Below are 114,760 nucleotides of genomic sequence, written 5' to 3'. Positions count from 1 at the left end.
AAAACCCTCCATTTTCTATCACCCATGTGCCTATCTAAGAGTTTCTTACATGCCCCTAATATATCTGCCTCTACCAGCACCCCTGGCAGGGCATTCCATACACCAACCACATTCTTGTGTAAATAACTCACTTCTGACATTCTCTCCTTTAATTTCCTCCAATCTCATTAAAATTCTGCCCCCTGGTTTCTGCCCTGGGAAAAAGTCTCTGGCTGTCCGCCCAATCTAAGCCCTTCATCATCTGTAAACCCCTATCAATTCTCTTCTCATCCTCCTAGTTCAATCAACTGATCCTCATAGAACAGGGTCTCTAATCCAAGGAGCATCCTGGTAAATCATTGCTGCGCCCTCCTTAAAGCTTCCACATCCTTCATTATGCACAGAGTGCACAATGTAGCACATTCAGCAGTACCAATGGTGAATATATCTCCACGGTTCTGAATACCTGACTTCTATGCTCCTTAACTCCCACTTGCTGGAGCTGGCATTCAACCTGGCATTGGTGCCAGTGAGAAGAATGGATATAATAATGATAAGCAGTACCCACTAAATGTCTTTTCTACCAAAAGAAAGGGAGGAGGTTACACTGTATGGAGTGTACAGCACAGAAGCAGATAACCTATTATGTTCTCAAGAGATTCCATAGATGCTGGAAATCTTAAGCATCACACTCAAAATGCTGGAAGAACTCACAATTACCCATCATCCCTTAATTCCATGGTCCGCTGTCCTCTCCTATCCGATTCCTTTGTCTTCATCCCTTTACGTCTTGCACCTATCGCGGCCCAGCTTCTTACATTAACCACACCCTATCTACCCACCTGGTCTCACCTATCACCTGCCAGCTTGTTCTCCTTCCCCTCCCCCCACCTTCTTATTTTGGCTTCTGTCTCCTTCCTTTCCAGTCCTGAAGAAGGGTCTTGGCCCGAAACATTGACTGTTGATTCCTCTCCAAAGATGCTGTCTGACCTGCTGAGTTCCTCCAGCAATTTTTGGGTGTAATTGAGCATGTTCCTCAGCCGCCCCATCCTGCCCTACATCACTGAACCTTATTAGTGTAGCTTTCAGCTTTTCCATCAGTTCATCTCAACACGACTAAACTCAGAACAATTTATTAGGTCAGACAAACCACATATTTGCCTGTGAAATGGGGCATTAATTTCCTCTGGTTTAAAAGCTCAGCTGGAAATTCATTCCCAGTAACTCTTGCTGCGATATAGAATATATTGTATGTACTTTGAGAATAAATTTACTTTGAATTTCTCAACTTTGGTCTTTAGGTGCGATAGCTATTAATGCAATCAATGTATGTCAAAGTTCAAAGGTCAAAGTAAATTTATTATCAAATATATATATATGCCATCATATACAACCCTAAGATTCATTTTCTTATGGGCACAGTAGATCCAAAAACCATAGTAGAATTAATAAAAGACCACACCTAACAGGACAGACAAACAACTATTGTGCAAAAGACAACAACATGTGCAAACACAAAAGAGAAAAATAATAGTAATAATAAATACATAAGCAATAAATATCAAAAACATGAGGTGAAGTGTCCTTGAAAGTGAGTCCATCGGTTGCAGGAACTGTTCAGTGATGTGGCAAGTGAAGCTCAGTTAAATAATCTCCTTTGGTTCAAGAGCCGGGTGGTTGAGGGGTAATAACCGATCCTGAACATGGAGGCGTGAGTCCTGAGGCTCCTGTACCTTCTTCCTGATGACAGCAGCGAGAAGAGAGCATGATCCGGACGGTAGTGTCCCTGATACTGGATACCTGCTTTCCTGCAACACTGTATGTTAACATGTACATGTGATTAATAAATCTGAGTCCACTGTACATGATACTGCCAGTACATTGTACCATTGCAGTCTGTTTCTGAAATCCACTCCTTTGACTTCAACTTGGAAATTTGATTGCCCTTGGGTTGGCGATAAAACACTAAATATTACCAACAGGGAATGAACTTCCAGACAAACGCTCCTTAACTAAAGAATAGCTCTCCTGATTGTTTTGCTCATTTTTGTCGCATGTTCCAGATGCTATTCGTGCTCTGAGTAAAGAAGATTGTCCTGAATTCCTAAATGAAATATTAGGAATATACACTCAGTGGTCACTTTATGAGGTACCTGTGCAACTGCTTGTTTATGGAAATCGCTAATCAGCTAATCATGTGACAGCATGCAAGCCATTACTTTTCCCACCCTCCTGGCATCACCTATCACCTTCTATCTATCCCCCTCCCCTCCTACCCCCCTCCCCACACACCTTTTTATTCTGGCATATTCCCCTTTTCTTTGCAGTCCCGAAGAAGGGTCTCGGCCTGAAACATCGACTGTTTACTCATTTCCATAGATGCTGCCTGACCTGCCGAGTTCCTCCAGCATTTTGAGAGTGTTGGTTTGGATTTCCACGTTTGCAGAAATTCTTGTGTTCAAGATATGATCATGAGGTTCAGTTGTTGTTCAAACCAAATATCAGAATGGGGAAGAAATGTGATCTAAGTGACTTTAACCATGGAATGATTGTTGATGCCAGACAGGGTGGTTTGAGTATCTCAGAAACTGCTGATCTCCTGGGATTTTCTTGCCCAAGTCTCTAGACTTTACAGAGAATGGTGTGATAAACAAAAAGCATCCAGTGACTGTCAATTCTGTCCGTGAAACCACCTTATTAATGAGACAGGTCAGAGGAGAATAGTCAGACTGGTTCAAGCTGACAGGAAGGTGACAGTAACTCAAATAACCACACATTACAACAGTGCTGTGCAAAAACGCATCTCTAAATGCACAACTCATTCAACCTTTAAGTTCAAAGTAAATTTATTATCAAACTACATGCATGTCACCATATACACCCTGAGATTCATTTTTCTGTAAACAATCAAAGTACAAGGAAGCAATAAAATCAAAGAAAGACCACACACAACAGTCATACAACAACCAATAGGCAAAAAAACAACAAACTGTGCAAATACATAAAGAAAGAGTGAACACTAGAATAATGATAACAGATAAATAAGCAATATGTATCAAAAACATGAGATGAAGTGAGTCCAGTTTAGTGGGAACAATTCAGTGATGGGTTGAGGGAAGTTGGGTGAAGTTATCCCCTCTGGTTCAAGTGGACGGGCTATAGCAGCAGAAGACTATGAACACACGCTCAGCGAACACTTTATTAGATACAGGAGGTACAATGGTCAATAAGTATAATTCAAGTGGATGTATTTTCTCCATCACACATGGAAATTATACATGAGAACATTACTGCCAAGACGGGAGGTTGCAAGTTTAGGCCATTAGTTGTATGAAGTTATCCAGGGTATGGGGTGCCCTGGGATGCTTTGTAATGCCTGGAGCATTACAAAGCATTCACTCTTTATTCTGACTGTGCATACTCTTACATAAGGAAGAAAGAAGAACCCTACCATGGTAAAAAAACTATCCTGCCAGTAGGAAACATTCATGAGAGCAGGCATCCATACTGAGAGATGGCATGGAATCGAGAGAGAATCCACTGTTTCAGATTCCTGCCAAGTTACAGTGAATTCTGGACCTCAGACCCCCACTGACTTCAGGGAATTCTGGACCAGCAGATTAGAAAATAAGGGTCCTGACTGTCCATTTCCCTCTACACGTGCTGCTCAATCTGCAGAGTTCCTCCAGCATTGTGTTTGTTGCTCTAGATTCCAGCATCCCTCGTCCCTTGTGTCCCCCTTTTCCTATAACGTGTTAATTTATTTCACTTCTTCATTTTATTTATTTTGGGAATATTCTGTTTGAGTTCTTGTGTTGATGTTCAGATGACAACAGTCCCATAGCGCCACCGAATGGATATAATGGGCTGTGCCTAAAACATAAATAAGTTTTATGGATATGAATTTTATAAATTTTTTAAAAATCTGATAATCCAGCATGCTCTGAAGTGAAGCTCAATTGGCAGATCTTACAGCCCAAACCTTTGTGGTGTTAAGTAACTGGCAACAATAAACATCAATCGAGACAGGTTATATAAAAACAACCAAACATTTATTAAACAAGGATAAACAAGAAGGAAAAAAAAATGAAAACTTGAACCGGAACTTAACCGATATGCAGCCGTTCAAGAAATCGACACTCGGCACTGGTTCTTAAAGCGTCAAATACTTAAACAGTTCTTAAAGCGATAAAGTCAGATATAGTTCTTAAAGTGATAAATTCGAAAGTCCAACAGATTTATACATTCAATTGGAAGAGACTTCTCTGGAAAAGGATTTCTTCACAGATGTGACTTTCCTGCTGGTTCTGTCCGCAGGATTCACGATGCCGAAAATAAACAGTTTAACACAACTGACCTTAAATTCTTTTAGAGAGAGAGCAAACCTTCGCATGAACTCCTTGCTCTTTTTGGCAAGAGTTATCCTCGATGCAGGTCACTACTCCGCCAACGAAGACTCAATAAGGTCGATCCTTTGTTAAACTGCCAACCGATGCCGACTCCTCTCGACCCTTTGATTCTGTACTTCGATAAAGTCTTCACTCTCCCGTACCACTGTTGGAATTCAGTAAATCAAAACATCTAGCAAAAATTTCCAGTCCAATAATATGGTATCTTGCAATAGAACGCAATACTCCGTTTTAAAAATGAAACTGCATCACAAAAACAAACACGTAACAGAAACGGAGACACAGCACGTTCTACCCGGAAATCTACAAACTAAAAACTAACTGCGTCATCTGGGTCGACCCTTATATACCCCATGTGCACAGGTCATCATGTGACCTCACATCGGTGGGAAAATCACATCAGGTGACCTCCAAAAGACCATTACATCATTCTCACAAAAAAAAACAGACCTCCTTGAGCATGTAACAGTGGGTTAACTCCCCTTTGGCACCCAGAACACATCTTCAGTGCCTCCCTCTCCCTTTCCAGCCATCATGTAAAAACTATGAAAAAATTTGATTTATCATGCACAATGGAAAGAAAACCAGAACTGCAAATTCAAAGCAGTGACAAATAATTGCAAAAGTTATTCAAATCTATTTAAAGCTACAAATAAAAATATTTCTCTATTTAATTACAGTAAAACAATTTTCACCAACAATTTTTGACTGTACATTAGTAGTCCAACTATTCACTATTTCATTTCTTTTTCACCTCTCAATGAGATGGGCGGGCTTGGTGCAGTGATATCAGCTTCTCGACATCAGACCGAATGTCACTCAGATCCCTACATTCAGTAATTTGCAGTTTGCTCTGTTGCTTTGAAAGAGGTTGGATGACCGCACGGACTGTCCTCCAGTAAATATGATGTTGGAAAGGCAATAAAGAACATCTTGACCTTTCTCCACAGTGTAGGATAATGTTCAGAGATTTCTTTCCGCAAACAAAAGTCTTCATATGATTTTTTGAACCTTGGCTTCAGTCATTTTGTAGCGAGATTAGTGCTTCCAAATTCAAATTAATTATTGCCGTATACAAGCCTGAGATTCATTTTTCTTGTGGGCATCCACAATAAATACAAGAAACACAATATAATTAATGGAAGACCACATCAACATGATGGACAACAATCAGTGTGCAAAAGAAAACCAAAAAACTGTGCAATTACAAAGAGAAAGAAAAAATGAACAACCACAATAATAATAATGAAAAATAAATAAGCAATAACTATTGAGAACATAAGATGAAGTGTCCTTGAAAGTGAGTCCAGTTCAGTGGGAACAGATCAGTGATAGATGAGTGAAGTTATCCCCTCTGGTTCAACAGTCTAATGGTTGACAGGTAATAACTATTCCTGAAGCTGGTGTTATAGGTCCTGAGGCTCCTGTATGTTCTTTTTGATGGTTGCAGTGAGAAGAGAGGATGGCTTGGATGGTAGGCTCGTTGATGATGGATGTGCTCAATCTACACAGAGGGCTTTACCCGTGATGGACTGAACTGTATCCACTACTTTCTGTAGGCTTTTCCATTCAAAGGTATTCTTTCTGCACCCTTTCTGCTAATTCCTCATTCCAAGCTTTCCGGAATAGATTAATTACCCAATCTGGATTTGGATGTAGAGAAGGTCCTGAAACCTCTCTGACATGTCTTTATGCAGCTCACCCAGGTGGGCATAGTATACTAGAAGATCATCATCTGGTAATCTTTCTTTCTCTTCCAACTCAGAGAAGCTCAGAAATTGGAAAAAGTCATGATGACCAATGTTGCACTTATATTGGGTTAACTTGGACAGAAATGTGGAGATGATTGATATGATTTTGTTAAGATTCACATCATTTCCTTGCAATTGAACATTGATTTAATTAAAGTTTGCAAACAATTCTGACAAATAAGGAATGTCATATCTAATATTCTTGAGTTGAGAATCTCACCTGGTCCCTCAACACCAGCTCCATAGACAAGAAAGCCCAGCAGCGTCTCTACTTTCTGCGAAGGCTGAGAAAAGTCCATCTCCCACACCCCGCCCCCATCCTCACCACATTCTACAGAGGATGTATCGAGAGCATCCTGAGTGGCTGCATCACTGCCTGGTTCGGAAATTGCACCATTTCGGATCGCAAGACCCTGCAGTGGATAGTGAGGTCAGCTGAGAAGATCATCGGGGTCTCTCTTCCTGCCATTACAGACATTTACACCACACGCTGCATCCACAAAGCTAGCAGTATTGTGAAGGACCCCACAAACCCCTCACACAAACTCTTCACCCTCCTGCCATCCGGCAAAGGCACTGAAGTATTTGGGCTCTCACTACCAGACTATGTAACAGTTTCTTCCCCAAAGCCATCGGACTCCTCAATACCCAGAGCTTGGACTGACACCAACCTAACGCCCTCTACTGTGCCTATTGTCTTGTTTATTATTTATTGTAATGCCTGCACTGTTTAGTGCACTTTATACAGTCCTGGGTAGGTCTGTAGTCCAGTGTAGTTTTGTGTTGTTTTACATAGTTCAGTGTAGTTTTGTATTGTTTCAGGTAGCACCATGGTCCTGAAAAACATTGTCTCGTTTTTACTGTGTACTATACCAGCAGTTATGGTCGAAATGACAATGAAAAATGACTTGACTTGACTTGACTTGACTTGATTTTATTACTGAATGAAGTCTTCAAAGGATTTCATCACAGTTTCACAAAGGGCATAAAAAAGTCGGCAGGAGTTTCATTCAAAGAGCCACCTGACTTCTGCGAGCAACAGCAAGCATTCCAGCTGTTCCTCATTCTCAATACAGAGCTCTCAAAGTAGTCAAGAATTGAGAGCATAGGACGATTTCATTTACTGCTGTGGTAACAGTATTTAATGACTTGTGCAGCCGATCACTTAGGTTTTTAGGAGACAAGATGTTATCTGTGAATCACACAGTGAATGGTAAATAATGTGAGTTTAAAGTCAGCATAGAAACCTAAGCTTTGTAATGCTGAAATGTGAAAACTAATTGAAAGGAAAACAAGGGAGCTAGGAGATAGCTCATGTAAGATCGTTTTTACGTTAAGTGAGGTGCGCGCGTATCATGTGGTGGTGTGATGACATATGCAATTCATGTATTTTTACATATGACCTGCAATGCATTATTTAAACAAAGAATTCAAAATGCTTAATCAACTATATATATTAAATACACAACACTCTTCCCTGGTTAGCTAAAAACTCTAACTCAAAGTGGCTTTTTCCCAGGGTTGAAATAGTTATCACAAGAGGACACAGTTTTAAGGTGCTTGGAAGTAGGTACAGAGGAGATGTCAGGGGTAAGTTTTTTACACAGAGAGTGGTGAGTGCATGGAATGGGCTGCCGGCGACGGTGGTGGAGGCGGATACGATAGGGTCTTTTAAGAGACTCCTGGATAGGTACATGGAGCTTAAAAAAATAGAGGGCTATGAGTAACCATATATATATAGTGCCTATAAGAAGTATTCACCCCCTTCGAAGTTTTCGTGTTTTATTATTTTACGATATTGAACCACAATAGATGTAATCTGACTTTTTTTGACACTGGTAAACAGAAAAAGACTCTTCCGTGTCAAAGTGAAAACAGATTTCTACAAAGTGATCTGATTAATTATAAATATAAAACACAAAATAATTGATTGCATAATTATTCACCCCCTTTAATTTGACACACTATATCATCACTGGTGTAACCAATTGGTTTTAGAGGTCACATAATTAGTTAAATGAAGATCTGTTTTTGGAGACCTGTGTGCAAACAAGGTGTTACAATTGATTGTAGTAAAAATACACCTCCATCCGGAACGTCCAACTGCTGGTGATTCAGTATCCTAGCAAAAACTACACCATGAAGACAAAAGAACACTCCAAGCAACTTCACGAAAAAGTTTATTGAAAAGCACAGGTCAGGAGGTGGACACAAAAATATTTCCAGGTCACTGAATATCCCTTGGAGTACAGTTAAGTCAAACATCAAGAAATGGAAAGAATATGGCACAACTGTAAATCTGCCTCGAGCAGGGCATCCTCAAAAACTGAGAGACTGTGCAAGAAGGGAACTAGTGAGGGAGGCCACCAAGAGACTTATGACAACTCTGGGGGAGTTACAAGTGTAATGCGCTGGTTCATATTTTTTACTGTTATGCTGTATGTATTTCATTTTGTGCTGTTTTGTGAGAGCTGCTTGTTTACGGCTTATGTCTGGGTTATTTTTGAAGATAAGAGAGAGGAGAAATGAGGAGGAGGAGATGGCAGCGCAACGCAGCTCGCAGCAGCCACTCTGGTGAATGATATCTGTTATCTGTCAAGTAGGGTGCCGTGCACAATCCTGATTTGATGGAGACGGATGTGAGAGCACGGAGGAACATCTGGTGAAACTTCTGAAATGCCTGTTTAGCTGCTGCTGCTACTGTGTGATCTAGAATCTCCAGAGGGGAAGGCCCTGAGTCCTTGGCTTTGCCTGTTGCTTGGCGGCCGGGGCGGGGTCGAAGCGCTCGGCAGAGATGATGCTCGGTGCTTGGTGTCGGAGGGCTGGTCGGAGGCTCGAAGTTTTCAGCCGGACTCAGAGTCGGCTGTGGTTGGGTGTTTCCAATGCATCGGCAAGTTTGTGGTGCTTGGAGGCAGGGAGAGTCTCTCCCTTCTACTGCCTGCGTGAGATGATGGGGCTATCGGGACTTGAGACATATTTTTACCGTGTCCATGGTCTGCTCTTATCAAATTACGGTATTGCTTTGCACTATTGTAACTATATGTTATAATTATATGGTTTTGTTAGTTTTAGTCTTGGTTTGTCCTGTGTTTCTGTGATATCTTTCTAGAGGAACATTGTATCATTTTTTAATGCATGCATTTCTAAATGACAATAAATGAGGACTGAGTGTCCTCATAATCTAATCTAATCTAAATAAAAATGTGTTCCATCCAATTAGGATGGTTGAATTAAGGGGAGATTTCTCTGGTTAGGGACACTAAGGTTGAGCTCGGGGCTGTTTTTCGGGAGGAGATGAAGAGAGAAGACACTGGGGAGAACCAATCGTATACAATCTGATGGGAGATCCATTTGTTTGGGATGGATTCCGAGCAACGTGCTTTCACGTTGACCGAGGGCCCAGCGCATGAGTGACAGTGAAGTTCAAGATGAGCTCCAACTTGTGTACGTGACTGTTTTAATTTCTTTTTGTTATTCTTTACTAACTCTTCAGTTAAGATTCATAAATATAATTACTTTTATTGCATGCAGTGTAATGTCTGTTATTTTGTGGCATTAATTTGTAACAGGGTAGCAAATGACTCAGCATCCACACAAACCAAGGTTTGGGGTGAGATCGAGAGTGCCTCAATTTCATGAGTTTGTTGGGCCAGAGGTTGTCTTCCTGAGACTTATACAGCCAAGGAAACCAAGGTGTTTCACAAGCTTCAATGGCTGAGATGGGAGAGACTGTGCAGACAACAACTGTTGCCCGGGTGCTTCACCAGTTACAGCTTTATGGAAGAGTGGCAAAGAGAAAGCCACTGTTGATAAACACTCACTTAAAATCTCAGCTAGAGTTTGCCAGAAGGCGTGCGGGAGACTCTGAAGTCAGCTGGAAGGAGGTTCTATAGACTGATGAAACCCAAATTGAGCTTTCTGGCCCTCAGACTAAATGCTATGTTTGGCATAAACCAAACATTGCACATCATCAACCATCATTGACCAGCAAGTCAATGACCCCAAGCATAAAGCCAAAGCTATATAGGAATGACTTAAAAACAACAAAGTTAATACCCTGGAGTGGCCAAGTCAGAGTCCAGACCTCAATCCAATTGAAAATTTGAGGCCGGACTTGAAAAGGGCTGTTCACTCATGATCTCCATGCAATCTGACAGAGCTTGAGCAGTTTTATAAAGAAGAACGGGGGAAAATTGCAGTGTCCAGATGAGCAAAGCTGATAGAGAGCTATCCACACAGACTCCAGGCTGTAATTGCTGCTAACGGTGCAGCTATAAATACTGCCTTGAAGAGGGTGAATATTTTTTATAGGTACCATAGCTATATAGTGTGTGTGCCTGTGCGTGTGCGTGTGTGTGTGTGTGTGTGTGTGCGTGTGAGTGTGTTCGTGTGTGCGTGTGTGTGTGCGTGTGTGCGTGTGCGTGTGCGTGTGTGTGTGCGTGTGTGTGTGTGAGATTGTGTGCACATGTACAGTATACTATATAACAAAACTATTACATAGACATCCACAGCATGGTAAATTTTAAAGCATAGTCCTGCTGAAAGGTCTCGGCCTGAAACGTCGACTGTACTTTTTTCCATAGGTGCTGCCTGACCTCAAGCATTTTGTGTGTGTTGCTTGGATTTCCAGCATCTGAAGATTTTCTCTTGCTTGAAATTTCAAAATCATCCCATTCAGACCTAAAGATTTAATCACAGTGGAGGCTTTCTTACTTTTGTGGCATAAAGTCTTTCTTGAATTGTGCTTGTGTAGGGTTCCCTAAAGGTGAACTTGCAGTTTGAGTCTGTGGTGAGGAAGGCAAATGCAATGTTAACATTGGTTTCAAGAGGACTAGAAATATAAAAGCAAGTATGTAATGTTGAAACTTTATGAAGTACTGGTGAGACCTCACTTAGAGTATTGTGAGCCTCTTAGTTTAGAAAGAATGTGCTGAAATTAGAGAGAGTTCAAAGGAGGTTCATGAAAATGATTCCAGGTTTGACTGGCTTGTCATAGGAAGAGCGTTTGATAGCTCTAGGCCTGTATTTACTAGAATTCAGAGGAATGAGAGGTGACCTCCTTGAAACCTATTGAATGGTGAAAGGCCTTGATAGAGTGGACATGGAAAAGCTATTTCCTATGGTGTGAGAGTCTAAGCCAAGAGGGCACAGCCTCAAAATAGAGCGGTGCCTTTCAGAATGCTGATGAGGAGGAACTTCTTTAGCCAGAGAGTGGTGAATCTGTGGAACTCGTTGCCAAGGGCAGCTGTGGAAGCCGAGTCTGTATGTATACTTAAGGTAGAAGTTGATAGATTCCTGATTGGTCGGGGCATGAAGGGATACACAGAGATGGCAGGAGATTGGGCTGAGAGGAAGAATGGATCAGCCATGATGAAATGGTGCGGCAGACTGGTTGGGCCAAATGGCCTAATTCTGCTCATGTGTCTTATGGTCTTGTGGTCTGAAAAGGGATGTCACTCTGCTTGGCAGCTGAGATTTGTGGCTGTGAAACAATCTCAGTTTCTGGGGCCTCCTCTGTGATGTTGTAGAAATTGACTCTGAGACTGCAGGAAGTGGTTCTGCTCCTTTTTCTTCTCCTTCCTGTTTCTTCTTTTAATTTGTGCATCATGATCTTGGGAAGGTGCATTTAGTTCACTGGAGTATTCTCTTATTTATCCTTCTACTGCTCCCTTTATGATCTGAACTCTCATCTTGGTTTCCTCATCCACAGCGTCATCTGACGAATCCTCTGTTTTCATATCTCCGTTGATTCCTTTCTTTGTGCCCTTCCATTCATCCAGCTGGGCTTTGAACATTGCATCTACCTGCACAAGTAGCTTTCGGTCTGGTCTCACACTTGAATTTCATGCAATAACCTTACTTCACACAGAGTAGATTCTGGTTCATTATACTCACAATCAGAAGCACAGAAGTGTGCACCAAAATTTGTTTGCTCTCTTATGCAACTGGATCCTGGATTTCAGTCAGTGTGGATTAGCAAAAACATCTCTCCACAATCTCCATCAAAACAGGAGCACCACAGGGCTGTGTGCTTAGCCCCCTGCTCTACTCACTCTATACCTATGACTGTGTGGCTAAATACAGCTCCAACACCATATACAAGTTTGCTTATGACACCACTATCGTGGGCCATATCAAAGGTGGTGACAAATCAGCATTTAGGAGGGAAATTGAAAATTTAGCTGAGTGGTGTAATAACAAAAATCTCTCACTCAATGGCGACAAGACCAAGGTACTGATTGTAGACTTCAGGAGAGGGAAACCAGGGGTCTATGAGCCAGTACACGTCAGAGGATCAGAGGTAGAGAGGGTTAGTAACTTTAAATTCCTGGGTGTCACTATCTCAGAGGGCCACAGTGCATCTACTTCCTCAGAAGTCCGTGGTGATTCGGCATGCCATCAAAATCCTTGGCAAGGTTCTATCAATGTGTGGTGGAAAGTGTGCTGACTGCCTGCATTATGGCCTGGTATGGGAACACCAATGCCTTTGAGCTGAAAATCCTGCAAAGGATGGTGGATTCAGCCCAGTATATCATGGGTAAAGCCATCCCAACCATTGAGCACATCTACGTGAAATAGCAAGCAGTAGTAAATCAAGGCAACTGTGTTGTGTAGAAGACGTTTCACCACTCTTCCGAGAGGCTTCTTCAGTTCTGATCCATGGTGGGTAGTTTCTGGCTTATAAACTCTGTGAGTTGTTTAAAGGTATAGCAATCACATGAGGGTCGTTAAGAGTCGTAGAGGTAATGAGAGGGTCATTAGTCTTACCTTTGCATGAGTGGAGGTGTGAACTGTTGTGGAGATGTTAGGACTGCATTGTAAGTAGCTTATAGGGGGTGTCGTACCCCAGCCCTCTTTTCGGGGATGGGTTTAACAAAGATGGCTTCATTAACCGCCCCCCCCCCCCCACTTCAAACCACCTGTCCTCCTCGTCCAAAGTGTGCGTATCTGGACTCTTAGTGACCCTTGTGTGATTGCTATACCTTCAAACCTGAAAAAAGGCATGAAAAAGGCCAAAGACATCCACGGGCAACGGGTAGAGGACCACTTTAATAGTGCTAACAATCTGAGTATGTGGCAAGGCGTCAGGGCTATTACTGACCACAAGAGTAACCCTGTCTGCCCCCACAGTGATGTCACACTGGCCAATGAACTCAACACCTTCTTTTGCCGGTTTGAGATTAACAGCAATGGGAGGAGTGCAAGAATCCCGGCCATAGAGGATGAACAGGTTCTTACACTGAGCACACATGATGTACAGCACACGCTGCAGAGGGTCAATACACGAAAAGCTGCAGGCCCAGATGGGGGTCCAGGACAGGTACTTAAAGATTGTGCTCAACAACTGGCTGATGTATTTACGAGAATTTTCCATCTGTCTCTACCTCAGGCAACGGTCCCCAAGTGCCTGAAGTCAGCCATCATACTGCCTGTCCCGAAAAAAACATACATCAACAATTTGAGTGACTATCGTCCAGGGGGTTGCCCTCACACCAACAATAATGAAGTGCTTTGAGAGACTGGTCCTCTCCCACATTAAAGTCACTATCCCTGCTACACTGGACTCACACCAGTTTGCCTATAAAGCAAACAGGTCCGCAGAGGATGCCATCTCATTAGCTCTTCACACTGTCCTGACACACCTGGAGGGGAAGGGCATATACGTGAGGGTGTTGTTTGTTGATTATAGCTCTGCTTTTAATACCATCATCCCCAGCAAGCTCATCTCCAAACACCACCAGCTAGGCCTCAGCTCATCACTCTGCAACTGGGTCCTGAATTTCTTGTCAGAGCGTTCTCAGGCAGTGAGACTGGGCCCTCACCTGTCCTCCACTACTATCCTGAACACTGGTACACCACAAGGTTGTGTATTGAGTCCCATACTCTACTCCCTCTTCACTTACGACTGTGTACCTGCATTTAACACCAATACCATCGTCAAATTCGCAGACAACACAACAGTGGTCGGGTTGATCTCCAACAGACGTATCAGCGTATAGAGTGGAGGTACAGAACTTAGTGAGCTGGTGCTCAGAGAACAACCTGTCTCTTAATACAGCAAAGACCAAGGAGCTAATAATCCACTTTGGAAAGTCACAGGTTGACGAGTATGCTCCAGTCTACATTAATGGAGACATAGTGGACGGAGTGTCCAGTTTCGGGTTTCTGGGAATACACATCTCAGAAGACCTTACATGGTCCACTAACACCACAACAATAGTTAAGAAAGCACAGCAACGCTTGTTTTTCCTCAGGACGCTGAAGAAAGCTGGTCTACCCGAACAGATGCTGGTGACCTTTTACCGCAGCACCATAGAGAGCATCTTAACATACTGCATCTCTGTGTGGTGTCACGTACCCCGTGAGGGGTTAAAGAACCAGCAGAAATGGAAAACACTTTGGATTCCAGTATTGCTGTTAACTAATGGTACTTATTAGCAACTACGCAATACAGTAATATAAATGCAGATATATCAGATAGGTTAGCAATGATTATATACATAAGTAAGTGTGGAAATATATATGAAAACCAAGTTTCTTTGAGTCTAGGGGTAAATAGATAGTCTTACGAAGATGAGTAAAGTTCAGTTCAGTTCGTGGTATTGAGTTGAGTAGCGATGGAGAGAGAGAGAGAGATTTGTCTTCAGGTGAGCTGACGTCGTCGATCTTCCCATTGTCCTCCAAAATCCTTTGGAAGTCACCGACTATGACCATAACAAAGGGGACTGTTCTTCTGTGGTGGAATTATCAACCCGAGTGAGGGCCTGATCGATCCTTCAAAACCCACCTTTTCTGTGGGCACAACAAAGCTCATTAAGTGTCCAAAACCATGTGTCTCCAGGTCTAACAGCTGACCTTTTGTTTATCTCACCATGCTGAACACTAGCTGTCCATCAAGCAGCTCCTCCCTTCTCTCTCTGTAAGAACTTGGAAGCTGCTAGTGTCCTTGTAGAAGTGTAAACAGATTGCAAGCAGCCTTCACCTCTCTCTTTCTTTCTCTCTCTTTTTAACAAGGTTTCTGGCGTTCCACAACTCACTCTCTCTCTCTCTCTTTTAAAAGCACATTTCATAGGGGTAATTCAGGACCCCATCACAGTGGTATCTCAGTTGTACAGCAGCTGATAGGAAAGCACTTCAGCGGGTCATCTCTAGCGCACAGAAGATCATCAGGACACAGCTCCCAGCCCTGGAGGACACCTACAGCTCTCGCTGCCTAAGGAAAGCTACAAGCATCTGTAAGGACAATACACACCCATGCAGTCGTCTTTTTGAACTCCTTCCATTTGCCAGACGTTATAATATTTTCTATGCCCGCACTTCTAGACTGAAAAATAGCTTTTTCCCCAGAGCTATAATTGCTCTGAACCAATTGATCAAGCATCATCCATAAATTTGTTATATTGCTACTTTAATACTGCTATGCATCTGAGTTGCGCTTTTGTACTGCTGGACATTGCTTGTACTGGCTGGTTACTTGATTTTATTTATTGTTTATTTATTTTATTTGTTGTTTTATAGCATTGAGTACGAGAGTTGCAAACTCTTTTTCGCTGTATTGGTGCATGACAAATTGTACAAAGCAATAACAATAAAGATATTTCATTTCATTTCATTTCAAACAACTCATAAAGTTTATAAGCCGAAAACTACCCACCATGAATCAGAACTGAAGAAGCCTCTCGGATGGGTGGTGAAGTGTCTTGTGGACGACACAGCAAGTCCAGTAGCCTTGATTTACTACTGCTTGATATACAATGACCTGGATGACTGAAAATCTTCATAGGCATATCTACACAAAAAGCAGCATCCATCAAAGATCCTCACCAACCAGGCCATGCGCTTTTCTTGCTGCTGCCATCAGGTAGAAGGTACCTGAGCCTCAGGACTCGCACCACCAGGTTCAAGAACAGCTACTACCCCTCAACCACCAGGCTCCTGAACAAAAGGAATAATGACACTCATCCTATTTCTGGTGTTCCCACAGTCAATGGTCTCACCTCAAGGACACTTTATGTTGTTATTTCATTCTCACTATTTATTGCTATTTATTTATATTTGCACTTGCACAGTTTGTTGTTCATTAATCCGGTTTACAGTTATTGTTCTATAGATTTGCTAAGTAAGTCCGCAGAAAAAAGAATGTCTGGGTGCTATGTGATGACATGTATGTACTCTACAAACTTGACTTTTTATCTTTATCTTTTCCTTGTACAGTGCATTTATTTTTATCTGCCTGACATACTTTTTGTATGTGTTTTACTTTATTACATTTTCTGCAAGTTTTGCCTTTAAACCTTCATTGGTCTGGTGTATATGAACCCATGCCACAATGGTAAAACAATTTGTTTAGCCACACACACTGCTGTTTAGATATTGCAATTTTGTTCAAGCTTACTTTCATTCCTGACTGCAACTCAATTGCATTTCTGTCTGCTGTTTCCATTGATACAGGTATTTCAGGTGCTCTTTTAAATGTATGTTGTGCTTCAGTTAGGAGCCATTTTTGAATGTTTTGTTGTAAAATTCCACATACTAAGCTATCTTTCACTGCATCATTAAGCTTATCAGTGAACTGACAATGCTCAGACAACTTCTTCAATTCAGCCATATCTACTTAAATAGACTCCCCTTCCTTTTGCTTCCACTTATGAAATCTAAAGTGTTCTGCAATGAACAATGGTTTCAGTTCTAAACATTTCTGCATTACTTTCATGATATCAGCAAAGCTCATTTTTGGCTGGTTGGTTGGAGCATTTAAATCTCAAAGCAAACTGTGTATCTTTAAACCCAATATACTCAGCAACATTGGCATATGCTTCTCATTGGCTAGTTCAGTTGCTTCAAAATACTGCTCAATTATCTCAGTATACACAAGCCAGTTATCTGTTGAGCATTCAAATACATCTATCGTTCTGATGTAGCCAGCCATTTCTACTTAATTTTTATTTGTGATTATTACAACTTGGTACTCACTGTTTATGAACCTGTGTATTTGTCTATATTCTGCTTATTTCTGTTTTCTGTTGTTTTGCTTCTGGTCAAAATGGCACCAGCGAATAATTCCATGGGCAACATCTTCCAAATAGTCAATTATTTCAGCTTTTTTGACACCTTCTACTTATTCTTTTTAACTTAATGTTGTTTTTGAAACTGTTGGAACCTATTACTTACAGTCTGTAGTTTAATCAAGTGAGCTAGCGCTCTGCGATCCTCGACAAAATTCGAGGAGAGAAATGCGAGCACAAACTACCACGGGGAGAAGCTCAGCGACAGGACGAGGGGCCATGATTGACTACATTCCCACCAATTAGAGCATTGAGGAAGATTGAAACAATGTGGAGGAGAACGAGCATTTCTTGGAGGGGTCGCAGGTTCAAGTCGCTGCTATCAGAGGGTCTGCTGGGTCCCAATGCTCCCAGAACTGTTATTGAAATTCTGATATTTATGGATTGGACTGTAGTTCAAACTTATTATAGCTCATATTGGCCTCTTTCAGTTCGATTTTTTTTTTGTGTTCCTACCCATTCTTTCTTGTTGCTGATTGCTGGGCTGCGGGTTTGGATGATCTGTTAGATTTTGTGCGAGGGAGGATTGGAATGTTTGGGGTTTGCGAGTTTTTGTTTCTTTTTCTTTTTGTGTGAGGGTGTGATGTCTTTCTTTCAACTACTTCTATGGTTATCTGGAGAAGACAAATTTCAGAGTTGTATTCTGCATATGTACTTTGATAATAAAATGAACCTTGGAAACTTTATTTTTAAACTCGAGCACATACTTCACTGCTTTTTTTTAACCCGGTCATTACTCGCTGTGCTTTTTTAAAACTCGAACGTCTTGCTGTACTTCAATGGGTAGGTAGTCATCTAAGGTTTGTTTTAAAAATACTTCATCACCACATTTATGTTTTGTAACTCCAAAACATAAAAACTAATTGAAAGGAAAACAAGGGAGCTGAGCGATGAGAGCCTCAGTTCATTTTTACTTTAAGTAATGCAATGATGTACACAATTCACTTACAGTGCTCATAAAAAGTATTCCACCCCTTGGAAGTTTTCATGTTTTATTGTTTTACATCATTAAATGGCTTTAATTTGACTTTTTTTGACACTGTCAGCAGAAAAAGACCCTTTCATATCAAAGTGAAAACAGATCTCTCCAAAGTGATCTAAATTAATTACAAATATAAAGCACAAAATAATTGATTGCGTAAGTATTCACCCCCTTCAAGTCAGTATTTTGTAGACACACTTTTAGTAGCAATTACAGCCTTGAGTCTGTGTGGACAGCTCTCTATCAGCTTTGCACATCTGATGACTGCAATTTTTCCACATTCTTCTTGACAAAACTGCTCAAGCTCTGTCAGATTGCATGGGGATCATGAGTGAACAGCCCTTTTCAAATCCAGCCAGAAATTTTCAATTGGATTGAGGTTTGGACCCTGACTTGGCCATTCCAGGACATTAACTTTGTTGTTTTTAAGTCATTCCTGTGTAGCTTTGGCTTTATACTTGGGGTCATTGTCTTGCTGGAAAACAAATCTTCTCCCAAGTCACAGTTCTCTAAAAGACTGCATCAGGTTTTCCTCCAGGATTTCCCTGTATTTTGCTGCATTCATTTTACTCTCTACCTTCACAAGCCTTCCAGGGCCTGCTGTAGTGTAGGATCCCCACAGCAAAATGCAGCCACCACCATGCTCCACAGTAAGGATGGTGCATTTTTGATGATGTGCAGTGGAGCATTTAGTCTGATGGCCAAAAAACTCAATTTTAGTTTCAACAGACTATAGAACCTTCTTCCAGCTGACTTCAGAGTCTCCCACATGCCTTCTGGCAAACTCTAGCTGGGATTTTATATGAGGTTTTTCAATAGTGGCTTTCTCTTTGCCATTCTCCCATAAAGCTGTGACTGGTGAAGCACCCAGGCAACAGTTGTTGTATGCACAATCTCTCCCATCTCAGATACTGAAGCTTGTAATTCCTCCAGAGTTGTCATAAATCTCTTAGTGGTCTCACTCACTCTTCCCCTTCATGTATGATCACTGAGATTTTGAGGATGTCCTGCTCAAGGCAGATTTACAGCTGTACCATATTCTTTCCATTTCTTGATGTTTGACTTAACTGTACTCCAAGGGATATTCAGTGACTCGAAAAATTATTTGTATCCATCTCCTGATTTGTGCTTTTCAACACCCTTTACATGAAGTTCCTTGGAGTGAAGTTGCTTGCTACATGGTGTCGTTTTTGCCTGGATACTGACTAACAAGCATTTAAACTTTCCAGATACAGGTGTATTTTTACTACAATCAATTGAAAAGCCTTCAATGCACACTGTCACGTACCCCATGACAGGTTAAAGAACCAGCAGAAATAGAAAACACTTTGGAGTCTGGTATTGCTATTCACTAATACTATTTATTAGTAACTACGCAATACTTTGATATAAATTCAGATATATTAAACAGGTTAGCAGAGATTATATGTGTATAAGTGTGGAAATATAGAAACCAAGCTTCTTCAAGCCTAGGGTAAATAGATACTGTCTTACAGTGATGAGTAAAGTTCAGTTCAGTTCGTGGTATTGAGTTGAGTAGTGATGGAGAGAGAAAGATATTTGTAATCCAGGGTAAATGTTGAGAGAAGGCAATTACATCGATGTTCCACAGATTCCACGACAGCAATACAAAATAACAATAGTAGTAAGTTTTATCTCCGAAGTTGTTCCACTCCACACACAAAATATCACCAACAGTGATCTTCAACGAATATCCTTTCAACACATTCAGCTACGGGTCATTCCAAAGTGGTGGCCACAGGACACTCAAACAGAATCCACATATGGATTATCACCAACAGTAGCTTATCACTAAGGGGCCCATCTTCAAGGGAACCAACCCCAAATACACAACGTGACAGCCATTTATCCAGTTCCACAACATACGAAGTAACTCCAACAGTGATTTGCCACAGAGGTGCCTTTCTTCAGTGAAATACCACACCTAAACAAGGGTAACTCACAAGTGGTATTCACAAAAGTACTCCCCTCACCACAGAAACCATGCTTGTGGATTAACTACGTGACAGTCACACCTTTGTATTCGAATGGAACTCAAACTCACCCTTATGGGCTACTTAGAGAGAGAGAGAGAGTCCAAACAGTAACCTTTTGTCACTAGGTTTCTTCAGTTTCAAACCTATCTCTCCTCTCTTCTCTTCCTTTAAATTCACCGAATGTGACCACAACAAGGGGACCATTTTCTGTGCTGGAGTTATCAACCCAGACAAGGGTGGGACACACTAACTTCCCACCGGTCACACCTTTTCCACACTGCGAGAGCCACTGATCGATTCTCCTGATCAATCCTCCAAAAACCCACCTTTCTGCGGGCACAACAAAGCTCATCCAGTGTCCAAAACCATGTGTCTGTGAGTCTACCATCTGACCTTCTATTTATCTCACCATGCTGAACACCAGTTGTTCTTCAAGTAGCTCCTCCCTTCTCTCTCTGTAAGAACTTAGAAGCTGCCAGTGTCCTTGTAAAAGTGTAAACATGCTGCAAAGAAACCATAACACCATCTCCAAGCAAACTGTAAGCAGTTTTCACCTCTCTCTCTCTTAATAACAAAGTGCTTGTGTCAAACAACTCTCTCTCTCTCTGTCTTTTTAAAGGTATAGTCCATAAAAAATATGACCCCTAGGGGTACGTAACAGCTCCCTCCTTTTAGGAAAAATTTTGACAAAGGCAAAATTTTTAGTTTAACTGTAGATTACAAAAGTTGAAACCATACATGTATAATTATCATTTAGCACATTATAGAAGCGTATACAAATACTAGTTTCTATTTCACTCTTAAACTTAACATTCAAATAGTCAATTTATCATGATGTTGTCTTTATCTTTCACAAACATTGTTACAAAAAAGTCAAATTCCTGCAAAACCAGATCCTGTTATATTCAAAATGGCATTTGGTCACCCATTGTCCCTTGTTCACTTCAAAACAGAACACATAGTCATCATGTGATGAACTTGCTTATCAGCTCGAATACATCCTTGCACAGGTGCCAGCTCATCACCAATGTTTTCTAAACTAAGCACATTTGTTAAAATTCCAAACAAGTCCTTTGTTCTAAACAAGTCATTAATTTTATCTCCAAAATCTTTAGTTCCAAACGTTTCAATAATAACACCTGTAGATGGTCCCTCTTGGTCAAAGCAACATTTCAAGTTTTGTCTCTCTACACTACAAACTTGGTAAACAACCCCACATTGTTTATTTCTAAATTCCAAAATAATTTGTAACAAATTAACATATACTGTCCCAGCTTCTGAGAGAGCTGTTTCTCTCAGCAAGGTCAAAGGTCCTGAAACCAATCCAGACTTCAAATTTACCTTATTCAAAATTTCAGGAACACTTTTCTCAATAGCTTCAGTAACATTTACTTCACCAATTTTCATCTCATCACTAACTTTTAGAGCACTGCCTAATACAAGTGACTGAGAATCCTCAATTTCCACTGGTACCAAGGTTAACCTCTTATTCACTGAATCAAGACCATCTGACACAAAAGGACTGCATTCCTTTTGAACCAAGTCAGATACCTCAGACCTTAACTGAGCTTCAAAAGAAGGTTCAGTACCCTGTGAATCCACAGGTACTTCAACAACCTGAACACAGGCAATCAGGACAGCTGCCTCTTCTGGGCTTTCTTCACTTGTCCCACTTTCAAATTCAAGGTCACCCTGATCCTCCCAGCTACTTTCTGAGAAACTCTCCTCAGCCTTAATACCCTCTAAGTCCTGTTGATATAGGGACTGTTGATGCAGGAACATCTCAGATAAATCAACATTAGCAGCAGCAGACGTTTTCGACATGCTTCTTGTTACTGCGCAGGTGGGGTACACATCAGCATCTATAGGCGGGTCCTCAGAGGCAGTAGGCTTACTCATTAGCTGAACTGCTGGATAAATATCCCCACCTGCAAGGTCATTACTGAGTAAGACATCAACATTGTCTATCGTACCCCTATTGTGACTGGTTTGGATACCAAATCGCATTTCAAAACTATCTTATGCAAAGGCACAGCCTCAGTCCCCTTTCCTATACCTTTGATAATATTCACTTCACCAGTCTCCGTCTCAACACGAAATTCTAAAACACTCTTTAATATTAATAACTGAAAAGCCCCAGTATCTCTCCAGATTCTCACTGGAACCAGGGATGACCCTTACTTCACAGACACAACCCCATTTGAAATAAATCTCTCGAGTCTCTCTTGAACTCGATCAGACCCCTCCTTCTTCAGCGGTGTTTTAACCGTCTGAACACAGGCATTTGAGGTTTTCTCTTTCTCTTTTCCTTTTTCCCTTTTCATAGCAAAACAATTTTCATAGCCACATTACCAGGCTTCCCACAAAAGTAATACTTGAAACTAGGAAGTTTTCCTTTTAACTGCTCCCCTTCCTCATTACTTTACTTTTATCACTAGTCCCCGGTTTACTCTCTGGTTTAGCCAGTCGATTATCTCTATTACCCTTTTGGTAATTCCTAGTGGGAAAAAACCTAACCTTATGAGTTAAGGCATACTTGTCTGCTAACCTAGCAGACTCTGTCAGGGTTTCTGCCTCTTTCTCATATAAGTACGTCTGTATTTCAGCCGAGACGCAACTTTTAAACTCCTCAACTAACATCAACTCTTTCAATTTGTCAATATCCTCATCCGCCTCTTTCAAAGCACACTAACGATCAAAGTGCACATGTTTCTCACGGGTAAACTCTAAATACGTGCGGTCCCAAGGCTTCCTTAAATTTCGGAACCTTTGCCTGTATGCCTGTATGCCTCTGGAACCAACTCATAAACTTTAAGTACAGCACCTTTCACCACATCATAATCATTTGCGTCTGCAACAGACAACGCCGAATACACCGTTAGGCCTTCCCCTTAATCACACTTCGTAACAGAACAGCCCACTGATCTCTCAGCCAGTTCCGATTTATGGCCACTTTTTCAAAATGTAGGAAATACCTATCGACTTCTGTCTCCTCAAATGGAGGTACCAACTTAATTTCTTGGCTAACATTAAACGGTACAATCAGCTCCCTACTATGGCTTGGCACTGGAAATCCTTGTCGCACCATCTCCCTCTCAAACTCTCTCTGTTTGTCTGCCTCTCTAGCCTCATAGATCCTCTGCTTTTCTGCTTCATCAGCCTCGAGCTGTTTTAATTCCAATTGCAATTGCAACTGAACCTCAGCCTCAGTAAAGTACCTTACCTTCAGTCACCGAATGTGACCACAACAAGGAGACTGTTTTCTGTGCTGGAGTTAACAACCCAGTCAAGGGTTGGACACACCGATAACTTCCCGCCGGTCACACCTTTTCCACACTACGAGAGCCACTGATCGATTCTCCTGATCAATCCTCCAAAAACCCACCTTTCTGCGGGCACAACAAAGCTCATCCAGTGTCCAAAACCATGTGTCTGTGAGTCTATCATCTGACCTTCTATTTACCTCACCATGCTGAACACCAACTGTCCATCAAATAGCTCCTCCTTTCTCTCTCTGTAAGAACTTAGAAGCTGCCAGTGTCCTTGTAAAAGTGTAAAAATGCTTCATAGAAACCATAACACCATCTCCAAGCAAACTGGGAGCAGTCTTCGCCTCTCTCTCTCGCTTAATAACAAGGTGCTTGCGTTGAACAACTCCCTCTCTCTCTTTTTAAAGGTATAGTCCATAAAAAATATAACCCCTAGGGGTACATAACAACATGGATCTCCAAAAACAGATCTCTATTTAACTAATGATGTGACTTCTAAAGCCAATTGGCTGCACCAGTGATGATTCGGTGTGTCATATTATACTTATCAATCAACTATTTTGTGTTTTATATTCATAATTAATTTAGATCACTTTGTAGAGATCTGCTTCACTTTGACATGAAAGAGTCTTTTTCTGTTGATCAGCGTCAAAAAAAGCCAAATAGCATCTATTGTGATTCAATGTTGTAAAACAATAAAACACGGAAACGTCCAATGGGGGGGGAGGTGGTGAATATTTCTTATATGCACTGTATGTTTACATATAATCCATAATGCATTATTCTTAAAAAAGTATGCTAAATCAAAAATTAATTATAATATTACTCAAACATTAAATGCACAGCAGAAACTGGGGTCCTGGCATGTCAATGAAGGACACAAACAAGTTCCTGGTATATTAAAGGGAATGTGGAAGCCAAGTCACTATGATTTTAATGGAACACACATCAAAGTTGCTGGTGAACACAGCAGGCCAGGCAGCATCTCTAGGAAGAGGTACAGTCGGCGTTTCAGGCCGAGACCCTTCTTCAGGACTAACTGAAGGAAGAGTTAGTAAGAGATTTGAAAGTCGACTGTACCTCTTCCTGGAGATGCTGCCTGGCCTGCTGCGTTCACCAGCAACTTTGATGTGTGTTACTTGAATTTCCAGCATCTGCAGAATTCCTGTTGTTTATGATTTTAATGGAAGCAGGGGAATCAGTTCTTGGTGAGCTATGTGTGAACCATTATTATCCCAGAGCAACTATACAACACATTATCATTTTAACTATCATTGCAGGCATAGTCTGCCTCACACGAACTCAGGATATCCTAAACTGCCTGGGAATAAATTAAACTATCAACACTGTAGAAAATGAGTGAGGTTTTTTTTTTGCAGCAAACTCTTACAAACAGAGCAGCAATAAGCGTCAGGCTGGTTGTGTTAATATTGCAGGGTGAAGGTTAAATACTGGCTGGGGGACCTGGAGAAATTCACCTGCTATTCTTCAAATTATGCCAGGGGATATTCTGAGTTCACCCAGGAGGGTTGATGAGGCCTGAGGTCCATCTCATCAGGAGGCCAGCACCACTGAGAGTGCAGCCTATGTCAAACCAACATATAGATACACAAACTAGGGGTAGGAGAAGGGTGCTCAGCCTTCTAATCCTATGCTACTATTAAATAAGATCAGAGTGAACTGACTGCAACCTCAACTCCACATTCCTGCTGACCGCCAGAAACCTTTCATAGACCCATAACGCAGGAGCAGAATTAGGCCATTCAGTCCATTGAGGCTGCTCCGCTCAACCTGATTTACTTTCCTCTCAACCCCATTCTCCTGCCTTCTTCCTGTAATGTTTGATGCCCTAACTAACCAAAAACCTATCAACCTCCACTTTAAGTATATCAAATGGTTTGGCATCCACAGCCATCTGTGGGAATGAATTCCACGGATTTGCCATCCTCTGGCTCCATAAAATCTTATCGAGGATTTAGCTGTCTCTTCCTTAAAAATATTCAAAGAAATTGATTTAATTATAACCACCAGGTCAGTCTCAGTACTTATTGCTTGTTCAGGCAACAACATATAACTGCAAAATAGGGTGAACCTGAGATGTCATGGCAAAAGCAAATTTGTAAGTGCAGAGATCATCAGCTGCTCGTCATCAATTTTATCTGGAAATGCCCAAGAACACACTCAACTCTTTATCAGTAGTGTTACGTACCCCATAACTGGGTTGCCAAACCAGCAGAAATGGGACGTTCATTGGAGTCTGTGATTACTAGGAACTAATAAAGTTTTATTAAAGAAATAAGTAATACAGTACACTAATCACAAGGATATAACTGTAACAGATTAGCAATGATAATAGGCACATATACACAGAAATAGGGTAATAGGAATTAACCAAGCTCTATCGCAGTCTAGGGGTAAAATGATCAGTCTTAAGTGAAGCAGAGTTTAGTTCAGTTTAGCGCAGTTCGAAGTAATCACTGTTGTACCGTTGGGGGGAGGGGGAGAGAGAGAGAGAGAGAGAGAGAGAGAGAGGGAGAGAGGGAGAGAGAGGGAGGGAGAGAGAGAGAGAGGGAGAGAGAGAGAGAGAGAGAGAGAGAGAGAGAGAGATATGGAGATGGATGCAGTTGGTTTCGGGTAGACCTTTTGATGCCTTCTGATCCCGCTGTGGTCACCGACTGTGACCCCTCCATTCCGGATACGATCGTTCTTCCGCAGTGAACCTGGCACCCAGGCAAGGGCGGACACACACCCCAGGTTCCCACCAATCATACCTTTACACCCTGTGAGCCTCTGACCAATTCCCGCGAACCGGTCCTCCAAACTCCTACCACCTTGTGGAGGCACACTGCTCTTTCCAGGGTCTCGTGGCGTGTCGTGCCTTAGCAAACCTGCTCTTTTTATCCCCCTGCTGGGGTATCACCTGTCCATCAAACTTCAAACAGTTCAGGTTCAAAGCAAACGATCTGTCAATACCTGAATTGTGTTTCTTTCTCGTTATCTCTCTCTTATTAGCATTTTGAATGTTTCTCCATTGTCTTCCATTATCGCTCTCATTAGCATCATCCATCCGGTAGCTCTGCTGGGCGTCACACATGACACCCCCACCCTTAAAAGGATTTTTAGCAGGGTAAAAATTATAGGCATGAATGCACATTATAAGATACGCACTAATATACAGGTAGTCATCAGCTATTCGGCTAATACAGAGAACTTTAAGTTTTAACACCTTGACAGACAATCAGCAATCACATTGTCAGTTCCTTTTATATGTTTTATCTTAATATCAAATTCCTGTAAGACCAGGCTCCAACTTAATAAGCGTTTGTTTTTATCCTTCATTGTGGCCAAAAGCACTAATGGATTGTGATCAGTGTAAATTGTCAGTGGTTTCCGTGCCGGACAAATATAAACCTCAAAATGTTGTAATGCCAGTATGATGGCCAGTAATTCCTTCTCCACAGTGGAATAATTTCTCTGATTGATATTAAACATCTTAGAAAAATAAGCCACTGGGTGTTCAATTTCCTCTTTGTCTGTCTGAAACAGCCCCACCCCTACTGCTTCGTCACTAGCATCTGTTGCTAGGGAGAAGGGTTTTGAAAAGTCAGGCGCACTCAATACAGGGTGGTGACACAGAATTGCCTTCAGACTCTCGAGGGCTTGTTGACAAAGGTTGTTCCACACAAACTTCGCATTCTTCAACAAGAGCTTAGTAAGAGGGAGGGTAATATCCGCAAAGTTTTTGCAAAACTTCTGATAGAACCCCACTATCCCCAAGAACCTTCTCAGGGCTCTCCTGTCCATCGGGATGGGAACTTCAGAGATAGCCTGAACTTTAGTGCGGCCGAACTCACTTTTTGTGAGGTTCACTGTCAGGTTGGCTTCAGGCAGCTGTTTAAACAGTTCTTCTACTGCCACAATGTGCTCCTCCCACGCGTCATTATACTCGTATAACCCCGATGGAGTGACAAATGCTGGGCTTTCTCTAGCCCAGTCGGTTAAAGGAATGCACCAGTACCCTTTCAGCAAATCGATCTTTGTGATGTACTTAGCTCTCCCCACTTTATCGATGCAATCGTCTATCCTTGGGATGGGGTAAGCATCAGATTTTGTGATGGCATTCACCTTTCTGTAATCTGTACAGAATCGTATGCTCCCATCGGGTTTCGGGACAACCACACAGGGAGAAGCCCATTCCGATTTGGATGGCCTAATAATACCTGTGGCTAGCATGTGTTCAATTTCTTTCTCCACTAGCTTGCCCTTCTCCAAGTTCATCCTATAGGGGTGTTGCTTAATAGGCTGATCTGATGTGACAACAACATCATGTACCATCCTCTTGCATCGCCTTGGGACATCCGGACATCCATCTGCATGCTGGTTAATTAGCTTTATCAGCGGCTCGCTCTGTTCGGGGGTTAAGTGAGAGACCTTGTCAGCAAAGTTGGCCAAAACAATAGAGTTCTCCAATCTGGTCGGCACCATATTTATCTTTTCAAGATGGGTTTCCCCTTATCATTTGGCACCCGAGCCTCATTTATTTTTGTGATAACACCGACTAGATCTGCTTTCTGATCATGGTAAGCTTTTAACATATTAATATGTACTAATTGGGTCGGCTCACATCTGTCTGGCATTTCAATAACATAATTCAGAGAGTCTATCTTTTTAATCACTTTGTGTGGACCGTGGAATCTCGCCTGGAGGGGGTTGGTTACCACTGGAAACAGAACTAAGACCCTATCACCCACTTGAAACACTTGCTCGCGGGCACGCCTATCATACCACCATTTCATTTTAGTTTGGGAGTGTCATAGATTTTCTTTGGCAAGGTCACAGATCCTTTTAAGCCTCTCACAAAATCTTAAAACATAATCAATCACATTGACTTGTACTGTCGGACTGGACCATTGCTCTTTCAGTAAGGTCAGAGGTCCTCTGGGCCGATAACCGAAGATGAGCTCAAATGGGCTGAACCCCAATGACTCCTGAACCGTGTCCCTTACGGCAAATAACAGGAGAGGCAAGGCATCATCCCAGTCCCTAGCATTCTCTTGACAATAAATTGTAATCATGGGCTTTAATGTTGTGTGGAATCTTTCCAACGCCCCTTGGGACTCCAGGTGGTACGCGGAGGCCAAAATCTGCTTTGCTCCCATCTCATCCAACATCCGTCAGAATGTGTGAGATGTGAAGACACTAGATTTGCCTTGGCAGCCCCACCGTAGTGAAAAATTTCACAAGCGCCTTTACCACTGCGGGAGCCTTGACGCTTGCCAGGGGCACAGCCTCCGGAAACCTGGTGGCGGCGCACATCATAGTCATCACATACTCTCGCCCACTCGCAGTTCTGGGCAGGGGACCAACAAAATCCACAATTATTCGGGAAAAACGTTCCCCAAAAGCGGGTATCGGTCGAAGGGGCGCTTTAGACAGGACCTGGTTCGGCTTTCCTACCACCTGACAGGAATGACACCATCTACAATATTCAATAATATCCTTCCTCATGTTCGGCCAGCAAAACTCTTTCATAATTCGATCGACTGTTTTCCTCACCCCAAAGTGTCCACCGAGGGGTATCATGTGGGCCAGATTAAAAATCTCATCCTTATAAATTTTCGGCACTACCGCCTGGTGTACCACCCCCCCACTCCTCATCCACGGGCACGGTACTTGGTCTCCACTTCCTCATCAGTACTCCCTCCTTCACACAATAGCCCACTGGTTCCCTTTTTATTTCTGCTTCGGAGAGAGCTGTCCCCATCAAAACCATCAGCTCCTTGTCTCGTTCCTGTGCCTGTATAAATTCCTTTCTCGCTAATGATAAATCTGCCTCAACTCCCTCACTTCCTTCCGCTCCACTATGCTCCTTCTTCTCATTTTCTAACCGCTCCTGGCACAAGACTGGTAAAAACATCTCAGCTAAATCTACATTCGCTTCGGCAGCCTTTCTGGACATGCGCCGAGTTACTGCGCAAACGGGATAAACCTGTGAGTCCATGGGCGGGTCCTCAGTCCTGGCAGGCTTGCTTGTCAGCTTTACTGCTGGGTACACATCTCCACCCGCAAGGTCGTTACCGAGTAAGACCTCCACATCTTCCATTGGTAATTCGGGCCTCATCCCTATCGTGACCGGTCTGGAGACCAAGTCACTTTTCAGGTGTATCTGTTGCAAAGGTACTGCTTCAGTCCCTTTCCCAATGCCTTTTATCCCACTGACCTCCCCAGTCTCGGTCTCTGCACTAAAGTCTAACACCCTCCTTAATATCAATGACCGACAAGCCCCAGTGTCTCTCCAGATCCATACTGGAACTGGGGTTGACCCCTCCTTCACCGACACCAATCCAGCCGAAATAAACTTCTCGAGCCCTTCCTGAACTCTGTCAGACTTCTTCTCCCCTAGCGGTTTGTTTCCCAGCTCAATACAGCCAGTCGGAGTTGTTGTTTTTCCTTTCCCCGTCTCCTTCTTTGGGGCAAAACACCTGGACGCAAAGTGTCCGGCTTTCCCACAATTATAGCATACGACCCCAGGAGACTTCCTACCAAACTGCTTCCTGTCTTCCTTATCCTTCTCACTAGTCCCTGGCTTACTTTCTGGCTTTTCCGGCGGACTCTCTCCGCCCTCTCGACTACCCTTCTGGTAGCTTTTACTCGGGGTAAACTTTGCTTTGTGTGTTAACGCGTACTCATCCGCTAACTTAGCAGTTGCGGCTAAGGTTTCTGCCTCTTTCTCACCTAGGTAGGGTCTCATACCTTCAGGGACACAACCTTTGAATTGCTCAATCAGTATTAGCTGTAGCAGTCTGTCATAATCCCCATTGACCCCTTTTGAGGCGCACCAACGCTCACAATACATCTGCATCTCACGGGCAAACTCTAAATACGTGCGGCCCCACGGCTTCCTCGCATTCCGGAACCTTTGCCGATATGCCTCCAGGACCAACTCATAAATCCTGAGTATAGCCTCTTTCACCACATCATACCTCTGGGCATCTTCTGCTGACAATGCTGAGTAAGCTTGTTGAGCCTTCCCCTTAAGTATGCTCTGAAGCAAAACAGCCCACTTGTCCCTCGGCCAGTCCTGACTTGCAGCGACTTTTTCAAAATGTAGAAAATACCGATCAACATCGGTCTCGTCAAATGGGGGAACCAACCTAACCTCCTGGGTCGCCCTGAACCCTCCACCTTGATTCGGCATTTGGCCCCTCTCTAGCATCATCCTTTAACTTCCCCAGCTCCAACTCCCTTTCCTTCTGCTTCTCTCTCTCCTCCTGTTCTAGCTGCCTTTCTCTCTCTTCTCGTTCTAAGTGCTTTACTCTCTCTTCCCGTTCTATCTGCTTTACTCGGAACTCGTGCTCGAGTCTTAATTTTTCCATCTGCAGCTGCACTGCCTCTCCACCATGTTTGCTCATAGACACCACCTCCAGTTCCCCATGGGGAAACACACCTTTAGATACATAATTCTCAACAATAGCTCTGTGCATCTCCACTCTCCACATTGTCGGCTTCCCCTTAAAAAGATTCAACCATTTGGCAACAGTCGCCAATTCTGATTTCCTGGCATCCTCTAATGCCTGCAAGATTGGCGCCTTTAGAAATTCCTCAATCTCCATTTCTGCTGTTTTCCCTTTTTTTTCTATCAGGAATTTTAACCCAATCAACTTACCCAGTCCCAATTTTGGCGTTCAAAATCCCGGACGAGATCCCCACTTATGTTTTGTACCCCGTAACTGGGTTGCCAAACCATCAGAAATGGAATGTTCATTGGAGTCTGTGATTACCAGCTACTAATAAAGTTTTATTGAAGAAATAAGTAATACAGTACACTAATCACAAGGATATAAATGTAACAGGTTAGCAATGATAATAGGCACAGATACACAGAAATAGGGTAATAGGAATCAACCAAGCTCTATCACAGTCTAGGGGTAAAATGATCAGTCTTTAGTGAAGCAGAGTTCAGTTCAGTTCGAAGTAATCGCTGTTGTTGTACCGTTGGGGAGGGAAAGGGAGAGAGAGAGAGAGAGAGAGAGGGAGAGAGAGAGAGAGAGAGAGAGAGAGAGAGAGAGAGAGAGAGAGAGAGAGAGAGAGAGAGAGAGAGAGAGAGAGAGAGAGAGAGAGAGAGAGAGAGAGAGATAGATAGATAGATAGATAGATAGATATGCAGTTGGTTTCGGGAAGACCTTTTGATGTCTTCTGATCCCGCTGTGGTCACTGACTGTGACCCCTCCATTCCAGATACAATCGTTCTTCCATGGTGAACCCGACACCCAGACAAGGGCGGACTCACACCCCAGGTTCCCACCAATTGTACCTTTACACCCTGTGAACCTCTGACCAATTCCTGCCAACCAGTCCTCCAAACTCCCACCACCTTGTGGGGGAACACTGTTCTTTCCAGGGTCTCGTGGCGTGTTGTGCCTTAGCAAACCTGCTCTTTTTATCCCCCTGCTGGGGTATCACCTGTCCATTAAACTTCAAGCAGTTCAGGTTCAAAGCAAACGGTCTGTCAATATCTGAATTGTGTTTCTTTCTCGTTAATCTCTCTTCTCTCTTGTTAGCATTTCGAACGTTTCTCCATTGTCTTCCATTATCTCTTCCATTATCTCTCCGTCCGGTAGCTCTGCTTGGCGTCACACATGACAGTAGTAACACACACAAAATGATAGAGGAACTCAGCAGGTCAGGTAGCATCTACTGAGAGGAATAAACACTCGTTCCAGGCCGAGACCCTTCATCAGGGTCTCAACTTGACCAGAAGAGGTCTTCACCAGGGAGCCTCAGATGAGCAAAGAGCTCTGGTTCCATGTGCAGGATACAGGGTCCTCGACATCACCAACTGAACAAAACCAAGACAACCTGTCTAAAATGCTGATCATGCTATGAGATTTGCTCTCCTCTTTTAGAAGGATTTAAAGCAAGTGAGATGTTTCCATTCGTAGCGTTATAGCATCATTATGCACAGAAACAGGCCCTTCAACCCATGTCCATGTTAAACCTTGTTTTACTGCTCTACACTAATTTGTCCTCATTCTGTGTCCTTCCAATCCTTGCCTATTTAAGTATCTGTCTAAAAGGCTTTTAAACGTAGTAGCAGTATCTGTTTTAACTATCTCCTCTGGCAGCACATTCCAAACATTAATCTCTCTCTGTTTAAAATACTTATCCCTCAAATCCGCTTTTAAACTTCTTCCACTCTCGTTAACCCTATGCTCTCTTGGTCCTTATGGCAGTACCACAGGGGAAAATTTTTGACAATCTATTCTATCTATACCCCTCACAACCATATTCTTCAATCAGATCACACCACCCCACCCCCCACCCCCAGCTTCCTTCCCTCCAGGAAAAGGAAGTCCAGCCTAACCAAACTCTCACAAGTCAGCCAATCCAGGCAACATCAGTGTTGAAGGGATATGAAGTGACTTTATTTTTTCTCCCTGCACCAAGAAGATTAAGGGAGATTTGAAAGTGAAGTTTAAAACCATGAATGACTTCTATAGAATAAATAGAGAGAAGACACGTCGAATAACAGAAGTGTCAGTACAAGATGATGCAGCCAGAAGAGGCATCGTAGGGAATAACCTGGTGCAGCAAGTTATAAAATCGAGACTGAAGGGGTGGCAGAGCACGTTCCACAGCATGTTCCAAACAAATGTTTGATGGGATAAACTTGCAGATCCAAAGCCAGCAGGTTATGGAACAAATTACATGGTACTTTTGAAGAGCTACAATAGGCACTGTGGAATAAAATTCTGGATAAAGGGTTAAAATATCAGAGTTATTATCACACTGTAGCTTCCTTTAATTAGCAATATGCTTAGTGTGGCCTTAATGTTTAACACAACTGTGTTAACAAGATGAAGACAGTGAAGGCCATAGATTGTGGGGAGGACCCCGTGTGTTGTTAGGTTTCTGACAATTAAAAAGTGTCCTGGTTTTCTTTCACATGTCAGGTACTACCATATAGAACAAATTACACTTTTGTACTTTAATGACTTACTGGATCTAAGGATTTAATGAAGCTTTATCATAAATAAAGACTCACCATTCAGCCTGTGTTCTCAGCATGCTTGCAATAAAGATTTAGTTTCAAGGATGCTCTAACAACCTATCTCTGTGGCTAGAAAAGAGACTGCCTCTGGGATTTTTGTGGGAATTGAGACTTCTTAAAATTTTGACTGATGTAAATTACTTTCTGTGTGCATGTATAAAAAAGACTGTGACTATAGTTCTTTGGAAAATTTAACAATTCCACCGTTAGCGAGTCATTCTTCCCTTATGCATAAATACAGGTATTCCCTAGTCACTTCGAAGCCCGTATTCAAATTAGTGATCAACTCTAACTGAATTTCCTTAGCAAATTAATTTCCCTAACAGGCACTCTGGGCCGAACAGACTACTATTGATGTGTTTTATTACGGTTCTCCAAGATAAGTTTATTCTCTTGATATCTAACCTAGATCTAGCCTGACAAAGCTTTATATTGTGATTCCTATACCTCCCTAACATATTTAATTGAAACAAGCTGCCTTTCCAAAACAACCTACTTTCTTCTTTACCTTACAAAATTGGTCTAAACTTCTCTTGAATCCTAGCTCCTTCAGTATATTTTCTTAATGAAGTTATTTCAAAGTGCAAATTAAAATTAGTGTTTCCGCCTGTTTTTAATCAAGAGAAGGCTGTGTAGTATTCTGTTATAAATAAGGTATCAATAAGATTGAGAGAGTACAGAGAAAATTTACAAGGATGTTGCCGGGACTTGAGGGCCTGAGTAATGGGGAAAGGTTGAAAAAGTTAGGACTTTATATACTGAGAGTAGGAGAATGAGGGGAGACTTGAGAGAGGAGTACAAAATTATGAGCACTATAGATAGGGTAAATGCAAGCAGGCTTTTTCCAGTGAGGCTGGGTTGGGCTAGAACTATATGTCATAGGTTAAAGGTGAAAGGTGAAATACTTAAGGAGAACCTGAGGGAGATCTTCTTCACTCAAGAGGGTAGTGAGAGTGTGGAATGAGCTGCCAGCAGAAGTGATAGATGAGGGTTCAATTTTACCATTTAAGAAATGTTTATATAGGTAAATAGATGGGAAGTGCATGGAGGGAAATGTCCAGTTTCAGGCCAATAGGACTAGGCAGATTATTAGTTCAGCATAGGCTTGACGGGCCGAAGAGCCTGTTTCCCTGCAGTAGTTCTCCATGATACCATGATTCTAAGTTACAGAATATTTGGCAAATTCCATTAACTTCTTTTGAAAAATGAATAAGGGAAATCAAAGGATTATAGATTGGTTCGGCCAACATTTGTCAACTGGAAAGAACTAGAGTGAAACTTGTAAATCATAGTGAAAGCTTTCAGCTCACTGGGGAGCTGAGTTTGTAAGAGACCAAACAGGCAGACAGAATTAAAAGTAATTAAAAGTAATGTAAAGAATAATGTCAAATTATGTTATTCATACGGGACAGTGTAGAGGGGGCTTTACATTGTATCTACCTTTTACATAAATTAAAATTCATTTGTTCTGATTTTCAATAGGAGATTCTGCAAGAACTGTTTCTTCTATCCCATCTTCCACCTTTCCTCAAACTTGACCTTGGCCTCCCACCAGGTTTTGTATGACAAAATAAGTTGTCTAAGAAAACTCCTGTTCATAATAAGTATACAACTTTTGATACTATTGAGGGGGGATGACCTACTGGTGGTGGGGGAGAGGGGTGAAGAACAGCTACCGGGTCTCTAAGACTGAGTCTGGTGCTGTAGCTCAGAAGAGCAGAGAGGTGAAGAGGACTGCAGTGTTGTTAGGAGATTCCATTGTCAGAGGAACAGAAATGAGATTCTGTGCACACAACAGAGATACCAGGGTGGTATGTTGCCTTCTTGCCTCCACGATCAGGGGTGTCTCGGATCAGGTCCATAGCATTCTCAAAGGCAAGGGTGAGTAGCCAGAAGGGTTGGTACATATTGGCACCAATGACAGAGGTAGACAAGGTGAGGAGGTCCTGAAGAGTGATTTTAGGGAACGAGGAAGAAAGATGAAGATCAGGACCTTCAGGGTAGTAATCTCTGGATTACTGCCTGTGCCACATGCCAGAGAGAATAAGAATAGGATGATTTGGCAGCTGAATGTGTGGCTGAGGAACTGGTGCAGGGGGCAGGGGTTCAAATTTATGGATCTTTGGGATCTCTTCTGGGGAAGGTATGACCTGTGCAAAAGGACGAGTTACACTTGAACCCAAGGTCTAATATCCTTGCAGGCAGGTTAACTAGAGTTGTTAATCTAATTTGGCAGGGAGACATGAACTGGAGTGGTAGTGCATAAGATGAGCTAGTTGGTTTACAAAAAAAGACACCATGTAGTGAAGCTCTTGGCAAGGAGAGGTTGATGATAGGGCAACATTGCAGTCAACAAGATAAGTCACAATGTAAAAAGAAGACAAAATTGCGAAGTGTGAATACAGGATTGAAGGTGTTGTATTTGAATGCGTGCAGAATACGGAATGAGGTAATGAACTTGTAGCACAGTTATGTATGACATTGTGGGCATCACTGAATCATGGCTGAAAGAAGATTATAGCTGGAAGCTTAATGTCCAAGGATACACATTGTATCGAAAGGACAGGCAGGTGGCTTTGCTCTGTGGATAAAAAGTGAAGGCAAATCATTAGAAAGAGGTGACTTAGGGTCCAAAGGTGTTGAATCATTGTGGATAGAGCTAAGGAACTGCAAGGATTAAAAAGACCCTTATGGGAGTTGTATACAGACCCCCAACAGTAGAAAGGATGTGATCTACAAACTACAATGGGTGATGTTGCAATAGTCATGGGGGATTTCAGTATGTTGGTAGATTGGGAAAATCAGATTGGTGCTAGATTCTGGAATTGTTCCAAAAGACTGGAAAATCAGATTGGTGCTAGATTCTAGAATTGTTCCAAAGGTCGAGAAAATCAGATTGGTGCTAGATTCTGGAATTGTTCCAAAAGACTGGAAAATTGCAAATGTCACTCCACTCTTCAAGGGGGAAAAGTAGAAGAAAGAAAATTATAGGCCACTTAGTCTGAACCAAGAGGGGACTTTCTAATGAGCTTATGTTTTATAGCAGCTCATGGTTGAAACCGCTAGGGGATCAGCTATTCTGTATTGGATGTTGCGTGCAATGAACCTGAACTGAATAGAGAGCTTAAGGTAAAAGAACCCTTAGGGAAAAGTGATCAAAACATGATTGAATTCACCTTGAAATGTGAGAAGGAGAAGTTAAAGTCAGAAGTAACAGTGTTACAGTGGAATAAAGAGAATTACAGAGGTATAGGAGAGGAGTTGGCCAGGAATTGATTGGAAAAGAACACTGGCAGGGATGATGACAGAACAGCAATGGCTGGAATTTCTGAAAGCAATTTGAAAAGCACAGGATATATACATCCCAAAGAGGAAGAAGTATTCTAAAGGCAAGATGACACAAACATGGCTAACAAGGTAAGTCAAAGCCAGCATAAAAGCCAAAGAGAGGGCATACAATAGAGCAAAAACTAGTGGGAAGTTAGAGGATTGAGAAGCTTTTAAAAAGCAATAGAAGGCAACTAAAAAAAATCACTAAGAAGGTAAAGCTGGAATATGAAAGTAAGCTCGCCAATAATGTTAAAGAGGTTACCAAAAGTTTCTTCAGATACATAAAGTGTAAAAGAGAAACAAGAGTGGATAGCAGACAACTGGAAAACGATGCTGAAGAGGTAGTAATGGGGACAAGGAAATGGCAGCCAAACTGAATAAGTATTTTGCATCAGTCTTCACTGTGCAAGACATGAGTGGTGAAAGTTCCAGATGTCAGGAGTCATGAATTGTGTGAAGTTGCCATTACTAGGGAGAAGGTTCTTGGGAAACTGAAAAGTCTGAAGTTAGATCAGTCACCTGGACCAGACGGTGTACACCCCAGGATTCTGAAAGAGGTGACTGAAGAGATTGTGAAGGCATTAGTAATGATCTTTCAAGAATTGCTAGATTCGCGAATGGTTCCAGAAGACTGGAAAATTGCAAATGTCACTCCACTCTTCAAAAAGGGATTGAAACAGAAGAAAGAAAATTATCGGCCAGTTAGTCTGAATTCTGTGGTTGGGAAGGTATTGGAGTCGATTGCTAAGGATGTGATTTTGGGGTTCTTGGAGGCACATGATAAAATAGGCTGTAGTCAGCATGTTTTCCTCAAGGGAAATTCTTGCCTGACAAATCTGTTGGAATTCTTTGAAAAAAAGTAACAAACAGGATAGATAAAGGAGAATTGATTGCTGCTGTGTACCTGGATTTTCAGAAGACCTTTGATGAGTGCCACACATACGGCTGCTTAATAAGTTAAGAGCACATGCTAATACAGGAGACCTGGCTGATGGCATAGTGGCATCTGTGCCGGACTTTGGGTTGAAAGGTCCCAAGTTCGAGTCCAGCCAGCTCCCCTGCACGCTTTCCATCCTTGCTGGGTTACGAGCTGGTGATCTCTTTGGAAACTCACCCAGCACAAGGCAATGGCAAACAACTGCTGTAACTTGCCTTGTACACAGTTCCCCACTATGTCAGAGAGGCATGGAGGGAAATCGTCCGCTAACCGGATGCGACGTACTAATACAGGAATGATTCTAGCATGTATAATGCAATAGCTGATTGGCAGAAGACAAAGAGTGGGAATAAAGGGAGTCTTTTCTGGTTGGCTGCCGGTGACTAATGGTGTTCCACAGGGGATGGGACTGATTCTTCTTACATTATATGTCAATGATTTAGATGATGGAATTGATGGCTTTGTTGTAATGTTTGCAGATGATACTAAGTAGGTGGAGGGGCAGGTAGTGTTGAGGAAGTAAGAGAAACTACAAAAGGACTTGGACAGATAAGGAGTATGGGTAAAGAAGTGACAAATGGAATACAGTATTGGAAAGTGTTTGGTCATGCACTTTGGCAGAAGAAATGGAAGTGTAGACTATTTTATAGATAGAAAGAAAATACAAAAAAAGTGAGGTACAAAGGGACTTGGGAGCCCTTGTGCAAGAATCCCTTAACTTGCAGGTTGAGTCTGTGCTGAGGAAGGCAAATGAGATGTTAGCATTCATTTCAAGAGGACTAGAATATAAAAGCAAGCATGTATTATTGAGACTTATAAAGCACTGGTGAGGCCTCACTTGGAGCATTATGAGCAGTTTTGGGCCCCTTTTCTTGAAAAGGATGTACTGAAACTGGAGAGGATTCAAAGGAAGTTCATGAAAATGATTGCACAATTGAATGGCTTGTCATATGATGAGCACTTGACGGCTCTGAGCCTGTATTCATTACAATTCAGAAGAATATGGGGTGACCTAATTGAAGCCTATTAAATGGTGACGGACCTTGATGGAGTGGATGTGGAGAGGATGTTTTCCATGGTGGGGTAGTCTATGACCAGAGTACGCAGCCTCAGAATAGAGGAGTGTCCTTTTAGAATGGAGATGAGGAGGAATTTCTTTTGCCAAAGTGTGGTACATCTGGGGAATATGTTGCTACAGGCAGCTGTGGAGGCCAAGTGTTTATGTATATTTAAGGTAGAAGTTGATAGTTTCTTGACTGGTCAGGGCATGAAGGGATACAGGAAGAAGGCAGGATATTGGGGCGAAGAGGAAAAATGGATCAGCCATGATGAAATGGTGGAGCAGACTTGATGCGCCAGCTGGCCTAATTCTGCTCCAATATCTTATGGTCTTAGAAGCTTATAATAGTCGTCTCAAGGGGAATGACATCTGTGGAGACTCGAGAGATTGCAGATGCTGGAGGAACTCAACAGGTCAAGCAGTATCTGTGGGGAAAACGGCACATGTCAATGTTTCAGATCAAGATCAATGTTCCCTCTAATTTGTAATGACCGGTGTGTACAAAATTCTTGTGCTGTGCAATTTTTTGCCCAGTGACAACAACACTTGCGCACTGATTTTTTTAAGTGGAAGTAAACCTGAAGCTACTCCAAGGATAATAAACTACCAAGTCCAGTTAGTTGTTCATCATTTAAAAGAAATAAAATAACTGTCAATAAGAACTTTGATCTCCTCTGGATTTGATCGTTTTTGCTCTCGTTGATCTGCACTCCCACAAAACATACATAGCAGGCCTATAACAGTTAATGAAAGATTTACTCACTTGAGCTTTTGCACAACGTTCATTTGATTTACTTGCTAAAAAGGGGCTTTAAAAAGTCAAGTTTCCAAATATCATTCCACTTCTTCCCACTTGCAAATAGTCCAGCATCCTTTGCATCACAACAATACATGCAGGTAACACCAGTTTCTGTATTGTACATAAATATTTCTTGTAGCTGCACATTCCTGACCTCATGAGCTTTTGGTGTAGCAGTTTCTATTGCCTAATTAAGCCAGTAATTTGCAATAGTGAATTTGCAATTCTTTTGCACTTCACGCCTTTTGCTTCTTTGGAATTCGACATCGTGAATCAATAATTTCTTCAATAAAAACAGTATAAATAAGCCAGTTCTAAAACCTGCAGACAAATCATCGTGCAGACAAATTATTGTGCATAATGATGATTCCTTTATGCACTAGTAGCAGAAGATGTGCACACGCACACCTGAGACAGAACATTGGTCAAGACCCTTCATCTGTGCTGAAGGAGTAAAAAAGAGATAAAGAGCCATGGAGGAAGAGCCAGCGAGTGATAGGTGGATCCAGGTGAAGAAGGGTGACAGACACATGGAGGAGGGGAGAGTGGAAATAGTGACAGATGATAGGAGGTGATAGCTGGAGACAACAAAGGGCTTCAGGCGATTGAATCTGATAACAGAAGGTGGAGAATGGAACTAAATAAAGGAGAGAAGAAAAGCAAATGAGAGGAGTAAGGGGAGGGAACCCAGTGGGAGGGGTGTGTGTGTAATGGGAAGATCCTGTTGGTAGAGGGGTGGAACGATCAGGGCAATAGGGGACTGGGGTGAGTGTAGACTGAGTAGATCAAGAGGAGGGACGAAAAGGTAAGAGGGGGAGCAATTGACCTGAAACTGAAGAATTCAATATTCATGCTGTGCATTTGTAGACAACCCTGGTGGAGCATTTATAGTTATTTGGAGAAACAGCAAAGTAACATTTCCCTTGGGCCCAACGATCTCATGCTGCCCCATTACACCCACGCGACCATTTACCTGCTACCAGCACATCTTTAGAATGTGGGAGGAAACCAGAGCACCTGGAGGAAATCCATGCAGTCATGGGGTACATATAGACAGACAGAGGCAGGAATTGAACTCAGGTCACATGCCGCCTCTATGAGGAACATGAGGTGCCATTCCTCTAGTTACAGCAATATGAGACACCGTCCCTCTTTCTTGTGTTTAGGAGTGGAGGGGGCTGAGGACAGGTAGGATGGTGGGGGGGGGGGAGATTGAGCAGATTAGTTAAAACGGTTGACAACAGAGATCTCCAGAATGCTGGACAGAGTGAAGGAGTTTGGCAAGGGGATTGCCTGGACTATGGTTGATCTCCAGAAACAATGTCGACCTCCTTTGCACCACTCTTAACAAAAATGATGAACAATGTTACTTGCAGTAAGGACACGACCTTAAGGCTTGTAAGAATTCCCCTAATCAATCGTCCTCACGATGACTTGCTAGCACCCGGTAGAATCTCCAAACGGCACCAGAAATCCTTTCCCAGGTTCGTAAGTGCATCCATTACGTTTGTTATTGCTCAATGGCTACTTTCCTGACCCAGTCCTGGGTGGTGTAGAACAACACACAAAATACTGGACAAACTCAGGAGATCAGGCAGCATCTATGGAGGAGGGGAAAAAAACAGTCAATGTTTCAGGCCAAGTCCCTCTGTCAAAACTCAACTGGAAAGGAAGGAGGAAGAAGGTGGGGAGAGAGGGAAGGAGTGCAAGCTGGAAGGTGATGGGTGAAACCAGGTGAGGGGGAAGGTGGGGAAATGGAGGATGAAGTGATAAGTGGAAAACGTAATGGGTTGAATAAGAAGAGATCTGATGGGAGAGGAGAGTTGACCATGGAAGAAAAGGAAGGAGGAAGGGCACTGGAGCCTGTAACAAGTATGTATGTTCTTCCCGTGACCAGGTAGGTTTCCTGCAGGTGCACTGGCTCATGAGAACAGGTTGGAGGCTACCCAGACGGAATATGAGGTGTTGCTCCACCAACATGGGATGTACACGTATCTTTAACGTGTGCCGTACCTCTGCAAAAACCCCACTGCTGTGTTACTCTGTACCCTTCTCATAACTGAACGCAACGAGCATCAAATTAAAACATTATTCTCTGTGTCCAGGGCCCACTACAACCCTGCGATGGTGGAATGAGATGAACAACCGTACAGGCATTGTAATCTAGGAACACCTGTCACGAGTGAACCCCGAGTGGTTTACCGCACTCTGAACTGGGAAGGCACTGGTTTCAAAGTGTGAATAAATGGACCATCGAATAACCGTGAAACAAAATTCCTACACGCCTCAGTTTTAAAAGACCTCAGTGACGGGCTGTGATTACTCTCGAGAGCCAGTGATTGATTACAAAGTCATTTCCGCCTCCGTGTTGGGACGGCCTCTGCTGGCACATTCGTACCTCCTGGTAAACAAGACGAGGAAACGAAACTAACTGCGTTGCCTGGAGCACGAGTGGGAGGGAGCGAGTCTCCACCACAGTCCGGACCGTGTTCGGGACTCGCGGTACTCGCACCATGGACAGGCAGCCCCTGCTCAGGTACGTGCTCTGCTCAACTTGTTGCTGTGATTCGCCGTGGAAACCCCCGCGAACTCCCGGGTCCGGAGTGCATCCGAGAGGAGAGCTTGCCTCCCCCAAGGGGTTCTGATATTGTTCGTTATTTCTCTTTACTCAACAGCAAAATGTGTCTCATCAGCGTAATCTCCTCCATTAATAGTTCTTCCGAACCCCGGTCTTCACCCCACCCCCATAGAAGTGCTAATGTATTTCAGTTACCCTTGTAAATGTAACTCCTTGAAACTCATACATCACTAGAGCTGGAAAGACCTGCGTTTATGTGGCGCCCTAAGTTCAAAATAATGTCAGAGGATGGTGGGAATACTCTGTAAGTCAGGCAGCATCTGTGGAGAGAGAAACTGGGTTAAAGCTAGTGACCTCTGGTCGGAATTTGTGGGAGAAACTTCAAAGTAAATGTTTATTTTCATATAAATAAATATGTTTAAATACACACCGTGGATTCAAGTTAATTGGGCCATCGGTTAATTGGGACAGCCACTTATTTTGGACAATCTCTTGAAGAACAAAAACTAATTGAGAAAAGAGTCTGGCTTCCCTTCATTTATTTGGGATTGCAAAGTGGACAGGAGGCTGTTGCTGAACAGTTCTAACTGGCATCAGCCGTGTGCATTTATGTGGTTGTCAGACACTCATGGCATCCATTAGTCTCGTGAGACCATGAATTTGCGCCTTGGAAGGTTTTCCAGGGTGCAGGCCTGGGCAAGGTTGTATGGAAGACCAGCAGTCGCCCATGCTGCAAGCATCCCCTCTCCACGCCACCAATGTTGTCCGAGCTTGGCACCGGTGTCGTCGCAGAATGTGTGGTTAAGTGTCTTGCTCAAGGACACAACACGCTGCCTCAGCCAAGGCTCGAACTAGTGACCTTCAGATCACTAGACGAACGCCTTAACCACTTGGCCACGCATCAACACACTATATTGTGCTTAAAGTGAAACGTTTTTTCTTTCTTTCTTTTCTTTTTCCAATATTTTTATTGATTTCTATATAGAAGAATAGAGTCCAAGAGGATACATATTATAAGACAAAAGAAAAACTACAATAATACCAGATACGGTATATTGAATCACATTAATGAACTTCTCACTCTATATTTATATAGATTAAATTAATTTGTATATTAGAATACAAACAATTTTATTTAAAAAAAGATCTACACCCACTACCAAAGTCAAAGCTGTTTGGGGGGAAAAAAGAAAAAAAAACTTATAATAAAATATGCTATTAACCAACTTCTGTATTTTAATGAGAAGTCAAAGATTATGAAAATAATTTAAAAATGGCCTCCCCCCTAAATTTTGAAAATCTTGGTTAGATTCAGAAATTGAGCAACAAATCTTTTCTAAATTTAGGCATACCATAACATCCCGTAATCTCCGAACATGATTAGGCGGAACAGCATCCTTCCATTTAAACAAAAGCGCCCTCCTAGCCATAAGAGAGATAAAAGCCAGAATGTGCAGATCAGATGTCTTCAAAATGATATCTTTCCTTCCAACAATACCAAATAGGGCAGTCAAAGGATTAGGCTTAAAATTTACTTTAAAGAGTACAGAAAAAGTTTGGAATACTTCCAATATTTTCCAAAACTTGGGCATGTCCAAAACGTATGAATAAATGAAGCTTCTCTATTGTTACACCTATCACAGTAGGGAGATATATCCATATAAAAATGAGATAACTTATCCTTGATCATATAAGCCCTATGAACCACTTTAAATTGTAGGAGGGAATGATGAGCACATAATGATGAAGTATTAACCAATTAAAAAATCTCGTTCCAAGTTTCTTCAGAAATTGAAGACTGTAAATCTTGTTCCCAAAGATTTTTGATTTTGTCTAAAGAATCATTTCTCATTCCCAACAACATATCATAAATATTGGATATTGAACCATTATAAAATAATTTCATATTAAGAATTTCATCTAGTACGTTCTTATCAGGACTATTAGGAAATGTATATAATTGAGATAGCAGAAAATCCCTAATTTGTAAGTACTGTAAAAAATGGGTTTTTGGTAAACTATATTTTGTTGACAATCGTTCGAACGAAGACAGACTTCCTCCCACAAACAGATCCCGGAAACGTGTCATGCCCAATCCTTCCCATTGTTTAAAAACTACATCAGTCATAGGAGGCTTAAAAAAATAATTTTAAAACATGGGACTAGAAAGGGAGAATCTCAATAAACCAAAGTGTTTTCTAAATTATATCCAAATCCTCAAAGTATGTTTGACTACCAACCGTTTTTAAATAGCACTGGTCGCAAATACTTGTGTTATAGTATCTGTTTGGGCCAATGGATATTGATTCAAAAAACAGTCACTTTTGATCATTTTGCTTTTTATTTTGACTTTAAAAGGTTTCAGACCCTTGGCTGGATGTCGCGAAACAATTTCACACCAGCCAAAAAAATTACTCCACTGGACCAAATTAAAAGCCAAGTAGACAACGGGGTGACCCGTTGGGGCACCCTTTGAGAGAAGGGTAGTGCAGTCTGATGTGACCAGAATGAACATTAAATTTTCCTGAATGCTATTGCTATCGCTTTGCTTTGGAAATTAAAGAAGAAAAGCTCAGTTTATTGAAGAAGAAAGACGCATAGCAAGACAAATATAGCTCCTCTTCATTTAACGAAGGACACTTTTGATGACAACATTTCTGGTTGATCTGCCACCCTTCAAGAATACTTTTTAGTTTTTTTTCCCCGTCTTAAAGCCACATACAACTGACCATGCTGGAATACTGGTTTCTCCAGAAAAATCAGCACATTTTCCATGGTTTGGCCTTGTGCCTTATGTATAGTCATAGCAAAGCCTGATTGTGTCGGGAACTGGCTCCGCTGAAGAGGGACGTCTTCCCCTTCTGATAAACTGATAGTAATTCTTGGGATCATGACAATGTCATTTTTGAACGCATCAATGTTTATCTTTGCCACGATGAGATTGTCGTGCAGTTCTTCCACCATCATTCGTGTTCCATTGCAAAACCTTGGTGGAGCCAAGTTCCTCAATGAAGTGATGGGAGATTCCCTCTTCAGTTCCAGTTTATGTGGTGGCAATCCAGAGAGTTTGAGCGAATCAAGGAATTCTGTTGAACAATGAGTGGCGTTAGCTCTTTCACTTACGGCATTGAGGAAACAGTATTCTTTCATGATTCCCGGGAAGCGTCTAATGCATGTGAAGTTTATTTTTTGCATCACTTCATTGAGAGGAACCAAGATAGAATTCCTCGAGAACAGTTCTGCAGGATTGTCGAATGTCAGGTAGATGAAATCAATACATTCTTGCATAGTTTTTGCTGGCAGAATCATATCTTCAGGTAATTCGATTTCATTGTTTTCATTTTTCTCAATCTCGTCTTCTCCAACATCCAATGAGAACTCAGAATATCGTCCTTCTCCCTCACTCAATCGCATGTTTCTCTTCAATTAAAACTTGATGAAGCTTCTCCAAAAGTAGGATCTTTTTATGCATGAATTCTCCACATCAGCATCATTTCCTCGTTTTATAACTGCTAAAAGCTGACGGAAATCACCACAGCAAATGGTTAAAATACCCCCGAAGGCCTCATTCTTGCCGCATACATCACGAAGAGCTTCCACAGCTTCAAAGCTCTCCCTCCTAATCATGGAGCACTCATCCCAGACAACAAGCCTCACATTTTGGAGGAAATTTGCAGTATTGGTGTCTTTATCAATGTTACAAAGGGTATCTTCATTGACTTTGAGGGGTATCTTGAATCTTGAATGCGCTGTCCTACCACCAGGCATCAATGTTGCTGCAATACCAGATGATGCTACAGCAATAGCAACACCTCCATCTCCCCTAACTTTAGCGTGGATCAAGTTGATGATAAATGTCTTACCCGTTCTTCCTGGTGCATCAATGAAAATCATTGAAGAGAGATTCCTTTCCAAGCAGTCGCACACATATTCATATACTTCCTTTGCTCATTATTCAATAGGGGCTTCTTCTATGAAATAAATTCCTACTGTTCGTCTGTGTTATATTGCAGTTCATGCAAAGATTCCAGATTGCCACCACTTTGAGTAATTGTACCATTTCTTGGTGTCGGCAAGTTATATTCTTCAAGTGTTTTGCCCAAGTTGTCGAGTTTCTCTTGGAAATACAGAAGAGCTTGTCCATGATGCCTCTCACCGATCATAATATTAGGATCATTGATAGTTCTGCTCTCCATTGGTAAGAAATCTTCAGACATTGCATTCTTGAACCGGTACCATAATTGCTGTGGATTGTTGATTTCAGTGTTTTTAGCAAGACGACAAACAAATCTCTCATTGCTCTAGGCATTCTTGTTCTCGCTGCCTCTTCCATAGTTTGCTGCCAATGATCGTCAGCTTGCAACAATCCTCTCTCTCTGCAGATGTGTTTGAATCTCCATCATGTGTTTTCAATGATTCTAAAGTTACTGGCCTCTTTATGTGATGAAGGAGAAGTCTCAAATAGTAGAGGTCACCACTTCGTGGAGAAACGGTATACACTCGACCCAGAACATTTGCTTCAGAAGACCCAGAGTAGTCCTCCACTCTTTTCCCCATTCTCCTTCTTCCCCATTTCTTATTAGTCCAAGTGTAGAATCTGGGAACAGGGTGTTTCGAAGTACTTCATTACAATAAGATTTAAATATCTCTTACTGATGAGTCACAGTTTGATCTGTCCCAATCCTGCACGTGATGGTGGTTAGCAGAATGTGACTGCTCGAAATAGAGCTGCCCTGCCCTTTTGTTGCGGTTGGTGTCGTTGCTGTGAGCATCATGAGGCACTATTGAGGCTGGCCGTGCGCATGCGTCGTGGTGTCACGTCGCGGTTTCCATGGAAGCTGGAATCGGCTCTGTGAGTATCGTGAGGCGCTGTTGCGGCTGGCCGTGCGCATGTGTCGTGGTGTCACATCGCGGTTTCTATCAAAGCTAGAATTGGCTCGGGTTGTGGAAAGCGGGGCCTGTTGATTGACGAGTGAGCAATTTTATACGAATATATAACCCTAAACTTTGCATACATTCTGTAAGTTCGCACATTTTAAGTCAACTTAGTCAAAAAACGTGTCGCTGTAATGCACCATTTGGGCTAATTGGAGGTCACAAACAGACAGAGCATGCGAATTTTAGTATACACCTCTCACTATCAGCTGATAGAGATAACTGAAGTGACGAAATCTACAATTGCATGCTTGATCCATCAGCAAGATAAACTGCGAGAAGAATGGGCATTACATGTGGGACAACAAGGAATGTCCCAAAAATGAAAGCTGAAGGTCAGGATTCAGATGTTGAAGTGTCCTTCCATCAGTAGTTTCCCACTGTAACTGGACTAGGTGTGCATGTCAGGGGACCAATGTTAAAAACAAACAAGTCTGGAAGAGCTAGATAAGAAGCTGGTCACGAAGATTTTAAAGAACAGCTGGTTGGTTGTCCTGATGGAAATATTGGCAGCACTTTAAATTCAGGAAAGCACATGGTGAGAAAGGTGGTGCTGGTGCTGTAAGTGCAGAAACGTGGAAATCTACAAAACTCCACAACTTCTTAAAAGTTTGTGAAGATGACATCTACAATGCTGAGGAAACATGCCTATTTTTTATAGCACCTTCCCGAATAGTTCCCTTGACTACAAAGACACAGCACCATCAGGTTTAAAGAAAACAATGAAGTGATCTGCACTAGGTGTCTGCACTAATTTTGTTCATTTATGGTCAATAAAAAACAAACAGCAGTGTACACTGAATGAATTCCTCCACTGATAAATTTTAGGATCAATTTGCCAGTTTCTTAGTACTATCGTAGTATTGCTAGTATTGTAATTCCTCCTGTGTTTCATTTAAATACATAACTTGTTCACTCAGGTAGTTTGTCTTTTTTATACATTTCTAATTATTTCTATTAAACTTCAGCTAATTGGGTCAGCCACTTAAATGTACTGGTCCTGATGTGTCCCAATTAACCGGAATCTATTGTGTGTGTACCCTGCGATTCATTTTCTTGCAGGCATTCAGAGTAAATATATAAAAATACAATAGAATCAATGAAAAACTGCACACAAAGGTAGACAAACAACAAATGTTAAAAAGGCAACAAATAGTCCAAATACAAAATAAATAATAAATAATGAATAAATAATATTGAGATGTGAGTTGTAAAATCCTTGAAAGTGAGTCCAAAGCTTGTGGAATCAGTTCAGGGTTGCGGTGAGTGAAGTTATCCACTTTTGGTTCAGAAGCCTAAAACGGTTGAGGGGTAATAACTGTTTCTGGATCTGATGGTGCGGGACTTGAGGCTCCTGTACCTTCTGCCTGATTTTAGCGGCAAGAGGAGAGCTTGGCCTGGGTAGTGGGGGTCCTTGATAACGGATGCTGCTTTCCAGTGACAGCAGTTCATGTAGCTGCACTCAGTGGTGGGGAGGGGTTTACATTTGATGGACCTACCAGGCTGTGATGCAGTCAGTATACTCTCCACGGTGTGTGTATATTGCATTTAGGAGGCATGTTAGACTCAGTAACAAAGAAGGGGGGAGGGTCTGAGAGAACAAAAGAAACTCGAAGGAAACCAGGGGACTGATTAGCTCAAATGTTGGTAGTGCTGGCAGGCAGAGGGTGATGAGGGATGTTAGTTGTAGCTAATTTGCCTGAAGGAGATGTAAACAGAAGGTGGATGTTTACAGATTAATAAGAGGTTTTAAAAAATACAAAGACAGACAAGAGGAGGTACAAAAGACTGGAGACACTGGAATCTTGGAGCAGGATGCAATCTGCTGGAATTCTGATAAAGAGTTTGACCTGAACCATACATTTTCTGTTCTCACCCACCCCCCCCCCCCCCCACACACAGATGCTGCTCAACCCTCTGAGTTCCTCTGGCAGATTGTTAAATACTAGCAGAAATGCTCAGCAGGTCAGGCAGCATCTGGGGAAGAGAGGCATCTATCCAGGTGTTGGATAATCAGGAACTCTGCAAGAGTAGTTCTAACTGTTTACCTTTTTCCCATGGCTGTATCCATTGCTTGATGGCCTTGGAGAGGAGTTATGAGGAGCCCACTGGTCCGCCCGAGGTCTGCTGTGACAAGTGAAGACTCGGAATAGGGCTAGTTCTATCACATTGATTTGCAATGTTATATCTGTAAATCGAATATAATGACCTGCCCTGCCATTATACCCCCCTCCCCCCACCCACATGGAGGGTTATGTAGAAAGGAATGGTTAGATTGATGATAGAGTAGATTAAAAGGACACTACAACATCTGCCCTGTACTGTTCTATGTTTTACACTGTGTGTCTGCTGCATTTATTGTGCACCAGCACTGATCCAGGTAAAAAGCACTTATCTGGTTTTTGTCAACCAAAAAAGCAGATGCAGTATGATAACTGTTTCCTGTTAGCTCTGCCGTTCAAATCCACTTCAGAGAAAATGAGCAACATTACTGGTACGTTAAGCAACAATGCATTGGTTGGTCTTGCAGCCATTTTGTGCAAATTAAGTTCTTTCGGCACTTCATACTTTGCATTTGTTCTCTTGTGATATTAAAACTGAAATAATGGGCAATTGTGTGTACTTGAGCCTATTTCCATTTAGATAGTTTCAATACTTGTAAACCAGACTGAACCTACATATGATCTGCACAGAAGTCTTTACAATTTGCACTGATCATGTCATGTATTTTTGTTGCAGAAACATTGAACCTGACCAATCGTTTCAGCCCCTGAGCCCACAGCTTTTACCCACAGTTGCAACTGCAGGTAAACCATATTTCTCAGTCAGTGGCCTGTGTTGCTCACCAGAAACACAATTTGTAAAGATCATGTGGGGGTTCCTGTGACTGCCACTCCTTGCTGAAAGTCCTGGATTGTGCAACTGAGCCTGATATATGCTTGCCAAGCAAATTTCCAGCCACTGAGTAACTATTTTGATGCAGGGTATTGCAGTGGATGTGCTGAGGCACACTACATCCCAGCTCCGTAAGCTTGACTGAGAAGAGGATCGTCTTTAAGAGAATTCCCATAGTGTGGAAGACTGAAATGTTAAATTGTTGGGTTCATGGGATAAAAAAGGGGTTTGAGTCTATAGTTACAGTACGGTTTGAGTATATAGATCAATATCAAAGCAAGATAGCCTTGTACGTATCATAAAACAACAACATACATTTATTCACCATCATTAACAGAGAAAGCTTGGAGACAGTGCGAGAGGGAGGATAGGCAGGTGATAGAGAAGGGATACGCTCAGGCCAATGGTTTGAGATGTGTCTATTTTTACGAAAGAAGCATCATGAACATACCACGTGAGCTTAGAGCATGGATCAGTACTTGGAGCTATGACTTGTAGAAACCCCAAGGCATTCTACAAGTATGTGAAGAGCAAGAGGATAAGATGTGAGAGAATAGGCCCAGTTAAGTGTGACAGTGGAAAAGTGTGTATGGAACCAGAAGAGATAGCAGAGGTACTTAATGAATACTTGGCTTCAGTATTCATTATGGAAAAGGACCTTGGTGATTGTAGGGATGATATACAGCAAACTGAAAAGCTTGAGCATACAGACATTAAGAGGATGTGCTGGAGCTTTTGGAAAGCATCAAGTTGGATAAGTCACCGGAAATGGACGAGATATACCCCAGGCTACTGTGGGAGGTGAGGGAGAAGATTGCTGAGCCTCTGTCGATGATCTTTGCATCATCAATGAGGAGGAGAGATGTTCCGGAGGATTGGAGGGTTGCGGATGTTCTTCAATTACTCAGGAAAGGGTGTAGAGATAGCCCAGGAAATTATTGGCCAGTCAGTCTCACTTAAATGGTTGGTAAATTGACGGAGAAGATCCTGGGAGGCAGGATTTATGAACATTTGGAGAGGCATAATATGATTGGGAATAGTCAGCATGGCTTTGTCAAAGGCAGGTTGTGCCTTACGAGCCTGATTCCTGATTGAATTTTTTTTTAGGATGTGACTAAACACATTGATGAAGGTAGAGCAGTAGATGTAGTGTATATGGATTTCAGCAAGGCATTTGGTAAGGTACTCTATGCAAGGCTTATTGAGAAAGTAAGGAGGCATGGGATCCAAGGAGACATTGCTTTGTGGATCCAGAATTGGCTTGCCCACGGAAGGCAAAGAGTGGCTGTAGACAGGTCATATTCTGTATGGAGGCCGGTGACCAGTGGTGTGCCTCAGGGATCTGTTCTGGGACCCCTACTCTTTGTGATTTTTATAAATGACCTGGATGAGGAAGTGGAGGAATGGGTTAGTAAATTTGCTGATGACACAAAGGTTGTGGGTGTTGTGGATAGTGTGGAGGGTTGTCAAAGATTAAAGCGGGACATTGATAGGATGCAAAACTGTGCTGAGAAGTGGCAGATGGAATTCAATCTGGATAAGTGTCAGGTGGTTCATTTTGGTAGGGCAAATATGATGGCAGAATATAGTATTAATGGTAAGACTCTTGGCAGTGTGGAGGATCAGAGGGATCTTGGGGTCTGAGTCCATAGGACACTCAAAGCTGCTGCACAGGTTGACTCTGTGGCTAAGAAGGCATACAGTGTATTGACCTTCATCAACTGTGGGATTGAGTTCAAGAGCCGAGAGGTAATGTTGCAGCTATAGTTGAAGTCAGAAGTTTACATACACCTTAGCCAAATACATTTAAGCTCAGTTTTTCACAATTCTTGACATTTAATCCTAGAAAACATTCCCTGTCTTAGGTCATTTAGGATCTCTATTTTAAGAATGTGAAATGTCAGAATAATAGGTGAGAGAATGATTATTTCAGCTTTTATTTCTTTCATCACTTTCCCAATGGGTCAGAAGTTTACATACACTTTGTTAGTATTTGGTAGCATTGCCTTTAAATTGTTTAACTTAGGTCAAACGTTTTGGGTAGCCTTCTACAAGCTCCTCACAGTAAGTTGCTGGAATTTTGTTCCATTCCTCCAGACAGAACTGGTGTAACTGAGTCAGGTTTGTAGGCCTCCTTACTCACACACACTTTTTCGGTTCTGCCCACAAATTTTCTATCGGATTGAGGTCAGAAAATGATGTCAAGTCTGGTTCATCCTTGGGAGCAATTCCAAATGCCTGAAGGTACCACGTTCATCTGTACAAACAATAGTACGCAAGGTTAAACACCATGGGACCACGCAGCCGTCATACCGCTCAGGAAGGAGACGCATTCTGTCTCCTAGAGATGAATGTACTTTGGCGCAAAGAGTGCAAGTCAATCCCAGAACAACAGCAAAGGACCTTGTGAAGATGCTGGAGGAAACAGGTAGACAAGTATCTATATCCACAGTAAAACGAGTCCTATATCGACATAACCTGAAAGGCTGCTCAGCGAGGAAGAAGCCACTGCTCCAAAACCGCCATAAAAAAGCCAGACTACAGTTTGCAAGTGCACATGGGGACAAAGATCTTACTTTTTGGAGAAATGTCTAGTCTGATGAAACAAAAATTGAACTGTTTGGCCATAATGACCATCGTTAAGTTTGGAGGGAAAAGGGTGAGGCTTGCAAGCCTAAGAACACCATCCCAACCGTGAAGCATGGGGGTGGCAGCATCATGTTGTGGGGGTGCTTTGCTGCAGGAGGGACTGGTGCACTTCACAAAATAGATGGCATCATGAGGAAGGAAAATTATGTGGATATATTGAAGCAACATCTCAAGACATCAGCCAGGAAGTTAAAGTTCAGTCGCAAATGGGTCTTCCAAATGGACAGTGACCCCAAGCATACCTCCAAAGTTGTGGCAAGATTGTTTAAGGAAAACAAAGTCAAGGTATTGGAGTGGCCATCACAAAACCCTGACCTCAGTCCGATAGAAAATTTGTGGGCAGAACTGAAAAAGCATGTGCGAGCAAGGAGGCCTACAAACCTGACTCAGTTGCACCAGTTCTGTCTGGAGGAATGGAACAAAATTCCAGCAACTTACTGTGAGAAGCTTGTGGAAGGCTACCCAAAATGTTTGACCCAAGTTAAACAATTTAAAGGCAGTACTACCAAATACTAACAAAGTGTGTGTAAACTTCTGACCCACTGGGAAAGTGATGAAAGAAATAAAAGCTGAAATAAATCATTCTCTCTACTATTATTCTGACATTTCACATTCTTAAAATAGTGATCCTAACTGACCTAAATCAGGGAATGTTTTCTAGGGTTAAATGTCAAGAATTGTGAAAAACTGAGCTTAAATGTATTTGGCTAAGGTGTATGTAAACTTCTGACTTCAATTGTATATAGGACCCTAGTCAGACCCCACTTGGAGTACTGTGCTCCGTTCTGGTCGCCTCACTACAGGAAGGATGTGGAAACCATAGAAAGGGTGCAGAGGAGATTTACAAGGATGTTGCCTGGATTGGTGAGCATGCCTTATGAGAATAGGTTGAGTGAACTTGGCCTTTTCTGCTTGGAGGATGAGAGGTGACCTGACAGAGATGTATAAGATGATGAGAGGCATTGATCGTGTTGAAATTCAGAGGCTTTTTCCCAGGGCTGAAATGGCTAACACAGGAAGACACTGTTTTAAGGTGCTTGGAAGTAGGTACAGAGGAGATGTCGGGGTATATTTTCTACGCAGAGAGTGGTGAGTGCGTGGAATGGGGTGACGGTGGTGGAGGTGGATATAATAGGGTCTTTTAAAAGACTCCTGGATATATACAAAGGTTTGTACATGGAGCTTAGAAAAATAGAGGACTATGGGTAACCCGAGGTAATTTTTAAAGTAAGTACGTGTTTGGTACAGCATTGTAGGCTGAAGGGCCTGTATTATGCTTGAGGTTTTCTATGTTTCTATGAAATTCAGACACTGTTTAAACTCAAGAGATTACCTTTCTATTTACAATTACTACATATTATCATTAAAGATTGGGAGAGCAGCATTTTTCCACAATTTGTCTTTTGCTCATTGCCTTTTGTCAGTCTTTGCTTATACGTAGCTTTTCGTATATTCTATTGTATTTTCTTAATTTCAAGAAAATGAATTCCAAGGTAGTATATGGTGACACACTGTATATATACCTAGATCACAAATTTACTTTGACTTTGACGTTGCAAGTAGTTTCCCCAACCCTGGGCTGCCAGTTTCTATCAGGTCGCAGGCTGTTGCGTGAAGTGATGAGATCGCTGATGTTATGGGTACTTTGTAGAAGATAGAATGAAGGATCGTCTGGCATAGAATCATAGAGCCTTACAGCACAGAAACCGGCACTTCGGCACATCTAGTCCAGCTCTAATTATTTTTCTTCCTCGTCCCATTGACCAAGTACCTGGACCATAACGCTCCATACCCCTCCCATCAATGTAGTTATCCAAGCTTCCCTTAAATGTTGAAATTGAACCATGTCCACCACTCCTGCTAGCAGCTCGTTCCACACCTTCTACTTCCTGACTCAAATACTGCTTGACTCAACGAGTTCCTCCACCATCTTGTTCGTTGTATCACTATAACTTACCTGACCCAAAACCAGGTCAGGAAGCTGGAATTTTAGAAGCATCGTTAAACAGGAAGGAAGGAGAAGTGGGGAGGGGGATTTAGAACTTTGGGTTTCAGTGGTTGGAACACGGGCAGCTTCACATTCTGTGCTCAGCAAAGGCGCTGCCAAATTACACCCATGTGACCAATTTACATACTCGCCCTTACTTCACAAATCTACTTCACTACCATATATCTGCTTCACGGATATGTTGCTTCACTAACAGATCGGAGTATGGTAGAAGTGTGGGGAAAGGTGCAGGTATGAATTATTTACAGAAGTGACCTTGTTTAAAACTCACTGTAAGTGGGGACGAGAACGAAGCAAAAAGAGCTAAGCTGAGGTGGGATTACTGGCTTCCCCCATTAGTGGCAAAGCTGGGCAAAGTTCTGTTGTTCAATACCTAAGAGAGCAGAGCTATCTGTGGTTTGTACAAATAATTCCAGAGCTTTTTCTAAGCTTATTCATCTTTTGGGATGTAGGTATTGGTGGCAGGGTCATCTCTTGTAGCCTGTTCCATAATTACCCTTGAATTGAGTAGTTTGCTGGTCCATTCCAGAGGGCAGATGGGAGTCTTATCACATTGTCGATGTGCATTCATTTTCAACATTTAAGAGAACGTAGATGGGAGGGGGTATGGGGGTATGGATGGCTATGGTCCAGGTGCAGGTCAATTGGACTAGGCATTAATAACTGTTCAGCATGGAGCAAATGGGCCAGAGGCCCTGTTCCTGTACGGTGGTTCTCTATGACTGTATGAGAGTCCGGTCCTGATAAGGAAGATACAGTTCCTTCACTGAGTAGGGATTAGTGGATCAGATGGGTTTCTAATGATAATCCAGCAGTTGTTTATGCGGTCTTCATTACTAATGAATTTATAATGACTTTATAAATGTGCAGAGCTGCAACAGTAACATAAATTTGGGTCTGTTGGATTGCAATCCAGGCGTCCGGAAAAGCAGTAGAGCAACTTAACTGCAGAGCTGCCGCTATTGCCCGGTGCAGTTGACGAACATTTATGTTTCAGTACTTAATGTCTTCTGTATGTGTTTAAGCTGAATAATGATTTAGCAGAAATAACTCTCCCCGATTTGGCAAATCAATGCACTCCCTATCCTTCTGAAGTGTTGGTATGGATGACAGCCAAGCAGAAGTAGTTGAACCAAGTGGGCTTTCTTGGTCACCAGACTAGAATCCCTCTGATCTGGCTCTCAGCAGATTTTGGATCTCATGATTCATCCATGCCTTCCGATCGAGGAAGACTGTGAATGATTGAGTGGGGACACAATCGTCTAGAACTGTTTTAAAGTCAGAGACAACGATGGTGTATTCATTCTGATCCACAAATGAGTCCTTGATCATGGCCCAGTCCACTGACTCAAAACAATCCTGTAGCCTCCTGTGACCACCTCTTTGTTGTCGGATCTCTGGAGTTTTCCTCTTTAGCCTCAGCCTGTATGCAGGTAGGAGAAGGATAACCAAGTGATCTGATTTACCAAAATCCGGTCTGGGCGTGGAACAGTAGCCATTCCTTATCTTGGTATAACAGGGTCTAGTTTGTTGGGGCCTCTGGTGCTACAGGTTTTATGCTGATGGTAATTGGACAGGGTTTTCTTCAAACAAGCCTGAGTGAAGTCTCCGACTCTGATTTGAAATGTGTCAGGATGGACTGTTTCTTATTTGGAGATGGCAACATGCTGTATCGTGAGCACTTGATTATAGCCAGTCGCTGCTGGTATGTAAATTGCAGTTAGGATCATGGATGAGAACTCCCTGGGTAATTAGAACGGATGGCATTTGACCATTGGATTTTCCAAGTCAGGGGAAGATGGGTTCGACAAAACTGCCACGTTGGAACTCCACTGAGAGTTTATTAGGAAACATACATTTCCTCATCCCGCTTTTTCTCAATCAGCAGTTTGGCTCATTCTGTAAATTGAGAAGCCTTGCTCAGAAAGAATTTCCTCATTGTGGTCATGCATGGGGAGACCATCTACACGGCTGGTGCATGTGTTCGTTAGCCTAGTGATGAAACATACCAACCACCGTGTAAACAGCTTATCAGCTGTGAGTTTTCCATCAAACTATACCCTGGATGTTGAAGCAACGGACGGGCAGTCCCGATCCCCCTACTCTTGGGGACTTAAGCCATTAGACCATAAGATATAGGAGCAGAAGCAGGCTATTCGGCCCATTGAGTCTGCTCCACCATTCAATCATGGCTGATCCAATTCTTTCAGTCATTCCCACTCCCCTCCCTCCTCTCCATACCCTTTGATGCCCTGGTTAATCAAGAGCCTATCTATCTCTGCCTTAAATGCACTCAATGACTTGGTCTTCAACGCTGCTCATGGCAACAAATTCCACAGATTTACCACCTTCTGACTAACGTAATTTCTCTGCATCTCTGTTCTAAATTGACGTCCTTGAATTCCGAAGTCGTGCCTTCTTGTCCTAGACTCCCCTACCATGGGAACTAACTTCGCCATATCTAATCTGTTCAGGCCTTTCAACATTCGGAATGTTTCTATGAGATTCCCCCTCATTCTCCTGAACTCCAGGAAATACAGCCCAAGAGCTGCCAGACGTTCCTCATATGGTAACCCTTTCATTCCCAGAATCATTCTCGTGAATCTTCTCTGAACCCTATCCAATGTCAGTATATCCTTTCTAAAATAAGGAGCCCAAAATTGCACACAGTACTCCAAGTGTGGTCTCATGAGTGCCTATAGAGCCTCAATATCACAGCCCTGCTCTTATATTCTCTATCTCTAGAAATGAATGCCAACATTCCATTCGCCTTCTTCACAATAGACTCAACCTGGAGGTTAACCTTTAGAGTATCCCGCACAAGGACTCCCAAGTCCATTTGCATTTCTGCATTTTGAATTCTCTGTCCATCTAAGTAACAGTCTGCCCGTTTATTCCTTCCACCAAAGTGCATGACCATACACTTTCCAACATTGTATTTCATTTGCCGCTTCTTTGCCCATTCCCCTAAACTAGCTAAGTCTCTTTGCAGGCTCTCTGTTTCCTCAACACTACCCACTCCTCCACCTATCTTTGTATCATCAGCAAATTTGGCCACAAATCCATTTATCCCATAGTCCAAGTCATTGACATACATCGTAAAAAGCAGCGATCCCAACACCGACCCCTGTGGAACTCCACTGGTAACCGGCAGCCAGCCAGAATAGGATCCCTTTATTCCCACTCTCTGTTTTCTGCCGATCAGCCAATGCTCCACCCATGCTAGTAACTTCCCTGTAATTCCATGGACTCTTACCTTGTTAAGCAGCCTCATGTTCGGCACCTTGTCAAAGGCCTTCTGAAAATCCAAGTACATCACGTCCACTGCATCTCCTTCGTCTACCCTGCTTGTAATTTCCTCAAAAAATTGCAGTAGGTTAGTCATGCAGGATTTTCCTTTCAGGAAACCATGCTGGCTTTGGCTTATCTTGTCATGTGCCTCCAGGTACGGCGTAATCTCATCCCTCACAATCGATTCCAACAACTTCCCAACCACTGATGTCAGGCTAACAGGTCTATAGTTTCCTTTCTGCTGCCTCCCACCTTTCTTAAATAGCGGAGTAACATTTGCAATTTTCCAGTCATCAGATGCAATGCCGGAATCTATCGATTCTTGAAAGATCATTGTTAATGCCTCTGCAATCTCTCCAGCTACTTCCTTCAGAACCCGAGGGTGCATTCCATCAAGTCCAGGAGATTTATCCACCCTCAAACTATTAAGCTTCCTGAGCACCTTCTCAGTTGTAATTTCACTGCAAATTCTTCACTTCCCTGTCTGGTATACTGCAGATTTCTTCCACTGTGAAGACTGATGTAAAATACGCATTCAGTCCCTCTGCTATCTCTGCGTCTCTCATTACAATATCTCCAGTGTCATTTTCTATTGGTTCTATATCTGCCATCAACTCTCTTTTACCCTTTATATACTTAAAAAAGCTTTTAGTATCTTCTTTGATATTAGTCGCCAGCTTCCTTTCGTAATCCATCTTTTCCTTCCTATTGACCTTTTTAGAGTCCTTCTGCAAGTTTTGAAAAGCTTTCCAATCCTCTCTCTTCCCACTAGCTTTCGCTTCATTGTATGCCCTCTCTTTTGCTTTTACTTTGGCTGTGACTTCACTGGTCAGCTACAGTAGTGTCCTTCTTCCAATCGAAAATTTCTTCTATTTGGAATAGATCTGTCTTGCACTTCCCTCATTTTTCGCAGAAACTCCGGCCATTTCTGCTCTGCTGTCCTTCCTGCTAGTTTCCTTTTCCGGTCAACCTTGGCCAAAGCCCAAAGTAAAGATTAGCTTTATTTGTCACATGTACATCAACACATACAGTGAAATGTATTATTTGTATCAATGACTAACACTGTCTGAGGATGCACTTGGGACAGTCAGCAAGTGTTACGATGCTTCTGGGACCAACACAGCATGCCCACAACTTACTAACCGGTATATCTTTGGAATATGGGAGGAAACTGGAAGACCCAGAGGAAACCTACATGATTATGTGGAGAAAGTACAAACTCCTTACAGACAGCGATGGGAATTGCCAGCACTGTAAAGTGTTCTGCTGACCGCTATGCGACCATGCTGCTGAAGATCGCGTCTGTGATTGGGTACCGATAACATTGCCCCACTTCTCCCATCCTGCTGCAGAACAGATTCTGCCAGTGTGCATTTTTCCTCTATTTTGCGTTCTACTTGGTGCACAAGGATGGACTGACAGTGCGTCTGCAGATTGTTATTGGCAGTGTTCAGCATCAGTCACAAGCTGGCAAAGACAGGGGTTATTAAATAAACAATTAACAAAAGGTGACCTGTTTCAGGGGGTACGACCTTTTTTGGGGTGGCATGTTAGCGTAGCGGTAAACGTCGTGCTGTGACAACGGGTTCAGTTATGCTGCTGTCTTTAAGGAGCCCACACGTCCTCCCAGTGACCGGGAGAGGTGCTAAAAACAAGAGGGCATGGTGTTAAGATGAAGAGGCAAGAAATGCCAAGCGGACATCAGGGGCAGCTTCTTCGCACAAAGGGAGGTGCTTCTTTGTGATGAGCTGACAGAAAGAGTGGTTGAGGCAGGCGCATTATCAACATTTTAAAAGCCATGTAGATACGGAGCCATGTGAAATGGAGACACCTCTTTTTCCCTTATTACAGAGACAGAGAGAGAGCCTATGGTATGTCAAATTATCGGGTGAACTAATAGTCTCTGGGGTACTGCAAGCCTGTATCTTTATTGATGTTTTGTTGCACGCTTGAGTGCTCAGTGGAGGGGGCTGATGTCTTTTTTAGCTGGTGGGGGAGGGAGGATTGTTGCTTTGCTGCTGATTACCCGTGGGAGGGGGGAGCTGGGGGGGTGCTTTGGGATTTTAACATTTAACTGTCATTCATTCTTTGGGGCACTCCTCTGTTCTTGTGGATGTTTGTGAAGAAAAGGAATTTCAGGATGTACATTGTGTACATTTCTTTGACATTAAATGTACCTTTGAAACCTTTGAATAAGTACATGGATAGGTGAGGCTTAGAGGGCTGTGGGCCAAACGCAGGCAGACGGGACTAGCTGACTAGAGATGGAAAAGTTGAACCAAAAGAACCTGTTTCCATGCTATATAACCCTATGATTTAGTGATCTCTAGAAATAGGTTTTGCTTTAGTTTTTTTTTGAGGGGACTTGGATATTGCTGGCATTTATCACCCAATCCTACTTGCCCTCCAGGAGGTGTGGTAAGCTCCCTTTTTGAATCACGACAGTCCATCCAGTGAACCGCCATGGTGCTGCTGGAGTGGGACTTCCAGGATATGGACCCAGCTATGATAAAGGACGGCATATTTTCAAATTGGGACGCTGTGTGAAGGAAAGGGACCTACAACGATTTTGGTGTTTGCCATGCACAATCTGACCTTGGTGGTAGGCATCATGCATTTGTAGGGGTGCCGTTGGATTCGTCTGGGTAAATACTCACAGTATAGATGCTACACACTGTGAGCTGGTGACGGAGACGATGAGCGGTTAGTGTGGTTGATGGAATGCCAGTCAGTAGGCTGGATTGTTCCAGATAGTATTGAGCTTCTTGAGCGTTGAGTTGCTCTCCATCAGATAAGTGGAGAGCATGCCACAGCGTTCTTGACCTTTGTATTGTAAATGGTGGAAAGGAGGTGAGCCGCTCGCTGCTGCGTACCTAGCTCTGACCTGCTTTCCATTGCCATGTATTTGTGGACTGGTCTAGTTGACGTTTTGATCATTGGTAATTCCTAGGAGGTAAATAACTGTCGACTGCATCGTGGTAATGTTAATGAATGTGAAGGGGAGGTGATTAGAGACTCTTTTGTTGGAGATGGTTATCAGCTGGCACTGATGTAGCACATGTGTTCCATGTCACATTAGGCCATGCTAGAATATATTCTATGGTCTTACTACAAGCGAGGATGGCCAGCTGAATGGAATTGAACACCACTGATGTGGTTATATTTGATTGTGCCATTTGTTTGGTTGTTAATAATGTTTAAAAGAATTCTGGTTGATGCTTCAGTGAGAGCCTTAAATGGTCACTCCCTGCCAGAGTGAGTTTGTAGCTCACTCAGTGCAGGGCGGGCTCATCAGTGAATGCAGGAAACAGGAAGCCTGGGTTGTCTCATCATTAATTCCCAGAGCCGTGAAGCCCTACGGCCTCAGGTCAGATGTGGGCAAGGACACCTCCTCTTGCTAACACCCACCTACCTCCCACAGCTGATAAATCAGTGGTTCCACATGTTGAACAACATTTAAGAGGAGCTTTGGAAGTGATAAGGACATGTCGTCGCCAATTAAACTGGTCTCTGAAAAGTCACACTCAATCACAGTTGAGCTCGAGGAGAATTGCGTGGCTCTGGTCACCAAACTGTGTTCTGAAGTTTGAACAAAGAAGTCCCATTTTTGTACAAAAGTTGTCTAATTGGATACAGATATTGACCAATTAGTTACCTTGAGGATGCTCAAATTCCTTATTTGCATGATCAATCACCAATCACAATATGGTTGTATGGGTATTAATAGCTACACATTAAAGGGTAGTAAAACTTCAGAATTAGTAAAGTAACTGACCAACAGTATCACCCTAGAACCCTTCATTTGCTGCTTTATCTTGTCTTGGCATGCCAAATGGCTCTTGTCCCAAAGGGAATCTACAGCACCTATATATAAAAAAAAGTATTCATCCCCTTGGAAGTTTTCATGCTTTATTGTTTTATAACATTGAATTAGCCATGGGCCCAGCTATGCCCACCTCTTTGTCAGCTACGTGGAACAGTCTATGTTCCAGGCCTACTCTGGTGACCCTCCTGCACTTTTCCTATGCTACATCAACAACTGCATTGGTGGTGCTTCCTATACCCGTGCTGAACTTGTCGACCATCCACTTTGCCTCCTATTTCCACCCTGCCCTCAAATTCATCTAGTCCATTTCTGACACATCCCTTCCTTTTCATCAACCTCATTTGTCTCTATCTCCGGGGACAGCTTATCCACTGATGTCTATTATAAGCCCACGGACTCTCGCAGCTATCTAGACTACACTTCATCCAACCCTACTACTTGTAAAAATATCATCCCCTTTTCTCAATTCCTCCTCCTCCACCACATCTTCTCTCAGGATGAGGCTTTTCATTCTAGAAGGAAGGAGATGTCCCTGTTCAAAGAAAGGGGCTTCCCTTCCTCCACCGTCAAAGCTGCCCTCAACTGCATCTCTTCCATTTCACACACATCTACTCTTACCCCATCCTCCTGCCACCCTACCAGCGATAGGGTTCTTCATCCTCATCTACCACCCCCACCAGCGTTTAGCACGTAATTCTCCAACACTTCTACCACCTCCAAAGGGATTCCACCACCAAGCATATCTTTCCCTCCCCTCCCCCCCCCAACATTCTGCTTTCCACAGGGATCACTCCCTACGTGACTCCCTTGTCCATTCATCCCTCCCCACTGATCTCCCTCTTGGCACTCATCCTGCAAGCAGAACAAGTGCTACACCTGCCCCTACATCTCCCTCGCTCCCATCCAGGGCCCTAAACAGTCCTTCCAGGTGGGGCGACACTTCAGCTGTGAGCTTGTTGGGGTCATTTACTGTGTTCAGTGCTCCCATGTAGCCTCCTGTACATCAGAGAGACCCGACGTAGATTGGGAGACTGTTCACCGAGCATCTACGCTCCATCCGCCAGAACAAGCGAAATCTCCCAGTGGCCACCCATTTTAATTCCACTTCCCATTCCCATTCTAATATGTCCATCCATGGCCTCCTCCACTGTCGTCGTGAGGCCACATTAGGTTGGGGGAACAACACCTTATATTCCGTACCTGATGGCATGAAAATCGATTTCTCAAACTTTCGATAATGCCCCCCACCCTCCCCCTTCTCCATTTCCCATGCCCTTTACCCTCTGTCACCTCATCTCCTTGCCCGTTCATTAACTCCCGCTGGTGTTCCTTCCTCCTTTTTTGTCTTCCATAGCCTTCTGTCTCTTTCATCAATCAACTTCCCAGCTCCCTCTCCTCCAGGTTTCACCTATCACCTGGTGGTTCTCTCTCTCCCCTTCCCCCACCTTTTAAATTTACTCCATCAACCAGTCATGTTGATTGGTTATAGAAGTCAGATAACTAGTTAAATGGTGATCTGTTTTTGGAAAACTGTGTGCAGTCAAGGTGTTTCAATTGATTGTCGTAAAAATACACCTGTATCTGGAAGATCTAACTGCTGGTGAGTCAGTATCCTGGCAAAAAGTACACTGTAAAGTAAAAAGAACACTCCAAACATATCCGCAAAAAGGTTATTGAAAAGTACAAGTCAGAAGATGGATACAAGAAAATTTCCAAGCCACTGAATATCCCTTGAAGTACAGTTTAGTCAATCATCAAGAAATGGAAAGAATATAACACAGCTGTAAATCTGCCTGGAGCCGGCCATCCTCAAAAACTGAGTGACCGTGCAAGAAGGGGATTAGTGAGGGAGGCCACCAAGAAACCTATACAACTCTGGAGCAGTTACAAGCTTCAGTGGCTGAGATGGGAGAGACTGCACATTCAACATATACAACATCTGTTGCCCGGGTGCTTCACCAGTCACAGCTTTATGAGGAATGGCAAAGCAAACGCCACTGTTGGAAAATACTCACATGAAATCTCGTCTAGAGTTTACCAGGATGCATGTGGGAGACTCTGAAGTCAGCTGGAAGAAGATTCTGTGGCTTGATGAAACCGAAATTGAGCTTTTTGTCCATCAGTCTGAACGCAATGTTTGACGTAAGCCAAACACCACACATCATCAAAAACACACCATCTCTACTGTGAAGCATGGTGGTGGCTGCATCATGCTGTGGGGATGCTTCACTGCAGCAGGCCCTGGAAGGCTTGTGAAGGTAAAGAGTAAAATGAATGCAGCAAAATACAGGGAAATCCTATACGAAAACCAGATGCAGTCTGCAAGAGAACTGTGATTTGGGAAAAGATTTGTTTTCCGCAAGACATTGACTCCAACATAAAGCCAAAGCTACACAGGAATTGCTTAAAAACAACAAAGTTATTATCCTAGAGTGGCCAAGAGAGAGTTCAGACCTCAATCCAATTGAGAATTTGAGGCTGGACTTGAAAAGGTCTGTTCAGTCACAATCCCTGTGCAATCTGAGCAGTAAAGAATAATGGGGAAAAATTCGTGTCCAGATGTACAAAGCTGATAGAGACCTATCCACACAGTCAAGGCTCTTAATTGTTGCCAAAGGTGCATCTACTAAATACTGACTCAAAGTGGGTGAATACTTATGCAATCAATTATTTTGTATGTAATTAATTTAGTTCAATTTGTAGAGATCTGTTTTCACTTTGACACGAAAGGGTCTCTTCTGTTGATTAGTGTCAAAAAAGTCAAACTAAATCCACTGTGATTCAGTGTTGTAAAACAATAAAACATGAAAATTTCCAAGGGGTTGAATACTTTGTATAGGCACTGTCTATGTCACCATGTACAACCCAGAGGTTCACTTTCTTGCAGCCATTCACAATAAGTACAAAGAAACAGCATAGAATCAGTGAAAAGGTGTATAAAACAAGATTGACCAACCGCCAATGTACAAAAGACAACAAGATGTACAAAAATAAAAGAGAAGCGAAGTAGTAATAATAAAGAAAAACAAGCAATAACGATAACATTCGATGAAGAGTCCTTGAAAGTGAGTTCGTAGGTTGTGGGAACAGTTCAGTGTTGGGGTGAGTGAAGTCGTTCCCTCTGGGTCGAGACCCTGATGGTTGAGGGTAATAACTGTTCCTGAACATGGCGGTGTGGGTCCTGCGGCTCCTGTATCTCCTTGAAGGTAGCAGCGAGATGAGAGCATGGACTGGCTGATTGGGTTCCTTGATGATGAATGCTGTTTTCCTGCGACACCACTCCTTGTAGATGTGCTGAATAGTGGGGAGGGTTTTATCCATGATGGACTGGGCTGTTTTTGTAGGTTTTTCCATTCAAGGGCATTGGTGTTTCCATGCCGGGCCACGCTGCAGCCAGTCAGTACACTCTCCATTGCACATCTATAGAAGTTTGTCAAAGTTTTAGATCTTTGCAAACTCGTAGAGATGCTGCTGTACTTTCTTCTTAATGGCCCTTATATGGTAGGCCCAGGACAGATCCTCTGATGTGATAACGCTGACAAATTTAAAATTGATGACCCTCTCCACTACTGATCCTCTGAAGAGGACTGTCTTATGAACCTCCGGTTTCTTCCTCCTTTCCTGTAGTCAATAATCATCTCCATGGTCTTGTTGACATTGAGTGAGAGGTTGTTGTTGTAGCACCACTCAGCCAGATTTTCAATCCCCCTCATTTATTCTGATTCAGCCAACGACAGTTGTGTAATTAGCAAACTTAAATATGGCATTGGAGATGTGCTTAGAGCAGGAGGCTAAGCACACAGCCTTGTGGTGTACCGGTGCTTATGGAGATTGTGGAGGAGATATTGCCAATACAAACTGGTTGGGGTCTGCAAGTGAGGGAAAAGAGGCTCCAGTTACACAAGGAGGTATTGAGGCTATATCTTGGAGCTTATAGATTAGTTTTGAAGGGATGATAGTGTTGAATGCAGAGCTGTAGTAATGAGAAGAGGACTTATCCTAGGTGGTTATAAGAGATGGTCATGATGCCCATGGTGGATCTGGCTAGGATGCCCATAGTGGGCCAAGGGCCAGGGATGTATCACTGTTGGGTTCTGGGTAATTTGTTATTGCCACATGTAGCAAGTTACAGTGAAAAGTGTTGTTTTGCATGCCATTTGCACAGATCATTTCATCACATCAGAACATCAAAGTTGCACAAGGGGAAAGCAGTAACAGAATGCAGAGTAAAGTGTTGCAGTTAATTTCAAAGTGCTGTACAGACATGCGCTAATGTGCAGGGCCATGATGAAATTGAGAGGCCAAAGGTCCTTATGTGTTCAGAAGTGTGATAACAGTGACATCCTTAACCAGTCTGCACTGTAAGTGATTCTACACCCACAGCACCGTACTTCGTGCATTTACCCCAATTCTGCTGAACATTGGGCAGCAAGTATAAACGTCTGAAAGCGTGAACCGTCAGGCTGAAGTGCAGCTTCTCGATCTTCGACAGTTGGTTAAGGATGTCATTGCTATATATTCACTATTTATGCTAGTGGGATTTGAACTCGCTTTGGACTCCTTCAACACCCTGCTGCCCGGCGCACATGTACAGTTTGTCTAAACCTCCCTCCTCTTTCCCCCCCCCCACCACTCCCCAACTCACAGCCACACTGCGCTGGTCACGTTTCATCTGTACGATGGCTTGTTTTTATTAATAATAGTGCCAGTGGCATTATGCTGCCTTACATAAACATGCACCCTGCACTTTGTGTCAACCTGTCAGTTTTCATCCCTTGTTACTCAGGGACATGCTAGTATTATTTTGTGACTGTATATACTGGAGTGTGACTATAAGTACTATGTTTTACACCTTGGCCCCAGAGGACAATGTTTCGTTTAGCTACATTCATGTTCTGGTTGAATAACTATAAACTTGAACTTGAATTTCCCCTGCTCTTTAGATGACTGAGGTAAAATATAATAACACATGGGCGTCACCTCAGGAGACAGCAGTTGAGGTAATGTTTTGGATTGTTGAGCTGTCATTAGCACATGTTCTGATGATCCACTGATGGTGTCTCCCCATCCATCTTCAGAGCTGAAACCTGCTTTCAGCCAACAGCTGGCTGTTATCAGGAGTCCCCACAGCCCCTCTCATTTACACAATTTTGCAGCTTAAGATCTGGCTGGAGGGTGCTGACTCTGCTCTTCAGCACCAATTCCAGCACACAGACTGGAGTGCGTTTGCTGCCCATGCCACCACAGACTCTCAGATTAACATTGACTTATATACCAACTCTGTCCTTGAGCACATCAGGTGTGTAGATAGTGGCATCACAAAAACAAATAAAAGTTTTCCCCAATCAGAAACCATGGATGAACAGAGAAGCTCGCCTCCTGCTCAAAGCCAGAGATTCAGCCTTCAGGTCTGGAGACCGGGAGGCTTACAGCTCAGCCAGGGCCAACCTGAGGAGGGGAATCTCTCAGGCTAAACACATATACAAACAGAGAATCGAGGAGCAGTTCAACTCCTCGGACCCCCTGCACATGTGGCATGGCATACAGGTCATTACAGACTTCAAACGACCTAGTACTGTGCCCCCTTCCAGCTCGGCTTCCCTCCCTGATGAGCTCAATTACTTCTACGCCCACTTTGACCGAGAGAACAAGGAGGTCACCCTCAAAGCGGATCTCCCACCTGGTGAACTGCCTCTCTCACTTTCCACCTCCGATGTTTGTGCCACCCTGAGCAGGGTGAATGTACGGAAGGCAGCTGGTCTGGATGGAATACCTGGCCATATGCTCAGAGTCTGTGCAGGCCAGTTAGCCAGGGTCTTCACGGACGTTTTCAATCTGTCCCTGGCCCAGGCAGTTGTCCCCTCAAGCTTCAAGATTGCCACCATCGTGCCAGTGCTAAAGCATTCCACTGCCACGGGCCTGAATGACTTGCGTCCAGTTGCACTCACCCCCATCATTGCAAAGTGCTTTGAGAGACTGGTTCTATCACATCTGAAATCCTGTCTGCTCACTACCCTGGACCCCCATCAATTTGCCTATCGCACCAACAGGTCAACAGAGGACTCCATCTCCACGGCGCTTCACTCTGCCCTGACCCACCTGGACAGCACCAACTCTTACGTCAGAATGCTGTTCATTGACTTTAGTTCGGCATTCAATACTGTGATCCCCTCCAAGCTGATCGCCAAACTTCGCCAGCTTGGTATCAGCTCATCCCTCTGCAATTGGACCTTGGACTTTCTGACTAACAGACCCCAATCAGTTAAGTTAGACAACCTCTCCTCCTCCACTTTCACCCTGAACACCGGCATGCCTCACGGCTGTGTGCTGAGCCCTCTTCTGTACTCCCTTTTCACCTATGACTGCATTCCTGTACATGGTTCTAACTCCATAATCAAGTTTGCAGACGACACCACGCTGGTTGGCCTGATCAGAGGGGATGACGAGACGGTCTACAGGGACGAGGTCCAGCACCTGGCCGCATGGTGTGCCAACAACAACCTGGCCCTTAACACCCAGAAGACCAAGGAGATCATTGTGGACTTCAGGCATGCTAGGAGCCACACTCACATCCCCATCTACATCAACGGAGCTGTAGCGGAGCGTGTATCAAGCTTCAAATTCCTTGGTGTCCACATTTCCAAGGATCTCATCTGGTCCCTGAACTCCTCCATCCTGATCAAAAAGGCACAACAGCGCCTTTATTTCCTGCGGAGCATAAAGAAAGCTCACCTCTGTTCCAGGATACTGACGGACTTTTACCGCTGTACCATTGAGAGCATACTCACCAACTGGATCTCAGCGTGGTATGGCAATTGTCCCGTTTCGGACCGCAAAGCACTCCAGCGTGTGGTGAAAACTGCCCAGCAGATTATTGGCACCCAATTGCCCACCATTGAGAACATCTACCATAAATGTTGCCTGGGCAGGGTGAAAAGCATTATCAGGGATGCATCTCACCCTAACCATGGACTTTTTACTCTCCTCCCATCCGGTAGGCGCTACAGGAGCCTCCGCTCCCACACCAGCAGACACAGGAAGAGCTTCTTCCCTGAGGCTGTGACACTGCTGAACCTCACATCACAGTGCTAAGCAGTATTGCACCCATATTGTACTGTCTCAGTACTTTTGTATTTGTGTGCTGTAGCACTTACTTTTTATTTGCAGTTATCTTGTAAATAACACTATTCTTTGCATTTCTGGTTAGATGCTAACTGCATCTCACTGGCTTTGTATCTGTACTGGGCACAATGACAGTAAAGTTGAATCTAATCTAATCTAAAATTTATGCTGTCACCTTCAAGCACAGATTGTTGATCTTGATTCCCAAGTCTCTCTACCACTAATCTTGAGTGCACAATAATTCAGCCTGAACTCTTGAGAGTACCATTCAATAGACACAGACCTACAAGTTTGACAATTCTGTGTGTTTTCCTGTGCTGTTTCTTTTGATCTAATCATCTTTATCCTGTTGGTTCTAAGTCCATGTATTGGTCTATTTAGTGAACTGATCCATTGTCAGTAAGGAATGCCTGTTTTTGCTATTCAGTTAATGTCTACAAAGATATTCTGATGAGGAAATTAGTTGATCAATATCCTGAGAGGTTGAATGACTTTTAAGCCAGTAATGATTCTGATGTTTGCCACTTCAAAGGGATCAAATCCAAACTTGGTGGAGCTATGATTATTACCTGTCTGACAGACACTCTGCAGGGTTTTAGAGAATGAAACCAATAGTTAAATTTCAGTTCCTGTGTGGGGGTGTGTGGCATGTGGGTGTATATCTATCGATAGCATCTCCAAAACTTACTGCAGCTCACTGCCTATTTTAAAAGTTAATTAAAAATTCCCATGATCCCCCACAATATACTGAGACATGAAGCCCGGCTAATTTTTAGCTTAGATTGAACATTTTTTTAAGTAGCTTTATTTATCACATGTAATATGAAAATGTGAGGTGAAATGTGCTGTTTGCATCGACATCTGACACAGTCCGAGGATGTGTTGGATAGCTCACGAGTGTCGCCATGCTTCTGGCACCAACGTAGCATTCCCTCAAGTTACTAACCCAAACCCATACATGTTTGAAATGTGGGAGGAAACCGGAGCACCCAGATGAAACCCACACGATCACAGGGAGAACGTAAACAACGCCTTACAGATGGTAGCGTGAATCCGTTGCTGGCGCTGTAAAGTGTAAAGTTAACAGCTATGCTGCCATGCAGCCCAATTTGTATGAAAAAGCCCACCAAGCTGTCTATACGATACAGGTGGTCAGCCCCTTTTAGTGGAGATTAATTTTGAGATACCTGCTTATATGCTGCAGGTCTGCCTCTGTCACTCTTCGAATTACTGGTCCATAGGTTTGGTTCATCAGCAATTCTGCATCCACTGTGCAATATTGTAGGTAGTGACCAGAGCTATTTTAAATGATTCAATAGCTGTTAGTGACCAAGAGCTCACAGATTCAGCAGTTATAGGGAAGGCAGTCAGAATGCGGGCCTTTATTTCAAAAGGATTGGAGTACGAAGATAGAGAGGTCTTCCTGCAACTGGACAATGTACGTGAGACCACAACTAGAGTACTGTGAACAGTGTTGGCTCCACGAGACAGTGAAAGATATTTCACTGGAAGCATTTTAGTGAGGGTTCACTAGAATGATCTTAGCCTGCGCCTGAGTGTGAAGGGTTTGCTTTAAGTGGAGCTTAAACAGGTAGGGACTCGCTGGAGTTTAGAAAAATGAGAGAAAGTCATTTCGAAACTTTGAAAATTGTTAGGGGGACTTAGAGGGCTAGACAGGTTCAATTGTGAGATCCTGCACCCTCTCCTGGAAGAGTCCAGAAGCAGAGGGTATGGTCCCAGAACATTTCAGCCTATTTAAGACTGAGATGAGGAAGAATTTTTTGCTTTCCGAGGGTTGCCGATCTTAGGATCTTAGGGCAGAGTCCTTGGGTATATTTAATGCTGAGAGACATAGATTTCTATTCAGCAATGATACCCAAGGAAATGAAGAAAGGGCAGGAAAGTGGACTTGGAATAACAGGTCAACCTGGATTCCACTGAAGGACACAACAGGCTTAAGGGAGTGAATTGCCTTCACTTGTTCCTACTTCTCTCTTTAGTTAGTACCGTTTGTAAAATCAGACTATGCACATATGCGGTGAAGTGCCTCATTTGCATTAATGACCAAGGATATGCTGGGGATAGTCCTGTGTGTGTTACCACACATCACAGTCCCAATGCTATAGAAAAAAAAATCTGCAAAAAACAAGGCAGTGCAAAACAAAAAAAATAACAATTAATGACAAGTCCAGATTAAATAAAGCAAGCTCAAAGTAAATTTATTATCCAAGCTTGTATAGATCACCATATACTACCTTGAGGCAGGCATTCATAGTAAAACAAAGAAATACAACAGAATCAATGGAAAAATACTCTGAAAAACAAACAAGGTTCGAATGAAGACTGTGCAACTAGCTAACTAATTAATACTAAGAATAAGAGTTGTATAGTTCTTGAAAATGAGTCGGTGGGTTGTGTTCAGAGTTGAGAGTGCAGTTATCCATACTGCTTCAGTATCATGATGTTTGAAGGGTGACAGTTGTTCCCGAGTCTAATGGTGTGGGTCCTAAGGCTCTTGTACCTCTTGGTGGGTGGTAGTAGTGAGAAGAGAGCATGGCCTGGATGGATGGTGGGAGTCCTTGATGATAGGTGCAGCTTTCTAGTGAAGCTGCTCCTTGTCGATGTGCCCGATCATGGGGAGGACTTCATCCGTGTTGGGCTGGGCTGTATCCACCACTTTTTGAGATTCTTCCATTCTTACTTCTGAGAGGAGTATAAATATAGATACAAGGGCAAATGAGTCAGAAAGACTGTTACTTCTCTTTTAATGGCTCATCTCGTTCATTCAACAGAAGCATGTGCCATATTGTCTTTGCAGCTTACCCTGGAGCTCCACAGGCTGAGGAAGTTCCGTCCGCACCACCAGCTCACCTGCTGGATGACGTCACTGGATATGAGGGGACCGTAGGTGGTGGTAAGTACTGGGTTTTGGTTCAGTGATTTTTTTTTGGTCAGAGCAGGATGTAGCAGCTGCTACACCACCCGAAGCATGAGCCATTGCATCGAGTTTTCGTGACTTCACTTGTACGCAGCTCGATCGCAGTTCCACATTTGCGGCTTTCTCATTCCTGCCACCTTGAACTAATGCCACAGTAAGAGTCAAATGGGACCAGCCGCAAAATGGAACCAGCAGCTGGTTGCTGCACTGCTGGTTTGCATTGGGAAGGGGGAAGTGCAGTCATGCTGAAGCCAAAGTTACCAACAAGTCAAACTTGCATTTTCTGGTCACCCTTCTATATGCAATTAATTAAGACTGTGGGACCAGTGCATTTTGGCCCCGCTATGCGGCTACCCCAATTAAGACAAACTACCATTTAACTGAGTAATAAATTCTGTATTTAAATGAAAAACAGAACAAATTAGAACACCACCGATATTACTGTAGTACTATAAAACTGTGTATTGGTTCCTAATAGTTATCGACAGAGGAATTTATACCATGTACACTGCCGTGTTCGTTTGATTGAACAAAATCAATGCAGACACCGATAAATGAATGCAGTGCCGATAAAGGACTGCCTTCATTGCCTTTCTATATGAACTAGTATCAAAATTCACTGATTTGTAAATTTGCATTGGTTCACTCAAATGAATAACATTACACAAGCATACTTACAGAACTGATGTTATTTAAAAGCTGTTCGCTCTTAGCACAGTATAGTGTCTAACAGCCACACAATTATATGTAACTGAGGCTAGTTAGAAACTGCTGCATCCTCCAAATCTTCATTTTAATTGTAACATTCAACATGATTGTCAATACCTTCAAATTCTTCATAGTTCCTAAGTTGCTTAAGTAGAGAAATCATTTAATTTTCACTCCTGGCATTTACTCGCATATCGAAGCCTGAATGCTTGAAACCACAGTCATTAAAACAGTTTGAATTTTATTACTGCCTATTTCTTTCCAACTATCCGTGACAAAAATCACTGCATTTTGAAAACAAACAAATGCAACTAACACTATTTAAAAACTGTTCACTTTTAGCACACTGTAGTGTCAACGGCCACAGAAGTGCACATGACTGACACTAGTTAGAAACTGCTTGGCAACAGTCTCCTGTCCCTGTTAAGTGGCACAGTGTCCTAAATAAATGAAAGAAATCCTGGCTAATTTCTCGATTAGTGTTTTCTTTACAAGTTGTCACAAGTAAACAGCTGCCATGATTAACTGGTGACCCAATTAATTTGAATCCACTGTATTTGCAAAATTACTGTGCATTTCTCTTTAACATACATGGAGAGAGTAGCATCAAAATGGAGAAATGCTTCCTATCTGTCTCCGGGCCCTTTCCTGAAAAATGGACTCCATACTCCATACTGGAGGTCTTTTCAAAGTGCTGTACCTCAAGTGACTCTGGAAGATGTTATCAGGCTATTAACTAGCACCTCTAAATCCTGGTCTTTTCAGATCTAATAATTCATACAGATGTAAATTAGTGGAGCCCCTTCCACTCACTGTAATCCCACACTCTCACTCATCCCTTGCCTCACCCTGTAGAACCAGGAAGTATAGTATCCACTTCTAGGCCTCCAACTGAGATAAGCAGTGAATGCCAGTCAGGCTGGGCCGTGGGGGTGTTCTCCCTGTGCTGACAGTGGGTCAAAGATCAACTTTATCTGCCGTGTACATTTGCATGTGTTTGGAATTTGCTGTAATATGTCAGCATGATATGCAACAAAAAAGCAATCAACTGTTATAAAGATATGGAGTAAAATGTGTATATAATATACAGTTGCAAGAAAAAAATTGTGAACCCTTTGCAATGACCTAGTTTTCTGTATTAATTACTCATAAAATGTGGTCTGATCTTTATCTAAGTCACAATAATAGACAAACACAACATGCCTAAACTAATAACACGCTAACAATACCAGCAAGCATTTACGTTTGTACAATGTAAACAGCAATATAAAAATAGTTAATGGATTAAAGTGTTTACAATGCAGTGACAGAGATAATAGATAGAGGGAATTATGTGTGTTAGTGATAATAGTTGAGCAGATTAACTGACTGGGGGAAGAAACTTTCACGACAGTGTGGAGTTTTTGTTTTAATAGCCCTATAACATTTTCCAGAAGGAGGTTTTGGGAAAAGTCAGTTTACAAGGTGTGTAATGATCACAATGATTTTGTTTTCTTCCTTCCTTCTTTGTCCTGGACATATACAAGCCTTGCAGTGCTGGTAAACTGCAGCCAATGATCTTTTCTGCTGTCGTGACAGTTTGTTGTCATTTTTGTATATTGTGAGAGGATGCTGCATCAAACCAGATTGTAATGGCTGATGTGTTACTAGTAATGACTAATGGTGTAAGATGATGCTATTGAAGTTGGGCAATAGCTTACATGTAATTCATAAGGCAAGATATACGACTAAAAACATTATTAGTAATGCTTTTTCTGAGGTAAATTGTGGTGAAATATCACTGCAAACAATGATGAGGCGAACAGAGGTGAAGCTGGCTGGAAGCTTGAGTGGTGCTGGTGTGAGGCAAAGTTTGAGCATCGCATGGTCGAGATGGTGTCAAAGTCAGAGATGGAGTCGGAACAAGCAATTCAGAGAGGAGTCAAGCTGGAGGAGTTTCAGTGCCCATCCACCTAAACCAGGAGTGAGGATGGATCAATCTAAACACCAAATCGATTTTTGAAAGTTTGAGAATAGCTTCAGGCTGACCAGCAAGGTCTAAGCCCAGAGCATATTGCTGTGGTGGGACCTGGGCCCTAGTGCACAGCATGATCTGGAGATTGGATGATTTAAATGCTGGCCCAGAGAGACTGGAAATGCAGGGTGTCAGGACCAGAGGCAAGGGTCAGACCAATTCTGTTCACTCTTTCGTGATATTCACTGCTGTCTCCACGGAGTGTGAGACTGCTCCGACTGCTATGTGCTTCATCTTTGCGAGCTTCATGGCAATTTACCCTGCTATATGACAAACCGAGGTTGAGGCTTTGGGCCTACTCCGGCTGCTCTGCGATTTGGGTTTAAGGACTCAATTTGGTTTGGAATGCTATTGCTTGCTTTTATTGTTTGCGTGATTTGTGTTTTATTTTTTCCTATTTCTTTGGGCATTGGTCTTTGCTTTTAATTGGGTTCTTTCGGGTTTCTTGCTCTGTGGGTGTATGTAAGCTGATGAATCTCAAGGCTGTGTAATTTATACATCCTTTGATAAATGTACTTTGAATCCTTTGTATTAAAGCATCATCACTCACTGCTTCACCCTGTTGGGCCCAAGGGATGGTGAACTTCAAGGTGAAGTCAGAACCTTCCAGTCAAGAATCTAAACATTTGCTTGTGTTTCACAGAGGAGAACTTCGTTCCACCACCACTTTCCACGGCAGAAGGAACAGAGAGACCGGAGCCTCATCCACAGAGGGCGTGGAGGTGAGATCCCACATCTGGAAGGTGACTCCTTATCCTGCAACAATTCAATCCTGATTGACCCCAGCTGTCCTACTCATGTTCTGGAAGCTGGAAGCAAGTCTTGGGATAGTGGGAAACAAAACAAAAAGAGTCCAGAGAGAAACCTGTGTCTTGTGAAATGGACCCATCAGCAAATGAAAGCCATAAGCAATTCAAGGGGCTTTTAGCCCCACAAGGAGGGAGAACCTGTGAACAAAAACAGGGGAGGTAGGGTCAGTCACAGAGCTGCCATTTACCAGCCTCTGTCGTGTGATCAGATGATACTGGTTTGTGTGCCGATGTCTCTGTCTGTTCTCTCTGCCCATGTCATCAAAGGCACAAGTCAGAGAGGTGTGAAAGAGGCCTGTGACAACAGGGCACCTTCCACGTTCCTGAATGCAAGCCCAGCCACTGCAGCTTCTGTTTTGATAAACCCAGACTCCAATTTGTGCACATCAAGATCTCACATGTAAGAAAGTGCTCAAATTATCTGTATGAAGGCACAAAAACAGAGAAGGTCGGAACTATTTCACAAGTCAGGCAGCAGATATAGAGAGTGAGATAGAGGTAACAGACAAGGTTGAAGGCCTTTTTTATTTCCTTTTTTATTGGTATCAACAACATAGGTAGGAAAAGGGAGGAGGTCCTCAAAGTTGACTATAAGGAGTTAGGAAGGAAGTCGAGTAGAGGACCTCAAAGGTACTAATCTCAGGATTACTGCCTGTGCTACGTGACAGTGAGTATAGCAATAGAATGAGGTGGAGGAAAAATGCGTGGCTGAGGGATTGGAGCAGGCGGCCGGGATTCAGATTTCTGGATCACTGGGGCCTCTTTTGGGGCAGGAGTGACCTGTACAAAAAGGATGGGTTGCACTTGAATCCCAGGGGGACCAATATCCTGGTGGGGAAATTTGCTAAGGCTATTGGGGAGAGTTTAAACTAGGATTCCTGGGGGGTGGGAACCGAACTGAAGTGATAGAGGAAAGGGCGGTTGGCTCACAAATAGAGGAAGCTTGGAGACAGTGCAAAAGGGTGGATAGGCAGGTTTTAGAAAAGGTACACGCTCAGACTGATGGTTTGAGATGTCTCTATTTTAATGCAAGAAGTAATACAAACAAAGCAGATGAGCTTAGAGTGTGGATCAGCACTTGATGCTATGATGTGGTCATTACGGAGACTTGGATAGCTCAGGGGCAGGAATGGTTACTTCGAGTGCTAGGCTTTAGGTGTTTCAGGAAGGACAGGGAGGGAGGCAAAAGAGATGGGGGCATGGCACTGTTGATCAGAGATAGTGTCACGGCTGCAGAAAAGAAGGAAGTCATGGTGGGGTTGTCTATGGAGTCTCTGTGGGTGGAAGTTAGGAATAGGAAGGGGACAATAACTCTACTGGGTATTTTTTATAGACCACCCAATAGTAACAAGGATATCGAGGAGCAGATAGGGAGACAGTTTCTGCAAAGGTGGAATAATAACAAGGTTGTTGTGGTTGGAGATTTTAATTTCCCAAATATTGATTGGCATTTCCATAGAGTGAGGGTTTATATGGAGAGGAGTTAGTTAGGTGTGTTCAGGAAGGTTTGTTGACACAGTATGTAGATAAGACTACAAGAGGAGAGGCTGTACTTGATCTGGTGTTGGGAAGTGAACCCAGTTAAGTATCTAGTCACTCAGTGGGAGAGCATTTTGGAGATAGTGATCACAATTTTATCTCCTTTACCATAGCATTGTAGAGGGATAGGAACAGACAAGTTAGGGATACGTTTAATTGGAGTAAGAGGAAATATGAGGCTATCAGGCGGGAACTTGGAAGCATAAATTGGAAACAGGTGTTCTCTGGAAAATGTACGGAAGAAATGTGGCAAATGTTCAGGGGATATTTGCGTGGGGTTTTGCATAGGTACATTCCAATGAGACAGGGAAAGGATGGTAGGATACAGGAACCGTGGTGTACAAAGGCTGTTGTAAGTCTAGTCAAGAAGAAAAGAAGAGCTTACGAAAGGTTCAAAAAAACTAGGTAATGATAGTGATCTAGAAGATCATAAGGCTAGAAGGAAGGAGCTTAAGAATGAAATTAGGAGAGCCAGAAGGGGCCATGAGAAGGCCTTGGCGGACAGGATTAAGGAAAACCCCCAAGGCATTCTACAAGTATGTGAAGAGCAAGAGGATAAGACATGAGAGAATAGGACCAGTGAAGTGTGACTGTGGAAAAGTGTGTATGGAAATGGCAGAAGTACTTAATGAATACTTTGCTTCAGTATTCACTACGGAAAAGGATCTTGGCAATTGTGGGGATGACTTGCAGCGGACTGAGAAGCTTGAGCATGTAGATATTAAGGAAGAGGATGTACTGGAGCTTTGGGAAAGCATCAAGTTGGATAAGTCACTGGGACCGGAAGGGATGCACCCCAGGCTACTGTGGGAAGCGAGAGAGGAGATTGCTGAGCCTCTGGCGATGATCTTTGCATTATCAATGAGGACGGGAGAGGTTCCGGAAGATTGGAGGGTTGCGGATGTAATTATTCAAGAAAGGGAGTAGAGATAGCCCAGGAAATTATAGAGCAATGAATCTTACTTCAGTGGTTGGTAAGTTGATGGAGAAGATCCTGAGAGGCAGGATTTATGAACATTTGGAGAGGCATAATATGATTAGGAATAGTTAGCATGGCTTTGTGAAAGGCAGGTCGTGCCTTACAAGCCTGAATGAATTTTTGAGGATGTGATTAAACACATTGATGAAGGTTGAGCAGCAGATGTAGTGTATATGGATTTCAGCAAGGCATTTGACAAGGTACCCCATCCAAGGCTTATTGAGAAAGTAAGGAGGCATGAGATCCAAGGGGACATTGCATTGTGGATCCAGAACTGGCTTGCCCACAGAAGGCAAAGAGTGGTTATAGATGGGTCATATTCTGCATGGAGGTCGGTGACCAGTGGTGTGCCTCAGGGAGCACACATAAAAATTGCTGGTGAATGCAGCAGGCCAAGCAGCATCTATAGGAAGAGGTACAATTGAAGTTTTGGGCCGAGACCCTTCGTCAGGACTGACTGAAAGAAGAGATACTAAGAGATTTGAAAGTGGGAGCCAGAGGGGGAGATCTAAAATGATAGAAGACAGGAGGGTGAGAGATGGAGCTAAGAGCTAGAAAGTTGATTGGCAAAAGGGATATGAGAGGATCATGGGATAGGAGGCCCAGGGAGAAAGGAAGGGGGAAGCCCAGAGGATGGGCAAGGAGAAGGACAGAGGGAGAAAAAGGAGAGAGAGAGAAAAAATTTAGTTAATTAATAATAAATAAATAAATACATAAATGAATGGGGTACGAAGAGAAGGTGGGGTATTAATGGAAGTTAGAGAAGTCAATGTTCATGCCATCAGGTTGGAGGCTACCCAGATGGAATATAAGGTGTTGTTCCTACAACCTGAGTGTGGCTTCATCTTGACAGTAGAGGAGGCCGCAGATAGACAAATCAGAATGGGAATGGGACGTAGAATTAAAATGTGTGGCCACTGGGAGATCCTGCTTTCTCTGGCAGCCAGAGCGTAGGTGTTCAGCGAAACAGTCTCCCAGCCTGCGTCGGGTCTCGCCAATATATAGAAGGCAACATTGGGAGCACCGGACTCAGTATATCACCCTAGCAGACTCACAGGTGAAGTGTTGCCTCACCTGGAAGGACTGTCTGGGGCTCTGAATGGTGGTGAGGGAGGAAGTGTAAGGGCATGTGTAGCACTTGTTCCAGAGAAAGCAGGATCTCCCAGTGGCCACACATTTTAATTCCACGTCCCATTCCCATTCTGATATGTCTTTCCACGGCCTCCTCTACTGTCAGGATGAACCCACACTCAGGTTGGAGGAACAACATCTTATATTCCATCTGGGTAGCCTCTAACCTGATGGCATGAACATCGACTTCTCTAACACGAGGAACTCTGCAGATGCTGGAAATTCAAGCAACATCCATCAAAGTTGCTGGTGAACGCAGCAGGCCAGGCAGCATATCTAGGAAGAGGTACAGTCGACGTTTCGGGCCGAGACCCTTCGTCAGTCCTGACAAAGGGTCTCGGCCCAAATTGACTTCTCTAACTTCCGTTAATGCCCCACTTCCCCTTCGTACCCCATCTGTTATTTATTTATTATTATTAATTTTTTTCTCTCTCTCTCCTTTTTCTCCCTCTGTCCCTCTCACTATACTCCTTGCCCATCCTCTGGGCTTCTCCCTAGGCTTCCTGTCCCGTTATCCTCTCATATCCCTTTTGCCAATTAACTTTCCAGCTCTTAGCTCCATCCCTCCCCTTCCTGTCTTCTATCATTTCGGATCTCCCCCTCCCCCTCCTACTTCCAAATCTCTTACTGTCTCTTTTTTCAGTTAGTCCCGACGAAGGGTCTTGGCCCGAAACGTCGACTGTACCTCTTCCTATAGATGCTGCCTGGCCTGCTGCGTTCACCAGCAATTTTTATGTGTGTTGCTTGAAATTCCAACATCTGCAGATTTCCTTGTGTTTGCCTCAGGGATCTGTTCTGGGACCCCTACTCTTTGTGATTTTTATAAATGACCTGGATGAGGAAGTGGAGGGATGGGTTAGTAAATTTGCTGATGACACAAAGGTTGTTGTGGATAGCGTGGAAGGCTGTTAGTGATTACAGCGGGACATTGATAGGATGCAAAACTGGGCTGAGAAATGGCAGATGGAGTTCAACCCAGATAAGTGTAAGGTGGTTCATTTGGTATGATGGCAGAGTACAGCATTAATGTTAAGACTCTTGGCAGTGTGGAGGATCAGAGGGATCTTGGGGTCCATATCCATAGGACACTCAAAGCTGCTATGCAGGTTGACTGGTTAAGAAGGCATACGGTGCATTAGCCTTCATCAATCATGGGATCCAGTTTAAGAGCAGAGAGGTAATGTTGCAGCTATATAGGACCATGGTCAGACCCCACTTGGGAGTACTATGCTCAATTCTGGTTGCCTCACTACAGGAAGAACGTGGAAATTATAGAAAGGGTGCAGAGCAGATGTACTGGGATGTTGCCTGGATTGGGGAGCATGCCTTATGAAATAGGTTGAGTGAACTCGGCCTTTTCTCCTTGGACTGACGGAGGATGAGAGGTGACCTGATAGAAGTGTAGAAGACAATGAGAAGCATTGATTGTGTGGGTAGTCACAGGCTTTTTCCCAGGGCTGAAATGGCTAACTCAAGAGGGCACAGTTTTAAGGTGCTTGCAAGTAGGTACAGAGGAGATGTCGGGTAAGTTTTTTACGCAGACAGTGGTGAGTGCGTGGAACGGGCTGTCGGCGGAAGTGGTGGAGGCAGATATGATAGGGTCTTTTAAGAGACTCCTGGATCGGTACATGGAGCTTAGAAAAAATAGAGGGCTATGGATAAGCCTAGGTAATTTCTAAAGTAAGGACGTGTTCAGCACAGCTTTGTGGGCCGAAGGGCCTGTATTGTGCTGTAGGTTTTCTATGTTCTATGCTCTATTTCCAGCATTTTATGGTTTTTTCAATGTATATTTTCAGCATTCTAAAGTATTTTGAGTTTATTTCAGATAGACAAAGTTCAAATGACCGTATTTTTAAACAGAGTAGCACCAGTTTTCCTTGCTGACCTCATCCTTTACACTAGGGAGGAGTATTGAGACATTTTCAAAAGACTACCAAGCTTTCATAATTCACTTCAGTACACGCCAATTTAGAAAGTGTTACAGAACCAGACTCCAACGCAGGGCTTCAGAGAAAATTGAAGGCAACGACGATTACCCAGAGATCTCCCCCATTTTGTTGAAAAGCATTTTGTTTTGACTAGGGCAAACAGCAGGGGCCTTGATATAATGACCTATTGAGAGACAACATCACAGTTTAGCACTGGATGAGAGTGAGGTGAAATACTAAGGCAAGTGTTTGATACAGAATCATATGATTGCATTTGACATGGGTGAATTTCAATGTAGCTAAAGCTGACCAGATGTCATATTATTGTAGCCAGTTCTCAGCACCACAGACTTTGGGAGGACATATTACTTAGGAGAGAATGTTGTCTAAGTTTAATGTCTAGACTCCAGCAGTTAAATTATTAAATTGCAATTATTTTCGCTGGAACTTAGATGCAGGGTAATTCTTTTTTTAATATAAAAAATATGAAGGATGGGTGGAATGAAACTGTTCTGTTGATTGGACATAGATTACATTGTTTAATGAAGAAGAACCACTCACAATATTGGCAAGAGAGACTATTGATGGAATTAAGTATTAGGAATCGGAGTAAACCACTCGGCCCCATTAAATGTTTCTACCTTCAAATTAGTTCATGGTTGATAGATATTCACTCAGTGGCCACTTTATTAGGTACACCTTCTCGTTAATGCAAAAATCTAATCAGCCAATCATGTGGCAGAAACCCAATGCATTAAAGCATGCCGACATGGTCAAGAAGTTCTCTTTTTGTTCAGACCAAACAGTAGAATGGGGGAAAAATGTGACCTAAGTGACTTTGACTGTAGATTGATTGTTGGTGCCAGGCAGGATGGCTTGAGTATCTCAGAAACTGCTGATCTAGCAACAGTGTTTAGAGCTTACAGAGAATGGTGTGAAAAACAATGAACATCCAGTGAGTGACAGTCTTGTGAATTAAAATACCTTGTTAATGATAGAGATCTGAGGAGAATTGCTGGACTGGTTCAATCTGACTGAAACTCAAATAACCTCGCATTACAACAGTGGTGTGCTGAACAACATCTCTCAATGCACAACACACTAAACCTTGAAGTGGATGGGCTACAGCAGCAGAAGACAACACCGGGTTTCATTCCTGTGCCTAATGAGTGTACTGGCTCTCTATATAACTTCAAGAATATCAGGTTGTAACTTTGACAGCATTCTTTAGTGGAAGGTTCCAAATTTCTGCTTTCTTTTTTTTAGGAGAAAGCACTTCCTGGCATCAGATTGGAATGGAGTGCAGTAATTTAGTGTTCTTTTTTGCCCCACACAGGGAGAAACAGTTACTCCCTTTATATCCACCAATGCAATAATGAAAGGGTGAGAGTTTGGTTGCTATAATGACGCCCCTTTGTGTGAATTCAACATGAAACACTGATCACCTACATCAGTAAGAACGATATGTAATCAAACCACTTCAGATAGTAATTGGAAGGAAATCATTGGATTAAATTACACACAGTTTTCTTTATTCCATTTTTTTAATCCTGTTAGTTTGTCAATCAAGACCTTGTAGAGTCATAGAGATGGAAGTGGACCAAAGACTCCAAGCTGAGCCTGTCCCATTTGTGGGTGTTTGGCCTATATCCCTCTGAACCTGTCCTATCCATGTACCTGTCCAAGTACCTTTCAATTGATGTTAATGTACCTTCCTCTGGAAGTGTATCCGTGTATTAATCTCCCTCTGGGGAAATATTGCCCTTCAGGTTCCTATTAAGTCTCTCCCCTTTCACCTTGCACATGTACCCTCTAGTTCTTGATTCCCCAAACCTGGAAGAAGGATGGTGTATGTTTGCCCTATCAGTAATGGCTCTCATTGCTTTGCCTCTAAGATCATAAGACATAGGAGCAGGAATAGACTATTTGGCCCAACGAGTCTGCTCTGCCATTCGATCATGGCTGATTTATTATTTTTCTCAACCCTATTCTCCTGCCTTCTTCCCGTAACCTTTGACGTACTTACTAATCAAGAATCTCTCAATCTCAGCTTTAAATATACTCAATCACTTGGCCTCCACAGCTTCCTGTGGGAATGAATTCCACAGCTTTATCACCTTCTGGTGAAAGAAATTCTTCAACTCTGTTCCAAAGGGTCATCCTTTTATTCTGAGACTGTGCCCTCTAGTACTAGATTCCTATAACTGGAAACAGCGTCTGCACATTCACTCTATCCAGGCCTTCTGACAAGTTTCAGTGAGATCCTACCTCATTCTCTAAACTCCAGTGAGTACGAGCCGAGAGCCATCAAGCCCTCCTCACATGTTAAAAATTTCGTCCCTGGGATCATCCTTATGAGCCTTCTCTGGACCCTCTCTAACGCCAGTGCTTCTTTCCCTACATATTGGGCCCAAAGCTGCTCACAATGCTTCATATGTGATCTGACCAGTGCCTTGTAAAGCCTCAGCATGACATTCTTGCTTTGATATTCCCGTCCTCTTGAAGTGAATGCTAGCATTGCATTTGCCTTCCTTACCACCAATTCACTCTGCAAGTTAAACTTTTCAGGAATCCTGCGGGGGGCTCCCAAATCCCTTTGCACCACTGATTTCTGAATTTGTTCCACGTTTAGAAAATAGTCTATGCCTTTATTCCTCCTACCAAGGTGCATGACTACATACTTCCCTACGCACTGTATTCCATCTGCTTTCTTTGCCCACTCTCCTTATCTATCGAAGTCCTTCTGCAGACTCCCTGCTTTCTCAACAGTGTCTGCCCCACCGCCTGTCTTTGTATCGTCCACAAACTTGGCCACAAAGCCTTCTATTCAGTCATCTAGATCATTAGCGTGAGAAGTAGCAGACCCAACACCAACAGCAGTAGCCACCAGCACCAACCAGAAAAGTCCTCATTTATTTCCACTCTTTGCCTTCTGCTAGTCAGTCAATCTTCTATCCATGTTAGTGTCTTTGTTTTAATACCATGAGCTTTTATCTTGTTTAGCAGCTTCATGTGTAGCACCTTGTCAAAAGGCTTGTTGAAATTCCAAATAACATCCACAACTCTTTTTTGTCTATCCTGTCTTTATTTCCTCAAAGAATTCCAACAGATTTGTCAGGCAAGATCTCAACTGATGGAAATCATTCTGACTTTGACGTATTTTATCATGTACTTCCAAGTACCCTGCAATTTCACTCTAAATGTTTTATGTTCTTTGTTAATAATGAACTCCAACATCTTACCAACCACTGAAGTCAAGATAACAGCAGGTAATTTCCTGTCTTTTTCCCCCCTCCCTTCTTGAAGAGCAGAAGGGTATTAGCTATTTTGTCATCCTCTGGAACCATTCCAGATTCTAATGATCCTTGAGAAATTACTTCTAATGCCTCCAGAATCTCTTCAGCTACCTCATTCAGAGCCCTGAGGTAGAGCCTGTCTGGTCCAGGTAACATAATCACCTTCAGACCTTTCAATATATCAAGCGCCTTCTCATTAGTAAGAGTGACTACACTCACTTCTGCCTCCCCCGACTCCTGAATTTCTGACATGGTGCTGCTGAAGACTGACACAAAATACTTACTCAGTTCATCGATTATTTCTTTGTTCCTGATTACTACTTTTCCAGTGTCATTTTCCAGCAGGTTGATCCCCACTCACGCCTATCTTTTAAATATCTGGAAAAACTTTTGGTGTTCTCTTATTATTAGCTAACTTATCTTCATACTACATCTTTTTCCCCTTTTAATGCTTTTTAGTTGCCTTCTGTTGATTTTTGAAAGCTTCCCAATCACCAGGCTAGTTTTTACAATATTATATGCCCCTCTTTGGCTTTATGCCTTCTTTGCCTTGTCATCCAGGGTTCATCCTCCCTTTAGAATGCTGCTGCTTCGTTCGGATGAACTGATCCTGAGTCCTCTGAGCTTCTTCCAGAAACTTCAGTTATTGGTGCTCTACCATCATCCCTGCTAGGGTCCTTCTCCACGTTACCGTAGTTACTTTTACTCAACTGTAATACCAATAACATGTGATTTTTAACTTCTCTCTCTCAAACTTCAGTGTGAATTCTATCATATTCTAATCATTGTCTCCTAAGGCATCATCAATGCCGCTAATTCAACTTGTGATCTTCACCAGTGACCTCCCATCTGACTTCATGCACTATACTTCCAAAAGTGCATTTAGGCACTGCTAACTGGATTGGATAGAGCCATGATGCTCTACTCTTCCACCATGCACAGGAGAAATTTACTCTTTACTCTCCACCCATGATACAGCTTTCAATATTGTAAATAACTCAGCATCCACAAATAACAAGATCTTCAAACTTCTGCGAGTGAAAATTCTAGTCTTCAATGGGCCTTCCAGTAACCTTAGACCATTTCACCTTAGGTCCAGATATGCCCCTAATATTCTTTGGGATCTACCCGATCCAGTTCCCTCAGAATCATCTCTGTATGCATCAACCCTCATTCTTCCAAACTTCAAATAGCAAAGGCTTTTCCCGCAAGGCAACCATCTGTCAAATTAAACAACATATCTCTGTGCTTCTTCCAAGGCAAGCATGTCCCTTGTGGTGGCCAAAATTTCTGATTGACTCTTTCCATTAACTGGAGAAATGCTTTCCCTACATGGACTTCCCGTGGGTCAACTGTGACACCAAAATTGGACAAGCAGTATGTGTGTCTTTGTGAGTACTTCAGCAGAACAGGATAGGGGAATGTAGGTCTTGAAGCCTTATGTACCTCGGGAATTTCAAAGCACAGTCCAAATCTTGTACTTCTCTGAAGGTTCCTTTTTTGAAATTGGCCATTAGCTTCATCCTTTCAGAATGTGATAATTTGATGGAGTTCACTTAAGATGGTCGTGGCTATTAAAATATAAGGGAAATTTACAAGCTGTTTTATAGACCTCTTTTAATTAGTTCCATTTGCTACTTGTGCAAAACAGCCCTCCATTTCTAATCCATCTGTGGTATGGCTTCAGCAGGGTTCATTTCCAAGACTATTGTTGTAATTTGTAACCATGGAAATGGTGAGTCTCATCAGCAGTTCTTTTCTCTGAACCTCTTGAAAAACTGTTAAAAGTCACCTGACCAAAATTACTTTCAGGCCAGACTGTGTAGACATGGTTGAAAAACCTCCCTCAAGCCTGCCTGCTGGGCCAGTTGAGTTTTGCCGCAGTTTAATGGCTCTGCTTGATTGTGTCCTTAAATTAATGGATCCATTAAGTTCAGCTGAACCAGATTTCTGTGGTTGGAAATGCTTTTCCAGGACCATACTAGTGGTGTGCTCACTCAAGTCAAATACAATGTTCTCCAAAGAGGTTGTCTATTGGTGGGTTCTCAGTTGGCTGTAGAGGTCAGTCTGGGCTCCACCTATTCCAGTGCAGTGTGGGCAAGAGTAAGTGGCGGCTGAGGTTAGTGGTTGGGTCTTTTGGTTGTTCAGTTTCTCCACTGGCACCAACCGCTTGTTCTCTGTGGCACAGTGAAGGTCGATCTCATGTAGCACAGCTCCCTCTTGAACAGATTTCCTCCAGATACATCTATTGAGTGCAGAGTCTTCCCAGTTTTTAGATGTAATGTTCAATTTCTTCAAGCTGATTTTGTTGTTATTTTTGAAGTGTTTCCTTTGGGCACCAAGGGGCTCAGTGATCTTCGTTCAGCTGGGAGTAAAGGATCTGTTTGGGTTCCGTCACCATTGCATTAACTACAGCACAATAGGGTCAACGTTTGAAGCTCGATAGGTGCGCATTTGAATAAGTTGAGATGGATCCTATTAATCCTGAAGAGTTAGTTAATTTTAAGCAATATTTTGAATGACGCAGTATGAAGAAATGGAATAAGGGTAAGTTTGGACTGTAACTTTGTAGAACCTGTGGATCAGTCATAACATGTTAATTTTTTATTCTTGTCCCCTTCCAATTCTCCCTACCTGTTGCTATCTCTTCCCTGCCTCTTCAGTATCCCATCTGTCACTGAGGAGACGGCTAGAGAGGCATTTATCCAGTATGCATCCAGCAAATGTTGCTACAGTGCCAAACCTGCCAAAGAAATGGCCTTTCGAGATTTAAGACCATGCAACACCTACAGAGTAAGTGAGGACTTTTTCTTGAAAGAAAAATAAACTGGAATTGATTGTATGCCTGATTGCATTTCTAGGAAATATTTCAGAAGCTATAGATACAGTATGTTATTTTGCTATGCAGTTTTCACTAACTTTCCTTGGTTCTTATTAATGTAAAAAAATTATTTTCAACATGACACAGAGTCATGCAGTGCAGAAACAAATCCTTCTGCCCAACATTCACACTGACCAATATTCCCATCTAAGCTAGGTCCTTTTTTTACTGCATTTGGTCCATTTCTCTCCAAACCTCTCCTGCCCATGTACCTGTCCAAGTGCCTTTTAAATATTGATAATGTCTTGGCTCAACCGCTTCCTCTGGCAATTTATTCCATATGCTGAGCACCCTCTGCATTTAAAAAACAAAGTTGCCACTTAGGTTCCTATTAAATCCACCCCTCTCACCTCAAACCTATGCCCTCTGGTTCTTGCTTCTCCAACTCTGGGGGGAACACTATTGTGTTCATCCCATTTATGTCACTCATTAAACCATAAGACGTAGAAGCAGAACCAGGCTATTCAGCCCATCGAGTCCACTGTGCCATTTCATCATGGCTGATTTATTATCCCTCTCAACCTCATTTTCCTGCCTTTTCCCTGCAACCTTTGACACTCCTACTATTCAAGAACCTATCAGCCACCACTTTAAACATACCCAATGATTTAGCCTCCACAACCATCTGCGGCAATGAATCCCACAGATTTATCACCCTCTGGCTAAAGAAGTTCTTCCTCATCTCAGTTCTTAAGCATTCTCCTATGTGTCAATGAATGAAGTCCCAACCGTCTCAGCCTTTCTTCATAATTCAGTCCCCTCAGATCCCAACAATGTCATTGTAAATCTCCTGTACACCCTTTCCAACTAAAGGCATCTTCCCTATGTCAGGGTTACCAAAATTGAACGCAATATTCCAAATGCAATCTTTCAAACATCTGTACAATTGCAACATAGCATCCTGTTGTCAAACCACTAGATAGAAGTTTGTCAGCAATAGGGTATGAACAACCCAGGACTTGTGCTTCTGCCTAGTTTCCCTTTCAGTGAGACTAGCCCATTAGTTTCATGCTAAAGGAAGCCTGATAATTTAAGGAAGCCTGTGTTTGAGATAGTTGTGGCAAAAACTTCAAAGTCTTAGGAAAGTTTTCAAGTGTAGATCTCCTTTAATTAGTTCCGCCTGCTATTCGTGCAAAGCAGCCCTCCATTTTCTAATAGATCTGTAGTCTGGTTTAAACTGCTATGTTTACGAGGTAAATTCGCAAATGCTGCCTTTTGTAGTAATTAATGTCTTATGTCTATGAAATCTACACTGCTGTAAATGTTAACTATTCATGGTAACAACTTATTAACTTGCATCCAATTTTTTGAAAGAATTCCTTTCTGCTGAAAGAAGCTTCTGATCGATGGAGAGGTCCAGTATCATTCTGAATTTATATTAATACACAGCATGGCAGTATTGACTTCTGTAAATTCCCTGTAGAATCTGAAGCCAAGGGTGGCTCCAAAATCACTTAAAATTTGAGTTGCACCAAACAACATACCTGTTGGCCTGAATCATCTTGAAGTACTTGGGGCAAGTGAGGAGTGAGAAAGCAGTTGTAAAGGCAGTTTTTTGGAGCCCTTTGTGGAAGGGAGAACACGATAGAGTGAAGGAAGTATTTGGGAAAGGTCATTCATGGTGAACAGGACCTAAATCTATTTGCATAAGAAGGGAAGCACCCGGATCAGTGCCACCAGTAACCTAATGCTGATGAGACTGAGCCATGAAAAGTTATTTAAATACTGTAAGAAGACATTCTCTGAGCCGTTCCTAAACTGGGTTCATTTTACTCTAGTATCGCCTGGAAAGCTTCACTGAATCCAGATCAACTGAGTGGACATCAAAGCCCTATACAGGTGAGCACATGACCAGCAAAGTAAGTTGAACCCAAAGAACTTCACAGGGACCAAACTGACGACACCTCTGAGTATTTTATTGCATTGGAGTTCTGTCCTTCTGGTTGACCCAAGATCAATGGGACACGCAAAAGAATACAGATTCTGGAATCTGGAGCAACACACAAGTTGCTGGAGGAACCCTGGTCCAGATGAAGGGTCTCAACCAGGAGCATTAACTGTCCATTTCACTCCATAGACTGATTGGCCCAAAATCAGTTCATCAAACATGCCTTAGGTCCCTGTCGTCTACCCGTTCATGGTTCCAAGACACTCTTGGCCTCCATTTTCCTATGTGTAACCCTGCCAGTAATTAATTCTCTCTGCCATCAAATTCTGCAGTTGATGAGGTCTCCCCATCCTTTTGCCGAACACCATCCATAACTCAAGATATTTCCCTGCCCTCACATAATTGTGTCTTCTTTCTGCCTTTTTAGTTTTACCTTTTTCATATTGTGTATTTCCTTCACAACAAAGGCGACTCATTAAGATGCTCAAAGCAATCCCACAATTCCAATTTCTATTCCCCTCCCCCACTTATTTTTCCTGTAACCTATTCTCTTTCACATGCCCTTAACTCCCACAATTCTCCTCCCATCCAGCCACACCAGGGATAATTTACAGTGAGTAATTAACCACCAGTCAGCAGATAGAACAAAGGACACGGAACAGTACAGCACAGGAACAGACCATACAGCCCACTATGTTGTGCCAAACCAGTTAAAACACAAATCACAAACATTTAATCCCATTAATCCCTCCTACCTAAACAATGGCCATATCCTTCCATCTTCCTTACATCCATTTGCCTATTCAGACTTCTCTTAAAAGGCTCTAATGTATTTGCCTCTACCCCCATACCAGGTAGCGCATTCCAGGCATTCACCACTGTGAGTAAAGAACTTACTTCTCACATCCTCTTTCAACCTAACCCCCCCTCACCTTCATTGCCTGCCCTCTGGTATTAGACATTTCAACACTGAGAACCAGATATCCCCTGTCTACTCTTATCTATGCCTCTCTGATCTTTGATATGGAATAAAACAGGCCCTCTAGCCCACGATGCCTATGCTGAACATGATACCAAGTTAAACTAAATCTCTTCCTCCTACCCATGATCCATGTGCCTCCGTTCCCTGCATCTTTCTGTGTCTAATAGTCTGTTATCTTACCTACTTCTACCACCCTGGCAACCTGTTCCAGGTATCTTCCACATGCTCTGTGTCTGAGAAACACTTGCCCTGCACGTCTCTCTCAAACCATTTCCCTCTCACCTTCTCTAGTATTTGACATTTTTACCATATCTATGCCTCTTATAATTTTATAAACCTATCAGGCCTCCCTTCAGCTGCCAGCACTCCAGATGAAATAGCCCAAGGTTGTCCAACTTGTCTTTATAAGTTTACGCACTCTAATCCAGGCAGAACCCCAGTAAACCTCTTCTGTATCCTCCCTAAAGTTTCCATGTACTTCCTGTAATGGGATGACAGAACTGAACGAGTTTCTCCCGAGTACAGCCAAATGAAAGCTTTATATAACTCGAAACCGAAGCACTTGGTATGGGAAACTGACAGAGTGACAAGGAAAGCATGCAAACTCAATGCAGACAGCTCACGAGGCCGAGGTCAAGGTCATACCCAGTAACTGGAGCTATGAGTCCGCATCATTGCCCAATGTGCTGCCTTCAACATCCTTGTGCACTTCAGAGAACTTGGATATCATCTGTAGATCCAATGATGTATATTCCCTGAATTTGACATTCTAATGTAACTTAATCTGATTCTTGAATTGTGTGAAATATTATTAATTTGTTGTGAGAAGTGTTTTCTAAACTCAGCAGTTTAGAACCTGCTGATGGTGTCTTGCTGTTTTAGGTCAGTTTGTGGACAGCAATGCCTATGGGCCTGCTCCACTTCCCTGGGATATTGTAGTGCACATACCCCAAATGTTTCAGGACTACACCGAGAAAGTCCCCGTGCCTCACACTTCCTCCGTTAAGGTATGTTTCCTTTTAAACATTATACAAACTGGCCCCGGGCAACAAATATCCAACTTATGGACACTTTTAACTTACTTATGTTTGTATACATATGTATGTATATGTTCCTATGATATTATTAAAGTCAAACATTTGATGTCCATACATGAGTTCATTCCTGTAAACAGCAGAACTAGTGTTTCCGCGTTTCCCCCTCTCTGCCCTCTCCCCACACCCTCTCCTCTTCCCCCTTATTTTGCCATGGAAAATCCTAACCGGATCAATAACTATTGTCCAGTAGTATTTACATTCATGAAGTACTTTGAGAGATTGTTCGAGAAACATGTCAGCTCTTTCTGAGGAGTGACTTGGATCTTCTCCAATTTGCTTACTGGCACAAGATGCCATTTCATTCCACTCAGCTCTGGAACATCTAGATCATGAAGATGCAGACGTCAGAATACTCTTCATTGACTACAGTTCAGCATTGAACACTATCATCCTCTCAAAACAAATCAATAAGCTCCAACACCTAGGCTTTGATACTTCATTGTGTAACTGGATCATTGATTTCCTCACTTGCAGACCTTAGTCAGTTTGGATCAGGAACAATGTCTCATCCACAATCACCATCCGTAACTTTCAATTCCTGGGCATTGTCACATGAGAGGATTTGCCCTGGGACTGGCACGTAAATTCCATTTCAAAGAAAGCATGGCTGTCTTAAAAGTTTGCAGAGATTCTGCATGTCATCTAAAACTTCAACAAACTTTTGTACTTGTACAGTAGAGAGTATCCTGACTGGTTGCATCACAGCCTGGTATGGAAACACCAATGCTCAAGAAAGAAAAAGCCTACAAAAAGTGGTTGATACCTTTCAATTCATGACAGGAAAAGCCCTCCCCACCATAAAGCACATCTACAAAGAGCACTGCCACGAGAGGGTAGTATCCATCATCAAGGGCACCCACCAGCCAGGCCATGCTCTCTTCTTCCTACCACTGTCAGGATAGGGATAGAGGAGCATCAGGTCCCATACCACCAGGTTCCTGAAGAGTTACTACTCTTCAACATCTTTACTCACCAGCACACTGAATTGATCATTGAACGAACCTATGGACTCACTTTCAAAGACTCTGCAATTCATGTTCTCAGTATTAATTATTTATTTATTATTTATTATTGTTTATTGTTGTATTTGCACAGTTAATCACTGTGTGTGTGTGTGTGGCTTTTCATAGATTCTATTGTACTACTTTGTGCTGTGAATGCCTGCAAGAAAATGAATCTCAGGGTGGTATTTGGTGACGTATACATACTTTGATAATAAATTTACTTTGAGCTTAATTGCCTAAAGATGAAAAGTATCGATCTATTTGGAGTTGATATGTTAGACGAACATGGTGATAATTTTGGAAACTTTATTGAATGGATAATTTGGAAGGAATTGAAATTGAGGGCCAAATTCCTCTTATTGCCCAGAGGCTGAGTCTACCTTGGTACAGATTGTTATTGAAAGATTGGTTGTCCAAGTGGAAGTGTTTTGAATTTATATACTGTACCTTGAGTTTCACATGATAAATATGATGCTCTCCCCAATGAAGGTTGTTAATAGCTCATTGGAGAAAAGCAGACAGTCAAGCGAGCCTGTTCTTTGCATCTTTAAAATAAGTTCTTAAACTATTCTGTTTTTCAAAAATTGAATAAAAATTGAATAAGTAGACTGTAATTTGGCTTTCTGGGACGTGTGGGGCCTTTGATTATCTGGCTGCTTTACCGAGCCAGCAAGAAGATTAGACAGAGTCCATAGATGGGAGACTGGTTTCCATGATGTGCTGAGCTGTGTCCATAACTTTCTGAAGTTTCTTGCAGCCTTGAGCAGAAAAAATGACGTACCAAGCTACAATGCTTCTAGATAGGATGCTCTGTGGCGCATTGATAAAAATTGGTGAGGGCTAAAGGGGACATGACAAATTTCTTTAGTCTCCTGAGGAAGTAGAAGCACTGGTGTGCTTCTTTAAACATGGCATCCATGTGGTTGGATCAGAACAAGTTATTGGTAACCACTGGTGCTTGAAACTCCCAAGCCTCGTGACCTCAGCATCAGGCGGAAGGTAAGATCAGCACATACCACCAGGCTCAAAGACAGCAGTTATGAGACTACTAAATATTTCCCTAGTGTGATGGCTCCTCTTGGCTTTACAATCTACTTTGCTGTGACCTTCCACCTTCCTGTCTGCCTGAATTGTACTTTCTCTGCATTCACTCATTGTTTTCCCTTGTACTCCCTCAAAGCACTGATGTGATGAAATGATCTGTATGGATAACATACAAAACAAAATTTCCAACTTTACCTCAGTACATGTGACAGTAATAAACCAATATATCAATTTAATAATCCCACTTGCAAATCACTTATTTCAAAATAAAAGTAGATTTATTGTCAAAGTATATACGGTATACTGCGTCACCATATAATACACTGAGTTTCATGTTCTTGCAAGATTAACAGTAGCATCAATGAAAAACTACTCACAAAGACTGATAAACACTCTATGTGCAAAAGATGACAAATTGTGCAAATACAAAAAGAAAAACCAAAATAAATAAACAAATACATAAATAATGTTGGAAACATTAATTGTAGAGTCCATGAAAGTGAGACCATAGATTGTGGAATCAGTTCATTGTTGAGGTGAGTGAAGTTATCCACTCTGGTTTAGGAGCCTGATGTTTAGGGTTATAAGTGTTCCTGAACCTGGAGATATGGGACCTAAAGCTGCTGTAGCTCCTACCTGATGGTGGTAGCAAGAAGAGAGCACAGCCATATTTTTCCTTATTCCTTATCACATAGATGGAGGCACTTAGATTCTCCTGCTAATTTTTCCTGCATCCTGTGCTCCCCACATTAGAAACATAGAAAACCTACAGTACATTACAGGCCCTTCGGCCCACAAAGCTGTGCCGAACATGTCCTTACCTTAGAATTACCTAGGCTTCCACCATCGTTTCCGCCTCCACCACCGCCGCTGTCAGCCCATTCCATGCACTCACCACTGTCTGTGTAAAATAAAAAAACACTTACCCCTGACAACACACATCAAAGTTGCTGGTGAACGCAGCAGGCCAGGCAGCATCTCTAGGAAGAGATACAGTCGACATTTAAGGCCAAGACCCGTTGTCAGGACTAACTGAAAGAAGAGCTAGTAAGAGATTTGAAAGTGGGAGGGGGAGGGGGAGATCCAAAATGATAGGAGAAGACAGGAGGGGGAGGGATGGAGCCAAGAGCTGGACAGGTGATTGGCAAAGGGGATATGAGAGGATCATGGGACAGGAGGCCTAGGGAGAAAGAAAAGGTGGGGGGGGGGGAGCCCAGAGGATGGGCAAGGGGTATAGTATAGTGAGAGGGACAGAGGCTCCATTCCTCCCCCTCCTGTCTTCTCCTATCATTTTGGATCTCCACCTCCCCCTCCCACTTTCAAATCTCTTACTAGCTCTTCCTTCAGTTAGTCCTGACGAAGGGTCTCGGCCTGAAACGTCGACTGTACCTCTTCCTAGAGATGCTGCCTGGCCTGCTGCGTTCACCAGCAACTTTGATGTGTGTTGCTTGAATTTCCAGCATCTGCAGATTTCCTCGTACTTACCCCTGACATTTCCTCTGTACCTCCGTTCCCATCAATTACTCCCAGATTCTAATACACACCTGCACACTAGGGGCAATTTATGGTGGCTAATTAACCTGCAACCCACACATTCTTGGGATGTGGGAGGTGAGGCCTCCGTCGATCAGGGTCGACCATGGATGTTACGTCCTATCTGTCGGAATACGCAAGCCTGGGCAGTCTGATATGGAGAGCAAGCTGCTGCCCGTGTAGCAGGCTCCCCCTCTCCACGCATCTGATGAACCCGGAGAAACCAGAGTGAGTCGGGATGTGAGGCAGTAGATCTTCTGGGAACGATTTTTTTTAACTTATCCTTCACTGTGTTTATTAATTAAATCATGATCATTTTTACTTTGGAAAGTCCTGTTCTTGAACTGAACTGAACGGTCTTAATAAAACAAATATGCTTACAGTGAATGATCTTTTAAATGTGGCTCTCTCAATCGTGCATAAATACTGTCCAAAGAGTAAAAACAACCTCGGTCTTGAAGCACTGTTCTAACCACCTAGTATCTTCTGATGGTTTATCAGGTGCACAGCCAGCTTCTTCTGTTTGTTTACCTAACCCTGTTTTTTTTAAATTTTGGAAGGATGATGTGCTTGTTACAGTGATATCTAGTGTAGTTCAAGCTGAGCACCAGCAAACCTGCTTAAGTTTGGTTAAGAGCCATTATGTGGTTGGACTCGGCCCAGTTCAACACTGGCACATCCCTCGCTGCCGTTGATGTTATTTGCAGGAGGCGCTGCATGCAGTATTAGAGGTTCCCGCTATCTGGGCCACGCCATTTCCTCGCAGCGGCCATCAGGCAGGAGGTGAAGCATGAAGCTCCGGACCACCAGGTTCAAGAACAGCTACTTCTCTTCAACCAGCCTGCACAACTATAATCACTGTACTTTAGCAATGCCACAATCACTTCAGTCACTTTGCACTAAAGTGGACCACGTTTCTATTCTAATTATGTTCTTTCTTGTAAAAGCATGTATAATTTGTGCTTAGTCTACATATTTCATGTGAATGCTCCTCATCTGATGCTGCATTCCTGTGATATTGCTGCACGAATGTTACTCATCGCATCTGTGCTTACGTCTACTCGTGCATATGTCAATAATCTCAACTTTGGCCTTGACTTGTAGATTCTCCGTAAAAAGCGGCACTCCCTCTTCAGAACAGATGGGTGGCCAACCTCAGCAATCAGAATCAGGCTTATTAGCAGTGACAAATGTCATAAAATTTGTTGTTTTGCAGCATCACTTCAGTGAAAGACATTTTAAAAAATTACTATCAGTTACAATAAGAAATATATATTAATAAATAAGTGGTGCACAAAGAGAGCAAAAACTGCGAGGTAGTGTTCATGGGTTTGTTCATTGTCCATTCAGAAAGGGAAAAAATATTGACTGTCTGCCTTCAAGCTCCGGTACCTCCTCCCTGCTAGTAGCAATGTGAGGCGGGCATGTCCTGGCTGGTGGCTGGCTGGTGGGGGTTCTTTAATAACGTATTCTGCCTTGATCTGGCAACACCTTTTGAAGATTTCCTCAAAGGTGTGAAGCTCTAGTCCCACATATCAGACTTGTTCTCTGCATTCGAAATCTTAGTCAAAGTACTGAGCGCCTTCTGACTTTGAGATGTGGAATGGAGCCAAGGTTAATCCTGTTGTGTTTTTTTTTCTCGCCTCTCTAGGGATGCCACTCATGCATGGCGTTGGGTAGAAAAGCATGTACCAACTGCACGGCAATTGGAAGGGTGAGGAGTAATCTCCAGCTTTCTCATTTTCTCATCGGCACTTGCTTTCTCCGAAGACCATCGGGTTAATAGAATGCTTGGATTTCCAGCATCTGCAGATTTTCTCTTGTCTGTGATGGGGTTAATAAAGGTGACACCGTGACACAGCTGGTAGGGCTGTTCCGTCACAGCTCCAGCAACCCAGATTCAATCCTGCCTGTTAGAATTTGTGTGTTCGCATGGGTTTCCTTCAGATACTCCAGATACATGCCAAGGATTTGGGGCGACACGGTGGCGTGGTGGTTAGCACAACCCTTTACAGTACAGGTGACCAGGGTTCATTTCCTGCCCCTGCTGCCTGTGAGGAATTTTGTACGTTCTCCCCACAACCATGTGGGTTTCCTCCGGGTGCTCCAGTTTCCTCCCACACTCCAAGGGTGTACTGGTTGGTAGGTCAATTGGTTATTGTGGTCAATTGGTTATTGTCCTGTGATTAAAAAGTTCAGTTAAAGTCTGTCCCGAACCTTATAGACTCATCAGGCCGGTGCTTATTAAGGTTTCCGTGGCACGAAGCAACTGAGAGTACAAGACTTCCCCCCCACCCACCCCCCCCAGATAGGACGCCAGTCTATCGCGAGGTTAACCCCCAGCATTTTGCCAGTACCCATTTTCAACTGGGTGGAATGGAGCATCATGTGGTTAAGTGCCTTATTCAAGGACACAACACACTGCCTCGGCTGGGGCTTGAACCCACGACCTTCAGATCGCTAGTCCAACGCCTTAACCACTTGGCCACGTGCCACACTGTCCTGTGATTAGGCTCAGATTAAATCGGGGGGTTGCTGAGAGACGTGGCTCAGGGGACCGGAAGGGCCAACTCTGCACTGTATCTCAATCAATAAATAAATTTCAGGATCATAGACATAAGAGATGCTGAAGATGCTGGAAATCTAAAACAAAACGTACAATGTGCTGGTCAGGCAGCATCTACGGATGAGAATTTCAGGATCATGTATATTGTCTCCTTTAGTGGCCCCTGAACCTTTAATGTGACTATAACCATATAACAATTACAGCACGGAAACAGGCCATCTCAGCCCTTCTAGTCCGTGCTGAACTGCACTCAGCCCATAACCCTTCATTCCTTTCCCGTCCATATATCTATCCAATTTAACTTTAAATGACAACTAGTGAATAGTGGGTACATTGCTTATGGTTGAGTGCAATCAGACTTGAGAAGGAACAGGAAATCCTCAAGGGAGTATGACTATGTGGGAAAGATGGGTTTAAAGTAATGGAGAAATGGAAAGCTGGTCTAGGACATGACAAAGTATGCTTTTCTCTTAATGTTAGCGTGTGATCAATGATATGCCTTGCCGTTTATCGGGGTCCTGTGTTGGGGCAATCGTCTCTTGTCCAATGGGTTGTAACACTGTTCTGTAAATTCAGGTGAGATGTCAGTCGTGCGGCGGACGTGGTTTCCAGTTCGATGATAGGTGCAATCGCTGCCGTGGCAGTGGCTTTCAACGGTAAGCAAACTTGTCCCAAGGCACAGCGCTGAATTGGTGAAGTTGAAACAGCAAGTGCGGAAAACACACAGCAGTTCAGGCAGCATCTCTGGTCGGGAGAGAGAAGCAGAGTTAGCGAATCAAAGACCCTACATCAGAAGTGAATGCAAGAGACCCAGTAAGACTTTGGGGCTCAGGATATAGGAGTTAATTGTATTTGGTGGAGAGGGTGGGGGAGTTCAAATTAAATTTATTATCAATGTATATATGTGTTGTACTGTATATGAGATGTAGAAAGCTGTAAGTGACATTGCAAAGATACTGAGACCAAGGACTTGGTCATTTTCCAACTCCAGTACTTCCAGTGGCATCTCCAGTGGTTTAATATTGCAAACAGTGAGAGTTATCTGTCGTCACATTCATATGCAAGTAATCCTGTCATCACAGACCCATGGTGATACCAGGATGTATTCACCAAGGCTATACTGCATTCTCTACGGTAGGACCCTTGTTCTTTTTACTCAAAAGGGTCAAATTGGTTTTTTAAAAAACTTGGAATTTCTCAAGTGGCTGATTTACCCGGGTCTCAGCTACTCTTCCTCGCAGCCCTCAATTCCCTGAACTTTGAACACTTGATCATCTTCTTCTTTTAAGCATTTCCATATTCCCCCGGAATGGAGAATAGCAGAGATTTATAATCCTCTGCCAGAATGCACTTTGTGTAACAAAAACATTTTAAAAATCCGTTCCTTGTTCTTTTCTGATTCAGCTGCAAGAGGTACCTGTAAACAAAGGAAGTGCTGTACTGTACATGTATAAAGGTTATAAGAGTCTGCTTTAATAGAAAGGAAAAAACATAGAAGCAAAACTACAGCACAATACAGGGCCTTCGGCCCAGAATGCTGTGCTTACTTTAAAAATTACCTAGGGTTACCCATAGCCGTCTATTTTTCTAAGCTCCATGTAACCTATCCAAGAGTCTCTTAAAAGACCCTATCGTACTCACCTCCACCACCGTCGTCGGCAGCCCATTCCATGCACTCATCACTCGCTGTGTAAAAAAACTTACCCCTGACATCTCCTCTGTACCTACTTCCAAGCACCTTAAACTATGCCGTCTCATGTTAGCCATTTCAGCCCTGGGAAAAAGCCTCTGACTATCCACACGATCAATGCCTCTCATCATCTTATACACCTCTATCAGGTCACCTCTCATCCTCCATTGCTTCAAGGAGAAAAGGCCAAGTTCACTCAACCTATTCTCATAAGGCATGCTCCCCAATCCAAGCAATATCCTTGTAAATTTCCTCTGCATCCTTTCTATAGTTTCCACATCCTTCCTGTAGTGAGGTGACCAGAAATGAGCACAGTACTCCAAGTGGGGTCTAACCAGGGTCCTATATAGCTGTAACATTACCTCTCAGCTCTTGAACTCAATCCCACAGTTGATGAAGGCCAATACATCATATGCCTTCTTAACCACACAGTCAGCCTACGCAGCAGCTTTGAGTGTCCTATGGACTCGGATCCCAAGATCCATCTGATACTCCACACTGCCAAGTGTCTTACCATTAATACTATATTTTGCCGTCATATTTGACCTACTAAAGTGAACCATCTCACACTTATCCAGGTTAAACTGCATTTGCCACTTCTCAGCCCAGTTACTGTATGTAAAATATAAATATACAGAAAGAAAATAAGATGATTAATAAATTAGTAAAAAAAAAGTGATACTTGTCAACCAGTCACTAAGCCATTCCACACAATGTATTGCCAGAGGGAACCACAGATGTCTGAAGGCTTTTCCTTTCCCTTTCCCACTGCTCTACCACTCTTGCCTCATCCCCTTGCCTTCTCCCTCTCTGTCCAATTCTTAGCACTGTGACTCAGTCTAAGAGAAGGTTACCACTCGCACAAAGAAATTGTCCTTTTTTATACCATTCAAGATTCCTCAAAAATCTACCATAACGTTTACCCCAGTACCTTTTCAGATAAGCATGTTTCTTGACCGTAGGGTCAGCACATATTATGAGGTGAATGGGTCTCAGAGTTGGTGATGGAATGCTGCTTTAAGTGATGTTGCTTTCTTGTTGGTCCTCAGCTGTATGCTGTGCAGCGGCACTGGAACAAAACCTTGTAGTACATGTTGCCAAAGTGGACAACTCCTGGTCTACATCCAGCTAATAGTCAAGTGGTAAGCTCAGAACTTTTTTCATGTACTGCACACTATTAGACGGCAGTGTTGGTTAGGGGGTAGGAAGTTTTTCAACTGCTCGTGCTATTTGGGTGAAGGATTCCATTCCTTTCCATAAACAACGCCCAGATCATAGTGTGTGGCAAACCTGTCCTTGTCTGTGCAGTTTCCCACTATGGCAAAGAGAGGGCTTCATGAGGGGAGATAATTGGTGTGCGAAGATAATTTAGGGGAAGGTAACTGAGGGGATATGGAGGGGGTTGACAGTGAAAGGATTGGGGAAGATTGGGGAGTGCATAAGAGGAGGATTTTGTTAGTGGTAGAGTCCTGGTGAAATTATCAGCTAGGAGGAGGGTCTTGAGGGCAGAAGTTGCCAAGGAAATGGTTAGAAGTCAGGGATCAGGTAGATGAAAGGCACGGCAAGTAAAACCACTGCCTCTGCACTTCCTGCCTCCAGAGAACCGGGTTCGATCCTGACCTCAGCTACTGTCTGTGGCATCATGATATTTAAGCTGCCTGAAGTTACCAGACCTGGAGAGAAGTGTTCTTCAGCCAAGGGCCATATTGCCTGGAGGGAGATAGGTGTGGACAAAGTTGGAAAGTGAGGGAAAGTTGGAACTAAGGTGTAGTAGTTGGTTGAATGAAGAATTGAATGAGTTTTGGTGATCAAACTCCCTGCAGCAGTTGAGCACACCATAGTTGTGTAGGAATGGTGTCTGAATACATTTCATTAATGTGATGTCATGTGTGGTAATTATCGCTACAAATCCCCTCTGAAAATTTTTATTGTTCAACCAAATGGAACCTGAGCTTTATGTCCTTGTTCTTGTGAATCAATTTTAATTCACCTTTACTGACGGTGGTCATAGCCAGGGTGAGGAGGGAAATAATGGGGATGACCTCCCATTACCTATTAAATGCTTCCAATGGTGTTTATCTCAAATAGCCTCTGACACCAGCTCCAGCCTTCATTTGTGGCATAACTGGTGGAACCATTTCTACTGACAGGAGAAGGGGCAAAGGCAGATTATTGGCACCTTAAAACCAGCCACTCCAGGCAGATGGGGCTCATCCAGGAGAAGGAAAGCTCTGATCTCAGCCTTGTGGCTATACCCACTCATGGGGAAAGCTTCAGGAGTAAACCCTGAGAGAGAAATCTGGAGCTGGAGTCCCTGAGTTCAACGCTGACTGGCAACTCCTGCAACACCATTGGTGCCAAACTATTGGTCTCTGCTCTTCCTTTGGATTTATCTGCTGTATGGAGAGGGGGAGCCTGCTGCATGGGCAACAACTTGCTCTCCGTATCGATATGAGTGCAATAGTCATCAGCAACAGTGGCTCTGAAACGGTTGAGACCAGGGTCAAATAGGGGTGCATCATTTGCCCCAATTTTTCTGCTGTGTTCATTGCAACCATTCTTCACCTCACAGGCCAAGACCTCCCACAAGGAGTCCAGATTCTCTACAGGACAGATGGGGGGGGGGCGGGGGAGGGAGTCCCTTTAATCATAACAGGTTCAAGGCAAAGAGCAAGGTGTCAACTACTTCCATCGTGGAGCTCCAATATGCAGACAACAATGTCATAATAGTTCACTCTGAGGAGGATCTGCTGTGTATAGTGGATGCTTTTGCCAGAGCATACAAGCTCCTGGGACTTGATCTAAGCATTAAGAAAACCTATGTCCTGCACCAATCTGCTTCAGATCAAGCTCCTAAACCATCCAAGCTGACAACATCCCTCTGGAGAACACTGATCATTTCCCATATCTTGGCAGCACTTTTTCTTCAAGAGACAATGTTGACCTTGAAATAAATCTCAGAATAGGCTGTGCAAGTGGAGCTTTTGCCATGCTAAGAAAGGGCTTGTAAAGATCAGGATATCAAGACCAATGCTAAGCTTCTGATCTCTAAAGCTATAGCCCTCCCTTCCTTGCTATATGGAGCAGAGTCATGGACAACATAAAGCAGGCACATAAACTCCCTAGAAACTTACCACCAAAGATGCCTTTGAAAGATTCTGAGAGTTAGCTAGAAGAACAGGTGTACTAACTCCTGGAGGAAACTAACATTAACTCCATAGCCACAATCGTGACTCAGCACTGATTGCTATGGGTCGGCCACATCATCTGTATGCCTGACTCCTGTCTCATTAAACAACTCCTGTCTGGATAACTCAACGATGCAAAGCACACTCCTGGAAGATAGAAAAAGCAGTTCAAGGACAATATCAGGACCCACCTGAGGAAGTGCCACATCAGCCTGAATGGATGGGAGAAATTAGCACAAGATTGGAAAAATTGGAGAAGGACTGTCTATGAGGGGACTGCACAGCTCGAAGAATACGCCCCACCCTGCCACTGAGACTGAGTGGCTTCAACGTGAGGAGAGGCTGGGAAAGGCCCAACCAGCTACACCCACCACCACTTCAATAACCTACACCTGCCAACACTGCAATAGGACTTGTGGATCACAGATCAGCCTTTCAGTCATCTCAAGACCCACAAGTGAGCAGATCAACCACCAGGAGAAGAATCATACTCAATTACAGGTGATGACTGATGATGATGATTGCCCTAGCTATCCATGATTGACACTGACCAGCCTCCTCCAGATGTTCCTTCTGCAAGAGGAAAATAAGCAATAAAACAAGACAAAACACAAATACTGAAGAAAGGCTCAGGATGCTGGAGGAAGTCAGTGGGTTACGCAGCAACTGTGGTTAGTCAACATTCTTGAGTTGAGACCCTTACATCTGGACTGAAACATAGAGGGGAGATAGTATAAAGAGGTGAGGTGCAGTGGTAGGTCTGGAACTGGCAGGCGATAGGTGGATCTATGTGAGGAGGGGTGATAGACAGATGGAGGAGAGAAGAGTGCACTTGAAACATCGTCTGTCCATTTCTCTCCACAGCTGCTGCCTGATCTACTGAGTTCTTCCAGGATCTTGTTTGTTGCCCCAAGTTTCAGTGCCTACTGTCCCTTGAAGCCTGAACAGTTTAACTTATTGTTTGCTACAGATATCTCCACGAGGGACAGACATTTCCGGAAGCAGAGCTCTATTTTGATGCATTAAACACCAATTTTGTAGTGAACTCCATTTCAAATGGATTTGGTAAAAATAATTTTCTGGAACTGTACATCCAAAGAAATTGCAATTTTTTTTTTCTTCCTTGATCAGGAAAAATAACATTTTTGAATACATTGCTGATCAACAAAGTGGACTTCCTTTAAATCTTTATGAAGCAATGATTGGCCAGTGTATCTTCACTGATGAACAAGTTATGGTAAGAAAGAAAGTCTTGTTTAAAAGTGCTTTGGTGAAAGGAGTCATTGTGCTGTCTGCTATCAGTAGTGGGCATGTGACAGCAGCCCTTAATGAGGGGAAAATCTGTGCAGAGCCAATGGGGAAGAATGGGATATCTATTGAGTATTTCCTTGACATTATGTGCACTCGTACACAAACTGTCCCTCTCTGTCTTTCTTCTCTTTCACTCTCCCCTTCGCACGTCTCCTTCTCTCACTCGCTCTCTCTCACTCACTCACACATAAGGTAATTAGGAAAACTTTAAAAAGCAGAAAGAATGGCTTAAAAAAAAAACCAAGGTCAGATTTATTATCACTGATGAATGTCATGAAATGTATTGTTTTGTGGCAGCAGTATAGTGCAATACATAAAAATTACTATGAATTAAAATAAGCAATGTATAAGAATAATTAGGAATTACAGGAAGAGAGCACAATAGTGAGATAGTGTGGATAGAGTCCTGGGAAATCTGATGGACTGTTCAAAATTCTAAAGTCTAAGACAGAATATGAGCATGCACTAGCAAGTAATACAAAAACGGTTTTTAAATTGTATGTATATAAAAAGGAATAGAGTAACTGAAGTAAATGCTAATTAGTTAGAACATGAGATTGGGGAATTAGTAATGGCATCAGAAAACTAGGTGTCTGGTCAGTTAGGAAGGGCAGCCTCTCATCCTTTCACTATGAAGCCATCAACTTTTAACTTGCACAGAGAAGTTTTTACTCCAAGTTTTACTGCAGGTGTTTTTTTTGTCTGCTTTTCACTTTCCAATTTCTCACCATTTAAAAATGACCTACATTTTTCGTTCCGGTGTAGATAACCCAACATTTTTCCATGTTATGTTCTACTGCCAAGTCTTCAGTCATCCATGCAGCCTGTCAGTACTCACTGAGTCTCCCTAATCCACCTGACAACCCACACTGCTGCATAATATTGTAACTGGAACAATGTAGTTCCTTGTTCAGTCTGTTTTTCAGAAGTGAAAAACAGTGTTCAGGTCCTGACTTTCACTGAGAAATTAACTCTTGATCCTTGCTATATGCTGCCAGAGGAGGTGGTGAAATCCAATACAATACTATGAGAAACATTCAGACAACATCTAAATAAACGTTAGGATACTGCCCTAATAGAGGCAAATGGGATTAGTGTAGATCACCAACAAAAGGCCAGCAGATTCAAATTCAGATTATTTACTGTGCTTAGAAAAAGGATTTAGCCCCAACCCTTTGTTCACATAAAAGTGCATTACAACCAGGGATTTTGATCAATTTAACAGAGATTTTTTAATTTGTGAATCAAATGCTCTTTTTTTTCCACAGTGGAGCTGAAAAAGCGGGGAAATTGTGAAACACAAAAAGCTAAGACTTCAGAAAGTGAAATTTTAGCACTTCAGAAGTATTCATCCCCCAGTACTTAGTGGAACAGTCTTCCTCAGCTATTACAGCCAATAGTCTTTTTGGATAGGTCTCTATTAGCCTTGCATAATATGATGGACAAGATTTGCCCATTCCTCCTTGCAAAATTGCTCAAGCTGTGCCTGGTTGGATGGGGAGGAGTGGTGGACAGCAATCTTGAATCCTTGCTGGAGATGTTCAATCATGTAAGGTCAGGACTCTGACTAGGCCACTCTAGGACATCAATTGTCTTAATTTGAAGCTATGTTGTGGTTCCTCTGGCAGTGTGTTTTTGGCCATTGTCCTGCTGAAAGATGAACTTCCTCCCCAGTTTAAGCTTTCTGGCAGAGGCTGGCAGGTTTTTATCCAAGATCTCTCGGTATTTAGCAACATTCATCTTCTCATCAATCCTGACCAGATTTCCAGTCCCTGCTGCTGAAAAGCATTCCCATAGAATGATGCTACCTCCACCATACTTTACAGTAGGGATGGTGTTTCTAGGCTGATACATAGTATATGATTTATGCCACACGTACAACTTAGTGTTGAGGCCAGAAAGTTCCACTGTAGTCTCGTCCAACTACTAGACCTTTTTCCACCCTCTTTACAGTATCTACTAAGTGATGTTTTGCAAGGTCATTACGGGTAAGGGTATGTTTTTTTTTAAGCCAGGGCTTCTTCCTTGCCACTCTTCCATAAATACCCTTCTTGTGCAAGGCCATAGAGATTGTGGAGCCATGAACTTCATCTCCAGTTACAGCCACTGACTTCTGCAGCTCACTCACAGTGACTGTTGGTATTATAGTGACCTTACTTACAAGTGTCCGAGGTATGTTCAGTGCCTTTGAGATGGTCCTGTACCATTACCCAGATTTGTGCTATTCTATTATCATGGCCCTGACTTTCCTTGAATGCCTTTTGTCTTCATTTGGGTTTGGTCTGTTGAAAATCTACCATGCTGTTGAACCCTGCAGATAGAGGTAGTGTTTATTCTTATAAATTCATTGAAAACGGGTCATTCTCCTATTTTCTACATCAACAAATTGGGTGAGTTGGTAAAGACCATAAGACATAGGAACAGAAGCAGGCAGTTTGGCCCATCAAGTCTCTCCATAAAGTTTTGCTACTGAGGAAAGTTAGCATAGTAATTTCAAAGGGGATGTATACGTTTTCAGCCTCACAATTTTGCTTTTTTAATTTTTATTAAATTGTTGACAGGTTTTGGAATTTTTCTTTTGAGTTGACATGATGCACAGTACTTTGTAGATTAGCTCAAAAAATCCTTCTTCAACATATTTTATATTTAGAAAATGAGACAGTAAAATGTGAAAATAATTGTGGGGGCTGAATACCTTTTCAAGCCATGGTATTTATCACACTTACATCAAAACAGACAGTGAAATGTGTTGCCTCTGTTAACAACCAACACAATGTGCTGGGAGCACCCTGTAAGTGTCCCCACACAGTCCAGCACCAACATGCCTCGACTTTTTGGAACAAAGGGCCTGGTTTTGTGTTGTACGGCTCTGTGACACAACAGAATATCTATCCTGACAAGCCAAACCTACCTTCTCTGCATTCTAACATTAATTTTCTTCAACTTTAGTTAAGATTTTATCACTCAGTTAGGAATTATTAGACTTATGAAATGTGTTTCTTTTTCATCTAAATTTTATTGATTGAAAAGTATTGCTTATTATGACTTGGGAAGGACATCAGAGGGATCTCAGAACTTGTAGGAGAGACAATCTCCAGTCCAAAAACAGATTTCCAGAGGTAAAGATGTCTTTCTACCATTACTTCTTTTCCCCATTGTCTGTACATTTAGGACCATCTTTTTTGTCTATTCTTTCCTTTGTATATCTTTCTTTTTGTCAGGAAGATTTAAATAAAGGACTTCTACGACCTCAGAATGTCCCCTAACATGTATCCAGATACAGTTTCTACGAGATTGAATATGGGTTAGATGATTGGGAGAACAAAATGATGCCACAGGTATCTTTTACTTCCATTTCAGAAGACAGTCAGAGCTTCAGTTCAACATCACACTGGCAGGACAGCACCTCCAACAACACACAGCAGCCTTAGTTTTATCAACGTTCTCCACTGTGACAAAAATATAACTAAAACTTTTGTCTAGCTTTGGGCATCTCACACCTCTTATTCCGTAAAGGGACTAGGTTGTGTTTTATAACGCAAGACTAAAAGATATTTGTAGGAGTAGAATTAGGCCGTTTGGCCCATTGTGGCTGATTTATTATCCCTCTCAACTCCATTCTCCTGCCTTCTCCTCGTAATCTTTGACACCCTTACTAATTAAGAGCCTATCAACCTTGGCTTTAATATACCCAATAGTTTTGCTTCCTTAGCCGTCTGTGTCAATGAACTCCACAGATTCACTACCCTCTGGCTAAAGAAATTCCTCCACACCTCTGTTCAAAAGGGATATCATTGCACTCTCAGGCTGTGCCCTCTGGACCTAGACTCCTCCACAATAGGAAACATCCTCTCCACGTACATATACTCTACCTAGGCCTTCCAATATTCAATAGGTTTCCATGGATTCCCCCTCATTCTCAATGACATCAAGAATTAGATGGAGTTTAGTGAGTTTTAAATGGAGCTAATTCAGAATGAGGTAGAAATGTCTGGGGACTGAACTGTGTGCTCTAACTTCAAGCTATGGCCTTGATTTTTTTCTGACCTTTTCTAAATAATAATACAAATGTATTCTAAAGCAAAAGGAATGTTGTTTCTTTGTATATATTTACAGTCAAATGACAATAAACTAGAACTTTGTTCCTTTCTTGGTCACCCTAGGTCAGTCCTGTAGTGGCGTTTCCAGAGATGAAGATCACTCAGGCTTCTCAGCAGGCCATCCAGCAGCATCGAGTCCAGCTGACAAGAGCCTCTATTATAATACAGCAGGTACGTTTCAAGTTAAGCCTGAAACTCTCAAAATCTCACTGCATCTTCCTCATATACCCTTGTTGTCTGTTCTGAAGATGGTTTTGTGGGATCGTTATGGTGAGTTGCCCAGTATGGGTGATTTGACAACGCGTCAGAGCTTTTTAGAATCCTAGAGTGCTGAAGGAGGAAACTTGGAGCATCAAGACACTGCTGGCTTTTCCATCCAGCCAATCCCACACCCGCACCCTACCCCTATTGCCCTGCATATTACCACCCCTTAAGTGCATGTCAGATCTTCAATCCATCACATCCCCATCTCTGCTGCTTCACTGTGTGCTATCAGCCCTCCAGTTCCCCTTTGAATGCCTCAAAAGGCTCTATTTCCTCCCTCTTGCAATCAGAGACCTCTAGATCATGTTTACTGTGCGTTGACACATCCCTCCCTTCACTTTCATCCATCACTTTAAATCTCTGTTCCCTGATCCGCACGCTGAACAGAAATGGGAACAGTTCCCTTCTAGTTGCCCTACCTAAACTTCACCCACTGAACCTTCCTTTCACCAAGGAGCACATCGACAGCTTCTTCAGTCTAATCTGTGTCCCTCATCTCAGGAACAATTCAAATAAATCATCTCTGCACCCACCTAGCTGCCCCCTCACCTTGCTTCGCCAGTCACCGTCCAGTTTGTACTCCTTCCCTTCTGCACCCCACCCTTCTTATCTGACTTCTTCCCCCATCTTTTCCGGTCCTGATGCAGGATCGCGGCCTGAAATGTCAGCTGTTTATTCCTTTCCATTGATACTGCCTGACCTGCTGAGTTCCTCCTGCATTTTGTATGTGTTACCCCAATATCTTTCTTTTGTCTCAATACAGTAAAACTCTTGTTGTTAGCTATTCACATTCTGATTTATTTCTCACATGAACATCAAAACACACAGTGAAATCCTTTGTGTTAACAACCAACACGTCCAAGGTTGTGCTGAGGGCAGCCCACAAGTGTTGCCACAAATTTCATTGCCAACATAGCACTCCCACAATGCTTGACAGAGTAGCACAGAACATAACAAAACAGAGCGTAACAGACGTCATTGCAACAACAGTGAAACACGTCTCGTTCCTCCCTCCCAGCCACACGCATTCACAGTCCTCTAACCTCAGCACAGACCATCTTCTTATTCTTTCGTCAGACTCATGGATTCATAAACACTGGCCCTGACCTCCCCAATGGACTCTCAGAGATTCGCGCACCCCAAGCTATGGCCATCGGGCCTTGATCTCTGAACTTCTGATCGATCTTCAGGCTTCAATCTAGACCTCTGGTTGCCTTTTTTCACCTAAGCAATCCTTGCCACATGATTTTAGTCAGTGCAGAGCTATGACATGGCACAAATCTCAAAAACCCCCATTCTAAACCTCACTACTTCCCTCTCCAGACATGCCTTAAAGTATCTCTACATTCAACTGTCTCCGCATGTCACCATTTGGGATCCTATATCTTTTGTTATCGCTGCTGACCCAATTCAGGATATTTTATAGTGTCAAAAGCTTTACCTGAATGCAAGCTGCTGTTGATCTGCACCCTCTTTTGGATCAGTCGGTATTGAAATCATTTATGTTTTCTCAATTTCAGCAAGATTAATGTGGACAGGAAATCATAACCAACCCCAGATTCCAGTTGCATCCAATTTTAGACTCCAATCTGAGCCTCAAAGTCTAACTAAATTGAATGTTCTTTTTCTCTTGGCAGCGTCAGACAATTGAGTTAATTCCCATCACTCAAGTGTATTATGAGTGGAAAGGAAAGGAATACAGTTACTTTACCTGCGGCGTTGACAACAAAGTATATGCCCCTGACTATCCTGCCAAGTGTTGCTGCTGCACCATTCTATAAGCGTACCAATGGGACCAAGCTGACATGCCTTCAACCCTGTCAACGTAATTCACCAACTTACTGCTAAACTGCAGAAATCCCAGATCTGCACTTTTCTCCTGCATTATGTCTGTTAAACTTGGGCCACTTTTCTGTGCCAAAGGATCAATAAGTACCATTTAAGTTTCTCATCAAGTCCAGGATTGCTCTTGGTTCCATCCTTGATCAGCCAGTGTAACAGGACAGGCAGCACAATGGGTAGAGAGTAAGGGATGGTATGGATCTGTGGTGAAGTGACACCTATCGATTCTGATGTTATCTTTCTTGACTCCACTTATTGAAGTTATTTGATAATTGGGATCATTTGTCCCATGTGAGTCACTGATCTGAGTTGGTGGGTGAAAGAAGAATATTGCAAACCCCGGACAGAGACCTGGGTCATGGGATTAACCCATTCTAAAAGGCCAACTTCAGTAACAAAGCCTTACCTTGCAAATTAACCCTTCCTAATCACTGGAGGGAGTGTTACGTGGTCTCTAGAAATCGATGCCACTTTCTGTTGGCATGAACAAGCAAGACATTGAGATGATAGACCCTCTCTACAGCTGTCTTTGACCTTGGTCATCTCCCTCCATTAATATCAAGGAAATGGTGATCACCACCAAAGCTTGCAGCTAATATATTGCATGTTCTGTGGGGTGGGGGGGTGGATTTCATTAGTGTTGATATCACAGAAAACATTTGAACTTTGTAACAGGTCCCTGAAAGTACCGAATAGTTATGCAACTTTAATAAGGCATGATGCTGAGGTTTGTGCATTTTTGCAGGTAATATGCCAGCTTTGTAATTGGATTTACGTAGCACATAACAGCACAATACAAGCTCTTTGGCCCACAACGTTGTGCTGACCTTATAACCTACTCTAAGTGTTCCCTCCCCCATACCTCTCCATTTTCTATCATCCATCTGCCTTCCTAAGAGTCTCGCAAATTGGATTTGTTGAGAAAATAAAAGTTACCAAGAACTGTTGAAATAGCTGGTGAGACACCAGAGCAGACTGCGAGAGACAAACAGAATAAAATTGATGTAAAAGCAGACATACAATGGGAGAGAAAGGCAAAGAAACACAGACAGATAAGCAGAGAATCATGGACAAATCAGGAGATGAGCAAAGACACGGTCCCAACGGGATTTATAATGGAAATGCTATTGCTGTCACTTACAAATCAGAATTTTGAAGCCTTATCACTTTACCACACACCTATGTTTTCTAGATTTTTTTTCACTCAAATAGTTGCGTGGATAATTTCACAGTATATAACTAGCTTTGCCTGAAATCTGCAAATTCAGTTTTTGCTGAAAAATTGTAACTTCTGAAGTTGTAACCAAATCAAGTGTAGCATTTTTAAAGTGAGAATCCACCAAACCAAGATATACATTCCAGAAGTGATCCAACCAGTGAGCCTCGTAATGCAGCTTAAATAGCAGAGGGGCTTTCTGGAAACTACATACCGACTTCCATTTTCTGCATCTAGCACTCTTCTAAAACCTGAAATATAAACCAATCTAATCCATAATTGGAATGGTTACAAGTTATCCCCTGGGTATTTGATGGCGGGGAGGGGTTGCTCCCTCTGCTGCAGTTGTGACACAGTTCAAAGAGTGGGCAAGGGACAACCTGCAGCAACAACCGGTCACCAGCTCAGATTCAGATTTGGAGCTGGAGGCCAAAATGACAATTGAACAGTACTGAGCCCGGACTCTGGCCTTTGTTGATTGTTATCTGTGCCTGATTTTTTTTGATTTTGTGTGGTGGAGAGAATGCATAATTTTTTTAAAAAATCAGTGTTTGACACTAAGTTCTGTACCATGTCAATTTGAACTCTAAAATGCACAGTATGTGCAATTTCATGTTTTCAAATCGAGTGTGACTGAATTAAAGGCTTTGAGCTGAACTGCCCTGTGGTGGGCAATATTAGGCTGAAAATCAATGTGCTGAGCAGGGCATTTACTGATCAAATTTTTAAAGTGCACTTTTGATACCACTGCTCCAAAAAATGCACTGTATTGTGATATCATGTTTCTAAACCAAGTGTGACTGGAATTGAAGACTGTATGAGCTTAAATTCCCTGTGGTTGGCAATATTAGGCTGAAAATCAATGCACTGAGAAGCGCGTTCACTGGTCAACTCTTGATACCACTGCTCCCAAAATGCATATTAGTGATAACACAATTAGTATAAATGCTTTAAGCTGATAAACAAGATTTATCTTACTCTGTTACCTTGCACACATTATTTTTAAAATTCTTTTGTAATTGTAAAGTGGTTCAATGCAACAACAGGTCAAATCTTTTTTGTGCTTATACTGGACTTTGTTTTAATACAAATGCTTGTTGGCCTTCATCATTTCAAAGAACTATCATCTTGGTTGCAATTAATTCTGACATTCGTCTAGTACTTGGTGTAAGGGATCAAATTTGTTTTTAAAACATTGAAATTTATTAAAATTGCATTTGTTGTTTCTGAGTTTTTTTTAAGCATAACCATCTCTCCCTCAGCTTTTCACCTCTCCAGTCTCTACGGCTTAATCAATTGCCAATACACTTGCACCATATTTGAGAAGCTCTCTTGCCCCTCTTTAGGAAGGTGAGAGGTTGCCTTTGTCCCTTTTCAAGAACATCCTGTCATTTAAAAGCTCTTAGTTGTCGCACACAAAATATGAGGAAGGATATCAGGTGTCATGGCGTTGGTGATCCGGGATCGGAGTCAGACACAAATCTATTAAACTGCAGATGCAGGAAATCTGAAACAAAAACAGAAAATGCTGGGAACACGCTCAGCAGGACAGGTTATATCTGAGGGAAGAGAAACAGCTAATGTTTCAAATTGAGCAGCCTTTTGTCAAAATGGAAGTGTCAACCTTGTTTCTTTTCCCAATGTATTTCCAGCATTTTTGCTTTTATTTTCTAGTCAGACATCCATGGGGTCAAGGGGTGAGTGGACAGAAATGTGATTGGCAACTGAACAACAGTAATTCAACTAAAACATAAATAATCTAGTATACAATTATTCAGTAATTGGTTTGGCATCAGAATTGTGTATAAGTTCACTAAATCCTCCCTATCTCCGTACTCAGTAGGTCAGCCATGTGTTACTGGGAGGCTGTGTGATCTGAGGCAGGGCTGAAACTGTAAACTGTTCACCCTTTTCATTCCTGACCCTCGATGAGGACTAGTGTGTGTTCCCTCAACCTCCCCTTCCTGAAGTCCACTATCAGTTCCTTGCACTTAATGACACCGAGTGCAAGGTGGTTGTTATGACATGACTCAACCAGCCAATCAATCAATCAATCTCTCTCTCTCTCTCTCTCTATCTCTCTCTATCTCTCTCCTTGGCGCCATCTGAGTTTCTGCCAACAGCTGTATCATCAGCAAACTTATAGACATGTTTGAGCTTGTGCCTAGCCACACAGTTATTGGTGCAGAGATTAATATAGGATTGGCCTTTTAAAAATCAAGTGATAAATGGCTTTCAGAAATTAGTCATTCTGGAAGGCTTGCGCTTGTGTCATAAGCCGCAATGAAAGTTCAGCACCTTAGTAACCACCACACTTTGAGCAGAAATGTGATCAGTGTAACAGCCACTGGAATGCCAAAGTTTGTTAGCAGCAATTTTAGTAGAGATACTGCAACTTAACTCGTGAAGTTCATCTGCAGATTTTTACACAGATGGGGCAGGAGGTGCCTGACAGGGTGGGTTGTGGGCTGTGAGTTGTTACACTCCTGATATTATGCAGCATCTCTCTCTGCTCCTGGTGCGTGGACTGGAGTGTAGTTAAACTAATGAACTACGGAGAGACTTGCCACTTGTCGTCAGCAAGCGTGACTGATATTTCTTGTGAAAGTGGTGTCTTTAGATATGCACTATTCGACTTGCAAGCAAACTTTGGTTGTGATTTATGGATTTCCCACATGAAGATGGAACAGTTACGTTACCTTCCTTTCTCCTGCTGTGCATTGACAGCAAGCTACAGGTCACCTACCTGCATGGTTCTGGACAGGTGGCAGGAGTCACTGACCTGTCAACCCAGAACTGATTCAGGAACTGAAGTCGATGTTGACTGAATTTTGGAATCAGAATCACGTTCATTATCATTGATTTATATTTGGAAATTTGTTGCTTTGTGGCAGCAGTACATGGCAATACATAAAATATACTGTAAATTACAATAAGTAGTGCAAAAAAAGTGAGGTAGTGTTAATGGGTTCATGGACCTATAAAAGGCAGAGGAGACAAAGCTGTTCCTAAAATGGTGAGTGTGTGCCTTCAGCTACTGTACCTTTTCTCTGATGGTAGTAATATGTGAGTTTGTGTGTTAGTGACATATACTAATGGTCAGCATGATTGGAACTTTGAGTTTAGGCGAAAGAGGAACATACTTTTTATTTATCTCCATGATCTTGCTTTAAGGGAAATGGGAGAAGTGAGAGAGCATACAGCAATAGAGTACAGTAGCAGGCCCTTCGGCCCAACATGTCCATGCTGACCATCAATTACTCCTCCGTCATCTGCAGCAGCATTTGATATATATATCCATGCCTTGGCCGGAGTTGAGAAAGTTAAGAGGGTGCTTTATCCATGATCATTGATTTATAGATGGAGGAGAGTGTCTAAATAGAGAATGAGGATCCCACCACTAAGCACATCTTTCCCTCCCCCCGCCTCTGCTTTCCGCAGGGAAAACTCCCTACGCGACTCCCTTGTCCATTTGTCCCCCCCCCATCCCTCCCCACTGATCTCCCTCCTGGCACTTATCCGTGTAAGCAGAACAAGTGCTACACATGCCCTTACACTTCCTCCCTTACCACCATTCAGGGCCTCAAACAGTCCTTCCAGGTGAGGCGACACTTCAACTGTGAGTCGGCTGGGGTGATATACTGCGTCTGGTGCTCCCGATGTGGCCTTTTATATATTGGCGAGACCTGACGCAGACGGCGAGACCGCTTTGCTGAACACCTACGCTCTGTCTGCCAGAGAAAGCAGGATCTCCCAGTGGCCACACATTTTAATTCTACATCCCATTCCCATTCTGACATGTCTATCTATGGCCTCCTCTACTGCAAAGATGAAGCCACACTCAGGTTGGAGAAACAACACCTTATATTCCGTCTGGG

At 42.8% G+C, this 114,760-nt stretch overlaps 1 protein-coding gene across 1 annotated transcript; it reads left to right on the top strand.

The window, feature by feature from the left end:
- Positions 1-42,019: 42,019 nt before the first annotated feature.
- Positions 42,020-112,103, top strand: ssuh2.4 (ssu-2 homolog, tandem duplicate 4). The gene is made up of 13 exons (XM_063067840.1): positions 42,020-42,166; positions 49,883-49,950; positions 71,753-71,848; positions 75,238-75,316; positions 86,940-87,069; positions 88,936-88,996; positions 90,910-91,034; positions 96,357-96,419; positions 97,848-97,927; positions 100,011-100,103; positions 103,281-103,386; positions 107,624-107,731; positions 109,462-112,103. The coding sequence occupies exons 1-13, from the start codon at positions 42,144-42,146 to the stop codon at positions 109,603-109,605; spliced, it is 1,176 nt and encodes a 391-aa protein (XP_062923910.1). The 5' UTR covers positions 42,020-42,143; the 3' UTR covers positions 109,606-112,103.
- The last annotated feature ends 2,657 nt before the right edge of the window (positions 112,104-114,760 follow it).

Source organism: Mobula hypostoma, chromosome 15 (assembly GCF_963921235.1).
Source record: "Mobula hypostoma chromosome 15, sMobHyp1.1, whole genome shotgun sequence".
NCBI lineage: Eukaryota > Metazoa > Chordata > Chondrichthyes > Myliobatiformes > Myliobatidae > Mobula > Mobula hypostoma.
Note: the sequence above shows the minus strand (reverse complement) of the source record. Positions and strands in the feature narration are given on the sequence as shown.

What these genes read in the sequence shown, in the direction of transcription:
- ssuh2.4 (XM_063067840.1), top strand. Translation starts at nt 42,144, where the DNA reads ATGGACAGGCAGCCCCTGCTCAG. An exon ending in GACATCAAAGCCCTATACAG is followed by an intron (nt 88,997 to 90,909) that starts GTGAGCACATGA and finishes TTGCTGTTTTAG; the next exon opens with GTCAGTTTGTGGACAGCAAT. An exon ending in ATCCAGCTAATAGTCAAGTG is followed by an intron (nt 100,104 to 103,280) that starts GTAAGCTCAGAA and finishes TTCCTTGATCAG; the next exon opens with GAAAAATAACATTTTTGAAT.